A 144,179-nucleotide genomic window follows, 5' to 3' on the forward strand; every position below is an offset into this window, starting at 1 on the left:
GAAATCAGGCTGGAGAAGTAACCGACACAGGAGAGCAAGGCTGGAAATGTTACAGAGACAGGAACGCAAGGGTGGAGGTGTTACAGATATAGGAATGCAAGACTGGAAATGTTACAGAGATAGTAAAGCAAGGCTGGAGATGTCAAAAAGAGACGAAAGCAAAGCCAGAGACGTTACAGTGAGAGGAAAGCAAGGCTGGAGATGTTACATACAGGAAAGCATGGCTGGAGATGTTATAGAGACAAGAATGCAAGGCTGGAGATGTTACAGAGATAGGAAATCAGGCTGGAGAAGTTACCGACACAGGAAAGCAAGGCTGGAAATTTTACAGAGAGAGGAAAGCAAGGCTGGAGATGTTACAGAGAGACGAAAGCAAAGCCAGAGATGATACAGTGGTAGGAAAGCAAGGCTGTAGATGGTAAGGAGAGAGGAAAGCAAGTCTGGAGATATTACAGAGACAGTAAAGCAAGGCTGGAGATGTTACAGAGAGAAGAATGCAAGGCTGGAGATGTTACAGAGACAGGAAATCAAGGCTGGAGATGTTACAGAGTGAAGACTGCAAGGCTGGAGATGTTACGGATATAGGAAATCAGGCTTGAGTAGTTACCGACACGGGAAAGCAAGGCTGGAATTGTTACAGAGAGAGGAGAGCAAGGCTGGAAATGTTACAGAGAGAAGAAAACAAGGCTGGAGATGTTACAGAGTGAGGACTGCAAGGCTGGAGATGTTACGGAGATAGGAAATCAGGCTGGAGTAGTTACCGACACGGGAAAGCAAGGCTGGAATTGTTACAGAGAGAGGAGAGCAAGGCTGGAAATGTTACAGAGAGAAGAAAACAAGACTGGAGATGTTACAGAGAGAGGAATGCAAGGCTGGAAATGTTACAGATACAGGAAATCAGGCTGGAGTAGTTACCGACACCGGAAAGCAAGGCTGGAAATGTTACAGAGAGAGGAAAGCAAGGCTGGAGATGTTACAGAGATAGGAAATCAGGCTGGAGTAGTTACCGACACAGGAGAGCAAGGCTGGAAATGTTACAGAGACAGGAACGCAAGGGTGGAGGTGTTACAGATATAGGAATGCAAGACTGGAAATGTTACAGACATAGTAAAGCAAGGCTGGAGATGTCAAAAAGAGACGAAAGCAAAGCCAGAGACGTTACAGTGCGAGGAAAGCAAGGCTGGAGATGTTACAGAGAGAAGAAAGCAAGGATGGAGATGTTACAGAGATAGGAAATCAGGCTGGAGAAGTTACCGACACAGGAAAGCAAGGCTGGAAATTTTACAGAGAGAGGAAAGCAAGGGTGGAGATTTTACAGAGAGACGAAAGCAAAGCCAGAGATGCTACAGTGGTAGGAAAGCAAGGCTGGAGATGGTAAAGAGAGAGGAAAGCTAGTCTGGAGTTATTACACAGACCGGAAAGCAAGGCTGGAGATGTTACAGAGAGAAGAAAGCAAGGCTGGAGATCTTACAGAGACAGGAAATCAAGGCTGGAGATGTTACAGAGTGAGGACTGCAAGGCTGGAGATGTTACGGAGATAGGAAATCAGGCTGGAGTAGTTACCGACACAGGAAAGCAAGGCTGGAAATGTTACAGAGAGAGGAAAGCAATGCTGGAGATGTTACAGACATAGGAAATCAGGCTGGAGAAGTTACCGACACAGGAAAGCAAAGTTGGAAATGTTACAGGGAGAGGAATGCAAGGCTGGAGATGTTACAGAGAGAAGAAAGCAAGGCTGGAGATGTTACAGAAACAGGAAAGCAAGGCTGGAGATCTTACAGAGATAGGAAAGCAAGGCTGGAGATGTTACAGAGAGAGGAAAGCAAGGCTGGAGATGTTACAGAGAGAGGAAAGCAAGGCTGGATATGTTACAGAGAGAAGAAAGCAAGGCTGGAGATGTTACAGAAACAGGAACGCAAGGCTGGAGATGTCACAGAGAGAGGAAAGCAAGGCTGGAGATCTTACAGAGAAAAGAAAGCAAGGCTGGAGATGTTACAGAAACAGGAAAGCAAGGCTGGTGATGTCACAGAGAGAGGAAAGCAAGGCTGGAAATGTTACATAGAGAGGAAAACAAGGCTGGAGATGTTACAGAGACAGCAACTCAAGGGGGTGAGTTGTTACAAATGTAGGAATGCAAGACTGGAGATGTTACAGACATAGGAAAGCAAGGCTGGAGTTGTCACAGAGATAGTAAAGCAAGGCTGGAGTTGTCACAGAGATGGAAAAGCAAGGCTGGAGATGTGAAAAAGAGCCTAAAGCAAAGGCAGAGATGTTCCAGTGATAGGAAAGCAAGGCTGGAGATTTTACAGAGAGAAGAAAGCAAGGCTGGAGATGTTACAGACAGGAAAGCAAGGCTGGAGATGTTGCAGAGAGAAGAAAGCAAGGCTGGAGATTTTACAGAGAGGAAAGCAAGTCTGGAGATGTTACAGAGAGAGGAATGCAAGGCTGGAGATGTTACAGAGATAGGAAATCAGGCTGGAGTAGTTACCGACACAGGAAAGCAAGGCTGAAAATGTTACAGAGAGAGGAAAGCAATGCTGGAAATGTTACCGTAATAGGAAAGCAAAGGTGGAGATGTCACAGAGAGAGTTATGCACGGCTGGAGATGTTACAGAGATAGGAAATCAGGCTGGAGAAGTTACCGACACAGGAAAGCAAGGCTGGAAATTTTACAGAGAGAGGAAAGCTCGGCTGGAGATGTTGCAGAGAGAGGAAAGCAAGGCTGGAGATGTTACAGAGACAGGAAAGCAAGGCTGGAGATGTCACAGAGAGAGGATTGCAAGGCTGGAAACGTTAAAGACTGGAGATGTTACAGAGATAGGAAATCAGGCTGGAGAAGTTACCGACACAGGAAAGCAAGGCTGGAAATTTTACAGAGAGAGGAAAGCAAGGCTGGAGATGTTACAGAGAGACGAAAGCAAAGCCAGAGATGATACAGTGGTAGGAAAGCAAGGCTGTAGATGGTAAGGAGAGAGGAAAGCAAGTCTGGAGATATTACAGAGACAGGAAAGCAAGGCTGGAGATGTTACAGAGAGAAGAATGCAAGGCTGGCGATGTTACAGAGACAGGAAATCAAGGCTGGAGATGTTACAGAGTGAGGACTGCAAGGCTGGAGATGTTACAGAGATAGGAAATCAGGCTGGAGTAGTTACCGACACGGGAAAGCAAGGCTGGAATTGTTACAGGGAGAGGAGAGCAAGGCTGGAGATGTTACAGAGAGAAGAAAGAAAGGCTGGAGATGTTACAGAGACAGGAAAGCAAGGCTGGAGATGTTACAGAGTGAGGACTGCAAGGCTGGAATTGTTACGGAGATAGGAAATCAGGCTGGAGTAGTTACCGACACGGGAAAGCAAGGCTGGAATTGTTACAGAGAGAGGAGAGCAAGGCTGGAAATGTTACAGAGAGAAGAAAACAAGACTGGAGATGTTACAGAGAGAGGAATGCCAGGCTGGAAATGTTACAGCTACAGGAAATCAGGCTGGAGTAGTTACCGACACCGGAAAGCAAGGCTGGAAATGTTACAGAGAGAGGAAAGCAAGGCTGGAGATGTTACAGAGATAGGAAATCAGGCTGGAGTAGTTACCGACACAGGAGAGCAAGGCTGGAAATGTTACAGAGACAGGAACGCAAGGGTGGAGGTGTTACAGATATAGGAATGCAAGACTGGAAATGTTACAGAGATAGTAAAGCAAGGCTGGAGATGTCAAAAAGAGACGAAAGCAAAGCCAGAGACGTTACAGTGAGAGGAAAGCAAGGCTGGAGATGTTACAGAGAGAAGAAAGCAAGGATGGAGATGTTACAGAGATAGGAAATCAGGCTGGAGAAGTTACCGACACAGGAAAGCAAGGCTGGAAATTTTACAGAGAGAGGAAAGCAAGGCTGGAGATTTTACAGAGAGACGAAAGCAAAGCCAGAGATGTTACAGTGGTAGGAAAGCAAGGCTGGAGATGGTAAAGAGAGAGGAAAGCAAGTCTGGAGATATTACAGAGACCGGAAAGCAAGTCTGGAGATGTTACAAAGAGAAGAAAGCAAGGCTGGAGATGTTACAGAGACAGGATATCAAGGCTGGAGATGTTACAGAGTGAGGACTGCAAGGCTGGAGATGTTACGGAGATAGGAAATCAGGCTGGAGTAGTTACCGACACAGGAAAGCAAGGCTGGAAATGTTACAGAGAGAGGAATGCAAGGCTGGAGATGTTACAGAGAGAAGAAAGCAAGGCTGGAGATGTTACAGAAACAGGAAAGCAAGGCTGGAGATGTTACAGAGATAGGAAAGCAAGGCTGGAGATGTTACAGAGAGAGGAAAGCAAGGCTGGAGATGTTACAGAGAGAGGAAAGCAAGGCTGGATATGTTACAGAGAGAAGAAAGCAAGGCTGGAGATGTTACAGAAACAGGAAAGCAAGGCTGGAGATGTCACAGAGAGAGGAAAGCAAGGCTGGAGATCTTACAGAGAAAAGAAAGCAAGGCTGGAGATGTTACAGAAACAGGAAAGCAAGGCTGGATATGTTACAGAGAGAAGAAAGCAAGGCTGGAGATGTTACAGAAACAGGAAAGCAAGGCTGGAGATGTCACAGAGAGAGGAAAGCAAGGCTGCAAATGTTACATAGAGAGGAAAACAAGGCTGGAGATGTTACAGAGACAGCAACTCAAGGGGGTGAGTTGTTACAAATGTAGGAATGCAAGACTGGAGATGTTACAGACATAGGAAAGCAAGGCTGGAGTTGTCACAGAGATAGTAAAGCAAGGCTGGAGTTGTCACAGAGATGGAAAAGCAAGGCTGGAGATGTCAAAAAGAGCCTAATGCAAAGGCAGAGATGTTCCAGTGATAGGAAAGCAAGGCTGGAGATTTTACAGAGAGAAGAAAGCAAGGCTGGAGATGTTACAGACAGGAAAGCAAGGCTGGAGATGTTGCAGAGAGAGGAATGCAAGGCTGGAGATGTTACAGAGATAGGAAATCAGGCTGGAGTAGTTACCGACACAGGAAAGCAAGGCTGGAAATTTTACAGAGAGAGGAAAGCTCGGCTGGAGATGTTGCAGAGAGAGGAAAGCAAGGCTGGAGATGTTACAGAGACAGGAAAGCAAGGCTGGAGATGTCACAGAGAGAGGATTGCAAGGCTGGAAACGTTAAAGACTGGAGATGTTACAGAGATAGGAAATCAGGCTGGAGAAGTTACCGACACAGGAAAGCAAGGCTGGAAATTTTACAGAGAGAGGAAAGCTCGGCTGGAGATGTTGCAGAGAGAGGAAAGCAAGGCTGGAGATGTTACAGAGACAGGAAAGCAAGGCTGGAGATGTCACAGAGAGAGGATTGCAAGGCTGGAAACGTTAAAGACTGGAGATGTTACAGAGATAGGAAATCAGGCTGGAGAAGTTACCGACACAGGAAAGCAAGGCTGGAAATTTTACAGAGAGAGGAAAGCAAGGCTGGAGATGTTACAGAGAGACGAAAGCAAAGCCAGAGATGATACAGTGGTAGGAAAGCAAGGCTGTAGATGGTAAGGAGAGAGGAAAGCAAGTCTGGAGATATTACAGAGACAGGAAAGCAAGGCTGGAGATGTAACAGAGAGAAGAATGCAAGGCTGGCGATGTTACAGAGACAGGAAATCAAGGCTGGAGATGTTACAGAGTGAGGACTGCAAGGCTGGAGATGTTACAGAGATAGGAAATCAGGCTGGAGTAGTTACCGACACGGGAAAGCAAGGCTGGAATTGTTACAGGGAGAGGAGAGCAAGGCTGGAGATGTTACAGAGAGAAGAAAGAAAGGCTGGAGATGTTACAGAGACAGGAAAGCAAGGCTGGAGATGTTACAGAGTGAGGACTGCAAGGCTGGAATTGTTACGGAGATAGGAAATCAGGCTGGAGTAGTTACCGACACGGGAAAGCAAGGCTGGAATTGTTACAGAGAGAGGAGAGCAAGGCTGGAAATGTTACAGAGAGAAGAAAACAAGACTGGAGATGTTACAGAGAGAGGAATGCAAGGCTGGAAATGTTACAGATACAGGAAATCAGGCTGGAGTAGTTACCGACACCGGAAAGCAAGGCTGGAAATGTTACAGAGAGAGGAAAGCAAGGCTGGAGATGTTACAGAGAGAGAGGAATGCAAGGCTGGAGATGTTACAGATACAGGAAATCAGGCTGGAGTAGTTACCGACACCGGAAAGCAAGGCTGGAGATGTTACAGAGATAGGAAATCAGGCTGGAGAAGTAACCGACACAGGAGAGCAAGGCTGGAAATGTTACAGAGACAGGAACGCAAGGCTGGAGATGTCAAAAAGAGACGAAAGCAAAGCCAGAGACGTTACAGTGAGAGGAAAGCAAGGCTGGAGATGTTACATACAGGAAAGCATGGCTGGAGATGTTATAGAGACAAGAATGCAAGGCTGGAGATGTTACAGAGATAGGAAATCAGGCTGGAGAAGTTACCGACACAGGAAAGCAAGGCTGTAGATGGTAAGGAGAGAGGAAAGCAAGTCTGGAGATATTACAGAGACAGGAAAGCAAGGCTGGAGATGTTACAGAGAGAAGAATGCAAGGCTGGAGATGTTACAGAGACAGGAAATCAAGGCTGGAGATGTTACAGAGTGAGGACTGCAAGGCTGGAGATGTTACGGAGATAGGAAATCAGGCTTGAGTAGTTACCGAAACGGGAAAGCAAGGCTGGAATTGTTACAGAGAGAGGAGAGCAAGGCTGGAAATGTTACAGAGAGAAGAAAACAAGACTGGAGATGTTACAGAGAGAGGAATGCAAGGCTGGAAATGTTACAGATACAGGAAATCAGGCTGGAGTAGTTACCGACACCGGAAAGCAAGGCTGGAAATGTTACAGAGAGAGGAAAGCAAGGCTGGAGATGTTACAGAGATAGGAAATCAGGCTGGAGTAGTTACCGACACGGGAAAGCAAGGCTGGAATTGTTACAGGGAGAGGAGAGCAAGGCTGGAGATGTTACAGAGAGGAGAAAGAAAGGCTGGAGATGTTACAGAGACAGGAAAGCAAGGCTGGAGATGTTACAGAGTGAGGACTGCAAGGCTGGAATTGTTACGGAGATAGGAAATCAGGCTGGAGTAGTTATCAACACGGGAAAGCAAGGCTGGAATTGTTACAGAGAGAGGAGAGCAAGGCTGAAAATGTTACAGAGAAGAAAACAAGACTGGAGATGTTACAGAGAGAGGAATGCAAGGCTGGAAATGTTACAGATACAGGAAATCAGGCTGGAGTAGTTACCGACACCGGAAAGCAAGGCTGGAAATGTTACAGAGAGAGGAATGCAAGGCTGGAAATGTTACAGATACAGGAAATCAGGCTGGAGTAGTTACCGACACAGGAAAGCAAGGCTGGAAATGTTACAGAGAGAGGAAAGCAAGGCTGGAGATGTTACAGAGATCGGAAATCAGGCTGGAGTAGTTACCGACACAGGAGAGCAAGGCTGGAAATGTTACAGAGACAGGAACGCAAGGGTGGAGGTGTTACAGATATAGGAATGCAAGACTGGAAATGTTACAGAGATAGTAAAGCAAGGCTGGAGATGTCAAAAAGAGACGAAAGCAAAGCCAGAGACGTTACAGTGAGAGGAAAGCAAGGCTGGAGATGTTACAGAGAGAAGAAAGCAAGGATGGAGATGTTACAGAGATAGGAAATCAGGCTGGAGAAGTCACCGACACAGGAAAGCAAGGCTGGAAATTTTACAGAGAGAGGAAAGCAAGGCTGGAGATTTTACAGAGAGACGAAAGCAAAGCCAGAGATGTTACAGTGGTAGGAAAGCAAGGCTGGAGATGGTAAAGAGAGAGGAAAGCAAGTCTGGAGATATTACAGAGACCGGAAAGCAAGGCTGAAGATGTTACAGAGAGAAGAAAGCAAGGCTGGAGATCTTACAGAGACAGGAAATCAAGGCTGGAGATGTTCCAGAGTGAGGACTGCAAGGCTGGAGATGTTACGGAGATAGGAAATCAGGCTGGAGTAGTTACCGACACAGGAAAGCAAGGCTGGAAATGTTACAGAGAGAGGAAAGCAATACTGGAGATGTTACAGACATAGGAAATCAGGCTGGAGAAGTTACCGACACAGGAAAGCAAAGTTGGAAATGTTACAGGGAGAGGAATGCAAGGCTGGAGATGTTACAGAGAGAAGAAAGCAAGGCTGGAGATGTTACAGAAACAGGAAAGCAAGGCTGGAGATCTTACAGAGATAGGAAAGCAAGGCTGGAGATGTTACAGAGAGAGGAAAGCAAGGCTGGAGATGTTACAGAGAGAGGAAAGCAAGGCTGGATATGTTACAGAGAGAAGAAAGCAAGGCTGGAGATGTTACAGAAACAGGAAAGCAAGGCTGGAGATGTCACAGAGAGAGGAAAGCAAGGCTGGAGATCTTACAGAGAAAAGAAAGCAAGGCTGGAGATGTTACAGAAACAGGAAAGCAAGGCTGGTGATGTCACAGAGAGAGGAAAGCAAGGCTGGAAATGTTACATAGAGAGGAAAACAAGGCTGGAGATGTTACAGAGACAGCAACTCAAGGGGGTGAGTTGTTACAAATGTAGGAATGCAAGACTGGAGATGTTACAGACATAGGAAAGCAAGGCTGGAGTTGTCACAGAGATAGTAAAGCAAGGCTGGAGTTGTCACAGAGATGGAAAAGCAAGGCTGGAGATGTCAAAAAGAGCCTAAAGCAAAGGCAGAGATGTTCCAGTGATAGGAAAGCAAGGCTGGAGATTTTACAGAGAGAAGAAAGCAAGGCTGGAGATGTTACAGACAGGAAAGCAAGGCTGGAGATGTTGCAGAGAGAAGAAAGCAAGGCTGGAGATTTAACAGAGAGGAAAGCAAGTCTGGAGATGTTACAGAGAGAGGAATGCAAGGCTGGAGATGTTACAGAGATAGGAAATCAGGCTGGAGTAGTTACCGACACAGGAAAGCAAGGCTGAAAATGTTACAGAGAGAGGAAAGCAATGCTGGAAATGTTACCGTAATAGGAAAGCAAAGGTGGAGATGTCACAGAGAGAGGTATGCACGGCTGGAGATGTTACAGAGATAGGAAATCAGGCTGGAGAAGTTACCGACACAGGAAAGCAAGGCTGGAAATTTTACAGAGAGAGGAAAGCTCGGCTGGAGATGTTGCAGAGAGAGGAAAGCAAGGCTGGAGATGTTACAGAGACAGGAAAGCAAGGCTGGAGATGTCACAGAGAGAGGATTGCAAGGCTGGAAACGTTAAAGACTGGAGATGTTACAGAGATAGGAAATCAGGCTGGAGAAGTTACCGACACAGGAAAGCAAGGCTGGAAATTTTACAGAGAGAGGAAAGCAAGGCTGGAGATGTTACAGAGAGACGAAAGCAAAGCCAGAGATGATACAGTGGTAGGAAAGCAAGGCTGTAGATGGTAAGGAGAGAGGAAAGCAAGTCTGGAGATATTACAGAGACAGGAAAGCAAGGCTGGAGATGTTACAGAGAGAAGAATGCAAGGCTGGCGATGTTACAGAGACAGGAAATCAAGGCTGGAGATGTTACAGAGTGAGGACTGCAAGGCTGGAGATGTTACAGAGATAGGAAATCAGGCTGGAGTAGTTACCGACACGGGAAAGCAAGGCTGGAATTGTTACAGGGAGAGGAGAGCAAGGCTGGAAATGTTACAGAGAGAAGAAAGAAAGGCTGGAGATGTTACAGAGACAGGAAAGCAAGGCTGGAGATGTTACAGAGTGAGGACTGCAAGGCTGGAATTGTTACGGAGATAGGAAATCAGGCTGGAGTAGTTACCGACACGGGAATGCACGGCTGGAATTGTTACAGAGAGAGGAGAGCAAGGCTGGAAATGATACAGAGAGAAGAAAACAAGACTGGAGATGTTACAGAGAGAGGAATGCAAGGCTGGAAATGTTACAGATACAGGAAATCAGGCTGGAGTAGTTACCGACACAGGAAAGCAAGGCTGGAAATGTTACAGAGAGAGGAAAGCAAGGCTGGAGATGTTACAGAGAGAGGAATGCAAGGCTGGAGTAGTTACCGACACATGAGAGCAAGGCTGGAAATGTTACAGAGACAGGAACGCAAGGGTGGAGGTGTTACAGATATAGGAATGCAAGACTGGAAATGTTACAGAGATAGTAAAGCAAGGCTGGAGATGTCAAAAAGAGACGAAAGCAAAGCCAGAGACGTTGCAGTGAGAGGAAAGCAAGGCTGGAGATGTTACACAGAGAACAAAGCAAGGATGGAGATGTTACAGAGATAGGAAATCAGGCTGGAGAAGTTACCGACACAGGAAAGCAAGGCTGGAAATTTTACAGAGAGAGGAAAGCAAGGCTGGAGATTTTACAGAGAGACGAAAGCAAAGCCAGAGATGTTACAGTGGTAGGAAAGCAAGGCTGGAGCTGGTAAAGAGAGAGGAACGCAAGTCTGGAGATATTACAGAGACCGGAAAGCAAGGCTGGAGATGTTACAGAGAGAAGAAAGCAAGGCTGGAGATGTTACAGAGACAGGAAATCAAGGCTGGAGATGTTACAGAGTGAGGACTGCAAGGCTGGAGATGTTACGGAGATAGGAAATCAGGCTGGAGTAGTTACCGACACAGGAAAGCAAGGCTGGAAATGTGACAGAAAGAGGAAAGCAAGGCTGGAGATGTTACAGACATAGGAAATCAGGCTGGAGAAGTTACCGACACAGGAAAGCAAAGTTGGAAATGTTACAGAGAGAGGAATGCAAGGCTGGAGATGTTACAGAGAGAAGAAAGCAAGGCTGGAGATGTTACAGAAACAGGAAAGCAAGGCTGGAGATGTTACAGAGATAGGAAAGCAAGGCTGGAGATGTTACAGAGAGAGGAAAGCAAGGCTGGAAATGTTACAGAGAGAGGAAAGCAAGGCTGGAGATGTTACAGGGAGAAGAAAGCAAGGCTGGATATGTTACAGAGAGAAGAAAGCTAGGCTGGAGATGTTACAGAAATAGGAAAGCAAGGCTGGAGATGTTACAGAGAGAGGAAAGCAAGGCTGGAGATGTAACAGAGAAAAGAAAGCAAGGCTGGAGATGTTACAGATGCAGGAAATCAGGCTGGAGTAGTTACCGACACCGGAAAGCAAGGCTGGAGATGTTACAGAGATAGGAAATCAGGCTGGAGAAGTAACCGACACAGGAGAGCAAGGCTGGAAATGTTACAGAGACAGGAACGCAAGGGTGGAGGTGTTACAGATATAGGAATGCAAGACTGGAAATGTTACAGAGATAGTAAAGCAAGGCTGGAGATGTCAAAAAGAGACGAAAGCAAAGCCAGAGACGTTACAGTGAGAGGAAAGCAAGGCTGGAGATGTTACATACAGGAAAGCATGGCTGGAGATGTTATAGAGACAAGAATGCAAGGCTGGAGATGTTACAGAGATAGGAAATCAGGCTGGAGAAGTTACCGACACAGGAAAGCAAGGCTGGAAATTTTACAGAGAGAGGAAAGCAAGGCTGGAGATGTTACAGAGAGACGAAAGCAAAGCCAGAGATGATACAGTGGTAGGAAAACAAGGCTGTAGATGGTAAGGAGAGAGGAAAGCAAGTCTGGAGATATTACAGAGACAGGAAAGCAAGGCTGGAGATGTTACAGAGAGAAGAATGCAAGGCTGGAGATGTTACAGAGACAGGAAATCAAGGCTGGAGATGTTACAGAGTGAGGACTGCAAGGCTGGAGATGTTACGGAGATAGGAAATCAGGCTTGAGTAGTTACCGACACGGGAAAGCAAGGCTGGAATTGTTACAGAGAGAGGAGAACAAGGCTGGAAATGTTACAGAGAGAAGAAAACAAGGCTGGAGATGTTACAGAGTGAGGACTGCAAGGTTGGAGATGTTACGGAGATAGGAAATCAGGCTGGAGTAGTTACCGACACGGGAAAGCAAGGCTGGAATTGTTACAGGGAGAGGAGAGCAAGGCTGGAGATGTTACAGAGAGGAGAAAGAAAGGCTGGAGATGTTACAGAGACAGGAAAGCAAGGCTGGAGATGTTACAGAGTGAGGACTGCAAGGCTGGAATTGTTACGGAGATAGGAAATCAGGCTGGAGTAGTTACCGACACGGGAAAGCAAGGCTGGAATTGTTACAGAGAGAGGAGAGCAAGGCTGGAAATGTTACAGAGAGAAGAAAACAAGACTGGAGATGTTACAGAGAGAGGAATGCAAGGCTGGAAATGTTACAGATACAGGAAATCAGGCTGGAGTAGTTACCGACACCGGAAAGCAAGGCTGTAAATGTTACAGAGAGAGGAAAGCAAGGCTGGAGATGTTACAGAGATAGGAAATCAGGCTGGAGTAGTTACCGACACAGGAGAGCAAGGCTGGAAATGTTACAGAGACAGGAACGCAAGGGTGGAGGTGTTACAGATATAGGAATGCAAGACTGGAAATGTTACAGAGATAGTAAAGCAAGGCTGGAGATGTCAAAAAGAGACGAAAGCAAAGCCAGAGACGTTACAGTGAGAGGAAAGCAAGGCTGGAGATGTTACAGAGAGAAGAAAGCAAGGATGGAGATGTTACAGAGATAGGAAATCAGGCTGGAGAAGTTACCGACACAGGAAAGCAAGGCTGGAAATTTTACAGAGAGAGGAAAGCAAGGCTGGAGATTTTACAGAGAGACGAAAGCAAAGCCAGAGATGTTACAGTGGTAGGAAAGCAAGGCTGGAGATGTTACAGAGAGAAGAAAGCAAGGCTGGAGATCTTACAGAGACAGGAAATCAAGGCTGGAGATGTTACAGAGTGAGGACTGCAAGGCTGGAGATGTTACGGAGATAGGAAATCAGGCTGGAGTAGTTACCGACACAGGAAAGCAAGGCTGGAAATGTTACAGAGAGAGGAAAGCAATGCTGGAGATGTTACAGACATAGGAAATCAGGCTGGAGAAGTTACCGACACAGGAAAGCAAAGTTGGAAATGTTACAGGGAGAGGAATGCAAGGCTGGAGATGTTACAGAGAGAAGAAAGCAAGGCTGGAGATGTTACAGAAACAGGAAAGCAAGGCTGGAGATGTTACAGAGATAGGAAAGCAAGGCTGGAGATGTTACAGAGAGAGGAAAGCAAGGCTGGAGATGTTACAGAGAGAGGAAAGCAAGGCTGGATATGTTACAGAGAGAAGAAAGCAAGGCTGGAGATGTTACAGAAACAGGAAAACAAGGCTGGAGATGTCACAGAGAGAGGAAAGCAAGGCTGGAGATCTTACAGAGAAAAGAAAGCAAGGCTGGAGATGTTACAGAAACAGGAAAGCAAGGCTGGTGATGTCACAGAGAGAGGAAAGCAAGGCTGGAAATGTTACATAGAGAGGAAAACAAGGCTGGAGATGTTACAGAGACAGCAACTCAAGGGGGTGAGTTGTTACAAATGTAGGAATGCAAGACTGGAGATGTTACAGACATAGGAAAGCAAGGCTGGAGTTGTCACAGAGATAGTAAAGCAAGGCTGGAGTTGTCACAGAGATGGAAAAGCAAGGCTGGAGATGTCAAAAAGAGCCTAAAGCAAAGGCAGAGATGTTCCAGTGATAGGAAAGCAAGGCTGGAGATTTTACAGAGAGAAGAAAGCAAGGCTGGAGATGTTACAGACAGGAAAGCAAGGCTGGAGATGTTGCAGAGAGAAGAAAGCAAGGCTGGAGATTTTACAGAGAGGAAAGCAAGTCTGGAGATGTTACAGAGAGAGGAATGCAAGGCTGGAGATGTTACAGAGATAGGAAATCAGGCTGGAGTAGTTACCGACACAGGAAAGCAAGGCTGAAAATGTTACAGAGAGAGGAAAGCAATGCTGGAAATGTTACCGTAATAGGAAAGCAAAGGTGGAGATGTCACAGAGAGAGGTATGCACGGCTGGAGATGTTACAGAGATAGGAAATCAGGCTGGAGAAGTTACCGACACAGGAAAGCAAGGCTGGAAATTGTACAGAGAGAGGAAAGCTCGGCTGGAGATGTTGCAGAGAGAGGAAAGCAAGGCTGGAGATGTTACAGAGACAGGAAAGCAAGGCTGGAGATGTCACAGAGAGAGGATTGCAAGGCTGGAAACGTTAAAGACTGGAGATGTTACAGAGATAGGAAATCAGGCTGGAGAAGTTACCGACACAGGAAAGCAAGGCTGGAAATTTTACAGAGAGAGGAAAGCAAGGCTGGAGATGTTACAGAGAGACGAAAGCAAAGCCAGAGATGATACAGTGGTAGGAAAGCAAGGCTGTAGATGGTAAGGAGAGAGGAAAGCAAGTCTGGAGATATTACAGAGACAGGAAAGCAAGGCTGGAGATGTTACAGAGAGAAGAATGCAAGGCTGGCGATGTTACAGAGACAGGAAATCAAGGCTGGAGATGTTACAGAGTGAGGACTGCAAGGCTGGAGATGTTACAGAGATAGGAAATCAGGCTGGAGTAGTTACCGACACGGGAAAGCAAGGCTGGAATTGTTACAGGGAGAGGAGAGCAAGGCTGGAAATGTTACAGAGAGAAGAAAGAAAGGCTGGAGATGTTACAGAGACAGGAAAGCAAGGCTGGAGATGTTACAGAGTGAGGACTGCAAGGCTGGAATTGTTACGGAGATAGGAAATCAGGCTGGAGTAGTTACCGACACGGGAAAGCAAGGCTGGAATTGTTACAGAGAGAGGAGAGCAAGGCTGGAAATGTTACAGAGAGAAGAAAACAAGACTGGAGATGTTACAGAGAGAGGAATGCAAGGCTGGAAATGTTACAGATACAGGAAATCAGGCTGGAGTAGTTACCGACACCGGAAAGCAAGGCTGGAAATGTTACAGAGATAGGAAATCAGGCTGGAGTAGTTACCGCCACATGAGAGCAAGGCTGGAAATGTTACAGAGACAGGAACGCAAGGGTGGAGGTGTTACAGATATAGGAATGCAAGACTGGAAATGTTACAGAGATAGTAAAGCAAGGCTGGAGATGTCAAAAAGAGACGAAAGCAAAGCCAGAGACGTTACAGTGAGAGGAAAGCAAGGCTGGAGATGTTACAGAGAGAAGAAAGCAAGGATGGAGATGTTACAGAGATAGGAAATCAGGCTGGAGAAGTTACCGACACAGGAAAGCAAGGCTGGAATTGTTACAGAGAGAGGAGAGCAAGGCTGGAAATGTTACAGTGAGAGGAAAGCAAGGCTGGAAATTTTACAGAGAGAGGAAAGCAAGGCTGGAGATTTTACAGAGAGACGAAAGCAAAGCCAGAGATGTTACAGTGGTAGGAAAGCAAGGCTGGAGCTGGTAAAGAGAGAGGAACGCAAGTCTGGAGATATTACAGAGACCGGAAAGCAAGGCTGGAGATGTTACAGAGAGAAGAAAGCAAGGCTGGAGATGTTACAGAGACAGGAAATCAAGGCTGGAGATGTTACAGAGTGAGGACTGCAAGGCTGGAGATGTTACGGAGATAGGAAATCAGGCTGGAGTAGTTACCGACACAGGAAAGCAAGGCTGGAATTGTTACAGAGAGAGGAGAGCAAGGCTGGAAATGTTACAGTGAGAAGAAAGCAAGGCTGGAGATGTTACATACAGGAAAGCATGGCTGGAGATGTTATAGAGACAAGAATGCAAGGCTGGAGATGTTACAGAGATAGGAAATCAGGCTGGAATAGTTACCGACACAGGAAAGCAAGGCTGGAAATGTGACAGAAAGAGGAAAGCAAGGCTGGAGATGTTACAGACATAGGAAATCAGGCTGGAGAAGTTACCGACACAGGAAAGCAAAGTTGGAAATGTTACAGAGTGAGGAATGCAAGGCTGGAGATGTTACAGAGAGAAGAAAGCAAGGCTGGAGATGTTGCAGAAACAGGAAAGCAAGGCTGGAGATGTTACAGAGATAGGAAAGCAAGGCTGGAGATGTTACAGAGAGAGGAAAGCAAGGCTGGAAATGTTACAGAGAGAGGAAAGCAAGGCTGGAGATGTTACAGAGAGAAGAAAGCAAGGCTGGAGATGTTACAGAAACAGGAAAGCAAGGCTGGAGATGTTACAGAGAGAGGAAAGCAAGGCTGGAGATGTAACAGAGAAAAGAAAGCAAGGCTGGAGATGTTACAGAAACAGGAAAGCAAGGCTGGTGATGTCACAGAGAGAGGAAAGCAAGGCTGGAAATGTTACAGAGATAGGAAAACAAGGCTGGAGATGTTACAGAGACAGCAACTCAAGGGGGTGAGTTGTTACAAATGTAGGAATGCAATACTGGAGATGTTACAGACATAGAAAAGCAAGGCTGGAGTTGTCACAGAGATAGTAAAGCAAGGCTGGAGTTGTCACAGAGATGGAAAAGCAAGGCTGGAGATGTCAAAAAGAGCCTAAAGCAAAGGCAGAGATGTTCCAGTGATAGGAAAGCAAGGCTGGAGATTTTACAGAGAGAAGAAAGCAAGTCTGGAGATGTTACAGACAGGAAAGCAAGGCTGGAGATGTTGCAGAGAGAAGAAAGCAAGGCTGGAGATGTTACAGAGAGGAAAGCAAGTCTGGAGATGTTACAGAGAGAGGAATGCAAGGCTGAAGATGTTACAGAGATAGGAAATCAGGCTGGAGTAGTTACCGACACAGGAAAGCAAGGCTGAAAATGTTACAGAGAGAGGAAAGCAATGCTGGAAATGTTACCGTAATAGGAAAGCAAAGGTGGAGATGTCACAGAGAGAGGTATGCACGGCTGGAGATGTTACAGAGATAGGAAATCAGGCTGGAGAAGTTACCGACACAGGAAAGCAAGGCTGGAAATTTTACAGAGAGAGGAAAGCTCGGCTGGAGATGTTGCAGAGAGAGGAAAGCAAGGCTGGAGATGTTACAGAGACAGGAAAGCAAGGCTGGAGATGTCACAGAGAGAGGAATGCAAGGCTGGAAACGTTAAAGAGATAGGAAATCAGGCTGGAGTAGTTACCGAGACAGTAAAGCAATGATGCAAATGTTACAGAGTTAGGAAAGCAAGGGTGGAGATGTGACAGAGATAGGAAAGCAAGACTGGAGATGTTGCAGAGAGAGGAAAACAAGCCTAGAGATGTTACAGAGAATGGAAAGCAAGTTTAGAGATGTTCCACAGAGAGGAAAGCAAGGCTGGAGATGTTACAGAGAGAGAGGAAAGCAAGGCTGGAAATGTTACCGTGATAGGAAAGCAAGACTGGAGATGTTACAGAGGCAGAAATGCAAGGCTGGAGATGTTACAGAGATAGGAAATCAGGCTGGAGAAGTTATCGAGAGAGGGAAGCAAGGGTGGAAATGTTACAGAGAGAGGAAAGCAAGGCTGCAAATGTTACAGAGATAGGAAAGCAAGGCTGGGGATGTTAGAGAGTCAGGAATGCAAGTCTGGAGATGTTACAGAGTTAGCAAAGCAAGGGTGGAGATGTTACAGAGAGAGGAAATCTTTACAGCGATAGATGAGGCTGGAGTATGAGATAAAATTTGCGGAGATACGGAGGGTTACTGAGATACAGATGGATGTAGCGGCTGGAGAAGATGACGAGGAAAGAAATTGAGATGCACGTAGACAGTTTAAAAACTGAATTATGCAATGTCTCAATAGAGAAAATATTGTAGAAATCCTTGGAATAGAGAAGGCACTTGGAGGAACTGAAGGAGTTAGACCTTGGATTTTCCAATCACAAGAGTAATAGAGTGAGTGGCATACAGCACAGGAGAGGCACTTCGGTTGACAGCAACAAAACCAAAAAGCCCTGCAGATCCTGGAAACCCTCCAGGGGTCAGATCAAACACTGAAACGGAAACCTCCTGCTGACTCCCCTCCCTCAGCCTCACGGTGCCTGATCAAACACTGACACAGAAACCTCATGCAGACTCCCCTCCCTCAGTCTCACGGTGTCAGATCAAACACTGACACGGAAACTTCCTGCTGACTCCCCTCCCTCAGCCTCACGGTGTCAGATCAAACACTGACATGAAACCTCCTGCTGACTCCCCTCTCTCAGCCTCACGGTGTTAGATCAAACACTGACACAGAGACCTCCTGCTGATTCCCCTCCCTCAGCCTCACGGTGTCAGATCAAACACTGACACAGAAACCTCCTGCTGACTCCCCTCCCCCAGCCTCACGATATCAGATCAAACACTGACACGGAAATCTCCTGCTGACTCCCTTCCTCAGATGATGGATCAGTGCCCCTCTACATTGAACAAAACTTGGAGGACGCACTGAGAGTGTGACAGAGCTGGAGAATGTATACTGGGTGGGCCATTTGAAACCCCACCATGAGCGGATCAGCAGCAGCACTGCTGATCGAGATGGACGGGTCCAAAAGGACATAGTTGCGAGACTGAGTCTGCACTGGGGCAGGGGGGAACGAATGAGAGGGAGAAACACACTTGACCTCATCTTCACCAATCTACTGCTGCAGACACATTGATGATGACCATATTGGGAACGGTGACTACCACACACAGTATTCCTGGAGACAAAGTCCCACATTTATGTGTGTGCGTGTATAAACACACACATATATGCACACGCATGAGAGATACTATCCCCATGCTAAACGGGGCAGATTGCGAAGAGGTCTAGAACTCAGCACTGACCTGTGTGAGGTTATTCGAGTCATTACCAACAGCAGCAGAATTGTACTCCAGTACAATTTCCACTGTCACTACCTAGCATATGCTCCACTTTACCCTGCCCATCAGGCCAGGGGATAAACCCTAGTTCAATGGAGAATACAGGAGGGCCTGCCAAGAGCAGCACCAGCTGCACCTCACAATGAGGTGACGTTACCCTGCAGGACCACTTACTCACCAAATAGCATAAACAGCCAGTGACAGACAGATCTAACCAACAAATCAGACCTAATCTCTGCAATCCTGTCACATGCAATCAGGGTGAATTGTGTGGTCAATCAAACAACTCACTGGAGGAGAAGGATCGACAAATATCACCTTCATCAGTGATGGAAGGGACCAGCACAACAATAGAAAAGATAAGGCCGAAACATTCACAACAATGTTCAGACAGAGGTGTCGATCAGAGGATCTATTTTAGTCTCTTCCAGATGGTCGTCGTCAGCTAATTCAATTCATTTTTGTTTGGTATCTCCAAGTAGCTCGAGGGATGGGATAATGCAAAAGCTGTGGGCCCTGAGAACATTCCATTCAAGCTGTTCCTGCAGGGATATTGTACTGGGACCTACCTGACAATGGTGGAAACTATCCGGGTGTGTCCTATTCGCATACAGACAAAACACCAGACAATCAATGACTGCCCCATTGTTTTAATCCCTGTCATTAATAAAGGGTTGGAAGATGTCACCTACAGTGGGATCAAACAGCCTTGCCTCAGCACCAACCTGCTCACTGAAGCTCAGTTTAGGTTCTGCCAGGGCCACTCATCCCTTGGGCTCATTGAAGCCTTGGTTTAACGATGTACAACAAGAAAATACACAGGTGAGGCGACAGTGACTGCATTTTTAACATTATCATAACTGCACTTGACCAAGTGTTGTATCTAGGATTAACGGCAAAACTGGAGCAAATAAGAATCGTCTGCACTGGCTCAGGTTATACTTGGCACAAACGACGATGGTTGGAGTTGTTAGAGAGCAGCCATCTCAGCTCCAGGACAGCTCTGCAGCAGTTCTCCATGGGCGGGGTTTCTGGGTAAACCTGTAAATCAGAAGGGGGAAGGTAAGGCACTATACCCCTATAGGATGATAGGGCTGCTCTCTCGTTAGACAGAGACGACTGGTGGTAGTTTAACTGATGCCTCAAGTAAGGGAGAGGTTGAGTAGGACAGTCCTTTAGTCACCCCAGGAATTGAACCCACATTGTTGGCATTAATATGTATCCGTCCAACTGATTGAGCTAACCGAGTCCTCACTGAGCTCCTTGTGGTAGATACTGTAATATTATCCCATTCAGATATGTTGTTAAACACCTCTGGAGCAGGTGGAACTAGAAGCAAACTTCCTAAATCAGAGAGAGGGACAGTATCAGTGAGCTATAAGAGTGATCTCTGCCCTAGACCCAATCATAAATGACCATCCCGACAGTGTAAATTCACAAGTGGGGATATTTGCCATTGATGTTTGCCAATGTTTAATGCCATTCGCGATTTACTCAGATACTGAAGCAGCCCTTGTCTAAATGCAACAACACCTGGAAATATGCAGGCGTGTGCTTAAAAATGACAAGTACCATTTCCATTACACATGTGCCAGACAACGATTACCTCTAACAATAGAAAATTGAACCGTATGCTCTAACGTTCAATGCCACCACCATCACTGAACACCTAACTAGCAATATCCTGGGGATTACCGTTAACCAGAACTGGACTGACCATATGATTCCATTACCCATTCCTGTGAAGGGCTTATGCTAAAACATCGACTCTCCTGGGCTTCAGATGTGGCCTGACCTGTTATGCTTTACCAGCGCCACACTTTGACGTATGTAAATTAATTGGACACAAAAATATGTCAGGGGCTAGGAATCCTGCAGAAATAACTCACTTCATGATCTCCGAAAGCCTGTACCCCATTGATAAGACACATGTTGATAATGTGTGTGATGAAATACCCCCATTTCCTTGGGTGAGTGCAGCTTCACACCTCATCCACTGACAGTCAGTAGTAGCAATTCCTGCCATCTACACGATGCTCTGCAGAAAATTACCAAGACTCCTTACAACGTACCTCTGATCCCCGGCAATCAAGAAGGACAAGGGAAGCAGATACATGGGGCCCCCACCATGTTTGCGTTCTGTTCCAAGCCATCCACCATCCTTATTGGGAAGTATATTGCTGTTCCTTCAGGGTCACTGTTTCAAGGTCCCTCCCGAATGGTAATGGAAGTCTAACTACAACACGTGGACTGCAGTGGTTCAGTGCGGCAGCTCACCACCACCTTCTCAAGGGCAACAAGAGACGGACAATAAATACTGGCCTAATCATTTTCTATGAATAAATTTAAATGAAAAATATTGTCCAAACATGCCCAATGCTGGACACTATGCTTTGGGTTTTGTGAACTCAGGCTGGTTGGGTTCAGTCCGTAACTTGCTTGTTGTGAACAGCTGAAGGGTTAATCTGTCAGTCTCTCAAAAGCATGGCCTACCTACTGAGCATCACACAGACATTGACATTCACACCCAACATCACTGAGCTCTGAGATAGACATAAGCAATTCAAAATGTATTCATATCTGACTGACATGTTTAAACACACAGTGAAATTGTTACCACACAAATGATTACCGAGTGAATATTACCAGAGAGAAAGTGAGCACTGCAGATGCTGAAGATCAGAGTAAAAAAATGTGGTTTTGAAAAAGCACAGTCGTTCAGGCAGCATCTGAGGAGCAGGAGAATCGACTATTAGTTCACAACATTAATACAAAGGAAAATAATTGCATATTTTCAAAGTTCTTGCACTTAATAATAATGTGGTCTTGGGTGTGTGAATGAGAATCATCATTTCAATGTTCCTTACTGTGAGTTGGGCACTGTTTTCATCATATTGTTGTTACAAAAGTGAACGGAATAAATGGGTGAATTTTGTGCATATTGGACAATCTAAATGTTGGTATTATGAAAGGATGTCTGAACTTCAGTCAAGAGACTTTGCTGTTAATGGTTAGACCAATGCAGCAAACATGTAAACAGAGATTTCCAGCTCAAGTCACACACAAGGAAGTTGGGCTGGGATGATGCTGTCCATCAATGGAGTTGCACAATTCTTTTTGGACACTGACATTGTGGGACTAACATACACTGGATATGGTTTATGAGGGATTCAATGTAAGATGCCATGTGCTGCAGGAGTCCATCACCTTTATAACACATTCATTCAGGATCTGGTCCAAGATGCAGAATTACAGAGTTTAGGCACATACCAGAAGAAATATACTTGCAAGACATGGTTGTTTACAGGTCGCTGTTATAAATATTGACCTGCGTCTGGAGCAGCGCCATGTGCTAGTCCATTGAACAGTCTGCCCCACACACATCTCCCTGTTGTTTAGGTATGTCTCTAACCAGTCTATTGTGAGGGATTGTGTGAGTAACTGCCCAGCTCCAGTTTGGAAGCTCTCTGGACAGATTTTGGAGATGGCCAGTGTTTGGAGGTCATGGTGAGGGCCAGTAACACTGTGTCTGAATTCAGACTTTTCCTCAAAGTCATTTCCAACAGCTTTGCTGTCTGCAAGATGATGTGTTCACTGATCTGAACATGGATCAGTTGTTTCCTCCAGTCACTGAATTGTGTAATAGTTAGGTGTGCGCTCTGGTATTGTTCACTTCAGTTATTTTAAAATATGTAAGAAATAAAGTGATACGAACTCTTCATTATACAAAATGTAAAATTGCCCTGTTGCATCTTTCCCACAGACTAATCAATCAACAATCAGATATTGTCTGGAAAGCAAGATTATGTGAACAGGACTATGTCCCAGGATACATCAGCACCCTCTCTTGTAGGTTCTGTCCCACTGAAAGGACACAGCCAGGCAGAAGAGGGCAGGTCCTTGGCATATAGTCAGTATAGGGCTGTATGTTGGCTGTATGGAGTTTACACATTCTCCCCGTGTCTGCGTGGGTTTCCTCCCACAGTCCAAATATGTGCAGCTCAGGTGAATTGGCCATGGTGGTGGGTTGCTCTTTGGAGGGTTAGTGTGGACTGGTTGGGACGAAGGGTCTGTTCCCACACTGTCGGGAATCTATTCTAATCAGAGTGCTCAGCATTGATGCTGGATCCTGTAGCTGCCAGACTGCTCTACAGCAGGTCTTGCGTGAATCATTAAAAGGGAATCCAATCATTGACCACATTGTAATCTTTCTGCCTGCTTCAGATACACCCCTCCATTTCATATATCGGTAAGGATGGTGACTACACAGTCCTTATAGGGATCAAGGGCTACCTTCACATTTTGCAGACCCTCCACACAATGATATGTACTGAATGTTACTGACTTTAAACAGGTTAAGCAACTAATGACGGTGCATCCATGAGGTACAATGGCCCATCGGCGGCGGCAGCAGCATCATATTCTGTACAGCTCATACAGTCTGCAACTTCCTGGACCGACATACCTCCCACTGTACAGTAACCATCACGGCCCGATATACCTCCCACTGTACAGTAACCATCACGGCCTGACATAACTCACTTTGTACAGTAACCATCACGGCCAGACATACCTCCCACTGTACATTAACTATCACGGCCCGACATACCTCCCACTGTACATTAACCATCACGGCCCTACATACCTCCCACTGTACAGTAACGATCACGGCCCGACATACCTCCCACTGTACATTAACAATCACGGCCCAACATACCTTACATCAAGTGATTAGCACTGCTCCCTCACAGCGCCAATGTCCTGGGGTTCGATTTTGGCTTTGGGTAACTAACTGTGCGGAGTGTGCACATTCCCCCCGTGTCTGCATGGGTTTCCTACGACAGTCCAAAAATGTGCAGGTCAGGTGAATTAGCCACATTAAATTGAGAAGTGTTTTAGTCATAGGGAAATGGGTGTGGGTGGGTTACTCTTCGGAGGGTTGATGTGGATTGGTTTGGCCGAAGGGCCTGTTTCCACACTGTAAGGAATCTAACCTACTCTCCAAGGTTCAAGTCAGGAATATGATGGAATAATCGCTTGTCTTAATGATTGCAGCTCCAACAGTATTCTAGTATGGACTTACTAGCAACAGGCAACACAGTTGAATGGGGAAGATCATGTCTCACAAACTTGATTGATTATTTTGAGGAAGTGGCAAAATCGATTGATGAGAGCGTGGGGCTGGATGTTGGCCATTTGGACCATAGCAAGGCCTTTGATATTGTTCCTTATGGCAGGCTCATACAAAAGGTGAAGCGAATTGGGATCAGCGGTCAATTAGTAAGATGCATAGAAAACTGCTTGGCCATAGAAGACAGAGTAGTGGTGGAACAGTGTTTTTGTGACTGGAGATCTGTAAATTGATTGGCGGAGTTGCAGATTGTGAGGATGATTGCCAAAGAATACAGCAGGATATAGGTCAGCTGCAGACTTGGACAGAGAAAACACACATGTAACTTTATTTGGACAATTGTGACGTGATGCATTTTGGAAGGACTAATGCAGGAGAGAAGTATAAAGCGAATGGAAAAACTACTGATTGCATCAACATCCGAAGGGATCAAGGTGCACAGCTCGACAGTTCCCTGAAAGTGGTAAGACGGGTGGGTAGGGTGATCAAGAAGACTGAGAGCAAACTTGCAGCCATGCATCGGAGCATGCAGTATGAAAATTAGCAGGTCATATTGCAGCTGTAGAGAAACGGAGTTCGAGGTACATTTAGAATATTGTGTACAGTACTGTTTGCCACACGATGTGGAAGTGTTGGAGTGGGTATGGACAAGTTTTTACTAGAGTGTTGCCTTGTGTGGAGGGTATTAGCCAGAAGGAGAAATGGAACAAACATGGTTTGTGTGCACCTAGGCATCATTGGCTATGGGGCTACCTGATAGATATTTACAAAATTATCAGGGACATAGATAGAAGGACCTTCAGAGGGTTTTTTTTTCCCCAGAGTAGAGATATCAATTATTCAGGACCGTAGGTTTTAGGTAAAAGAGAGCAAGTTCAGGAGATGTGTTAGGTAAGCTTTTTTTTTGGTTTTGGACAGAATGTAAAAGTGCCTGGAATGCACTGATAGAGGGGAAGAAGCCAATATAACAAGGTTTAAGAGGGATCTTGGCACAAATATGAATAAGTAGGGAACAGAATGACATAGAGGGTGTCGGATCAAAAACTTTTTGTTTTAACTTTAGAACGGTATTATGTGTCAGTACGGGCTTGCTATGCTGAAGGGCCTGGTCCTGTACTGGACTGTTCTTTAAGACAAGGTTTGAGCGTGGTAGTGGCGAGATGCTCACTGAATGATTACTGATTATCATCAGCCACATTATCGTGGAATCCCCCCCCCCCCTCCCACACACACACATCAACTTGCAGCTTCATATCCATCCCCACTGTGGGGAAACTCAACACAGAGAATTTGACATGAAAGTCAGACCTGGTACCTGATGACTCCATCTCGCCGCTCACTCCTGCAGACTTCAATCCTGCACACATGCCAGCTTCACCATGAATTCCCAGCACATCTCCACTAACAATAAGCTTCTGTCATTCAATGCTGCAGATCAGGGTGCACTGCCAACTCTCATTGCAATGCTGCTGCAAGGACACTGTGCTCAGGGACACACACCCAGCTCATGGACTGTCCCTCTGGGCTGCTCACTCCGTGTTGTACACACTCACTTTGAGCTGACTTGAATGCTCACGGAATTATTGCCTTGCCTTACCCTGCTCTCAGCAGTGCTTCCCCTCAGCCAGAGCTACCAGGCTCACCCGCCTGCTGCATTGTCTTGGTATTTAGCACAGACACAAACTAGGAAGCTTGATATCATTGTCCACGGTCAGTCACGGTGCCCAGCACAGTGAGACAAGGGGAGTCTCAGATCCCAGTCCGGGAGCTTGGACACGGTCAGTCAGCCTCTCGTGGTTGTTAGGGTCAGGATCCTTCCCCTGTGAGGGGGGGGGAGGGGGGGGGGGAGTGAGGAGCAGAATGTTGGGAGCCCCCTCTCTCTCTTGGCTCTTTCTGCTGTCGTGTGGGGTGGTTCCTTCCGAAATGTGACAATTAGTAAGCGGTATTCAGGGAGGTGGAATTGTTTGTAACAGCTGGTACAGACCGAGAGAAGGTGCTGCATTCAGTGAGAGTGGGAGAACATGAGCCTTTGTGGGAGGTGGGTGCAGTAACAGAGAGACAGTGAGGGCAAGCTCACAACGTGCAGATGGTGGTACTTACCATGGTGGAGTGGAGAAGGTCACGGACCTCCTTCCGACACTGCTGGGCATACACCAAGAAGGCTGGCACCTCACTGACACAAGGGTCAAGCACCAACCAAGCTGGCAGGGTGTAGTATCATGGCCTCCCTTGCCAGTCCTGGAGGAAGATAATGTCCCTCTCGTGCACCATGCCATCCACCAGAACCTCAGCGGCTTGGTCTCAAAGTGAAGCCCCAGTTTTACCCCCTCTGCTATGTCTCAGGCAGTTTAGGATTGACAATCTAAGAGTGTAATAACATTTTACTAATGGAACCTGGAACAGGGAGGCCGGTGCATTATGGGATATCCAGGCAGTGGGCAGTTGTTATGATGAAGGGGAAAATCATCGCGTTGGTGTCAGTTGAGAAGATAACCACGGGCAGGGCGGGTCGTTCATGAGGCAGATTGGGGATGGCATCATGAGAAAATGCACTTCACCTTGTGGAGAGAAACCCTCCATAAAACCCGACTAAAATGAGACTTGACCAAATCATAAGATGGTTTAGGCCTCTGTCTGTCTGAATCAAAGTAGGGATGTAGTGTAAAACATTGGGAGCAACAAACTTGGAGCAGAGAATTACAAAGGAGATTCAAATCCTTAAAAAGGGGTAACACAATGTTCCAGACTATTAAAAGGAGCCTGGGAAAATCCGCTGCCTTATAGTTACCTACATTATTCAATCCTCACTGGATGCAGGGATGGTGCCGGGGGCCTGGAGAACGGCTAATACGCAACTTTGTTTAATGTGGAGCAAGGGACTGACTGAATAGGTCACGGCTGGAATTCTGAGACAGTGGATGAACGGTCACTGAGGAAGTCCCAGGGACTCCAGGACAGGAGGTCTGGATTTGTGCAAGGAAGATCGTGTGTAATTAGTCTGACTGTATCGGTCTGAGGCAGTAACTTGGAACTGCATGTGACTTATTTAGACTTGACTAGAGATCCCATGGCAGACTGTTTAAAAACGGAAACTATGGGGTCCAGGTGAATGGAGCAAACAACCCAGAGAAGTGCAAGGCAAGGCATTTGGGGACATCAACAATAGAGAGGAATGTACAATAAATGAGAACATAGTCTGTGTGGGCGGATAAACGAAGGTAGCTGGAAACATCAATAATCTCGTTAATGTAGCAAATAGCATAATTTCCTCTATCAGCCAAAGTGCAGAATTTCAGAGCAGGAAGTTTATGCTGGAACTGCATAAATAATGAGTTCAGTCACAGCTTGGGGATGGTGTGCCGTTCTAGTCATCCCATCACATGGAAGGATGGAATTGGACTGGAGAGGGTACAGAGGAGATTCTTCACCCTGTGACAGTGGAAGTGCAGTTCTGATGAAAGATTGGAATGGAGGTTGCTGAGAGGAGATTTGACTGGGATGCACATGCTGTCAGGGGCCTGGGGAGAGAGGGAAATAACATCTTGTTCCTGTTGGTAAACTGCTTTACCAGTGGTGAATATTTAATGTAATTGGCTGAAATATCAGAAAAGTGGTGAGGAAAGTTGTTATTTTACCCAGAGTATGGTTGAGATCTGGGAGGCACACATGGAAGCGGAGTAGAGGCAGAAACTCTCAAACCATTTTAAAAAGGTGCCGGAATCTGCAGCTGAAGTCCTATAGTATCCGGGGAGACAGAACTATGAGTTTAAAAAACAACGTTACCTCTTGTCCAATGCAGACAGTGGACAGATTGATCTTGTCTATACTGCTATTTTCTGAAGTTTTCAAAGGTTACCAATATCTGATAGGATCAATACGCAGAGATGAGGGGTGAGGCCAGGGAGGAGCAGTACGTAAATTGATTATCATCACAATAATACTGATCCTATCCTTTATACACAATGCTACTTCAGTGTGTTGGCCTATTTACCCTTCCTGTAGAAATGGGGAAAACCTTTGTTTATTCAGATGTTAGTCATGGTCACACTGCAGCCCCATCTCCATAATCCCAGCTCAATCTGACCTGGTTCACACTATTTAAAGCTACCATTTCACTGGCCTTGTTGAAAGGTTCCCAGTTTCATTCTTGCCCCATTGAAGGCTGCTCTTAAGTCAACTAATGTTTCTCACTCTCAATTATTGCACATCATTCTCTACCATCATCCTGAACGTTACAATAAAATGATCGCTATGCCCCAAAACGTTCCCCTACTGACACTGGATCCACTTGCCCACCTCTTTCCCAAGGACCAGGTCCAACAGTACATATTCTCTTGGGCTGGACACATACTCCTGAAGTGAGCCAACTTCCTTATAATCCAGGGATACGAGCACCACCAATACCCCAGTCAATATCTGGATAAATTAAGTTTCTCAGTATAACTAATGTGTAGTATTGTCATCGCTCTCAAATGCCCCTGCATATTTATTCTCTCCATCCTTTCCAATGGTTGCTGGCCGACAGACTGTACCTCACAATGTAATTGTACACTTTTTGTTCTGTAGCTCCAGCCAAATTCATTCTGTATTGGACGGATCCTCTTTCTCTTGGACCCCTTAACTAACGCTAATCTCAACGAGTACTTCTACCTTCATCCTTTCCCTTCCCTTCTATCATTTTGGAATCCTTTATACCCAGCAATATTTAACATCCAGTCCTGACATCCTTGAGCCAGCTCTCGGTGATCAGTACATCAGATTTCCACACACTCCGAGTATTCATTTCCATGCAGAGTACCTCAGATTAAGGCTTTCTTTCTCATTGCATCTTCCACTGATAAACTTGTTGTTGTAAATTAGTACCAACTGCATCTCCATTATTTTGAGAATCCTGGTAGTCTCCTCTACTATTCCTTTTTGGATCCCATACACACATCAAGTTATTTTCAATCCCTCGACACACCCCAGAAGGAATTCCGTCCCAGCTATGTCACATTAGCCCATCCAGTTTGTACAGTTGCTGCCCTCCCCAGAACAAGCCCCAATGTCCCAGGAATCTGAAGCCCTTCCTGATGCACCATCGTTCCAGTCACACTCTCATTTACCTAAAACTCAGAGTTCTGTTCTCACTTGTACACGGCACTGGGAGTATTCCAGGGATTGCTACATTTGAGGTCCTGCTTGCTAACCATCCACCTAGATCCCTATATTCTGATTCCCAGACCACATCACCCTTCCTGCCCAGGTAATTCCTACCAACATGGACATGACATTTGATTGCTCACTGTCCCCCAGACGAATGTCCTGCAGACACAGTGACATTTTTCACACCACCATCCTGGAATTACAGACACACTGACACCTTCTTCACTTTCCTGTCTCCCTGTGCCTATTTCTCCTCCTTCCTTCTCCCTCCCCTCCTGTACAGTCAGGCTGCTCATGGTGCCACAGACATGACTCTGACTGCACTCCCCTGTGCAAGCAACACCTTCATCAGTTTCCAAACTGGGAAACTGAATTGGGAGGGAGACATCAGGCTATTCCGCGATTCCCTGACTGCTTCTCTTCGATTGCGTAGTCCCCCATTCCCTTCCTTATTCCAGGCTGTCATGTCTGCAGGGTGATCCTCTCTCTGTGTCTGCTATCTATCTAACTATAAGCGTCACAGACGTCCCACAGAGTCTCCAATTGCTGTCTGAGCTCCAAGACCCTGTGTTCATCTAGAACAGCAGAGGGCCTGCGAATTCCCAATGTCACAGAACACATTTTCCATTTGACAAACATGTGCTATCATATCCTAAAGTTACCTCGTCTTACTTAATTATTTACTGAGTATAGCATTAACATCAGGGAAATAACATTAGGGGTAAGTCCATTATCCAACTGTGGCTTACTGAGATTACTTTATCATATTGGCTCAGATATTCACTTATTACTCTTATTTCTGAGTTCAAGCCTGCATTCAAAATTTGAAAAAATACATTTGCTGGCATATAGAAATTTACACACAGTCGCTAATAACAGTTTATTATCAGTCAATATACATACAGCTTTTTCTGTGATGAATCTTGCACTTCTTTCAAACCCAGTGCAGACAAGGCCCAGACAAAGAAAGTTATCTCTGTGATTCCCAACTACATGTAATCCTCCCGCTGCCACTCCACTCTGCTCCCTCACAGGGTCAACGTCTCTGTGACTCCCAGGTATGTGTAATCCTCCAACTCCCACTCCACTCTGCTCCCTCACATGGTCACTCCCTCTGTTACTCGGTGCTGATTTCGAGCCTCCTGCTCTGCTGTTTCTCCAACTCGAAGTCCCAGCCGGCCTCGATCGTCGCTGCTGATTTATATTCTCCCGATCTGTGCTGCTCTCTCTCATGTTCTCTTCCTTTGACATTCCCAGGTAATGGTAGACTTAAAGCCTCAGCTGAGATTTATAACATCCCATTCCGCACTGCTCCCACACTGGATCGCTGTTGTGCCTGGAAAACAGTGGGAAAGAGGAGGATTAGACAGAGCAGAAGGTATTACAGTGATTGAGTGAGCTATATGGGATGGAACAGGGTTATCTGGAGAGCTAGGCAGACCTGAAGCAACTAAAGAAGTTTACTGGAAGATACAGCGAGAGTTGCAGACATTGAATAAGGCAAAGGAAATAGAGAGATGGTGGCTTGTTCATGACGGAGCTTTGTAGAGTCTAAAGGGCTTTTTCTGAACTGGTTACAGAGATGTGTGGACTTCAACAAAAGCAAATTGACATCCAGCAAGTGCTGTCTGGTCCTGGAGACTTGGATGTGACAGACATGGATGTAACAGAGTGAGAAAACTTGCAGTAACTGGGGGGAATACAAACCTTTAGGGCACTGGTGGTTTTCAAGACCCTCAGGAAATGAGGAGGTGCAGAGAATGGGAGCATTCCAAATAGTGGGATTGTAGGGTCTGTAAGTCCTGAGATGTATAAGGAGCAAGAAAATGGCCAAATTTAGCACATGCAACCATTGTAATTACAGAGATTTAGGCAGGGAAGCCATGCTGTCATTGATTACAGCTATATGAAGAGAAACTGAAGGGGTTACAATTTTAAAGAGGGAGAGATTTTGGGTGATCAGATGTTTAAACAAGAATAAATAAATTTTCGTGATCTCTAGCACAGATGGGAATTGAGGAGGTGAGATATTGTGAGGAACTATAAGAGTTATAAATCAGGGAGGATGTCAGATATGAAAGGGAGATCTGCAATGTCTGCATGAAGTTACAGACCATGAGGAGTGCTGTAGCGCCTGCTGGAGGGGACACAGATAACAACAGTTTCAACTGCTGGTGCAGTGGCTCAGGAAGGCAGCTCACCACCACCCTCTCAGGGACAACTCAAACTCAACAATAAATGCTGGCCCAGCCAATAAAGCTCATGTTCATGAATGAATGAAGGAATAAAAGATCTACAAGTATCACTGAGGTCACTGAGGAAGGCTCTTTCAACAGCACTTCACAAACCCGGAACTGCTATACGCTGGAAGAACAGGAGCTCCCGGTGCACGGGAACACCGGCACTTCCAAGGCGCCCTCCAAGGCACGCTCCATGCTCCCAGCACTGTGTCTGTCTCTACACCCAAAGGACTGCAATGGGTCAGGAAGGCAGCACCCCACCACCTTCTCCAGGAATTACAGATGAGAAGGCAATGGTGAAACTCTGCTGTTTACAGCGAGACAGAAAAATAAATCCAGCAGTGGGTGTGAAATGAAATTTCAATTTCAGAACAACATGCTTAGCAAGGATAGAGGATTTGTCTGATTGGCACAAGGCAGAGTGTGAATAAAGGGGTCTTTTTCACGATGGAAACTTGTGATGAAGGGACCACCGCAGGGGTCTGTGTTGGGACTACACTCTACGCGTTATACATTAACAGTCTGGACAAAGGATGTAAAGGGGCACGAGAAATGTGTTTTCAAGAAAGATCCCAGGGATGAAATTCGTGCCATATAAGGGGCATGTGAAGTCTCTGGGTCTGCACTTGATGAAGTTTCAGAGGATGTGGCAGAATCTCATTCAAACTTACAGAATACTGAGGGGCCTGGATGGAGTGGACGGGGAGAAGATGTTTCCATGAGAGGAGAGACTAGGGGCTAAGGGCACAGCTTCAGAGTGAAGGGACGACCCTTTAGAATAGAGGGTGGCACGGTGGCTCAGTGGTTAGCACCAGGGGTCCCAGATTCAATTCCAGCCTCAGGCAACAGTCTATGTGGAGTTTGCACATTCTGCCCGTTTCTGCGTGGTTTTCCACCAGGTGCTCCGGTTTCCTCCTACAGTCCAAAGATGTGCAGGTCAGATGAATTGGTTATGCTACAGTGCTCATAGAACATAGTCAGAGGGAAATGGGTCTGGGTGGGTTACTATTCGGCGGGTCAGTGTGGACTGGTTGGGACTTAGGGTCTGTTTCCACGTGGTAGAGAATCTTTTGGAAAAAAAAGAGATGTGAAGGAATTTATTCAGCCAGAGGGTGATGGATCTGTGGAATTAACTGCCTCATGGGGCTGTGAGTGCGTTGTGATTTAGTGTATCTAACTCAGAGTTAGCTGGGTTCTTTATGAGTAAGGAGATCAAGGTTGTAGTGAGTAAGTGATATAATGGGGTTGAGAAACAATTCAGCCATAATTGAATAGTGGAATAGACCCGATGGACCGAATGGCCTAATTCTACTCCTATAAATATTGGTTTTATGGACTGTGCTCTTTCCATAGGTTTCTAAGTGTGCAGTTATCATTTCTGGTATATCGTTTACTATACATTCCAGCACTTTCCTGATTATTGTTGTCAACTTCTTGTTTTCAGATCAACTGCAGAAAGCTACACTACGGAGTAACATGGGAATCCTTGTGTATAAACCTCCGAAAGGTAGCAGCAGGTCATAGAGAAGGCAAATGGAATGCTGGCATTGATTCCAAAGGGAACGGAGAATTAAAAATAGGGAAGGCTTGTAACAACTATAGACGAATCCAATTGGCTCAGTGAGAATACAGTGAACAGGTTTGGTCCCCTATCTGGAGGGAAAATGCCCTTGCATTGGAGGAAGCCCAGAGAAGCTTCACCAGGCTGATCTTCAAAATGGAGGGATATTGATGAGAAGAGGTGGAGAAGGTTGAACTTGCAGTCGTTAAAATTTAGAAAAAGAGGCAAAAGTATTGATAAAACCGAAGATTCTTGTGTTCTTGCAGATTCTGTCATATTCTGTACTGAGACATTGTTTCCCTGAGCAAGCACCTGTAATCGGAGATAAAGGGGAATACAGTCACCAGAGAAGCTAACAGAGAAAAGCTGGGTTGTAGAGACTGGAGGATGTTACAGAGTTCTGGTGGTTTGAGATCACTGTTGGTGATTGGAGATCAGATAGGATTGGAGGGGGCTGAAAGATGTCAAGGTGAGTTACAGGATTATCAGTCCTGAAGGAGTTACAGAGATCGGGAGGAATACAGTGACTAGAGATTACACAGATAGGGGTGCTTATTGGAGCTACAGGAGATACAGAGACGGTGGGGGGGGGGGGGGGTATTGTTGGGACTGGAGATTACACAGATAATGGTGGTAATTGGAGCTACAGGAGATACCGAGATTGGAAGGGTCGTCGGGACTGGAGATTACACAAATAGAGGTGGTATTTGCAGCTACAGAAGTTTATTTTAGAGAAAAAGAGGGTTGTAGGCACTAGAGATTAGACAGATTGAGTGGTATTTGGAGCTACAGGCGTTTATAAAGAAAGGGAGGATTGGACAGACTAGAGATTACACAGATTGGGGTGGTATTTAGAGCTACAGGAGTTTATAGAGACCGGTAGGATTGTTCTTTGCTGGGAATTACATTGATATGGACAATAGTTGGAGCTGCAGGAGTGAGTGAGATCGGGAGGGGTGAAGGGGCTGGATTAGTTCACACAGCCAGGGAGATGTGTAGGGATTGGAGGATCCAGAAGTACTGAGGGTTGTAGAGCTGCAGGAGTTCAGAGAGTTAGTGAGGACTGTGAAAGCAGGTTTGCAGCATTCCCATCAGTTACACAGAGATGTGGAGTGCTGTTCTGGAGGAGGTTACAAAAATCAACAGGGTTGCAGACACTGGAAGATATTACAAAGACAGTGAGCTGTAGTATTTCAGGAGGTTACAGCGATCGGATGCATTGAGGAGTTGGAGGCTGCTACAGGTGTTAAACATGCTGCAAGTGATCAATAACCTTACATCGATCAGGGGGATTGGAAGCTCTGGAGATAAAGAATGATAATTGCAGTAACTGAAGAATATCACAGAGATGGGGAGTAATATATGAGTTAGAGGAGTTATTACGTGAGATGAGCTGTATTCAATGGAGTCAGGAAAGATACAAGGAGATCTAAAGGGACCACAAGTAATCAAAAAGACAGTGAGGCTTCTCATTGTAGGATTGGGGCAGTTTACGTAGGCAGGGAGTATTTTATGGATTGGTGTTATTTACAGAGATTATGAAGTTGTATAGAATTGAGGAACGAACAGAGATTTGGAAGGCTGTAGTTAACAAAGACATTTGTTGATGTCGGATGCTGAGGTTCGGGAAATTATATGGACCAGAAAGCTGGACAATCTGTCAGAGCTTACAGAGACAGGAACAGCAATAGAGCCTGGAGACACTAACGCAAATAGGGAGCATTACACACACTGGAGGAGGTTTCTTTGTTAGGGATGGTTGTAGGGAAGTGTAACATTAACACAGATAGGGGTGTAAGAGCTGGAGAAGATTATGGAGATGATTAGATTGATGGGGAGAGCGGAGGAGCTTACGTTGACAGGGCTGGTGATAGCGACGGGAGGATATTACAGAGATAGTATGTCTTGTAGTAACTGATCGGGAGAGACACAAGCATTGGAGTTGTTTCCACAAATCGGGAGTGTTACAGGAACCTTAAATGATTGCGCAGATAGGGAGGATTGGAGGATGTCCACATTTTCAGAGTGTTCCAGGACTGGAAAAGGTTACACAGTTAAGGAGGGATGTTGGAGCTGTGGGAGTTCACAGAGACTCGGAGGTTTGAAGGGTTTGGGGTTGCTTATGGATAGAGCGATATATTTAGGGACAGTAATATGGAACGCAGAGGGAGAGTTTAGATTAGATTCCCTACAGCATAGGAACAGGGACTTCGGCCCAACAAGTTCACACCGACCCTCCAAAGAGTAACCCATCCAGACCCGCTTCTCTCTGACAATGCACCTAACACTACCGGCAATATAGAATGGCGAAATCACCTGACCTGACATCTATGGACTGTGGAGGAAACTGGAGCACCCGGAGGAAGCCCACGCAGACACAGGGAGAATGTGCAAACTCCACGCAGACAGTCACCTAACGCTGGAATTGATCTTTGGCCCCTGGCGCTGTGAGGCACCATTGCTCACCACTGAGCCACCGTGCTGCCCCAAATTGCAGAATTACACAAGAGAGAGTGTTTGAGGTGCTGGGAGGACTGTAGGGAGTGGACGAACAAACAGAGATGTGGAGTGCTCTTGTGGTTTGAAAAGAGTCTGGAGGTGCTCAGATAAGGAGCTCAGTAGGATTGGGAGAAGGTTACTGAGGTTGTGTGATGCTATAGGCCAGGAGGCAGGAGTGTGAGGGGCCTGCAGAAGGTTCCAGTGATACCATGTTCTCCTAGGGCTTGAGGAAGGTACACAGGTGGGTATTTTGGTCCGGGCTGGAGGATTTTACAGAGACGGGGTCACTGTAAGTATTGTGCGAGACTACAGAAATAGGGATTATTGGACTGAGTGCAGGATGTGATTATTGAGATTTGGGCATGTTTTTGACACTGGAGCAATTTACACACAGGGAGAGTCGTCAGCATTGGAGTAGGTTTGAAATATACAGCGGGAATATGGGAGGGCTGAAGGTTATAGAAACAGGAAATTTTCTGGGAATTACAAGCATTCAAGATACTGGCGCAAATGAGTTGGACCAAAAGGCATTTTCCTTGCTGTATGACTCTATCACATGACAAGAGACAATGTGAGAGGAGGAATATAGAACAGAAAGATCCCAGGATTCAATGCCATCTCCTTGAGGGGAGGCCTGCTTTCCCCTCTGTTGTACTGATCCTCACTAAGACAGAACAGGGCTGGATTGATAACTGTCAACTTCCTATACTGACACAGGAAAGTTCAGTACAGCCGAGATGGAAGTAAATAGAGGGTGGGATTTGTGCCTGGAGCTATCATGCTCTGTGTTCGTTCTTCAACACTGCATCTATGTTATATTTTCTGGACCAAAGTTCGATCCCTTAAATACACTCTGCTCTGTTCACTGTGAGTGATCTTACCTCACTGCAGGATTTACTGACGGCTCCAGATCTCACTCTCCATCTCTCTGACCGACCAATCCTCTTCAATGTGGTGATGAACGAAACAGGAATTGGGATTTCTGCTGAATCAGGAGCATCCCGAGTACCTACAGGAGACAAAGAAATGAGCAGAATGGGAAATTAGACTGATGCAGTGATGGTTAAACATGGAGAATGGCACCGAGTCCCACAGAGACCTGGAAAATCCCAGTTTCCATCTCTGGCCTTTGCTGCTGCGTCTCCCTGGAGTGGAGACTTCTGTGGTCAGGATCTGGAGTAGCTGCAAAAGGTGCAGTCATTGGCAGCAATTAAACCCTCACAGTGACAGATACCACATGGAGAGATACTGAGTGATATCACCAGAGTGCAGGAAGGCATCACGATCAAACCACGGTCAGGAAGAAGGTGTACTGGAAGCATTACTCAGGGATGAGCGAGCTATCAGTGGGCCAGGCAATGACCTCGTGTTACTCGCACTCGACTGTTCATCGAGAATTTAATGTCGGTAGCAGGGTACCCATCTGACTACTTAATACCCTTTAAGTAAGGAAATCTGTGATAGGCTACCGGTCTGGCCTACATATCAATCCAGACTCAGAGCAATGGGATTGACTCTCAAATGCCCTCTGTAATGGTCTGGCAAGCCACTCAGCTCTAAGGCTTGTCAGGGTGGGCATGCGCTGTTGGCCAGACAGAGACAGCAATATCTCGCGAGTGAATTGAAATCAACACTGCTGGGAGCAGTGTCCTGGTCAATCATGTCGGTAGGTTTATGGGCTGGGCTTTAAACTAACAGAGAGGGTGCAGGGAGAGGGTTCAGGTGAAAGGAGCTGTCCAAATCAAAAGAGAAAATGTGAAGCCTCGGAACAGCATGGGAATGTGGCTGAAGACTAGCAGAAAGGAACAGGAAGGGGCAGAGTTTAACGAAAACTGTACATCAATGAATCGGTTTGTGACAGGACATTGTGGGAAAGAGGAAATGATAATGCTGCTTGTTTTTGGAATGTACAAAATATTTACAATAACGTAATAAACTTGTGACACAGAGAAAAAATGAGATTTCGTCACCAGACAGACGTGATTACAGGTTGAACAAAAGGTGGAACGTAAATATTCAACAGTAAACAAACTTACAGGTCTCAGGCAGAATGGAAAAACAAGATGGGAACCCTGACACGAATGGGTAACAAAGGCATTCCAGAGAAAGCATTTGGCCTCAGATTATGCAGCTGAATCAGCCTGAATGCAACCTATTGGTGCTATGTGTCAAAAACACAAGCAGGAGAACAGTTTTTATGCTGCCTTGCAGTATTTCATTGCTCATCCCCGCATTAAACAGGAATTCATTATAAATTGTAGCAAAGGTGGTGTAATAATTTTTGGAGACTTCAATCTTTGTGTAATCTGGGACAGACACATTGGCAAGAGTGACATTATCCGAGATCCTCCTTGAATGTTTTTGTCAGTATTTCTTTGAATAACACATTGTACAAAAGCTAGGGATGAAGATCGACCGTTGGATGATGAAGCTGAGTGAATAAATAATATCACACCGAGATCTCCAAGAAATTATACCCGAATTCAAAGAGATTATGACATTTTAAAGTGACCATAAAGCACACCCGAGCATCAGTAACAAAGACCATTATATGATTTTGAGAGAGAACTGACCAAGGTAAACAGGGGAAACAGACTGAAATGTCAGTCTGTAAATGAACAGTGGAAAACGGTTAGAGCCAGAGAGACCTAGAGACGTACAGCACATAAACGGACCCTTCGATCCAATCCGTCCACGCCACCCAGATATCCTTTTCTAATGTTGTCCCATCTACCAGCACTTGGCCCATTTCCCAATAAACTCTTTTTATTCATATACCAATCCAGATGCCCTTTGAATGCTTCATTGTACCAGCCGCCACCACTTCCTCTGGCAGTACATTCCATACATACACCACACTCTGCGCGAAAAGGTTGCCCCTTAGGTCCCTTTTAAATCTTTCATCTCTCAACCGAAACCTATGCCCTCCAGCTCTGGTCTCCACCACCCCAGGGGAAAGACCTTGTATGTTTGTCCTATCCATGACCCTCATGATTTTATAAACCTCAAGAATGTCACCCCTTAGCCTCTGACGTTCCAGGGTAAACAGTCATTTCAGCATCTCCCGATAGGTCAAATCCTCCAACCCTGGCAATATCATTATAAAACTTTTCCAAACACTTTTGAGTTTCACAACGTCCTTCCGGTAGGAAAAAGACCAGAACTGCATGCAATATTCCAGAAGTGTCCTAACCAGTGTGCTGTACAGCTGCAACATGACTTCCAAACTCCGATAATCAATGCTCTGACCAATAAAGGAAAGCATACCAAACACCTTCTTCACTATCCGCTTACCTGCGACTCCACTTTCAAGGAGCTATGAACTCCAAGGTCTCTTTGTTCAGCAACATTCCCTAGGACCTTCCCATTAAGTGTACAAATTCTGCTCAGATGCGCTTTCCCAAAATGCAGCACCTTACATTTATCTAAATTAAACTCCATCTGTCACTCCTCAGCCCATTTGCACATCTGATCCAGATCCCATTGTAATCTGAGGTAACCTTTTTCACTGTCTACTATATCTCAAATTTTGGCGTCATCTACAAACTTGTTAACTGTACCTCCTGTGTTCACGTCCAAATCATTTATATAATGATGAAAAGTAGGGCCACCAGCACCGATCTTTGTGGCACATCATCGGCCTCCAGTGTGAAAAGCGACCATCCGCAACCACCCTCTGTCTTCTACCTTCGAGCCAGTTCTGGATCCAAACAGCCAGTTCTCCCTGTATTCCATGAGATCTAACCTTGCTAACCAATGTCCCATGAGGTACCACTTCAAACACCTCACTGAAGTCCCTAGAAATTACATCCAATGATTGGCCCTCATCAATCCTTTTTGTTACTTCTTCAAAAACACAATCATTTTCTTGAGACATGATTTCTCACTCATAAAGCCATGCTGACTACCCCTAGTCACTCCTTGCCTTTCTAAATACATGTAAATACGTTCTCGCAGGATTCCCTTCAACAATTTACCCATTACTGATGTCAGGCTCACTGGTCTATAGCTCGCCCGCTTTCCATCACCACCTTTCTTAAATGGTGATACCACGTTAGTCAACGTCCAGTCTTCCAGCACCTCACCTGTAATGGTCGATGATACAAATTTCTCAGAAAAGGGCCCATCAATCACTTCCCTAGCTTCCCACAGAGGTCCAAGGTACACCTGATCAGATCCTGGGGATTTATGCGCTTTTATGCATTTCAAGACATCCAGCATCTCCTCCTCTTTAATACGGACGCTTTTCAAGGTGTCATCATCTATTTCCCCACATACTATATCTTCCATTTCCTTCGCCACAGTAAACACTGATGCAAAATACTCATTTAGTATTGCCCCCATCTCCTCCAGCTGCAGATAAAGGCTGCCTTGCTGATCTTCTCCCTAGTTACCCTACTGTCCTTTATGTATTTAGAAAAATCCTTTCGATTCTCCTTAACACTATCTATCAAAGCTATCTCATGTCCTCTTTTTACCCTCCTGATTTCACTCTTAAGTATACTCCTCCTGCCTTTATAGTCTGAGGATTCATCTTGATTTCTCGTGTCTATACCTGACAATTTTTTCCTTCTTTTTCTTAACCTAAAGCTTTGTTCTCTCGTCATCCAGCATACCCTACACCCACCAGCATTTCCTTCCACTCTAACAGGAATACTACATACTGTCTCTGGAAAGCAGTTATCTCATTTTTGAAGGCTTCCCAACCTCCAAGGATAAAGGTTTAATTCTCTTAAAATGGAATGACCCCAATTCCTGCATCTCACGAAACTGTCACGAAAATAATAATTAAAAGAAAAACATTCTAAACGAAGGCTTCGATGAGGTGAGCTCTGGTCAGTCCTGTAGATCTGGAAGTTAACAGATACACTGAGAGTGCTTTCTATTAGAGCAGCACCAGGTCAGTGTCAGGCACACAGACAGAATGGGCAAATAGATTCACATCAGAACTCACATTTCCCAACCTGGGAATCTGAAGCTGTGTACGGCCAATTTTGGTAAACATCTGCAAACGTAGGTAATCAAGATCAGGCCAATCGTCTAATCAAAAATCAAATGAGTCATTCAGACTAAAATATCCTTCAGGTTCCACAAGGCAGTCTCGGTCCCATCCTGCAGGTTCTACGAATCCCGCTCCCTCTAACCTCCTGCAGGATCCCCGTCCCTTCCTACATTTGTACCATCCTACAGGTTCTGCAGCCCTTCCTACCTCCGTAACATGGCCCAGACTCTACAACTCTTCCTTCCTCTGCAATGTTCCCCAGAAGGATACTGGAGGATGGTGGGGGTTACAGTTTTGGGATGAGTACCATGATTGGAGGATTTTGCAGTTATTAGCAATATTGATGTAGCTAAAATTGGCTTTGGTAGCTTTGAGGGTTCACGTCAATAAAGGAGGTAACAGAGCTAAGGAGGATTATAGGGACGGGAAGACTTTTTATAGTTTATGAGTTTTGTGGGGACTGGAGGAAGGTACCAACATAGAGAGGGTTTAAGATTGAATGATTATCCAGAAAACGTCTACTGGGTTTTCAGGCAGGATTCTTCGTAGTGTGGAGAAACAGAAGAACTTTGGGGTCCACATCCATCGATCTTTCAAAGATGCCAGCCAATTTGATAGAGATGGTATGAAGGCGTGTGATGTGTTAGCTTTCATTAGCAGGGGGATGGAGTTTCAGACCTGTGGTGTTATGCTGCAGCTCCATACAGCCCTGGTTAGTCCACACTTGGAATATTGTGTTATGTTCTGGTCGCCTCATTATAGGAAAGATGTGGAAGCTTTGAAGATGGTGCAGAGATTTATAAGGATGTTTTCTGGATTGGCTGGTAGGTCTAATGAAGAAATGTTGGGGAAGCCAGGGACTTGGAATGAAAAAGGATGAGAGCTGACTTGGTAGAGGTGTACGAGATGATGAGAGGCATACACAGAGTGGATGGCCCGAGAACTTTCCCATTGTGAAAATTGCTATAACGAGGGGACATAATTTTAAGGTACTTGTAGGAAGGTTTATGGGAGATGTCAGAGGTAGGTACGTTAAACAGAGAGTGGTGGGTATGTGGAATGCACTATCAGCGTTGGTGGTAGAGAGAGCAACATTAGGGACATTTAATTAATTTTTGGATATGCACATGGATTACAGTAAAATGAATCTCGCAAAATGGATACCTGTGCCCTGTGGTGTTCCACGGGGATCCGTGCTGGGTCCACTGTTGTTTGTGATATACATAAATAATTTGGAGGAAGGTATCAGTTGACTGAGTAGCAAGTTTGCAGATGACACTAAGATTAGTGGAGTAGCAGGTAGTGATGGGGACTGTCAGAGAATACAGCAGTGTATAGATCGATTGGAGAGATGGGCAGAAAAATGGCAAATGGGGAGTTCAATCCAGGTAAATGCGAGGTGATGCATTTCAGAATATCCAATTCAAGAACAAACGAAATGGAAAAGTCCTGAGGAAAATTGATGTACAGAGAGATCTGGGTATTCAGGTCCATTGTTCCTTGAAGGTGGCAACGCAGGACAGTAAAGTGGTTAAGGCGGCATACAACATTCTTTCCTTCACTGGACGGGATATTGAATAAAAGAGTTGGCAGGTCATGTTACAGTTGTATTGGACTTTGGTTCGATCACATTTGGAATATTACATACAGTTCTGCTCACCACATTACCAAAAGGATGTTGATGCTTTGGAGTGGGTGCAGAGGATGTTCACCAGGATGTTGCTTGGTATGGAAGGGGCTAGCTATGAACAAAGGTTGAATAGATTCTGATTATTTACATTAGAAAGACAAAGGTTGACTGGGGACCTGATTGAGGTCTGCAAAATCATGGGAGGTCCAGATAGGGTGGATAACAAAAAGCAGTTTTCCACAGAGTGTGGAACTCAATTACTAGGGGTCATGACTTCAAAGTGAGAGGGGAAAGGTTTAGGGCAGCTAAACGTGGAACGGTCTTTATGCAGAGGGTGTTGGGGGCGTGGAACGAGTTGCCAGCGGAGGTTGTAGAGGCGGGAACGATAACGTCATTTAGGATGTATCTGGACAGCTGCATGAATGGGCAGGGAACAAAAGGATACAGATCCTTAGAAAATAGGCAGCAGGTTTAGACAGAGGATCTGGATCGGCACACGCGTGGAGGGCCGAAGAGTCTGTTCCTGTGCTGGAATTTTCTTTGTCCTTTTGTTCTGTGAATGGTCTGCAGGTTAGTTCGATCTTAGAGTAGGATAAAAGATCGGCACATTATCAAGGGCGAAAGGGCCTGTGCTGTGCTGTACCGTTCTGTGTTATAAATAGGGAGGGTCACAATGGCAGGAATTCTGGAGAGGATGGGATATGAATGAATGGATACATTATGAAGGGTTTGCTAGGATTGTCGGAGGTAACAGAGACAGAAATGGTCTGATCTGAAGCAGATGACCCAGACTGGGATGGTTGTGGGGATTGGAGGTGGTTTCACAGGGAGGGAGGACCATGAAGCCACAGCGTGTTATACAAATGTGGAGAGCTGCAAGGCGTGCAGGAGTTCACGGAGATGGGGAGGTTGGGAGGGAGGGAGCAGTTTACTGGGAGAAGGATGTTGATAGAATGGAACAGTTCACACAGACAGGGAGGGTTTTCGGTGAATGGAGCAGATTACAGACATAAAGTGAGTTGTACAGACTGGAGGACTAAACAGAGATATGGAGGGTAGTCTTGACTGAAGATGTTTATAGGATTAGGAAGGTTTACTTCTGCAGATTGTCAGAACTGGATCGATAGAATCACAGGCTTTCAGCGGTTTCTGCAGATCGAGAGTGCTGCAGGGACCTGAGAGGATTGTCGAGTCTTCACCGAGTGATCGTGTCCTTAGAACTGGAAGAGTTTACATAGATACGGAAACTTTGAAGACAATGTGTGCCTTCTTCTTTTACTTGATCAGAGCCTCATTATCCCTCATCAGCCAGGGATCCCTAAACCTGCCAGCTTTTCCCTTCATTCTAACACGGACATATTGGATTCTTGAGATCACACTTTTCAAAGCCTCCCATTTGCCAGTCATTCCTTATGTAGAATCCAAAGAGATCAAACAAATATATCACAGATAAAATATTAACTAGACCAGCGAATAGGACTCCTTTAAGATCAACAAGGCTGTCTATGGCACCACGGGGTTGGGAAAGATATGCGAGTATTTCACGGCATTTTTTTAAATGGAGATGGATATGGAAGCTCGAGAGTTTGGAGAAATAAACGGTTATAACTTGAAAAGTGTCCATGTTAGAGAGGATGTGGTACTAGATGTCTTAATTTGCATCAAAGTGGATATAGCCCTGGGACCTGATCAGGTGTATCCAAGACATTTCTGAAAAGCTGGGGAACTGATTGTTGGGCTCCTCTCTAAGATATTTGTATCATTGATAGCGACAGGTGAAGTGCCATTATTTTTTAAAAGGTGGAAAGGAGAGGCCATGGAACAAGAGAAAAGTGAGCGTGAAGTCAGTGGCAGGCAAGTTGTTGGAAGGGATTTTGAGAGACGGGATATACATGTATTTGGAAAAACATGGAATGAATAGGGAGAGTCAATGTGGCTTTGTGCGTGCACCATCGTGTCTCACTAACTTGATTGAGTTTTTTGAAGTGACAAAGAAGATTGCTGAAGGCAGACTGTGGATGCTGTCTATATAGATATTGAACAAGTTTCCACAAAGCAGACTGATTAGCAAGGTTAGATAACATGGAATCTCGGGAGAAATAGCTATTTGGACACAAAATCGGCTTGCAGGTATGAGGCAGAGGGAGATGATGGAGGTTTGCTTTGTGGACTGGAGGGCTGTGAGAAGCAGTGTGCTGCAAGGATGGATATTGAGTTCTTATGTAAATTATTTGGATGTGAATATATGAGTTATGGTCAGTAGGTTTACAGAAGACACCAACATTGGAGGTGTAGTGGACAGTGAAGAACGTCAGTTCAGAATGCAACAGGATCTTAATCAGATGGGCCAATGGAGCGAGGAATGGCAGATGTAGATAACTGTGAGCTGTTGGACTTTGGAAAGGCAAATCAGGCCAGATCAGGCCGAGTGATATACACAGACTCGGTGCGTTGGTAAAGATCTGGCAATGGGACTACACTGTTGTGTTATCCATCTTTGGAGGATTAAGTGTAAAAAGGGCTATTTTTAAATTGCGAAAACGTTGTAGAATTCTGTTATGCAGAGGGAGCTCGGTATCATTGTGCAGGGCTCATAAAACGTTGTATTGCAGATAATTAAGAAGGCAAACTGAACATTATCCTTCATTGCTTAAGGGATGCACTTCATAAACAGAAAGTTATGTTGTAGCTTGATGTTGTGCTGGTGAGGCCACACCTGGTGTTCATTGTAGAGACTTGGCCTAATTACTTGAGAAATAACGTACTGGCACTGTCTTGGGTGCAGCAGAGTTTCACTATGATGATTCTAGAGTTGAGAGCATTGAATAATGAGGAGAGATTAAGTAAACGTGGACTATACTTATTGGAATTTAGAAGAACGGGTTTATGGAAACATAAGATTATGAAGGGAATAGACAAGATAGAAGCAGGGAGGTTGTTTCCATTGTTGGGTGAAACTAGAACGAAGGGGAATAGCCTCAAAATGAGGGGGAGCAAATTAAGGACTGAGTTGAGAAGGAACATCTTCACCTGAATCTTGGAATTCCCTGCTGAGTGAAGTAGTTGAGTCTACTTCGCTGAAGGTTTTTAAGGCAACAGTAGATTTTGGAACAGTAAATGAATTATGAGTAATGATGAGAGGGCGAGTAAGTGGCGCTGAGTCTATGAAAAGATCCATCCTGATCTTATTAAATGGTGGAGCCAGTTTGAGCATTCAGATGGCGTACTCCTGCTCCTAGTCCTTGTGTTCTCATGGATAAATGTTAATAATTCATCTTGTTTTTATTTAAAGTGCTAGTTGAGTTGAGTTTGGGGAGCAATTCCCACTGTGTGGCTGAGTGGATTTTACCAAACGCCCCACATTAGTTGGTGTTCGAGCCCACACAGTTAGAGATAAGTTGGCTTTCCCCCACTCTTACAGCACACCATTCCCACAGCACCTCCCACCTCACCAGAGATCTTGGAAGTAAATAGAATCCCGGGAACAAGTGCCATCTTTGAAAGCCCATAGTGCACTGTGACAAGCACAGTCCGTATGGAGCTATCCTGCACACCACTTGATATTGAGCCTATACGTAGCTGGCAGGGGGACATTACTGCCCTCCTCAAACCCACATTGTGGGCGGGAGAATGGAGCTCCTCCTGAGTAGGGAGGGTAACAGGCAGAACTTCCACTTCCCTCAGGACCAGGAGTGGTGGCCATGACACCAGATCATGCCTGCTTGCTTTAAGGTTGCCCCCCCCCCCTCCAGGTTAGAGCAGACTTAGCCATCGGGCCGAATGGACCGCACTGACGGGAGATCAATGTCTTTCTTCACTCAAGGGGAGATCCAGGGAGAATCTCATCATTCCCATTGAGAATGACAAACAAGAGACAGCGAGATTGTATTAACTTCAAGAAAGGCCTCAGGGAACATCTCACTGAATGAATGTACCATTAATCGCACCTCAGCCCACGGTGCTCAGATTTCTCAGGAACAGTTTGGATGGAGCTTAGAAACAGCAAGATGAAACAAATCGAAGGCAAAACTGCAGGGCAAATTTTGCACACGATATAAACAGGGAATTAGTTATGCAAGCAATTTCTGGCAGAATTCAGCGAGTCTCGTCGCATCCGTAGGAAGAAAGCAGAGATAGCACGTAAAATCTGGGGACTCTTCATCAGAACAGTTTTTGTTCCAGGTCTCCAGCATCCGCAGCTCACTGTTTTATTTTAGCTCAGCAAGTATTGTGTATACTGCAGCATTAATGGATGAATTGATCTGGGATGGAGGGGAAGAGGTGAGGGCTGAAGTGCAGGAGATGGGTCAGTTACAGCGGAATGCCCCGACCATCAGAGTTTGGGAGAGGCTGAATCCTCGTCTGAGGGTAAAGGAGGGCATATTGGAGGTCCCCACTGGAATTCAGCAACATCTAAACAGATGTGAAAGTTCCAGCGCAAGTGAGAGAATGCAGCAGCTCTGAGCCGATCGCTGAGAGGGCATGGTGGCTTTGTGGTCAACATTGCTGGCTCACAGCACCAAAGACTCGGGTTCAATCCCACCCTCTGGTGACGGTGTGCAATTTGTACATTTTCCCTGTGTCAGCGGAGGTTTCCTCCTGGAGCTTGGCTTTCCTCCCATAGTCCAATAATGATCAGTTTCTGTGCAGTGGCTTTGCTAAATTGCTCTGCAGTATCCAGGGATGTGTAGGTTAGGTGAATTAGCTGTGGGAAATATAGAGATACGGGGGTAATGTATGGGTATGTCTGGTTGTATACTATTTGGAGGGTCAGTGTGGACATGATGGACTGAAGAGCCTGTTTCCACACTGTATGACTTCAATAATTTCTATTAACATATGTGTTTGTCAACCCTTCCCAGGATCCTACCTATAAGTGCTGCCTTGATATGACTTACCGAATGCTACACCTTCTGTTTGTCTAAATAAACTCCATCTGACACTCCTCAGCCCTTTCGCCCACCTGATCAGGATCCCGTTGTCCTCTGACTTAACCATCTTCACTGACCACTGCACCTCTCAGTGTGGAACATTCTCATGTGGAGAAATGTCTGTGCTCCCCTACAATGAGGGAATGATTTGTCTTTCAGTATTTTGGTGTTTGTCTTCAAACTCCCTTACCATTCCTACTAAACTCACATACAAATCATTTCTGTGAATGGCAAAGTCTATTGGGTCCTTGTGCACACTGCGGGGCACAGGCCTCCACTCCAAAAAACAACCTTCCAACACCATCTCTGTCTCCTACCTTAGAACCAATTGCCCTCAGCTCTCCCTGGATTCTGTGATGTAACTTTGCTAACCAGTTTGTCGAATGCCTTACTGAGGTCCATGTAGCCAACCTCCACTGCTGTATCTTCATCAATCTTCGTTATCGCATCTTCAAAAGACTTGTTCATGTTAATGAGACACGATTTCCCATGCATAAAGCCATGTCGAATATCTCTAATCAGTCCTTGCTCTTCCACCTACAATGATCAGGTCGCAGGGATTTATCTAACTTTACGCATTTTAAGAATTCCAGCCCTTCCACTTTTGTAATATGGACACGTTTCAAGATGTCACTGTTTATTCCCCAAGTTCTCTAACTTCCATATACTTCTTCAGGGTAAATACTGATTTGAATTATTCATTTAGTAACTCACCTATCTCCTATGGTTCCACAAATAGGTGGCCTTGCTGACCTTTAAACTGACCTGTTCTCGCCCGAGTTACTCATTTGACTTTCACGTATTTGCAGAATCTCTTTGGATTCTCCCTTGCCCTATTTGCTGAAGATATCTCATGTCCCCATGTTGCCCTTTTGATTTCCCTCTTGAGTGTAATCTTTCTGCCCTTGTACTCCTCGAAGGATTTACTCGATCCCTGCTATCTACACCTATCGTATGCTTCCTTCTCTTCCTTGACCATCGCCTCAATTTCACTAGCCATCTAGCATTCTCTGCACCTACCAGTCTTACCCTGGTCATGAATAGAAACATACTGTCTCTAGACTCTCTAATTTCATTTGTGAATGCCTCCCACTTTCCTGCCATGAGCCATGGAATCCTATCTCACTCTAACAGGCCCGAAAGGCTGAATGATTTCTTCCTATCCTTCTCACTCTAACAGGCCCGAAAGGCTGAATGATTTCTTCCTATCTTTCTAACAGGCACAGCGGGGAGAGAATTGTTTCTTCCCGTTCCTGAGCATCAGTCTCGATGCTATGAATGATGTCTCAAGTTCATGGAAAAAAAAACAACGAAGGTCCACGTTAAACCAATTGCAACACGACACAAAGTCAATGGGCAATAAATAGTGTACCCTAGATTAAGGTCTCTGGGAACCTGCCCACCCATCATCTTATTCAGCTGGTCCGTTATTTCATTCCTATCTCCTTTTATAAGCAGGGTGGAACATATATAACCCTGCAGTGTTCTGGCAATACTTACACATATAAGGAGGAAAGATTAAAAAGATTGGAAGATTGATGGAAGATTGGAAGAGTAAATATTCCCTTTTATTGGGATAGGAAACGTAATGTAAGGAAGGGGTGAACTGAGCCTGGTTGTTCAGTGACTGTGATTAATATCAGTCTCCATGGATTGTAATTATCCCAGTGGAGGGTTTGCAGCTTGTAATGATAAATGGGCTCTGTTCAATGTGTTATGAGTGGAAGCATCATCGACAGCACTAACAGGGATCAGCAGGTCCAGAGTGGGGGAGGAGAGATCAGGATCTGGGAGCATTGGATAAAATGTTCCAACAGACCAGAATCTGAGAACAATGGACTGGCAAGTTCAAATAATGGACAGGGGTTTATCCTTGGATATTTGGTATCTTTCTACATTTTACAATCAATTGTCATTACCAATTAAGATCATATGGGTACTTTACATTATTCAATATTTTTATTATCCAATCCTGGCAATCATTGGTGCCCCTGGTAAGTCTCATGTTCAATCATTAAATCTATAAATCGGGTTTGAATGTAACACTGTTCTTCTCATGACTCAGCTCCGCTTGTTGCTGTTATTATTCCTGCTGAGACTCTCAATGCAGATATTCTAACTGCATCAGGGAGATTGTTTCTTCACTCACTCCATCTTTGCTTCTCGCAGTGTCCCTCATAGACTTCTGTGTTGACTTAATTTCAGCTGTGAACCTTAGTTCATGATACCACTGCCGTTTTTACATAAGTTTTCAGAGCAGGGCGGTCACCATCTTCTGTTCTAGTTATAAACTCAATTTGCTTCCTCCGACTCCATCTCTTCCCTGGCCAATATCGAAGTGTGAAGCAGACGAGTGTCAACTATAATTTTTCTTTTGGCCATGACCTGATCTCTGACACCAGATCCTGACCATTCCTATTTTCAACTACTAACACCTTCAGAATGTACTTCATTGGTTCATCCCATCTGCTCTTAGAAGGTTGAGCAATGAAATACAGTCTTAATGAAGCCAATAATCTGCTGCTGCTGACTCTCCCAGCTTTCAACCTACAGAAGCAAATCTGAGTCAATACTCCATGGCTTGTATATGAACACAAACCAAAATCCCATACAACCTGTCATACCTGTGCACTCTGATCTATATTGTTAACGGGTCCTGCACTGCGTTTACTTTAATATGCTCAAGCATTTCCACATATCTGTCCATGAATGTTCCTCCGCTTCTCTCTACCCATGACTCCAGTTTTTCATATTGAAGCTGAGTTTTTCCATTTGTATTCTCTCTCAGACAATGATTTTCACATCTACCACAACCCAGACCCACACACGCATGGTATATAAAACCCCTTGCCTTGAGGTGTAGCATGGAGATGCAGGACTTTAATTTGTGGGAGCCCCAGTTACTTGCAGTATGGGCAGCAAATGCTCGGCAGACATCCAGTGCAAGTGGAGCAGCAATATATTGGCAAAGGTTTGCAATACTTCCCATGCTAGGCAGATAGTCCAGCCTACTGAGCAATACATTGACATAGTCTGCACGGTTCTCCATGCTGGGCTTTTACCTTGTCCCAGTTTAGGATGTCTGGGCTGATTTTGTGGGAGAGATTCAGAATTAGATGTCACAAACATTATCGACTCATCCAGCAATGATTTATTCATGTTCTCATTCTTGTGATTGAACCCACCAAGGACTAACTCCTCTAGTTAGTCCCACTGTGCAAGATAGGGGACTCTGCGACCCCCATCAGGCACTCTGCTTCCCTTCCCAAGAACAAAGACACGGAGGAGTTCGTCCAAAACTATTTATTCAATTCTGCAGAACCGGGTGTTCCCTCAATGGCTTCCCACGAGGCACACACACAGATTGTAATCCCCGCACGTTATATACATGTAGGGGTGGGCGGGGCCTTCTACTGTCTCAGCCAATCAGTGTTAAAGTTCCCCACTGTCCGCCTGATGGATGAGATTATTTGGTTATTCACCCGGCCAATCAGTGTTCGAGTTCCCCGCTTCTCCCTTATATGGATGATGACGTACAGCCGTGGTTGTGGGCGGTCCCTCAGCCACGAGGAAAGCTGTTTCCATTGTTCCATTCATGAAAATCTGGGGGAGTGTCTGCTCTGCTTACTACAGGGTAGAGAAGACTAAAATGGTGGCTTTGTACTTACTATGTGCTTACTACAGCAGTTAATGATTTAAAAATTACACCACCCCCTACAAATCCCCCGTGTCTTTTCTTACGGTTTGTAATTTTTAAACTGGGAGTTTCTTCTCCAGGGCGTCCAATAGCTCCCGAGCTTGTTTATCAAGCTGCCCGTCTCTAATGCTACCCCCGCCCAAGAGGGATTCAGACTGTTCTATCCCGAGGTTCATCCTTTCGACCTGCCCATAAGGAACATCCCTCTTAGTAAGGGCGGTTTCGATCAGTCGCTGAGTTAACCCCCTGGCGCAGGGAATGATGCAACACCCGAGGGCAGTTAGTACCCCTGCCACCACTATACATGAGACGAGAAAGGAAACGACCACCCCCTTCCATTTACCGAACCAAGCTTCCAACCAACCCGTGAGGCCAGAATCGATGCCCGAGTTTTCGGCGAGTTCATCCGCCAATGTGGTGAGCCCATCCAGGGCGCGGGTGATGGACCCATCAGGGGCTGTGTTGTTGGGGATGAAAGTGCAGCACTGAGTGCCTATCATGACACAAACACCCCCCTTCTCTGCTAGCATCATGTCCAGGGCCAACCTATTTTCCCACGCCATTCTGCTAATGGCGTCTAGTTGTTCTGCTATTCCCTTCACTGCATCCCGAGTATAATTAATGAACCTCTGCTGATTGTAGTAAATATAATTAATCCAATCCACGTTCTTATTGATGGTAACCCACCAGAACAGTGACGACTCAAAACCCGCCGCTATCTGGTTCCTAGCCTTGTATTCATCAGGAACACCCCTGGGGACCCCTATGACATCTAAATATATGTTATCATCGAAAGAGGTCTCCAAAGCCCTCTTAGTTCTTCTACTGGAACGGGGTTGCTCTTGTTTTTCGAATGCCACGGTGAATGGGATGGCCAATTGAACGATTGCACAAGTGCCCGCCCATTTTTGGGGCAGGGTCGGTCGCAGAATACTCCCACCACAGTACCACTAGAGGTCTGCCCTAGGCACATGAATGTGGGAGTAATTCCTGCCCCCGGTAGTTTCGTTGACCCGCCGAATTGACCCGCTGCACTTGTCAAATGTCCCCACATCATTGTCCCATTGCGGTCCCGTCCGAGAGACGCAGGCTTGGTGCGTACCCGTTACCCCTGTGAATGACGGAGGGCGGGGCGCCCCTTTAGACCTGACGGGAGGAAACTTCAAACTTAAGGGTCGACAAGTGGGGTCGTTCCAGGCCTCTCGGTCCTGGTACAGCCTTACCATGCAGTCCAAGGCTTGTGGATGTTTCTCCCATCCCAGCGGGAATGGGACCACCTGAGGGTTAGGACGGGCACCCGTGCACGCGTAGCAATCACTCTTTTTCATGCTCCTTACCGTATATTTGACCCATTCCATCCAGGCATTCGCCTCCCCGTATCCCGTTTCTATTTCAAAGGTCCTTTCCAAGTCCATCACCTCAATTATCCTAACCTTTTCCTGCTCATCGGGGGTGGATGAGGCCCCAGACTCAGCTTCAATGACCGTGATGGTTGTGCAGCACAGCTGCAACCCCTTCTGTCCTGCCTGGCCCCCAACCCTAATACCCAGGATCGTTCCATTAAGGCTCGTCCCGTTGTTCCCCAAGGTCTTTATGGTCAGATAGAGTGGATTGCACTGATTCTGCTCACAATTCCGCCCAGGGGTGATGGGATCACGGACAATTAACACCATAGCCTGGACCCCGGGGGCCGGAGGCCTATTGATGCCTTCTTTGCCATGCAACTGTAATACTAACGTCTGACCCTGGAATCCCCTTTCTCTCTCTAGGTTACGCTTAGTCTGATTCAGTTCATTTTTAGTCGCACAGGGCACCAACCCACATTGGTCTAAACTAAGTGTCTGTGTTGGCTTGTTGGCGGGAACGGAGATGGAGAGCCACCGACGGTCCTCTGCCTGTTTTTTCCCAGAGGCCGAATTGGGTAACACGCACACTATGACCCAGCCGAAGGATAATGGCAAAGCAAGTTAACAATACGATTGACTGCATTTTGTTGCAACACTCGTGTCCGGCCGGAGGACACAGTCCTTTAAACTCGCCAAAGTCCAATTAGTCTGTTCTCAGGGTCTCTGTTCCTTAGATGCCTCTGTCAGAGAGGTTTGTTCGTCCTCCGTCGGTTGTGGCACCGGTCCCTTGATCCGAGTAGAATGTGTCCAGCCCTTTTCGGCCGTGCTGACAGCCGTTTCGGTAGTCAAAAGTACTAGGAAGCGACCGTCCCAAGTTGGTTCGAGGGTGCGTTGCTTCCAGCTTTTAATCAGGACCCACTGACCCGGCTTGACGGTGTGCACCGCGAACTCGAGGGGCGGCGTCTGTGCCAAAAGTCCCTGTTGGCGTAAACGAGATAGAGCAGACCCCAGAGCCACCACATATTTTTGCACAAACATGTCCCGAGACTCGAATAAGGGAGGTTCTCCCTTCGGCCCATGGAACGGGAGGCCAAACCGCATTTCGTAAGGGGAGACGCCCAAATCCCGTCTTGGCTGGGTGCGAATTTGCAACAGGGCGAGGGGTAGGCATTTGGTAACTGTCTTCAGGCCCTGCCTCCCTTCCCAAGAGATGGGGTATTGGCGCACTCTGACGTCGGGCCTCTGGGGCTTTAATTTTACCTCCACAGGTTGAATTGTGAGCCCCCCCCCCCGGTTCCCTTTGGCGACCCAAACCCTATGGTCTATCTCTGTCAATCGGGACTCACTAAGGTATGACATGGTAATGGCTAATTCTTCCTCTTCTCCCACTTCTATTCGTAGTCCGAAACGGACTATTAAATCCCGTCCCAACAATTCATAGGGAAGATGGGGGAGGTGAAGGAGTTCTACTTGGAGCTCCTCCTCCTCCAGTCGCAAGGGTTGTGGTTCAAATATTCTTGCACTGAAAACCCCACCCTTTACTCCTGAAATGTTTAATGTTTTAGCCTGGAAGCCAACCCCCCTAGGATGGAGGGGGATTGAGGACCTGCCGGCGCCTGTGTGAACTAAGAAAGTAACATCTTGTCTAAATGGGCCCACCTGTAAATTTACCAGGGGTTCTTGGTAGGCCCGTGTTCCGATCCTCCCCTGACTTCCCTAATCCATTTGTTCGCGCTCCATTTCATACATCCCTTCTCGCTCCCTTTTAAAATCGGGACAATCCCTCTTGAAGTGTCCCAGTTTCCCGCAATGGTAACATCCGGCCGCCTGAGGCCGTTCGATTCCATAAGATCCTCCTCTCCCACTTCTGCCCCGTCTCGCTCCTCTCCCTCTCCAACTTTCCCTCGACCTTCCTCTTTCTATCCCATAACCTCCCTCCCCCATTCCGGTGGATTTACAAGCTTCCCGTACGGCTGCCACCATCATTTTTGTCTTCTGTTTCTCCCTTATTACATCCCTCTGAACGTACACCTTCTGTGCTTCCCGTAATAATTCTGCAACATCTTTTTCAGCCCAATCCTCCACTTTCTGTAATTTCTTCTGAATGTCAGGCCATGACTTAGTCACAAAGTGCACCTTAAGCATGCCCTTGCCTATTTCCCCATCGGGGTCTAAACCTGAATACTTTCGTATGGACTCCCGCAAACGGTCTAAAAACTCACTCGGGGATTCATCCTTTTTCTGTCCAACTTCGAATGCTTTCGCTAAATTCCGTTGTTTAGGCACGCAGGTTTTGATTCCCCTGATTATAAGGTTTCTGAGGTCTGTCATATTAGCCCGATCCCCCTCGTCATTATGATCCCACCGGGGGGTCCTCTAAGGGGTACTTCTGCTCTCCACGCTGAGGGCCGTCCTGATGCTCCCTATCCCAAATGGCCATTGCACTATTCCGGATCATGACAATTTCATCGTAATTAAATAGTATTCTCATCATGGCCTGCAATTCGGCCCATGTGTATATACTGGGCTCCAGAAATTGGTCTAGTTGTGTTCCCACACTGACAGGGTCGTCCAGTAGAAGGGGTAGTTCATTACGGAGTTGTCGGATATCCCCAGAATTTAAAGGTTGTACTACGAATCCGGTCCGTTCGTTCCCAAACGGCACCTCTCATAAAGGGTTCATCTGTTCAACATTGTTAACCCTCTCAGCACCCAATCTCTCTTCTTGATCTCTCCGCATCTCAATTCGGGCTGATCTCCTAATGCCTGGGGTGGGCTCTTCTTCCCTTCCTGTGTCCCCCCCAGCAGGCTCTCCCTCACTGAGCATGACCTGCCGGGAACCGGGATTATCCGACGCAGGAGGAAGGTCCGCGCTGGACGCCTGGCCGTGCGTGGGTTGTACATACGAGGGCGGGGCAGAAGGGGGCAAACCATCGGTGAGGACGTCCCAAGACTTCTGGGGCTTTCTCGGGTCTGTTTGGGGAATCAGAGGATAGAGACGCGTGGGGTCCCCGCAGTCACTCGCCAACCAGGCGGCGGCGTATTTGCTCTCTTCTGGGTCAAATGGTTGTTTTCTGTTAACATATATATGTTTAGGAGTTGACACACCCAGTCTTCATCAGACCCATACTTGGGCCAAACTACCGAGGGGGCGCGGATAGGTTCTTTGGTCCATATAAAACAACAATATTTTATCATAGTCTCTTTCTTTAAGTCCTTTGTCCTACTGCTTTCCGTCCATAAACTCAATTTCCGACCTAGTGGACTATCGGGGGGTATTTCTTTTCCATTTACAGTCCTCCCTGACTTGTCCTTAGTGGACCTAAAAGTCTGATTTCCCATGGTCTATCTTCGGTCCTGGTCTTAAACGCCTAAAGCGTTTTCACAGATGACCGTCAAAACCACAATTTCTCATGGTCTATCTTCGGTCCTGGTCTTAAACGCCTAAAGCGTTTTCACAGATGACCGTCAAAACCACAATTTCCCATGGTCTATCTTCGGTCCTGGTCTGAAACGCCTAAAGCATTTTCACAGATAACCGTCAAAACCACAATTTCCCATGGTCTATCTTCGGTCCTGGTCTTAAACACTTAAAGCGTTTTCACAGATGACCGTCAAAACCACGTGGCCAACAAGGAAGAACAAAAGAAACTCTCTTACCTTGATCCGTGCACGGAGTTGTCTGGCCTTTTTAAATGTGTGTACCCCCGCGTATAGTCACTAACCGGTCGTCTCAACACTCGTCCGTGTGTTCCTTTTCTCGGGATCCAAAATTATTTTAATGAGCCGGGTCACTCTCTTGGCCGACGGCTGACGGACCAAGCCGATCCAGTGAGCAGTATAAATATATACCAGACGCGTCTTTTTGTATCAGACTTGATCCTCGAGCCGAAGAGAGCCCCGGCAATAATTATTGCATCCCGGAAGAGTCCCCAATTGTGCAAGATAGGGGACTCTGCGACCCCCATCAGGCACTCTGCTTCCCTTCCCAAGAACAAAGACACGGAGGAGTTCGTCCAAAACTATTTATTCAATTCTGCAGAACCGGGTGTTCCCTCAATGGCTTCCCACGAGGCACACATACAGATTGTAATCCCCGCACGTTATATACATGTAGGGGTGGGAGGGGCCTTCTACTGTCTCAGCCAATCAGTGTTAAAGTTCCCCACTGTCCTCCTGATGGATGAGATTATTTGGTTATTCACCCGGCCAATCAGTGTTCGAGTTCCCCGCTTCTCCCTTATATGGATGATGACGTACAGCCGTGGTTGTGGGCGGTCCCTCAGCCACGAGGAAAGCTGTTTCCATTGTTCCATTCATGAAAATCTGGGGGAGTGTCTGCTCTGCTTACTACAGGGTAGAGAAGACTAAAATGGTGGCTTTGTACTTACTATGTGCTTACTACAGCAGTTAATGATTTAAAAATTACACCACCCCCTACACCACTCCCCTGTCTTTTCTTTCCCCCCATGTTTCCACATCTTGTTCTCAGTTAATGAATTGTCTGTTTCTATCTTTCATTCGAATCTCCCTCTGTATCCTTCCCTGCCCTTGGTTTTTGCCTGCTAGTGTATCGTGTTCTGGCATTGAGAAGCGCAGAAACGATGAACTGGTGTGCGTCAGGCTGTTGTTTGTTTCCTGGTGTGCCCTACGTGGTGCTTCATGTTGGACCAGAGTGTTTCAGTAGCTTTGAGACACGACTTTTAAACTTGGTCTGCGCCTGTCCACTGAAGCCTGTGCTTGTCCCTCTCAGCCAAATGAGCGGTCATTAATACAAGGAAGTCCCTTGAATATCATTGTAAACGGCCAAGCATCTAACTTGTAGCTGAGGGGCTTCTGACTGTATCTTGTTATTGAAAAGTTAGTGGAGGTACTGGGATGGTTTGCTGGAGGTTGTGCTGGGAGCTGCCTCAGACATTCAGGGAGACCTGAGGATTTGGCGATGCAACTGTGTACGAAGCATGGGGACTGTAGTTACAGCATCTGGGTCTGTAACATGCACAACAAATGGAGCAGAGACTGCAGAGAGGGGAAGCTCTGACAACACGGATTGAGCGTTTCTGGGGAGAGGGATCTGCCAAATAAGCCTGTGTCTTAGCCTGGATAAGGACACACTCTCACCCTCCCCCTTACACACAAAAATGCGCACACTTCGGATCCGCTTCACACAGACTCGCACACTGTCTCTTTCGCTCTCCCCTTCACATAGAGACCCGCCCTCCTTCACTTGCGCGCACACACATACACATACACAAACACAAATAAATCTGTGGGGTGAATTTGCATTTGCACATTTGTATTTGCAGAAAAATTATATTTTGTTCAACAAACATGCATTTTATAGACAGTCAGTCAATGTGTATTTTATAACCTCCTACTTTGGAAATAAACCCAGTCTGACTCCAGGTGAAGACACAGATAGATTCCAAACAAGATCTCACGCCTAAAATACATTGTCTGATCAGAGGGCTCACTTCATTACATCGATAACACCTGAAGGCCTCTCCAAGCAACGACTTGAAATAAATTCTAATTTATGCAAACATTGATTTGCATGTTAATCAATCAAAGCCTTCACCTCCATTCTAGCTGATTAACGATTTAGGAGCGATCTTGCATGTTTTCAATTCATGTGCATGAGTTGTAAAACCTTTTGATCTTTTCCTTATACATTCTGTGTCTAAGATCTTCCTCTCGCACTGACACCTGATGAAGGAGCAGCGCTCTGAAGGCTTATGTTTTCCAATAACCGTGTTGGACTGCAACAGGGTGAGGTGTGATTATTGACGTTGTCCAACCCAGTCTAAAATCAGCAATACCATTTGATGGCTTTTATTGGTTAGGCAATCCTCTTTGCTGGCAATTGTTTTCCTAACCCCATGTGATCTTGTCTCGTATATTAATCTTTTTTTGTAATACATTATGCAATTCTTTTTGCAAGTCCAGTTTTAATGCATCTATAGGATCCCCTTTATCTACCTGGATTGTCACTACTGTCAAAAAATGTTAATCAAATCATTCAAACATGATTTATCCCTCAAAATCAAACTATTGTCAAACTATAGTAACTGTGATGGATTGTGGCTTGACTTTGAAAACCTCCTGTTACTAATTCCTTCAGAACCGATTCTAACAATTTGCCTTCAATACCAGCAGTTTGATCACTTTCCATTCCCTAGTGAAATTGGTTATTCAAATTTCTTTCTTTTCTATAATCTCTGTATTTCCATCCAATTCCTGAGTAACAAGCACAAGGCTGTAAAAGATCTGCTCCAATTGCGGTGTAAGAGGCATGAGTGGCTGATTGAACACATTCTGTTCCTGTTTTACACATTCGATTGGCTTACTGTCCTCCTGGTGTTCCAACATTACAGTCTTGATGGGCTGAATGTCCCCCTTGCGTTTCTACATTATAGTCCCGATTGGCTGATTGTCCGCCTGTTGCTCCTACATTATGGTTTATATGGCGTGTCTGTCCAACTCCAGTTCCTGAACAAGCCGCTCAAGATCTCAATGTCCTCCTGTTGTTGCTCAAATAAGTTTTGGGGACTTATGGAATCACCCTGCTATTACGTCACATTTCGAGGGCTGAATTGTGCAGGCACGTTGTGTTGCCCGCATTGGATAACTCAGTTGTTAGCACTGCTGTCTCACAGCACTAGAAGTCCGGTTCAATTCCAGCCTCAGTTGACTGTCAGTGTGGAGTTTGCATATTCTCCCAATGTCGGCGTGGGTTTCCTCCAGGTACTCTGGTTTCGTCCCTCAGTCCCAAGAAATGCAGGTTTGATGGAGTGGCCAGGCTAAATTATACATCACACCCTGGGATATGCAGGCTACGTTCATCAATCATACAGTTTACAGAGATTGGGTTGGTGGGCGGTGTTGTGTGTTTGGATGGGATGATCTTCGAAGGATCAGTGTGGGTCAACTGACCAGTTTGCACACTGTATGGATTCTATGACGAACACCTTCATTGCAGAAATCAGTTGAGCGAACAGTTACTGAGTTAATTCCAATATTCTTTCCTCATTGAGGAGATTAAATCTGTGCGCACTACTCCAGATGTGATCCCATGAAGATCCTGCACAGCAGCAGCAACACTTTAACAGCATGCTGTAGCGTTTCCAACCCAAGTTAGAGCAGTTTCAGCTCTCTGATGGAATACACAGCTTTGCTGAAAGATCATTGTCCTTCACTACTCCACAGCATAGTGGGAGATCTGGGAACAATGTTACAATGACACTTCAGAAGAACGGATGAGATGTGGTGAGATAATATTAAGAGCTGAAAATGTGTTGCTGGAAAAGCACAGCAGGTCAGGTAGCATCCAGGGAACAGGAGAATCGACGTTTCGGGCATAAGCCCTTCTTCAGGAATAATTAATAATCAGATAATATTAATGTTGAGATGTGCCTCGCTAAATATCTCGTCTGAATCTACCATTAACCTCGCCAGAGCACACGTTACTCAGATTCCATAGCACTGGTAAGGTGGAGTTTAGAAACAACAAGGAAAAGCAAATATTGATGGGAGTTATATTTCAAAGTGAAAGCTGCAATACAAATGTTAGTTATGTTATAAAATAGGAAATTAGCTACACACGTTTGTGGGTACTGCAGTAATAATGGGCAGCTTCAAATTACATCTGAACAGTATTAACCCAGGTGCATGTTAATACTGGGAAAATGGATTTCATGAACGCGGATGAGATGGATTACTTTAATCGATGAGGTTGAGCACACAACTAGAAATCTGCCGATTTTGGAATTGATGTTGTGTGACCAGAAGAGCTAAGCGAAAACTTTGGTGTAAAGGAGCTTTGGCGAATTGCGATCCCAAAAAATAATAAATGACGCCTGAATACAAAGCAATGTTTTTTTTTTTCCCTAAATTACGTGCATATCCCTGAGTCATGCAAGCCATGGACGTATGGGGATAAGTTGGCTTCAGTGAATTTGAAAAGTACATGAAAATGCCTGTCTTTCATTAGGTCTATGTCTGGTATTTATAGAAACACTGTAGGGCGTACAATATGCATATGTCCCTCCAAGGTGCAAATAGAAAAATGGAACGGTGACTCAAACATGGTTAACAAAAGAAGTTAAAAATTGCATTAGGTCAAAAATGTGCCTCAGAAAAATGCCAATTATTGTGGATTCACTAAATTTAGGACACAACAAAAGAGGGCTAACAAACTGATCAGTAAATAAAAAAGACAACAAAAATACAAATTAACCAGGAACAAAAAGCCTGACGAAGATCCTCTATCAATATTTGAAAGGAGCAAAAAAAAAGCAATATCAAATGTGCAACAGTGAATGTGTGAACAGGATAATTTATTGGAGAGAACAGAAAAAATGACAGGAAACAAAGCAGTTACTTTATCTCTTGAGGAAAATCCACAAAATCTTTCAGAAATATCAAGTGACCATGGGACTTGCATAAATAAAGACTAAAATCATTCATATCAGTAATGAAGTACTATTTAAAAACATATCTGGTTTGAGCATTGATACGTCTGACGGATCAGATGTACGTCATACCAGAATTTCAGGGAAAGCAACAATAGACAGTTTGATTGCATTGGGGATCACTGTATTTTTCCATTTTCAATTTGGAAGGTTATAAATGCATTCCAAGGATTTATGAAGGTGGAGAAGAAGGAGAATGGAGAATTATAGACCATTGAGCTTGTCACTCACAGTAAGGAATCCGCTGGACTTTTTTGTAAAGAATGTGATATTGGACACTTAAAAACTAATAGCAAACATGAAGAGAATAATTCTAGATATCTGAAAAGTAAGTCAACATTTACAAACTTTTTGCGTGCAGGTATCCCTTATAGGTATAAACGACGCAGAAACAGTGATGTGGTATAGTTGGGTATTCAGGAGGATTTTTAAAGAATTCATTCAGTAAGTTAGCAGAATAAAATGAAGTAAAGGGTGTTGGGAAGAACAAATGCAAGTGGGGCAAGGTAAAAGTTAAGTTTGCCTTCATTTAAAGGGAATCAGTGTATAGGCAATGTAGATCTCCAAGCTCTCTCTCTCCATGGATGCTGTCTGACTCATTGTGATTTCCAGCTTGTGAGGATTTCAGAAGAGATTCCAGCTTCTTCAGTAATTTGCTTTGACTAGAAGTAAAGAGGTTCTGCACCAATTACACAGAGTGTTGGTGAGACTGTAGTTGGAGTATTGTGTGGTGCTGGAAAAGCATAGCCAGTCAGGCAGCGTCCGAGGAGCAGGAGAATCAATGTTTCGGGCATCAGCTCTTCGTCAGGAATGAGGCTTATTGGTCGGGACTGAGAGATAAATGGGAGGGGAGTGGGGTTGGGGGAGGTAGCAGAGAAAGCAATAGGTGGATGAAGGTGCAAGGACATAGGGGCAGACTTGGAACAGTCCGGAGGGTGGTGCCGAGTTGCAGGCTTTGGACTAGGATAATGTGGGGACAGGGGAATTGAGGAAGCTTTTAAAAAACACATTTATCCCGTGTGGTTGCAGGTTCCTAAGCCGATTTTAACGGCTTCCCCATTAAATTATGATATTCCAGGAGGCTATCAAGCAGAACAGAATAACCAGAGTGCAATAAGGATCCATTTGAAACCAAGGGGGCAATCTGTGTGTGAATCTGGAGAACATTGGTAGATTGTGACATGAGATATGCACATCCGTTTTAATTGGGAGAAGAAGGAGGCAGGTACTTATTTCAAGAAGACTGGACTGGGAAGTTCTTGAGCTGGTTGATATAGGACGCGAGCAGGTATTGATGGTTTTGGCAGGAATAAAATTCGAGATGTCCCCATGTCTGGATGAGTTGTATCACAAGCTGCTGTTGGAGACAAGGGATGAAAGGCCCTGGCTCAAATGTTTAAGTAGAATCTGGTCACAGGGGAGGTGCCAGAGGACTTGGGATGAACCCTTTACAGAAAACCTGATGGAGATTGACAAGGGAACTCTAGATTGTGACTATCAGAATAGTATCAGGGAAACTATTGGGGAAAATAGGGAAGGAGCAAATTGGAAGGCAATGTTTGATCGGGGGTTAGTTCACATAAAGCCATCAAGGGGAAATCATGCTGAATGGGTTATATTGAGTTATTTCGAAGAGGTCATTCATATGGTTTCTCAGCCAGAGCTTTGACAAAGCCCCACTGGGGAAACTGATAAATCTCATGGTATCAAGTGTAACTTGGTAAGTTACATTCAAATTATCTTAGTGGCAGGAGACAGAGGTCGGTGGGAGAAGGTTGTTTGATCGACTGGAGAACAGCGTCCCCTGATGTACCACAGGGATCAGTCTGTGTCCCTTATTATTTGTTGTATTTATAAATGATGTGGCGGTGAATATGGAGTCGGGTAGTGGGGAGTGTGATATGCAAGTGTGTGTTTCACCCAAAGATTGGCTGGGTGTTTGGCAGTGAGGAGGAAGGTCTTATGTTAGAAGAAGGTATAGATGGATTGATCAAATATGCGGATCAATGGCAGATGGAACGTAACCCTGATAAATATGACGTGATACACTTTGGAAGAAGGAACCAGGAGCGGAGTACTCAATGAACGGCAGCACACTAGGAAGCTCAGAGGGTGCTTCTTCACACATCCCTGAATGTGACTAGACAGGATAACAGGTTAGTTAAGAAGGCACAGGTGACTGCCAGCATAACCTTTATTCATTGACACACAGATTGTAAAAGCTACACAGGAGATTGATTAGGCAAAGATGAAATACTGTGTGTAGTTCTGGGAGCCACATTACAGGAAGAATGTGATTGCACTGGAGAGGGTGCAGAGGAGTTTCACCAGGATGTTCCCTGGATGGAGCATATCAGCTTATGGAGAGAGGCTGGATAAGCACGGCTTGTTTCGTTTGGAGCAGAGAAGGCTGAGGGTCATATGATTCAGGAGGATAAGATTACGTGGGTCATGGACAAGATGGATAGACAGCAGCTGTTCCTTTTAGTCAGAGGGTGAATAACAGAGGAGAACATTTTTTAAAGTGAAGTTTTTGAGGTTCAGAGAGGATATAAAGATTGTTTTTCACCCAGAGGATGTTGGGGTCATGAATAAACTTCCTGAGAGGGGAATTCTGATGGTTAACCTCACAACCATTAAAATATAATTGAGCCAGCACTTGAGGTATCATTACATTTACGACTAAGGATTTCATGTAAACAAGTAGGACGAATGTAGTTCCTGCTGCTTTTTTAACGGTACAGAGTCTATGTTTCTGTGATTGTTTGGTAGTGATCGCTGAAAGCATTTAGGAATATAAATGATGTGTTTACCTTCATTTCAGGGGGATTTGAGGACAGGAGAAAGCGCGTCTTACTGCAGCTGTACAGGCTCTTGGTGAGACGCCATCTCGAACATTGTGCAGTATTGTGTGCAGTTTTGGTCTCCTGACCTAATAAAGGGCAAACCTGACATTGAGGGAGAGCAGCGAAGGATAACCAGGCTGATCTCTGGGATGACAGGCTTCTTGTGGGACCAGAGTTTGTGGCAACTTGGCCTGTATTCCATAAGGTTTAGGAAAATGAGTGGAGATCTCAGTGAAGTATATAAAACACCGATAAGGCGAGACAGTGTGGAAGTAGGGATGATAGTTTTCCTGACTGGGACGTCCAAATGAAAGAGTCACAGTATTAGGTACAGATAGGCCACTGTGCATTAGATGAGAATAAATCTCTGTACTCCGAGACTGGAGAACATCGAGAATTCTGGACAACACAAGACTGTGGAAGACAAGGCACTGAATATAAATAAGGATTTCAAGACACTAAAGGAATGGGAACAGAGCAGAAATATGATGTGAAATTGCAGGATCAGCGATTATTCCTAGTTGTTCTCTGTTAACGGGGAAGCTGTGTTCCTGTGGAACACCGTCTTAGAGAAAATGGTGCAATATAAATAATGGGCCCTGTGGGAATAAGAGGGTAAGGGAGAATCCCCAGTAATATCAGTAAAAGTCAATAAAAAATAATAGCCGAACACAAATGATAGCACATTCCATTTAAATCTTGAACTCTTATATTTTAATGAAATAGTGCTGTAAATGTAACACTTTAACACGACAGGAACTGACTACAGCACTCTAACTTTTACGAAGCTCTACACAAGAAAGCATGCGACACTGTTGACCACGTGATACCAACACGAAATCCAATTCTCCACTGGTTTGGAATAATGTTCCTTCTAAGTGTAGTCTAAAATTCCCAGTTTCAGGCTCAGTTTCAAGGCTTGCAGAGTGAATTACTTTCCTGTTTTAGCTGAACACTCAGAGAGTGCATTTTGCAGACAGAGGATCCTGAGGCTTGGATTTTCTGTTCAGCTGGTGCCCAGCAAGGAATCACATCACAGTGAACAGGAGCTCGCTATATAAAGAAAGGGGCGCCATTCACGAATCGTGTTGCAGCCAAATCATGTTTAATAAACACACATTATTGGAGAACTACCTGTACATTGAATGGAGGAGCAAAATTGATGGAAGAAAGCAATTACTGCAGTTCCTATTTTATATGTTCAGATGTTTGAACATACTAAGGAATATGAACACACAGTGAGGAAAACTGCATTGAGGAGATTTTCTCCATGAGCTAGAATGGGAAATGCTCAATGTGTTGTGTGACCTCCTATCTTCCTGATGTTCCTGTGCAGTCTGTGGGACAGCTCTGTAAATGTTGTCATAAGCTCTCAGATGTTAGGAAGGAGGACTCTGCAGGATCAACAGGACTGTGTTTCCATTCCCTTTTCCAATACCGAGTCTAATGCCGGCTGTTCTGTCTGGTTATAATTTACAAAGCTCCCCCATTGTTAACTTCAGATTTTACAGCTCCAGTTCTCTTCTGTCTTCTCCTCCAATTGTAAATATATTGAATACACACTTGTTCTTGCCTCTCCAGCAATTTTATAATACGGACACCATATCAGAATAATAATGTCACTGGACGGGTCACTGAGAGGCACAGGTTATGACCTTAAAGGCATTTTTAAAAATCTTATCACAACCAATGACAGAACTGAAATTCGAATGACAAAAATTGGAATAAAATCTCACTTTACGAACAGCAAGCATAAACCATCAGGATTTCTTTCTTTATTTCACTTACAGCCTTTGGTAAAGAAATTAAGTGTGACTTTAGACCCACGACCACACGGGTGGCTCCACATTGTCTTGACAAATGACCTCACAATCAAGGGCAGTTAGTGACGAATAACAAATGCTGCCCTTGCCGGTGATGCTGACATCCTGTGAAACAACAACACTAAAGGTGAAATAAACCAAGAAACTGTGGATGCTGGAGATTTGAAATAAAATTCTCCAGCACCTGAAAATATTGGAGAATCTCAGCAAGTATGGCAGCCTCTGTCGGGAGAAAAGCAGATAAAGTTGCAAGTTTAGTGACCTACATCAATACTAAAAGCAACTGAGAAATAATATTATTTCTACCAGGAATGGCTGGATGAGAGAATGGGAGTTAGGTTGAATGGATGGAGAAATGTCCAGCAAGAGAGAGACAGGGAAAGAAGTGAAAAGCAAACAAAGGGTCAGCTGATGATGAAGTAGAAGGAAAATAAAAAGGGAGCTTCTTCTAACATAACCTCTTTCCCATTATTCCTGAATATCACGTCAATCTTGATATGCCTCTGTTTAAAGTGAATTATATTCCCTCTATCTCTGTTCTCGGAGTGTGATGATCAACTCCATTGGCAATACCGATGTTGTCCTTATAGTTGCTGAGATACAAAAAAAAACGTAAAGTTACATCGTCAACTGCTTCTTCAGAGAAAGGGACTATTACTGTAGGACTGTGCAGAGATTTAACGGCTTTTTCAGCCAGGAAGAGAAACATTTTCAACATGGAATGGGTGCAAAGTGTATGTGAGAGGTTTTGATTTGCACCTGTCATTAGACAGTAAGGGGAGGTTCAGTGGGTGCTTTCCACGTGTTTATGTATTGTCAGCTGCTGCTTGTATTCAGAGAGACCCGAGGGTCTGGTGATCTCACTCTGGACACTGGATTTATAGCGTGTTTGGGTCCATGGGAAACGAATGGAGCCGAGAACACAGAAGGGAAGTTCTGTTAACATGGAGGGGCTGGGCATCGTACTATCTTCCCTGGGATTTCCAAGAATATTTTTCTAAGCTGAACCGATTTAAACGTAAAATATGAACCTTTCAAAAATGATGTGGTCACTGAGCTGTGACCCCTCCATCAGTATAACCTGTAGCCTCACACCAGGGATAGAACTGTGCTGACATTCACCATGAAGTGAACTGGATTAATTCGGAAACTTTCCAGGCAGGAGTTGCTAACATATTCATCATCTCTGAAGTGCAGTTCTCCGAAATATTCACTGGCTGTCAGAAGCCAACTGCCAGCTGAGAGGAATACATTCAGTCCATCTCCCTGACGAAGGTACAGAAGCAAACTTCCAGATATACTAGGGAACAGGGGGACTGGTGAACATGCGGAACTGCGCGCAACTAGAATTAATGAAGAGTATGTTTTTTGAAAATCCATTTGAATTAAAGGTTGGTAAGGTGCTGCATCTGATGAGTTCCACCCCCGAGTATTGAGGAGATGGCAACAGAGCCAGTGAAAGAATTTCTAATAATTCTTCAGAGCTGGTTAGATTCTGGAAAGGATCCTGCAGACTGGAAAACAGCTATTGTAAACATAAATATTTAAAACAGGACAGAGAGGAAAAACAGAAAACTAAATAGCTTGATGTCAGCTGTGACAGAAACATTGTAGCCTTTTTACACAAATGTGACAACTATACACTTGGAGAATAATGACATAATTTGATAGATTTGAGCTAGATTCAGTAAACGGAAATGATCTTTGCTAGACCTACTTGGGCTTGTGGACTCTGTCCACAAATGCCATCATTCGCATTTAATTTTATTAAATGGTGAGAGGTTGGGAAGGGCTGTTGTTGAAAAAGACCTGGATGTCCTTGGTTATAATTCACTAACAGAATTCGTATGGAGCAGGAAGTAATTCGAACTGTAAAGGATATGTGGTCCACCATGGGAAATTATTAAAGTACAAGTGCAAATATATCTTACTCAATGATAGTATTTTGTTGAGCCAGTATTTCGGATATTGTGTACAGATTGAGTCTGCTTTATAAATAATGATCTCCACGTCACAGAGACAGTGCAAAGTAGTTTCACCAGACTGAACTCTGGCATGATATTACCATAAAGAGAAAGTGTATTAACTATGTGTTTGATCTGCAGCGCTGTGAGAGAATAAGAAGTTGAAGCTTGATGGTTATGGATGGCCCCTCATTAAGTCTCAAGCAGCCATTGATAAGGTGAGAAATTCTATATTTTCCACAGGATGCTCGATTCCTGTGCATAGTCCTCATTTCGATTGACAGAGAGGTACAGGCTCTGAATTAACTCTGAACAGTTTCATGCACACTTACTGTGTGGCCCCTGAACTCAATGTTAGATTGTACACAATCCTTTCAGAAGCCATAATACCTTCATTCTGAAACAGTTAGCCATTCCCCACCAACTTCATACTTCCAGAGAGAACATGGGCCTGCTCTCTCAGCGATGGAAAATGCTTTTGAAATTGGTTAAAAATTAGCATCCTTCCTACTCCCAGGGTATTATGTTAAAGTAAAAGTTATGTACTATGTGTAATGAAGCCACGAGGAACACGGTGGAGCAGTCTATCTGCGCAGCCCCTGAAACATTGAAACATTTGTTTGTGATGTTGGAGCATCTCTGACATCTTCCTGTGCCTGGTTAGTGACTTGAGAAGCTGGATGAACTCTTCATGTTCCTTTTTAATGACTCCGGTGTGAAATGGTCTCTTTCTGATCCTGTGTAAGTGACGTGTAGGAGTGAGCAGACTCCTTTTCTTCCTGCGTAACAGGTAGGAGGGACTGAATGGGCTATCCCTATTTTTGCACAATAGTTTTGATAGGCTGAATGACTTTCCCACATTCTTGTGAAGCCAGATTGAAGTGTAAATAAACTCCTTCGTTTACCGTGGAAATGTGCAGTGTCTGGCAGCGCTGTTCCATGAATATTGTCGACACGTTAACTTGAATGCTGTCCAGGTCTTGTTGCGAATGGGCACAGACTACTTTAGGACCTGAGGGATGGCTAAGTGTTCTGAAATTGCATAACCTAGAATGAGTATCCCCACTTCTGATCAGCATGAACTCAATGGGCTGAATGGCTTGCTTCCACACTGCATTGATTCCCTGCTGACAAACTGGAGATGCCTGAGCTGAGGGAGCTACACTGAGGATTTCCTGCATTGATGTCCCATGGCGGAGATGATTGATGACCGCTGATGATAAACATCTTCCCTTGTGGTGTGAATGACTCCAAACTCGGGAGAGTTTGCAATGGATTCTTATGAAGTGCGATTTTACACAGGCTCCTTGATGTCATCCTCACTTAAAAACTGCCTTGATGTCAGGGTCAGTAGCTGTTAGCTAAGCCCTTGTATTCACCTCTATCGCTCATATCAATAGGTCATAGTGAATGAGCAGACAATGGTTTCTTCATACAGAGGGTAGTGAATGTCAGGAATTCTCTATTCCAGGCAGTCAGGGGAGCTAGATCGCTGAAAGATATCTGAATGGTCTTCACTGTTTCTGTGCACCAGCTTATATCAGTAAGTGGCCTCCAACTGCTCCTGTCTAGCAGTTTGGAGGGGCGAATGTAACAATGGAACATCGCATTCAGGAGCAAGATTAGGTCACTCGAAACTATGAAACTGTTCCATCGGGTACTAAGTTTGTGGATGATCATGTTGTTGTCTCAGCCCCACTTTCCTGTCTTTATCTCATTATCCATGACTCAATCTCTGTGAAATATTTAATGAATTCAGTTTGAATAAATGTGAACAAAGAGGCACCACATACCTCTGGGGAAGGAAATTCTCATTCAAATGGCCCTTTAAGAATTACTCCTCATCTCTCTTGCAGTGTCGAACCGATCTAAATTTCAGGTCACTATTCCCTTTTCTTGTCCCACACTTCCACTGCTTACTGCAAATGCTAATGTAAGCGGGTTGGTGATTTGACCAAGAATATCGGTATCGAACTGGGTTAGGGTTAGGAACAAGTTAAGCAGGATTCTTTAATCTGCTAAAATTAACAAATTTATGACCCAAACAAAATTACTCTGACAGCTCATTCCATACACACACACAGTCTGCATGAAAATTTTGTCCGTTTAATGTATTTCTCCTCTAATCTTAAGCCTTTGTCCGATAGTTTTGGACTTAACGATCCTGGGAAAAAGGCCTTGGGTATTCAGCTTATCCATGTTCCTCATGATTTTATAAACCTCTATAAAATTACACCTCAGCCTCCGATGCTCCAGAGCAAATAATTCCCAGTGTGCCTAGGTCAATCCTATAGCTCAATCCCTCCATGCCCGGCAATTTCCTTGGAAATATTTTCTGCACCCTCTCAAGTTTAACAACATCCTTCCTATATCAATGAGAACTGAATTAGACACAATATTTTGGATGTCACCTCACCAATATCTTACCCCGTTGCAATATGATCTCCCAAATTGCATACTCAATGTACTGATCAATAAAGGCAAACATACCAAACCGCCATATCTACCTGTGACTCCACTTTCAAGGATCTATGAACCTGCACACTTTTGTTCAACAACACTCCCCAGGACCTCACCATTAATTGTTTATGTCCTACCCTATTTTACCTTTCGAAAATACAACACTTCACATTTATGTAAATTTAACTCCGTCTGTCACTCCTTGGCCCATTGCTCCATCTGATTAAGGTTCCATTCTACTCCAAGATAAATCTTGTTAGCCACTGCACCTCCAATTTTGATGTCATCTGTAAACATAATAAACAGGTAAATATTCACATTCAAATCATTTGTATAAATGACAAAGGCAGTGGACTCAGTACCTTGTCTAACACCACTGGTCACAGGGCTCCAGTCTAAAAAGCAGTCTTCTACCACCCTCTGCCTCCTACCTTCACTCTAATTTTGAAGTGGATTGGCTGGCCTACCTTGGATCCATTTATGATCTAAACTTACTACCTTGCCCGTTATGTGTAATCCTGTCGAATTCCTTGCTGAAGGCTGTATGGACAGCGTCTACCACACTGCCTTCATTAAGCTTGTTTGTCACCTCTCAACAAAACGCAATCAATTTTGTTAGAATTGATTTCCATGCAAAAAAAAACATATTGACAATCCCTAATCAGTATTTGCATCTGCAATTGCATGTAAATCCCATCCCTCACAATCCTCTCCAACAACGTGCCCACGAAATACGTCAGGCTCACCGATCAATATTTCAGGTCACTATTCCCTTTCCTCGTCCATGCTCCCACTGCTCACTGCAAATGTTAATGGAACCGTGTTTGTGATTTCACCAACAATATAGGTCTCAGACTGGATTTGGGTTAGGAACAAGTTAGGCAGGATTCCTTGCCCTGCTAAAGTTAACAAATTTATGACCCAAACAAAGTTACTCAAACTGCGTTGGAAAGATGAATGACAAACAGTTTGCAAACCTGTGCACCAATGTTTCTGTTTCGAAACGTACTGACACATCCACACGTTTGATGACCAACAGAACTACAACATCTCGGCAAAGCGTTAATTTGGAAGAACTTTGCCCAAATATTAATTGAACTCATGATGAAAGGGAACATTAGTGATTGTTCCAAATATCATTTAGCTTATGGAGCTATTCTGCTCTTAAAAGCTACTGCTAATGGGATCACTTCCTGGAATACGTGGATTTAGCTGAATTGCCTTTACTTCAGGCAGTGGGGCGATTCCAGTGAATCCTCAACAGGAATCCTTCATGAGTGGTAAAGATGACTGAGAAGTTTTCAGCTCACACAATTTTCTGGGAAGAGGAACAAGGGAAGAGATGGAGTAACAGGCTGTTTCTTCTTAGGAAGAATACATTTTCTCCCTTTCTGAGTTGAATCACAGAATAACATTATCCTGCACCAAATTTGACCAAATGAGATCTCTTTGGCCAATGTCTGAATTGTACGTCTCCATTGCATTCCCTTCTCCATATAGATACATCATTGCTGCTGTCATATGTAGAGCCAATACTTTCGTAAATAACTGCATTAGATTTGAAAATGCGTTTATATGTTCTGGTATACTTTTAAAGTACAACTTTTAATATCTTCACAATGTCTGTATTAAAAAATAATACATCTTCGTCGTAAATTACTTCCCCAGTCTTATTGTTCCATACAAGATAAAATATTCGTCAGATATTCACAAGCTCAAAATCTTATATGGTCAAAATCTTACAATGGTCATTTCTCATTCTCAGGCCTAAACATCTAATCGTACATAAAATAATACCTTCATCCCAAGAATGAGTAAAGAGAAACATCTTTGAAAAGTAACAAAAGCAATTTGTTTTTCACTTCAATGGACTTACAACCTACACACAGTACATCAGGTGTGGTCTCAGCAACGGCCTGTACAGATGCCATGAAACATCCTTAAGATCAGATCCAATACTCTTTGCAAGAAAAAGTATCATTGCATTTATTTTCCTAATCATGTGGTGCATCTACAGACTAACTTGATGTGATTTATGCCCCAGGACACACGAATCCCTTTGAACCAGCGAGTTCTGCATTCTGCCTCCAGTTACATAATTTACTGTTGTTTTATGCTTCCTCCAAAACACAAACATCCCATCACTCACATTGCGCATTTTTGTTTTGCTGAAGATTTGCTTCCAACTCCCCGTCTGCATCCCATTGCAGACATCGTGTCGCCACTTGACATCAGATTGAATGACAATTCTACCAAATGAGCAAATTGAGCTCCAGTCCATTCAGCCCCTTCATCCAAATCAATAATTTGGATTGTAAACTGTTGATGACCTCACACTGATCCCTGAGGAATTCCACTAGTGACAGCTTTCCAACATGAAAATAAGTAATTATCTCAACTCTGCAATTCCTGCTAGCTAACCAGGGCTCCCCTGTTCCTGTGTACCTGCCCAGAAATGTTGCATGGCCTCCTGTTTTGCTGTGTAGTTGATTGTCGATTTGTTTCTGATCCCAGTGATCCTGCTTCTGGCCATTTGTTGCCAGATGACGAGGTGTAGTTCGTATCGTCAATGATCCTGATCCCTGAGAGTTTAAAAATGAGCACAGAATATAGACAAAGATTTGGGGCGATCGCTACCCGGTCAGAAATTTGGTCTTTCGAATGCAGCAATAGAAATAGAACCGTTCTGCAATATTAGTCACGTGCTCAATTTTCACCAGTCGGACACTGAGGAAGAGGGGAGATTTCCTATTAGCCTGTTTAACATGCATCCCCTGAACAAGGAGAAAGTGAGGATTGCAGATGCAACTACTGCTTAGGGATTGTTAATATGGTTATTTACATGCAGATTAGAGATCAGAGTATGGAGATCAGAGCTGAAAATGTGTTGCTGGATAAACGCAGCAGGTCAGGCAGCATCCAAGGAGCAGGAGAATCAACGTTTCGGGCATGAGCCCTTCAGAATCGACGTTTCGGGCATGAGCACTTCCCCTGAACAACACAACCAATAATCTTAATCATTAATTTCATTTTTGGCTGTTTCTTCTGTGTTGAAAAATTGTTGCAGTCACTGCACATTAAAATAAACTATTGTCTTTGAGAAGTGACCTTACAGATGTTTATAAAATCACGAGGGGCATGGATAGGGTAAATAGACAAGGTATTTCTCTTTGGGTAAGAGAGTGCAGAACTCGGGGACATAGGATTAAGATGAGTGGGGAAAGATATCAAAGGGACCTAAGTGGTAAATTGTTCACAAAGAGTATGGTGTGTGTATGGAATGAGCTGCCAGAGGAAGTGATGGAGGCTGGTGCGATTACATAACTTAACGTCATCCAGATGGGTATATGGAAAGGAATGATTCAGAGGAATGTGGTCAAAAGGCTGGCAAATGAGACTAAATTACTGTCAGACATCTGGTTGGCACGGATGAGTTGGATCAAAGAGTCTGTTTCCCTGATGTATTTCTCTATTACACTATGACTGAATCCTTTATTCTATTCCTGCGTATCTCCTGAGAGGTAGTATGGGCTCTTCCTGCCTCATTGCAGTGATACTGTCTGGCTGAATGGGGTCTTCCTCTCCCTCTGTAACAGTCTCAAGGGGTGCAGTGAGAAACAACATATGAGATAGGAACTCCAACCGGCTGCTCAGTTTATAAAGATTGTGGCTGGTCTGTTTGCGGCTGACAACTCTTTTCCTATTTCAAATAAACACTGACTCCCCTGTACAACAAAGGTCAGTCAAGGTCAGCCTTGAATATATTCAATGACCCAGTCTTCACTGTTCCCTGGGGATGAGAATACCACAGACAGCACAACCCTAAGGATATAAGAACATCCTTATCTCAATCTTCAATGGGGGAACATCTAAATTTAAAAATTTATGAACTTCACAGCAAGTCACCTTTTTTTTTAGATATGTTGGCACAACAAATAGGAAAGAAATGGACCATTCAACCCCTCAACCCTATCCCACATTCCCATTGACATTGTTCAGTAAGCATTTATCAAACTCAGTCTCACTGCTTTCTTGGGTAGACATTTCAGATAGCGTAAACTATAGAGCGTACTAAATTGGTGTAGAACTATAGACTGTTTGGTTCACCACGTCTGATCAGCTGTTCGATAATGGCTGACACGTTTTGCAACAAAATTCTCCAGCCTCCTCACTGTAATGCTTGATTCCCTTATCAATCAAAACATATCTATCTCTGCCTTAAAGACAGAACTGTTCTGTGTCTCTATATTCCGGATATGTGTGTGTGGTTCTGGTCATTGGCGGCAGATGGAGGGTAGTGACGGAGGGTTGTCTTTGGGACTAGAGGTTTGTGACCAACGGCGCTCCACAGGGATTGGTGCTGGATCCACTTTTGGTTGTCTTTTGTATCAATAATTTAGATGTAAATAATAGAAGGCATGGTAAGCAAGTTTATGGATGACACCAAGATTAGTTATATCGTGGACGGTGAAGAATGTTCCATAAGACTATGAAGAGATCATAATTAATAGGATCAATGAATTATAGAGTAGTATAGCACACCCTTTAGTCCAACTCATTCGTGCCAACCAGATGTCGTAAATTAACTTTGATTCATTTTCCAGCATTCGTACCATATCCCTCTAAACCCTTCTAATTCATGTCCCTATCCAGATGCCTTTTGAATGTTGCAATTGTACCAGCCTCCACCACTTCCTCTGGCAGCTCATTGCATACATGCACAACCATCTGTCCGTCTTATCTTAATTCTATGTCATCTAGTTGTGGACTTCCCTACCTTGGGATAAAGACATTGACTATTCACACTATCCATGGTCTTCATGATTTTATCAACCACTAGAATTTGCAAATGTGACTCCAATAATCACGAGTGGCCGTGTTTTCAGTCATCCCAGGCCTAAATTTTAAATTTCAATACTGACACCTCTTCCTTCTCCATCAAGTCACAATTCTAAAACTATTTTAATCAACTTGTTCAGCTACATTATGAAACATCTCTCTGGGATTTGAAACAAGACGTTTGGGCTCAGAGGTAGGGACACTACAACCACTTGGCAACAATCCCTAAAGCTGCAACATTTTTTCTCCTGTGTCTTTGTCCATCAGCCTGTGTTGAAATACTGTGACATACCTCCACGACAGGCAGGACTTGAATCTAGACCTTCTCGTTCAGAGTGAGAGACTTAACCACGCAAGTTCAGGTACTGGGAACTAACCCACAGCTCTGGCTCAGAGGCATGGGCGTTACCCACAACACAAGACTTAAAACATGCCCAGATTTTGGGTCACATTTTAAATGTCAGGTTTCAACCCGGTGTGGATTCATTAAAATTTGGTTCATGTTTACTGAATTACACAGTTAAAAGAATTACATCGTTTAACAGATGAAAGGTACTCAACTCAAATATAGGATGTTGAGTTTATGTGCTCTGCATTCGAGAAAAACTATGAAGATCTTTAATTGTTTGGCTATTATTTCCACCTTAATTGGTTATTATCGTACATCTACAATATGAGGGAAAGACATCCTGCAGACACACTCAACACCTTAAACATACTGGAATAGATACTGATCGCTGAACACCAGAGAAGAAGAAAGAGCATACGTTCTGGACCAATCACTCTTTGCCGCCTGTAACGTGTGTCTGCCCTCTTTTTAAAACCACGAAATCATCTAAGGCAGCGGACTATTTTCAAGCGTTTCTTCCCCAGTACTATCACTCACTGGGCTGAAGAGTGGCAAATGGAGTTTAAATTCGATAAATACAAGGTATCCAAATTTGGTAAATTAAACAGCGAGAGGACATATACAATTTAATGTCAGGCCATTGGTAGCGTTGTAGAACAGAGGGATTTCGGGGTTTTGGTATATTTCTTTGAAGTTTTCATCATGTGTAGACAGGGTGGATATGAAGGCGTTTGGCTTGCTGGCCTACATTGCTCAGACCTAGGAGTACAGAAGGTGGAACATTATCTTCAGGTTGAGCTGGATATTCGTGAGGTATCTCCTGAGTACTGTGTACAGTTCTGGCCACCCAGTCACATTGAGAATATTATTAAACTGGAGCCGGTTCAGAAAATATTTACAGGATGTTGCTGGGAATGGAATGCCTAAGTTAGAAGGACAGCCTCGATAGACTGGGACCTTTTCCACTGCAGCGTAGAAGGTTGAGACATTATCAACCTTATAGAGGTTTATAAAGCAATGAGCGGGATAAATAAGGTTGAATGACAGGTGCCCTTTCCTTAGGGTGGTGCATTTCAAGACTGGGTGAAATTTTAAGATGACAGGAGAAGGTTTTACAGAAGACATAGTGTCACAGAGCTGTCTAGCATACCTTTCCATCCAACTCGTCCCTACTGACCAGATGTCCTTCATTAATGTAGTTCCATTTGCCAGCATTTGGCCCATATCCCCTAAACGCTTCCTATTCATGTGCCCATGCAGATGCCTTTTAAATGTTGTAATTGTACTAGCCTCCACAACGTCATATGGCAGCTCGTTACACACACAGTAACCTCTCTTTGAAATCGTTGCCCCTTAGATCCGTTTTAAGTCTTTCCCATCTCAACTTAAACCTATGCCCTCTAGCTTTGGAACGTGCTACATTGGGGAAAAGACCTTGGCTATTCACGCTATCCATTCCATTTATGACTTTGGAACTTCTAAGATCACTGCTCAACCGCTGGAGCTCTGGGGAAAGTAACCCTGGTCGACTCAGCCTCTCCATGAATCTCAGAACCCGCAAACCTTGCAGTATCTTTGCAAATCTTTTCTGACTCCTTTCAGGTTCTCCCATCCTTCCTCTATGATCGAAACCGTAATTGCACGAAGTATTCAAAAGTGGCCTAACCAATGTTCTTTACAGCCGCAAAATGACCTCTCAACTCTTATATTCAATGCACTGACTTACAGCGGCAAGCATATCAAACACAGTCTTCACTCTCCTATATACCTGCAATTGCACTTTCAAAATGCTGTGAACCTGCAACCCAAGGTCTTTTTGTTGTGCAACACTCCCCAGGAACTTAACTTTAAATGTTTAAGCCAAGCCTTAATTTTCCTTTCCAAAATGCAGTACTTCACCTTTACCTCAATTAAACTCCATCAGCCCATTGGTCCATCTGATAAAGATCATGTTATTCTTTGAGGTAACTTTTTTCTCTGTCCACTGCACCTCCAACGTTGGTGTCATCTATAAATGTACTAATCGTGCCTCCTATGTTCATATCCAAATTATTTGTAAAAATGACAAATAGCAGTGGACCCAGGAACGAACTTTGTGACACTCCACTGGTCACAGGCCTCCAGTATGAAAAGTAAACTACCACCACCACCCTGTGTCTTCTACCTTTGAGCCAGTTCTGTATCCAAATGGCTAGTTCTCCCTGTATTCCATGAGCTCTAACCTTGCTAACCAGTCTACCATGAGGAACTTTGTCGAACGCCTTCCTGAAGTCCATATAGATCACGTGCACTGCTCTGCCATCATCAATCCTTTTCATTACTTCTTCAAGCAAAAATGATCGTGGTTGTGAGACATGATTTCCCACGCACAAAGCCATGTTGACTATCCCTAATCAGTCCTTGCCTTTCCAAATACATGGACATCCTATTCCTCAGGATTCTCTCCAATAACTTGCCCACCACCGATGTCAAGCTCACTGGTCTATAGTTCTCTGACTTTTCCTTCCCAGTTTGTTTAATGATGGCACCATGTTAGTCAGCCTCATGTCTTCCAGCAGCTCACCGTTGGCTATTGGTGATAAGAGCATGTCATTAAGATTTCCATCAATCACGTCCCGATCTTCCCAAGGAGTTCGTTTTTACACCTGATCAGAACCCATGAAGTGCATTTTGATTACACATCATTTGGTTCGTGAATGAAATGAACATCCTGAGAAGTGATGAATATAGATGAAGTTACAACGTTTAAAAGAAATTTGATTAAGTACAAGTACAAAAGAAAGTTCGGGAAAATTTGGTTCAAGCCCATGCAGGTGGGACTGGTTTAATTTGAGATTATCATCAGCTTGGAGCCAATAGGTGTGTTTCCAAACACGCAGTGTAACTCTGACTCTATGTGTGTTTGTATGTCCAAGCATGTATCTGCATATTTCTGTCCGCGCTGGCGTATTTGTGTGTATTTATATGTATCTCTGTGTGCCCCCTGCGTGTATCTATGTCTCTGTGCATGTTATGTGTCTGTTTCTGTGTGTGTATGTGTCTGTGTCAGTCTCTGTGCGTGTATGTGTCTGCCTGTGCTGCGTCTGTGTGTGTGTCTGTGCGTGTGTGTGTGTGTGTGTGTGTGTGTGTCTGTCTGTCTGTCTGTGTCTGTGTGTGTCGATGGTGCTGTGAGCTGCTGCCCTCCCTCTGTCCCTCGTAAACAGATTCCCTGATGATTTTCACCCTCCACTCCTACCTGTACAGTGGTTTGGGGAGGCCAGCAGAGACTGACAGCAACAGAAAGCTCAGCAGGCCTGGCAGCCTCTGTGGACAGAAATGAAAGTTAACGTTTCAGGTAGAGTGACCCTTCCTCAGAACTCATGTCAGGGGGATATTACATCGCTTTAAGCACCATAGAGATTACCAGACTCTCCCCACACGGATACACACAGATACACACAAACACTGATACCGAGACATGGAGACACTCACGAAGACGGGGAAACTAATACAGTCATAGACTGTCAGTCAGTATTTCTCTTGCTCCATGTTTTTCCTGTCAATATTTCACTTACAATGTCTGGTGTGTGTCAGTATTTAATTCTCTCCTCAGGGAGTGTGTTAGTATTCCACTTGCACAGAATAATGAGTGAGTCAGTATTTCTGTGTGGTGTGTGACTGTAGGACAATTTCAATGTTTGCAGATACCAAAACTGGAAAAATTATAAAGTTTATGATGGATAGTGTGGAACTCCAATAGGACAGTGATGCGTTGGTATAGTTTTCAGGTTTCAGGAAGATGAGGATCAATGTGGAACAGTGTGAGGTGATACACTTCGGAAGGAAGAACATTGAAATACAATATAAAATAGACTGTACGCATTTAAAAGGTGTGCAGGAACAGAAGGCCCTGGGTTTATATGAGCACAGATTATTGAATATGTCAGGAAAAGTGGGGACAGCAGTAACTATCACATATTAGTTTCAGTATCTGAGCTGTTTACAGGATGAGGTGGAGGAGGAAGTCTCCATGCTCCCTTCCTGGGAGGTGGTGACGACGATGTGTTGTGATGCCCACCCATTCCATTTGTACCAGCTCGACACAAAAGGGAGATGGCATCACGGCGACGCTTCTAAGTTGTGCCGGGGTGGGGGGGGGGGGGGGTGGTGGTGGGGAATGGTACTCCCAGGGGGTTTAAAGTGAGAATTGCTCTTCACTGACATTGCTCCTTACTCGGTTGGTGGGACGTGGATATTTCAGAATGTCCACACGAGGCGTTCCGGTCCTCTCCTGCTCATACCAGGGTCCTCCCCACATGGCGGGGAGAGGGGAGTGAGGGAACGGATATCTGGCAATTCACCAATCAGCTTGGAACTTTCTGTCCTATTCCAGGCTGTTTCTCCTGGAATGGGAGGAAGGCCGGAAGGGAGTGAGGGTGGGAGTGGGTGGCCTTGCTGTTAGTGCTGGTGCAGGTGGGGAGGGTGGACATGGTGAGGTGTCCGGAGGGAGTCAGTCCACAGTGATGTCTCCATGGAATGCTGTTTGTGTAAGGGCTGAATTGTAGGGAGAGAGAGAGAGAGAAGAGAAGGCGATGCAGTGAGAGTAGTAGAGCATGAGCTTTGTTTGGGAGTTGGCGCTATCACAGATATTCAGTGAGTGTGAGGAAGCAGAGAGAATGCAGTGATCCTTATCCTGACAGAGCGGGGAAGGTTATTGATGCTTGTCCTGTTTTGCTGGACATTTCTTCAGACCGCAGATACTGCTCTGAGCTGGGTGGTGAGCTCCAACAATGTTCAGTGGGTCTGGTGGTGTGGGCCCTTCTGGGAAGAGAATGGTCCCCCTCTGTACTACCCATCCACCAGGACCTCCTTGCCCTTGTCGACAAACTGTCGTATATTTGCCCCTCATCTGCCATGGTCGGGGTAAACTGTGCAGGACAGCTCTGAACTGAGAAAGTGAAATGTGTGTCCATTGGCCTTTTGAACATGGCCCCAGTGCCTGGGATCACGTATTATTCAGGGGCATCCTGGTAATGGTAAGTACCTCCAGCCATAGTGGGTGGGAGAAACAGGCTGGCATTGAATGAGAGGGATACCATGGGGTGGGGTGCGTAGTTAATGAGGTGAGTTCAATAAGATACCACCAGGAAACTAACACGACCTCGTGCAGACAACCCCTCTATCACACTCAATAATACTGTTACTGAGACAAGTTATTGTTAGATTCAGCCCAATGTATCGAAGTCTGTACTGACCCTTCTTCAAGTTACAAAGCTGCAGGACAAATGCTCATTCAATACTTTTCATCATCTGATCTCACGCCAATATCCCGTTCACCCATCATTCCTGGGAACACTCGCTTATGTTGCAGGATGCTGTTGAAAAGTTTGCATTTCAACATTCTGGAACGTGGGAACATATCCATCCATGGCATTGGCTCTCAATTTAGCCTTCTCTGTCTATACCCCAAACTCCTTCCATTTGTTGGTATTTAAACTGATTCCCAGGCGATCGCTCTCTGGCATTCATGTTCACACCCACAGCACCCCTTTCATGGTACAGTGTAGATATGGAGCTGTACATTCTGTCACTCCCAGCATGGGCTGCAAGTTTCCCCACGCTGGCCAGTGATCTAAAGCAGTGTTACTGAGCAATGTACTGTGGTGGTGGACACTGTTCCACACCCTGGTCACATACCTTATCTTGGTTTATAGATCAATGCACTGCTGTGGTCTGCATACCTTTCCACGCTGGGTAGATTGTGACTTTTATTATACAGTGCATCAGCCCGGTATGCACAGTGCTCCAAGCTGAAAAAAATTCTGATCTGGTTTTATAGACCAATTCGCTGCTATGGTTTGCCCAGTGTTCCACGCAGGAGCGATTGCAGGGTTGTATTCAGCAGTAGACGAGCCTGGTCTGCACAGTGCGTCATGCTGAACACATATCTCCTCCAGATTTAATGTGTCAGGGCTGGTTCTTTGAGGTGGATTGAGAATGTGATATAAGTAATCATTTCATTCGATGTGAAACTGCCTTTTTTTTGTTCTCATTCTTGTGATTTGACCCTCCAAATTCTGAATCCTCTGGCCTGTCCCATTCTCCAGTCTACTTGCATAGTTCGGCAACTTGTCCCATGAGTAATTGTTCAGTTATAATGTGAATAACTGTCCTGTCTATTTCCCTGGTCTTTGACGTTTCTCACCTGGTAACATCGGGATTCAAACCTCATTAAGGTCATTCCTCAGACTCAACGCTCCAGGCAATATAACCCCAAACTATTCATACTCTTTGTGTAGGTCAACAACACCTGTTCCCCCAACATCAGCAACATACTTATAAATTTTTACTGCACCCGATCAAATTTAACAACATCTTTTCTATAGCAGGGAGAACAGAATTCAAGGCAGTATTACGGAAGTGGCTGAACCTAGTGTGTAGGCGCAAGTGAGTACAGCTGATGCTGAAGATTGGAGTTCAGAGTGTGGTCTGATTAGATTAGATTAGATTAGATTAGATTAGATTAGATTAGATTAGATTAGATTATTTACAGTGTGGAAACAGGCCCTTCGGCCCAACAAGTCCACACCGACCCGCCGAAGCGTAACCCACCCAGACCCATTCCCGCACATTTACCCCTTCATCTAACACTATGGGCAATTTAGCATGGCCAATTCACCTAACCTGCACATTTTTTGGATTGTGGGAGGAAACCGGAGCACCCGGAGGAAACCAACGCAGACACGGGGAGAATGTGCAAACTCCTCACAGTCAGTCGCTGTGAGGAAACAGTGCTAAGCACTGTGCCACCGTGCCGCCCACTGGAAAAGCACAGCATGTCAGGCAGCATCCAATGAGCAGGAAAGTCAATGTTTTGGGTAAAAGCCCGATTCCTGCAGAAGGTCTTTTGCTCAAAACATCCATTTTCCTGCTCCTCAAATGCTGTCTGATCCAGCCTGCTTCTCCAGTACCACACTCTGATCCCAGTGTATATCTCAGATCACCTCCTTCTTCAGAAACGCAATTTCCCCTTCCACATGGTGGACGATGCCCTGCAGCGTATCTTATCCACTTCTCACACCTCTGCCTTCGACTCCTACTCCTCCAAATGCAACAGGAAAATAACATCTCTGTTCCTCACCTTCCATCCCACCAAACCTCCAGATGCAATGCATTTTCCTCCCCCATTTGTGCCACCTATAAACCGAAACCACCAGCAGTGCTATATTTGTATCCCCACACCTATTCGCATCCAAATAAGACTATTCCCTCCATGACTACGTCATTAGGTCAATACCGCCCAACAAAACACTGTCCCCTCGCAACTCCTTCCCGTGCCACCTCAGGAATTGCAAACATGGTCCTCACCTCGGCACAAAGCCCCAAAAGATCCTTCTACATCCATCGGAGGATCATATGCACTTCCAGACACACCACCTACTGTATCTGTTGCACACGCTGTTGTGTCCTCCTAATTGAAGGGACAGTACGCTAACTTGCGGCACACTTCAGGGAACATCTCCAGGACACCCGCACAAACCAATCCCACGGTCCCAAGACCGAAAGTTTCAGCACACCCTCCCATTCCGCCAAGGTCCTGGGCCTCCTCCACCACCACCCCCTAACCACCTGATGCCTGGTGAGAGAAAGCCTCATCTTCCACCTTGGGACCCTGCAACCACATGGGATCAATGTGGATTTCACTAGTTTCCTCATTTTCCTTTCCCACACGTTAACCTTGAAAACTCAGCATCGCCCCCATGACCTGGCCTATCTGCTCATCTTCCTTCGCAATTTTCTGCTCCACTCCCCTCTGCAACATATCACTTCCACCCCAACTTTATCTACCTATCACATTCTCAGCGACCTTCCCCCATTCACATTTATCTCGAAGCACCTTTGGGCGAAAAGCCTCATTTCTGATGAAAGGCTGATACATGAAATGTGGAATCTGCTGCTCTTCGGATGCTGACTGAAGGCCTGTGCTTTCCAATTCTGTTTGGTATCTTTCTACATATGATGATTGGTTGTCATGTTTACAAACTCCATTTCCTTCCTGGGATACCATCCCATCCCTGGCCAATATATTTTGTTTACATTAATTTGTGGGACCTGGGTGTTGCTAGCTGGCCAGCATTGATAGACAATACCTAGTTGTCCTTGAGAACTAGGTGGTGAGCTGCCTTCTTGAATCGCTGCAGTCCACTTGCTGTTGGTCAACTCACAATGCCAGTACGGAGGGAATACCAGAATGTTGGCCCAACGACTGTGAAGGAACAGCAAAATATTTCCAAATCAGCGTGATCTGTGGCTTGGAGTGGGGGTGGGGACTGGGGGGTGCAGTGGGACGTGAAGCATACAGGCGTTGTTTGAAACAGACGAATCACAACTTTGATGATCCCTTTGGCCATGAGCTGATTCATGATACCATGCCCTGACTATTATTAACTTTAACTATACAATGTTCCAGAATGTACTTCACTGGCTGAACCCATCTGCTGTTTGAACCTTCAGCGGTGAAATACAGACTGAACGATGACAACAATCTGCTGCTGAAACTCTCGGGTTGAAACCTGCAGAAATAAATCTGATTCGAACTCTGACACAAATCCCATCCGTCTGACATTCCTGTGCACGCCGATCAATATCGCTATTGTGTCTGTCAATGCCTTTATTTTAATATTCTTGAGCACTTTAACTCATCTGTCCATTGAACTTCCCTCAATCTCTCTGTGTCGATTACCCAAATCCCTCTCAATTGTTCATATTAAACCTGGTTTCCTTCAAGTGCATTTTCTCTCAAGCATTGATTTTCACACTCAACCACCCCAAATGCACGACCCCACCACCACCACACACAAACAGACACACAGACACACAGACACACACACACACACACACACACACAAACATACACACACAAACACACGCACTCACGTCATGCTCGGCAGATAATCCAGTTTACTGAGCAATGCACTAGCACAGTCTGCACAGCTCTCCTTGTTGGTCTGTCACTTGTCCCAATTTATGCTACTTGAAGTGTTGTGTGGAACTGATTTAGAATTTGATGAAACAAACTATTTCAGCTGATCTGAAAATACCCTTATTTAATGCTCTCATGCTTGTAATTTTGCTCTGTCAGGGTTCAATTCTACAGTTAGTCCCGCTACCCAGACTTTTTCTATATATTTCCACAACACGTTCTCAGTTAATTAACTGTCTGTTTCTGTCTTTAATGTGAATCTTTCTATCCCTCTGTATCTTTCCCTGACCTTGGTGTTTGATTCCCGAATGTATCGAGTGCTGGCATTATGAAGCTCAGAAAAAATGAATTGGTGTGTCAGGCTGTTGTTCACTTCCCAGTGTGTCCCATGTGGTACTCCATGGACGGGGCAGGGTGGTGTGTGTCGGGCTGTTGTTCACTTCCCGGTGTGTCCCATGTGGTGCTCCATGTCGGGGGTGGGGATGTGTGTCAGTCTGTTGTTCAGTTCCCAGTGTGTCACGTATGGTGCTCCATGTTGGAGAGGGGTTTCAGCAGCTTTGACTCACTTATTTTAAGCTTGATGTGTGCCTGTCCACTGAACGTCTGACTTCTGTGTTTGTCCCTTTGAGCTGATCGTGTGGTCGGTAACTCGAGGAAGCCCCTTGAGTATTATTGTAAAGGACCAGGTACCTAACATCTCAGACAATGATATCACTTTAAAAAAGGTTATTTGCTCCTTTTATTTAAACAGAGATCTTGAAGCTCGAACTGCCGATTGCAAAAGGCTGAAGTAAATAACATAGGAGGCTTTTTTTTTAATAATTAGTGATAACAATGGTCAGTTCGCATAGACTAGGCTTTCCAGTTTTTCAGAGCTGTAACAATAACCAGGTGCCTGGGTTAATGATCCCAAGCTGCTGATCTCTCTGAAATTGGTCTTGATGTTGTTTCCTCATGGATTGGAAAACTGCATGCATGACTGCTTGGCCTTGGGTGTGTCTTTTTGCTAAGGGACGAGTTTATGGGATGATCGTACATTGGAATAGTCCATTAGTGGAAGGTACTACGTCTATTATTCTGTTAAGATTTCCAGTGGTTAAGTTATTCTACATTTGTGGGCGGCACGGTGGCCCAGTGGTTAGCACTGCTGCCTCACAGCGCCAGAGACCCGGGTTTAATTCCCGCCTCAGGCGACTGACTGTGTGGAGTTTGCACATTCTCCCTGTGTCTGCGTGGGTTTCCTCCGGGTGCTCCGGTTTCCTCCCACAGTCCAAAGATGTGCAGGTCAGGTGAATTGGCCATACTAAATTGCCCGTAGTGTTAGGTAAGGGTAGGTGAATGGAGGGGTATGCGTGGGTTTCGCTTCGGCGAGTCAGTGTGGACTTGTTCGGCTGAAGGGCCTGTTTCCACACTGTCATGTAATCTAATCTAATCTAATTCCTCTCCTTTATCCATGCATTTTTATGAGTATTTAAATAAATTGTGTTTTGGTTTAAGTTGACTTGTTTGAACAGCTGCATCACATCTGGAACACCCATTTCACGTCTACCTTTACTATAAGACAAAGTTGGCGTCCAGGCTGCCATCTTAAAGCATTTTAAGGCAGTCTGGTCTGGTCCATAGCAAAGTGGGCACTCTTCTCCGTTTTGAATTCAATAATTCCAAATTGGGTTCAGGTTCAGAATCCCTGCAGTGCGGAAACAGGCCATTTGGCCCAACGAGCCCACACCAATCCAGCGAAGAGTAAGCCACCAAGACCCATTCACCTATCCTATTATTCCGTATTTACCACTGACTAATGCACCTAACCTACACATCCCTGAACAGTATGGGCAATTTACCAAGGCCAATTCACCTAACGTGCACATATTAAGGCTGTGGGAGGAAAACTGAACACCCAGAGGAAACCCACGTGGGGAGAGGGTATATGTGCACAGCGAGATTGTTGAGCCCAAAGGCAGCATTTGGTAGTTGTTAGTGTCTTTTTTTCCGCGCGTTGAATTCGGTTGGATTGAACAATGCTTTGTGAAGTAATGTTTATTTCTGTTTCTAAGAGTTCTATGGGTGTGGAAGAAGTGAATTGGAGATTTTACAAAAGGTGAGCAAGGCAAAGTTTTTTAGAATTGGCGGACAAGCTGGATTTGAGTTTGTGTTTGTCTGTGAGTAACGGAGATACTTACAGCTATGGCTTGGCATTTAACTTTTGGTGGAACCAAAATTAGAATCTTTGAAAATAGAAGGAATTCAATTGTAGATGAGGCAGCTTGAACACAACAAGGAATTAAAACAGATCGAATTACGATTTTAAGAGGAATTAAAAGAAAAGGAGATGAAGAAGAAAGATAAAAAAAGAAGAAAAACAGGAAGAGAGAGTTTCAACTTCAAAAGTGAGCAATTTGAGAGGAAGGTCGACTGAGCAGAGTGGAGATTAAGGTAGACGGTGGGCTGGATGAGGAGGAGTGTGAGGATGAGCAGATCTATGTTACCTAAGGACTGATGTGGATTTGTTTATGTACATCCAGGCATTGTCTAAATTTGATGGGAAGTATGCAGGCATCTTTTTAATTTCATTTGAGAAAGTGGCTAAACAGATGCAGTGGCCACTCACCATGTGGAGTTTGTTGATCCAAACCAATGCTTGGAGTGAGGTATTTGCATCCCTATCGGAGGAGGTATCTGACTAGTATGAGGGGGTGAAGAAAGCCATCAGAAGTGCATATGAGCGTGTGCCAGAAGCCTAATGACAGCATTTTAGGAATCTAAAAATAGCGTCTCTGGTTAAATGTAAATTAAGTTTGAAAGAATCAAACAAAGTAATTTTGAAAGATGGATAAGGGTACTAAAAACAAAGCGACACTCTTAGAGAGATTTTTACTTGGGAGGAGTTCAAAAATTCACTTTCTACAGTCGTGAGAACTCGCGTGGAAGAGCAGAGACTTAAAATGTCAAGCTTAGAAGCTGAAATGTTTGATGATCATCAGTTGGCCCTTAACTGAAAGTTTGGCTTCTGTGAGGGATGGAGAAGCATTTGCGAGATCTTAAAATATATACCTGTGAGAGTAAGTTTTACTGGCATAGGCCAGGAGTAGCAAGTAAAGAGGTTTCAGCATTGAGTGGTACAGAAGCATGTTAATCTTGTAAGCTGAGACATGAGGAGATCAGTCATTGAGAAGGACTACTGGAGAGATGAGATTTGCTCCATTATGTAATGTGTGGTTGGAGTTTCCGGTGAAACCATCAACAGGAATATTTCATAAGTGGGGAGGAGGCCTTGAGCTTGGTGTTGGCTTTACAACATTTCAGCATTTAACTTGTAAATAGTGTGCCCGAGACAAATCTACATACGATCATATCTCCTAAACAGTTTTGGAGAAACTTAGGGAGACAACTTCCGGGCTATTTAGATAGAGGTTATTATTGTTGCCATTCAATTTGGAAGTTATGCAGTTGACTGGACGAGAAGCTGTACTTGCTGCCAAGTTGTCGAGACTTGGATGAAGACAGACAGAGGCGTTCTGTGGCCGAGCAAACTGACTGAAATAAAAGGGAGTTCTGAATGTTTGCATGCTTAATGTCAATACAATATACATGTATTGTAGTCTACTGAAACAGTAAAAATAAGGAGTTTAAAATGAAGTCACCTTTGCATAGTGATTGTTCATTTTTTTTCAAAAGGGTAGTTGCGACTTCTATGATCCAGAACTTTCCAGCAGGACTGGTGACTTATCCATCAGTTCTCAGTATGTCGACATCAATGTCACCATTCATAGACGGAGGATATATATGGTGGATGAGGTGAATACAATGTTTTTTCCCTCAGCTGGGAATTTTCCAAGTGTATCCTTGTTTTCTTAGTAATTTTCCCAATGATGTACATGGCTCTGCACGTCCTCATGTCATTGAGGAGATGGAGGGGAACTGCAGGAAATCTCACTCCATTAATGTTACAGTGAGCTCTTGCACAGTACATAATGTTGGTGAATACCCACTGTCCTCGCAGCAGCCACAGCCTCTTCATTCAGATGCAGTCAGACCATTCTTTTGTCATTGGTCTCCATGTAGAAAGAGATGAATGTATCTTAAAGGCCATCCCCTTGCTACACGTTTCAAAACATGTCCCCACTGCCAACCAACAACATTGAGCCACTGGGAATGGCACGGAGCAGACCATCAGATAGATGGAGCAAAACCTCTCATGACAGAACTGGTCTGAGTGAACTGCCCAGTACAAAGTATTACTAAGCCCGGTAATTTCTCTCCATTTCAGTAACATACTTCCTTCCATTCTTCCTGTAAATAAAATGACAGGTTATATCTTGTTATATTCCACTGCCTCGCTTGACAACTTAATGTCTTGCTTATCACAGAGTCATAACCAAACGTAATTACAGTACATTGTTCCATGCTCCTGATCATTGATATAGATTGCAAATAGTTGAGGATCAAGTACTGTTTTTTGTGTGACTCCACTGGTGACGTTCTGTAAAACTGACTTATCCGGAGTGCCTGTTTCCTGTTTGATAACCAGCCCTCCCCCCCATTCCTGTGTAATACATTCGAGGGGCTAAATAAGAACAAGGAACATCAGTCAGTAATTCAGCCGCTCCAGCCTGCTCCACCACTGAATATAATCATGGCTGATCAAATCGTGGCTTCTGTTCCAATTTGTTGCCATCTCTCCATCCTGAAACTCTGGTATGTTGTAGATTGCTGCACATGATAAAATATCTACTCCACATCTACACTGTCAATTACTTTTAGCATTTTACAGACGTCAATGACATCTCCTTTCATTATAATAAACTTCATACTATAGACCTGAACTGCTCGATCTCGCTTCATAAGACATCCCCTCCATCTCTGGAATCAATCTAATGAATCTCTTCTCCAATGAAAATGCATGCTTCCGCAAGTCACGGCACCCACACTGTACTCCAGCTGCAGCCTCACTAATGTCTTGAATAGCTACAGCAACACTCCCGACCTTTCTACTCTATCCTTTTACAAAAAAAAAGCTGAACCTACGCTTGCCTTTCCCATTGGCAGCGGCTGCTTGATGGCTCGGTGACGTTTATTTAACGGTTTAAATTTGAAAGGTTTTTTTTTGAAAATGCGCGGAGCTGACCCGGAAGCTGGTGTATCGCAAGCTGACCTGGTTAGGTTTTTTACCCCCTCTAAAAGCGCGCAGGAAGGGACTCGATAGTTCGGGGCACAGTTAGGCGGTTTTGTGGGGGTGAGAGAGACTCACGTTTGGTATGTTGCCTCCCAAGTGTAAGGGTACATGACGTCTTTGATCGTGTTTTCCGGGTTCTTAAGGGGGAAGGGGAGCAGCCTGAAGTCGTGGTCCACATTGGCACCAACGACATAGGTAGTCAGAGGGCTGAGGATGTTAAGCAGGCTTTCAGGGAACTAGGTTGGAAGCTCAGAGTTAGAACAAACAGAGTTGTTGTCTCTGGTTTGTTACTCGTGCCACGTGATAGAGAGTCGAGGAATAGGGAGAGAGAACAGTTAAATGCGTGGCTGCAGGGATGGTGCAAGAGGGAGGGATTCCAGTATCTGGATAACTGGGGCTCTTTCTGGGGAAGGTGAGACCTCTATAAACAGGATGGTCTACACCTGAACCTGAGGGGCACCAGTACCCTTGGGGGGGAGGTTTGCTAGTGCTCTTTGGGGGGTGTTTAAACAAACTCTGCAGGGGCATGGGAACCCAGACTGTAGCTTTAGGGTGCAGGACCTGGAGTGTAGGGAGGTGAGGAACATGGCATCAATCTCAAAGGAGGGTGCCTGTAAACAGGAAAGTGGCATGAAGTGTGTATACTTCAATGCAACAAGTATGCAAAATAAGGTAGGTGAACATGCAGCGTGGGTTGGTACCTGGGATTTCGATGTTGTGGCTATTACGGAGACATGGGTAGAACAGGGACAGGATTGGCTGTTGGAGGTTCCAGGGTTTAAATGTTTTAGTAGGGTCAGAGGTGGGGGTAAAAGAGGGGGAGATGTGGCATTGCTTGTCAAAGATACTATTACAGCGGTGGAAAGGACGATGGATGAAGAATCGCTATCTCAGGTAGTTTGGGCTGAGGTTAGGAATAGGAAAGGTGAGGTCACCCTGTTAGGAGTTTTCTACAGGCCTCTTAATAGTCCTAAAGACGGAGAAGAAAGGATTGCGAGGATGAATCAGGAGAAGAGTGAAAGTAATAGGGTGGTTGTTATGGGGGACTTTAACTTTTCAGATATTGACTGGGAAGGCTATAGCTCGAGTTCTTTAGATGGGTCGGTGTTTGTCCAATGTGTGCAGGAGGGTTTCCTGACACAATATGTAGACAGGCCAACAAGAGGTGAGGCCATACTGGATTTGGTTCTGCGTAACGAACCAGGCCAGGTGTTAGAATTGGAGGTAGGTGAGCACTTTGGGGACAGTGACCACAATTCAGTGACTTTTACTCTAGTGATGGAGAGGGATAAGTGTGCACTGCCGGGGAAGAGTTATAGCTGAGGGCAGGGAAATTATGATGCGGTGAGGCACAACTTAGGATGCGTGGCTTGGAAAAGTAGGCTTCAAGGGAAGGGCGCAATTGATATGTGGAGCTTGTTCAAGGAGGAACTATTCAGTGTCCTTGATAAGTACGTACCTGTCAGGCAGGGAGGAAAGAGTCGTGTGAGGGAGCCGTGGTTTAATAAGGAATTGCAATCCCTTGTTAAAGGGAAGAGGGCGGCCTATGTAAAGATGAGGCGTGAAGGTTCAATTGGGGCATTTGAGAGTTATAAGGTAGCCAGGAAGGATCTGAAGAGAGAGCTAAGAACAGCAAGGAGGGGACATGAAAAGTACTTAGTTGGTAGGATTAGAGAAAACCCTAAGGCTTTCTATAGGCATGTCAGGAATAAAAGAATGACTAGGGTAGGAATAGGTCCAGTCAAGGATAGTAGTGGGAAGTTGCGTGTGGAGGCTGAAGAGCTTGGGGAGACACTGAATTAATACGTTTCGTCAGTATTCACTCAGGATCAGGACATTGTTGCCGATGTGAATACTGAGTCACAATTATTAGAATGGATGGCTTTGAGGTTTGTAGGGAAGAGGCGTTGGAAATTCTGGAAAGGGTGAAAATAGATAAGTCCCCTGGGCCTGATGGCATTTATCCTAGGATTCTCTGGGAAGCAAGGGCGGAGATTGCAGAGCCATTGGCCTTGATTTTTATGTCCTCGTTGTCTACAGGAATAGTGCCAGAAGACTGGAGGGTAGCAAATGTGGTTCCCTTGTTCAAGAAGGGGAGTAGGGATAACCCTAGGGATAGGGGTTAAGTCTCACTTCTGTTGTGGGCAAAGTCTTAGAGAGAATTGTAAGGGATAGGATTTATCACATCTGGATAGGAATAATGTGATCAAGGATAGTCAGAATGGTTTTGTGAAGGGCAGGTCGTACCTCACAAACCTTAATGAATTCTTCGAGAATGTGACAAAGGAGGTGAACGAGGGTAAAGCAGTAGATGTGGTTTATATGGATTTTAGCAAGGCGTTTGATAAGTTTCCCCATGGTAGGCTACTACAAAAAATACGGAGGTATGGCATTGAGGGTGAGTTGGAGGTTTGGATTAGGAATTGGCTGTCTGGAAGAAGACAGAGCGTAGTAGTTGATAGTAAAGGTTCATCTTGGAGTGCAGTTACTAGTGATGTTCCGCAAGGATCCGTTTTGGGACCATTGATGTATGTCATTTTTATAAATGACCTGGAGGAGGGGCTAGAAGGTTGGATGAGCAAGTTTGCGGATGATACGAAAGTCGGTGGAGTTGTTGACAGTGAGGAAGGATGTGGCAGTTTACAGCGGGACAAAGATAAGCTGCAGAGCTGGGCAGAAAGGTGGCAAATGGAGTACAATGTAGGTAAGTGTGAAGTGATTCACTTTGGTAAGAATAACAAGAAGATGGGATACTGGGTTAATGGTCGGTTATTTGGTAGTGTGGATGAGCAGAGGGATCTTGGTGTCCATATACACAGATCTCTGAAAGTTGCCACCCAGGTAAATAGTGCTGTGAAGAAGGCATATAGCGTACTGGATTTCATTGGTAAAGGAATTGAATTCCGGAGTCCTGAGGTCATGTTGCAGTTGTATAAGACTCTGGTGCGGCCGCATCTGGAGTATTGTGTGCAGTTCTGGTCGCCATACTATAGGAAGGATGTGGAGGCACTGGAACGGGTGCAGAGGAGGTTTACCAGGATGCTGCCTGGTATGGTAGGAAGATCGTATGAGGAAAGGCTGAGGCACTTTGGGCTGTTTTCATTGAAGAAGAGAAGGCTTAGGGATGACTTGATAGAGGTGTACAAGATGATTAGGGTTTAGATAGGGTTGACCATGAGAATCTTTTTCCACGTATGGAGTCCGGTATTACGAGGGGGCATAGCTTTAAATTAAGGTGTGGTAGGTATAGGACAGATGTTAGGGGAAGATTCTTTACTTAGAGAGTCGTGAGTTCATGGAATGCCCTGCCAGTAGCAGTGGTGGACTCTCCCTCTTTATGTGCATTTAAACGGGCATTGGATAGGCATATGGAGGATAGTGGGCTCGTGTAGGTTAGGTGGGCTTGGATCGGCGCAACATCGAGGGCCAAAGGGGCTGTACTGCGCTGTATTTATCTATGTTCTATGTTGTATTACTGGTGTAGCTGCATGCAGGTTTTCTGTGAAATGCACGTGAACACATCGACCCCTCTGCACCTGAGCACTTTGAAGTTTCTCTCCATTTAGATAATAATTTGACTTTACACTTTGCTGGCCAAGTCGAATAATCTCATAGTTATACACTTTCATTTTCAATGCCAAATGTTAGCCCATTCACCCAAACTATCCGTATTTATTTTTAAATATTCATTCCGAAGTATAATTTCCCACCGATATTAGTGCCACCTAAAAAAATGGTTCTTGTATTTTCTACCCTGTCAACCGAGTAATAATATTGATGACAAATAGTTAAGGCGTGAGTAATGAAATCTGTGGCACCCCACAAGGTACATTTGCGAGAAGAAAATGACACATCTATTCCATCTGACTGCATTTAGTTGGTTCACTAATCCTCCATCCAACCTAATGAATTACTCCTAAACCCATGTTGTAAGATCTTAAATACTTACTCCTTGGAGAAGCAACATATCCAATGCGATCTGGAGGACCAGATATATTCCATCTCCAGGATTCCCACCATCCACCTTGTTTGTAACATCTTCAAATAACTCAAACAAACAATTCGAACACGATTTAGCCTTCGTCAAACCATGTTAACTCAAACGGATTGTAGTTTAACTGTTCAAATGTCCTGAACAATGGACTCTGACAATTTGCCTTAAATTACAATAGTTTATTGTTACACTTTAGTCCCTAATGTATACCATTATTACAAGTTCTTCTCTTTTGAAAGCCTTTACGTTTTCTTTGAATTCCTGTTTTAATGGGCACACGTTTTTAAGAGATCTGCTCCAATTGCTGTGTAAGAGTCATGTGTGGCTGAATGGACTCATCATCCTGTTAGTGTACAAACTCGATGGGCTGACGTCTTTCTGGTGTTCCCATGTTGTCGTTTCCAAAGACAGAATGACCTCCTCCTGTTGATGGGTTTGAGGGTTGGGGCTTTCTGGAATCTTCCTGTCGCTATGTATCAGCTCTAGGGGATTATGGGGATTCTCATAATCCTGAATCATAGACTAGAGATACTGAACGGTCTCCTCATGCATCCCTGAGATGGGAACGAGGGAGTGATTGGTCTTCTGTTCCCTTACATCAGACACGTGACTGAAGTACATCCTCCTTTCTCATGAAAAAAGGCTCTGATCGTTTGTATCCTTATTCAATTCACTTTCAATAGGCTCAGTGGGGCTGAATGGCCTCCTGTTATCCCAACATAACAATCTCCAGTCACTATGTGGCCTCTTCCAGTTCCTAAGTAACAGACTTGACGGGGCTGAATGGACTGATCCTGTTGCTGTGTAATAGGATACTGCTCCGTTATGGCCTACTCTGGATCCAGGGTTTTCGGCTCGAGATGCTGATTGGCCTCCTCCTGTAAGTGTATATGAGGACCCAATAGCTGAACGACCTCGTCCTGTTCTGGTGTAACAGTGTTGAAGTTCTGAATATCCTTCGGTTGTTCCTGTCTAACAGGCTGGAGAATGGCATGGATTTCTCCATTATGTGTGTAATTGGTTTCTGTGGCTGACTCCTTCTGGTCATCTATGCTGAAATAAGATCATCTTTCATTCTTGTAAAGTCCAATGTGTATTGGATCAACCTGACCATCCTTTCCTTATAAGCTAACACCTTCATTATACGAATCAGTTGAGGGAACCGTCTTTGAGCTGCTTCCAATGAAACAATATCCTTTCCTCAGTGAGGAGATTAAATCTGTACGCACTACTGCAGATGTGATCTCACTAAGATCCTGTACAGAAGCAGCAATGCTTCACCAGCCTGTTGTAAGGTTCCCACCCATGTCAGAGCAATCTCAGCTGTCGCAGGGATACACAGGGCAAAAGTGACGACTGCAGATGCTGGAAACTAGAGTTTATATCAGAGTGATGCTGGAAAAGCACAGCAGGTCAGGCAGCATCAGACGAGCAGGAAAATCAATGTTTCAGGCAAATGCCCTTCATCAGGAATTGATGATGAATGGCTTTTGCCCGAATCGTCGATTTTCCTCCTCCTCGGATGCCGCCTGACCTGCTGTGCTTTTCCAGCACCACTCTGATAAAAACACCGAGAATAGGCAGCATTGTTGAAAGATCATTGTCCTTCTCTACTCCATCAGCATAACGGGAGATCTGGAGAAAATCTCACAATAAAGCTTGAGAAGACCATAAGTGATGTGGCGAGATGATTTCTAACATTAATCTCCCAGAACTCACTTCATTGAGATTTCACTGAATCATATAAGGTGGAGCTCAGAAACAGTTTTAAGAGCAAACATTGATGGGAGTTATATATCAAAGTGAAAGCTGCAATACATATGTTGAGCATGTTATAAAACAGGAAATGGGATATACACATATCTGTGTACTGCAGTAATAATGTACTGTTTAAATTATATCTAAGCTGTGCTAACCCAACGGAATGCTAATGTTCGGAAAAATGGATTTCATGAGCAAGTATGAGATGGTTTGCATTAACACTACTTCGAGCAACGAGCTCGAGATCAGGTTATTTAGGAATTCGTGTCGGATGATCAGAAGAGCTAATTGAAAACTTTGCTGTAAACGACCTTTTGGGAACAGTGACCGTAACTTTTTTATTTGAGATTCGATTCCCTCCAGTATGGAATCAGACCTTTCGAGCCTGAAAGTCCACATCAGCCCTCCAAAGAGTAATCCATCCAGATCGGTTTCCCTCTGGTTAATGCACCTACCGCTATTGCCAGTTTAATATGGCCAATTCACCTGGCCTGCACATCTTTGGATTGTGGGAGGAAACCGGAGCATTTGGAGAAAACCCACGCAGATGCGGGGAGAATGTGCAAACGCCACATAGACAGTCGCCCGTGGCTGGAATCAAACAGGGGCCCCTGTTGTTGTGAGGGAGGCCGTGCTAGACAATGAGCCACGGTGCTGTCTCTATTGGATTTCCTGTATGCTGTTTGAGTACACGACAGTTTTTGTTTTATTTGAAGTAACGGTTATGAATCTGAGTTATGCAAGCCATGAAGGTGTGAGGAGAAAGTGGGGACTGCAGATGTTGGAGATCAGAGTCGAAGAATGTCGTGCTGGAAAAGCAAAGCCGGTCAGCCAGCATATTAGCAGCATGAAAATCGACTTTTTGGGCAGAAGCCCTTCATCAGGAACGAGGTTTGTGGGCCAAGGGGGCTGAGAGATAAATGGGAAGAGGGTGTGGTGGGGGGCGTAGCCTGGAATGCGATAGGTAGATGAAGGAGGGGTTGAAAGTGATAGGTGATGAAGGGCGACAGAATGCTTCCTCTACTGCATCCAATAACCCCGATGTGGTCTACTCAACATCGGCTAGACAGGACATCAACTTGTGGATCGTTTCAGAGACACACTCTGGTACAGTCACACAGACAAAATTCACCACCTTGTGGTTGAACACTTTTACTCCCCCTACCATTCCACCAAGGACATGCAGGTCCTGCGCCTCCTCCATCGCCAAACCCTAACCACCTGACACATGGAGGAAGTACGCCTCATTGTCTGCCATGGGAGCCTCCAACCATAGGGGTTAAAGGTAGATTTCACCAGTTTCCCCATTTCCCCTCCTCCCATCTTTTCCCAGTCCAATCTTCCAACTCGGCACCGCCCTCTTGAATGTTCCTATGTGTCCATTTTCCTTCCCACCTATCCACTCGAAACTCTTCTCTGACCTATCACTTTCACACCCCCACCCCATCTACCTATTAGATTAAAGGAAGCAGCTTAGAAAAATGCCAAGTATTGTCGTAAGCCAGTGGATTCAGAGTAATGTCGGACCCATCAAAGGAGGACAAAGAAACAGAGAAAAAAATCAAAAAGAGAAAAAGCATGCCAACAAAAAAAACACAACATAAAAACTGCGAAAAAGGTTCTATCAATGTATGAAACAACAGTAAAATCAAGATCAAATGAGTAATAGCGAATGTGCGGACAGGATAATGTATTGTCGAGAACAGAGACATTACAGGGAAAATCAACAGTTTCTTTGTGCCTGTCTTCATGGAAGAATAATATCCAGAAATTCTCCCAGAAATACCAACTGACCTTGGGACTTATATAAGTAAGCATTAAGATCATTCTTATCGTTGATGAGGTAGTATTTGAAAAGACAGCTGGATTGAGAATTGATAAAACTGACAGAGCAGATTTACTTCATACAAACATTTCGGTGGAAGCAGCAATAGTCATATTGGTTGCATTACGGATTTTCACAATAATTTCTAACACATTCCCGAAAGGCAGATAGACAATCGGGATAAGGGACGGTTATAAATATTATCCGCCAGTTTAAGTAAGGATGAAAATGAATAGTGGTGAACTACAGACCAGTAACTTGTCATCCGCAGTCGAGTGTCTGTTGGACTCGATTACAAAGAACATGCTATTAGATATATAGAAGGTAATGGAAAAACTGGGGAGCATGATAATGCATCGATGAAAGGAAAGCCGTAAGTGGCAAACATTTTTTTGGAATGGTTTGAAGATGATTCTTGTCGACATTAGCAATGAGGAACCAATGGATAACATATAGTTGGATATTCAGGAGCATTGTTGAAAGAACTCACACATAAATATCATAAGAAAAGTTAAAGCAAAAAGTATTGTGCAGATGGGACAGATGTGAATGTAATTGGAATATAGAAGATGTCGTGCACCCGTTGCATAGCGTGTTGCTGAGTCAAAACTGAGAGTTATGTGTACTGTTGTGCAGTCTCCATCTAAGAAAGAATATACTGAGTACAGAGTAACTGCAAAATGCATTCTCCAGATTAAGCCCTAAGATGGCAAGATTGTCTGATTGGGAAGCCCAGCCTGTGATCTCGAATTTCAAATAATGAGACGTGATCGTAGTGAATCTTAGAAAATTATAAACATTGAGGGAGAGAATAACAGAGGGATATAGAGAAGTGCACGCAGGCGCAAGTAGGGAGAATCCCATGATATTCTACACGGGCAACAACTGGCACAGAATAATCAGTGAACAGTGCATATTCATTAGAAACCAAGGGGGCAATCTGTGTGCGAAGCTGGAGAACATTGAGAGATTGTGACAGGAGAGCTTCACATCTGTTTAACTTGGAAGAAGGAGGAGGCAGCTTCAGAATTCGAGACGACGGATAGGGAAGGTCTTGAACAGATTGATGTAAAATGCGAGTAGGAATTTGAGTCTTTGGCTGGTAGAAAATTGGACTGATTGCCAGGTCTAAGTGAGTTGTATCACAGGCTGCTGTTGGAAACAAGGGAGGAAAGACCCTGACTGAAAATTTTAATTAGAATATGACCATAGGGAAGTTTGCAGAGGACTGGAGAACAGCTAATGCGATTCCATTTCACAGTAAACTTGGAAGAGAACCGGGAACTATAGACAAGCAAATATTTGATCACTGTTCGGGAAACTACTGGAGAAAATAGGGAAGGAGAAAATTGAACCCCAATCAGCATGTCAAGGCTTGATCAGGGATAATAATTATAAATTATCAGAGGAATGTCACACCGACCGCATGTGAATTAGTATGAGGAGGTCGCTGAATTAGTTTTGCAGCAAGGCCTTTTACAATGCTTCACAAGGCAAAATGAAAAATAAAGTAAAATCTCATGGAATCAAGGATAACTTGACAAGTAACAACGAAAATTGTCTAAGTGGCAGAACTCAGAGGGTGGTGGGAGAAGGTGTTTGTGAGACTGGAGACCAGTGTCCCTGATGTAGCATAGGGATCAGTGCTGTGTCCCTTATTGTTTGTGGTATTCATACGTGGTGCAGCTGTGAATGGAGGTGGCTGGGTGAAGGGGGTGAGGGTTGTGATAAGTAAGTTTGTATTTGCCTGGTTGGTTGGTAGTGAGGAGGAAGGTCTTACGTTACAGAAATATACACATTGATTGGTCAGATGAGCAGATCAATGGCAGATTGGACGTAAACCTAATAAATATTATGTGATACACTTTGGAAAAAGGAACCAGTTCGGGGAGGACTCAATGAATGGCAACACACTAGGAATCTCAAAGGGTGCTTCGCCACGCATCCCTGAATGTGACTGGACAGGGTAATACGTTAGTTAAGAGGTGGACCTTGGTTTTAGCGATTATTAATCGGGGCGTAGATTATAACAGATATACACGGCTTTGGTGGGGCCAAGATGGAGTACTGTGTGTAATTCTGGGAGCCACATTACAGTAAGGACGTTATAGTACTGGAGGGTGCGCAGAGGAGATTCACCAGGATGTTCCATGGGATGGAACACATCGGCTATGGAGAGAGGCTGGGTAAGCTCGTGTTATTTTGTTTAGTACAGAGGAGGCTGAGGGAGATGTGATTCAGAAGGACAGGATATTGAGGGGCTTAGAGAGGGTGGATCGACAGCAGATGTTCCTTTTAGTCAGCGGGCCAAAAACAAGGGAGCCCACTTTTAAAGTGAAGGGTTTGAGTTTTAGTGAGGATTAAAAGATAGCTATCTTTCACCCAGAGGGTGTTGGGCTCAGGAATTTAATTCCTGAGAGCAGAGTTATCACGGGTATCCTCACAGCCATTAAAAAGAGCTTGGACGAGCAATTAGAAGTGTCATAATATTCCAGGCAATGGGCCTGGTATAGGCAAGTAGGATTACTGTAGAACATAGAACATAGAACATAGAACAATACAGCACAGAACAGGCCCTTCGGCCCACAATGTTGTGCCGTACATATGTCCTAGCTTAAGCACCCATCCATGTACCTATCCAATTGCCGCTTAAAGGTCACCAATGATTCTGACTCTACCACTCCCACGGGCAGCGCATTCCATTACCCACCACTCTCTGGGTAAAGAACCCACCCCTGACATCTCCCCTATACCTTCCATCCTTCACCTTAAATTTACGTCCCCTTGTAACACTCTGTTGTACCCGGGGAAATACTTTCTGACTGTCTACTCTATCTATTCCTCTGATCATCTTATAAACCTCTATCAAGTCACCCCTCATCCTTCGCCGTTCCAACGAGAAAAGGCCTAGCACTCTCAACCTATCCTCGTACGACCTATTCTCCATTCCAGGCATCATCCTGGTAAATCTTCTCTGCAAAGCTTCCACGTCTTTCCTGAAGTGAGGCGACCAGAACTGCACACAGTACTCCAAATGTGGCCTAACCAAAGTCCTGTACAAAGTCCTGTAGATCGTGCTGTATTTCTGACAGTACAGAATATATACTCCTGTGAGTGCATATGGCTGTGCAAGGTCAGTCATTGAGCAGATTAAGGCAGGAATTGATGTGTTTCTGAAGAGTATATTCACAAGAGTTTTAAGAGTGAACTGTAATAGCTTGTCAACTTATGTCAATGTGAAAAGTATGAGAAAACAATTGCAGCTTCCTTACAATCTGAAACCAGAGGATGGAGAATGGGGGACAGGGAAATGTCAGAAGTACGAAGCCACTACCTCAGTTTTGTCTTCACAGAACTTTCTATCAATACTAGGAAAACGAAGTCTGGTGTGGAAAATGATATAGGACATGAAACATAGAACATAGTAAGTACATGGTTTTGGAGAAAATATTGGGAGTGAAAGTAATGGTCATAGAAAACACTAATATGGATTTATAAAATCGGAATTATGTTTGAGAAGCAGACTGATAGACAAATGAAACAGAAACAATGGATGTAAAACATTTGCATTTTCAGAAAAAATATTGGTAAAGCTCCAAACCCAGTTTACAAAATCAAATCCGAGTGGATCGGGGCTAATGCATGGACATGTTTCTAGAAAGGGACAGCTGGCAGGAAACAGTGAATAGAAATAAATAGACTTGTCAAGCAACAGCCTGACATTGTCTGAAAGATATGATTCTGTGAGTATGACTATGTCCCAGACATCCCCATATCACCTTCCCCAGATATCCCCTGTCTCACCAGCAGGATGGACACAGCAGAAGGGGTGGTACAGTGGGATACAGTTGGAAGGGAATTGCTCTGGCAACCCTCAACAGTGCCTCCGTATCCCATGATGTCTCATGGCGTTAGTTGACACATGGGAAAGGAAACCTCCTGCTGATTACCATGTACCAGCCTCTCCCAATTGATGAGTCAGTACTCCTTTATGCTGAACAACACTGGGAGGAAGCACCAAGGGTGGCAAGAGTGCAAAATGTACTCTGGGTGGGTTTTCAATGTCTACCACCAAGAGTAGCTCAGCTGCAGAATTATTGATTGAGCTGGCCGTGTCCTAAATGATATAAAGGCTAGGCTGGGTCTACGACAAGTGGTGAAGGAACCAACAAGAGGAATCTACATACTTGACGACATCTTTACTAATCTGCCAGTTGCAGAAGTATTTGTCCATGTCAGTATCGGTAAGAAAGACCACTGCATAGTCATTGTGAGACAAAGTCCCACCTTCACATTGAGAATAACCTCCATCATTTTGGGTGGCACTATCACCGTGGTAAATGGGACAGACTTCAAGCAGATCTAGCAGCTCAAGTCTGGGTTTCCATCAGGTGCTCTGCGTCAGCAATAGCAGCAGAACTGTACTCCAGCAAAACGTAATGGCCTGGCATATCCCTCTCACAACAACCACCATCAAGCCAGAGGATCAACCTTGGTTCAATGGAGTGTGTAGGAGGACATGAGCAGGCACCAGGCATACAAGAAAATGAGGAGTCAGCCTGGTGAAACCACCAAACAGGACTACCTGTGGGCCAAACACATAAGCAAGAAATGATAGACAGAGCTAAGTGATCCTACAAGCAACGGTTCAGATCTAAGCTCTGCAGTCCTTCAACTTCTAGTTGAGAACAGTTATGGACAATTAAACAAGTCATTGGAGGAGGAGATTCCACAAATATCCCCATCCTTAATGATGGAAGAGCCCAACACTTCAGTGTTAAAGATAAGGCTGATGCATTTGCACCAATCTTTAGTCAGAAGTGCTGAGTGGATGATCCATCTCGGCCTTCTCCAGTGGTCCTCAGCAATTCAGTTACCAGTCATCAGCCAATTTGATTCACTCCACGTGATATCCAGATTCAGTTGGAGACACTGGATACTCCAAAGAGTACACACCCTGACAACACTCTGGCAATAGTACTGAAAACTTGTGCTGAAGAACTTGTAACTGCCCGAACTAAGCTCTTCCAATACCATTACAACAACAACATTTCCCCGATTTGTGGAAAATTACCCAAGTATCTCCTATACAGTAAAAGCAAAACAAATCCAGGCCGGCCAATTACTAATCCATCAGTAAAGTGATGGAAGGTGTCAGTGCTTTCAGGCAGCACCTGCGCAGCAATACCCTGGTCAATGACGCACAGTTTGGGCTTCATCAGGGCCACTCAGCTCCTGATCTCATTACCTTGATTCAAACATGGACAAAAGAGCTGAATTCCAGAGTTGGGGTGAGAGTGACAGCACTTTAAAACAAGGCTGCCTTCGACCAACTGTGGCATCAAGGGGTCTTAGCAAAACTGGGATCAATGCGTATCAGGGGCAAACTCCCCGCTGGTTAGAATCATACCTGACACGTAGGAAGATGGTCATGGTTGATAAAGGTGAGTCAACTTAGTTCCAGGACAAGTCTGTAGGAGTAACTCGGGCAGTGGCCAAGGCCCAAACATCTTCAGGGCTGCTTGATCAATGACCTTCCCTCCATTTTAAGGTCTGCAGTGGGGATGTTTGCCAATGATTGCACATTGTTCAGCAACATTTGTGGCTCCTCAGATACTGATGCAGTCCATGTCCAAATGCGACAAGATCTGGACAGTATCTAGGTTGAATAGTGGCAAGTAATATTCAGGCCATACAAATGCCGGACACTGACCATCACGACTAAAATACAATCTAACCACTGCCCTCTTTCAATGGTGTTACCATCACTGAATCCACAGTGGACTGCAGCGGTTCAATAAGGCAGCTCGCCACAACTTTCTCTCGGGCACTTTGGGACAGGCAATAAATGCTGGCCCAGCCAGTCACACCCAGATTAAGAAAATAAATATGTTTTTTTAAAACAAATTGACAGAGGAAGGCTGCTTAGTTATCATAGGGATCAGTGCCCAGGCCCCAGCTGTTCACAATACCCATTAAACATTTGGTTGCGGGAAACAAATACAATATATCCCAACCTGCGACGGAACTAAAGGATGTTGGATTGTGAGTGGGTGAGGAGGTTGTAAAAAAGCTTTAAGGTGACTGAGACAAGTGGAGTGAATGGGCAAATACGTGGCAGATGGAGAGCAAGGTGGGTAGAGGTGACGGTGTGTCCTTTAGTGGGAACAAGAGATTCGCAGCTTATGGTTTGAAAAGGGATTGTTTGAAACATGTTGATCTACAAAGGGACGCATGCTCCTTTTTGTTGTTTCCTTCTGCGCAGCCCTCCGAGGTCCCTGCAGCGCAGGGAAGTCTGAACCCAGAAGTCAATACTGGGAATGGCATTGGCACATAGACCAGTGTATATAGACCAACCAAGTGGGGAGGTGTAACATTGCAAACGATCTGGATCGCCCTGTACACCAGTCACTGAAAGCGATATTGCAGGAACAGAAAGCAGTTAGAAAGATCAATGTTGTGCTGACCTTCATTTCAGGGGGATTTGAATCCAGGAGCAAGGGTGTCTTACTGCAGCTGTAAAGGGCATGGGTGAGACAGCATCTCGAACATTGTGCAGTATTGTGGGCAGTTTTGGTTTCCGTACCTAATAAAGGGCAAACCTGACATTAAGGGAGAGCAGCGAAGGATGACCAGATTGATCTCTGGGATGACAGTTTTGTTGTTGAAGCAGTGTTTGGGGCGACTGGGCCTGTATTCCATGCGGTTTAGGAAAATGGGGGAAGATCTCAGTGAGATATATAACATTCTAACAGGGTGAGACAGATTGGAAGCAGGGATGATAATTCCCCAGGCTGTGGTGTCTAAAACAAACAGCCACAGTATTAGGTACAGGCAGGCCACTCTGCATTGAGATGAGTATAAACGTCTGCACTCAGAGACTGGTGAACCTGGAGAATGCGCTTGAACCTGGAATCCAAGACATTGAATACAAATTACGATTTCGATACAGTAAAGGGATGGTGGGAAATCAAGAGCACGTTGTGGAAATAAAGGGCCAGACATCCTTATATTGAATTGGGTAGCAAACTCGACGGACCAAAGGAACCACTGCACTTCCTATTTTATAGCTTCCCAAAGTTAATCATATTAATCATTGTTTGGGATAAGTGCATTGTGGAGATGTTTGAAAATGAACAACAACGCGGAAGGCTCAATGTGTCCTTTCCCGATGTTTCTGTACAGTCTGTGGGAAAGTTCTGTAAATGTCACAAACTCTCAGATATTAGAAAGGAGGTCTGTGCAGGATCAACACGACTGTGTTTCCTGTTCTCTTTTCCGATACCGGCTGGAGCTGGGTGTTCTGTCCAGGTTTATCTTTTAAGACCTCGGAGCAGTTTGATACAATAGAGTGTCTTGCTTGGCCGATTGAGAGACCATTGAAGAGTTTATCACATGTCTGTGTGTCTGGAGCCACGTTGAGCCAGACCAGGAGAGCACAGGAGATTCACTTCCTAAAAGTACGTTGGGAAGGAAATTGGTGTTTACAATCGACATTGGCTTCAAGATCACCGTTACTGACGCCAGATTTTGCAACTTAATATTTTGTCAATTGTTTTTAACTTCCACCAGCTGCCAGAGCATTAGCCTGGTCTGGATTAGTAATCCAGTGACATTTCCACATCAGCACCATCTCCACATGGGGACCAATCAGAAACCACACTGAGCATGATATTTCTGTACTGCTTGACAGCTCTGTCAAAAATAACTCCCACCAATGTGACTATCGTGATTGGACTGATCGGGTGGTAATTGGTCAGATTGTAATTATTCTCCTCTTAGGGAAACAGACATAGCTGAGTAATTTTCCACATTGCCAGAGAGATGTCAGAGTTGGAGCTGGAATGAAACAGCTTCCCCAGGGACACGGCTTGTTGTGCAAAATAAGTCTCCAATCCTATTGCAGGAATGGTGTCAGGGTCCATTGCCTTTATCGTTCTACTGTGTTCAGCTGTTTCTTCATGTCACGAGCAGAAAATCGAATTGGTTGAAGACTGGCATCTGTCATTCTGTGGGCATCATGACAAGGGTGAGGTGGATCATCAACTGAACACTTCTGGCTGAGAATGGTTCAGATACTACATGCTTGTGTTTTAAACTGGTGTACAGGGCAGTTCTGTTATGCAGTATTGGGATATTTATGGAATTCTGTCCTCCAGTCATTTGTTTAATCATCCATCACTATTTATGACTGAATGTGGCAGGACTGCGGAGCTTCGAACAGATCTGTTGGTCAAGTGAGGTAGCTTTAATGTGTTAGCATCAGGTGTACGTTCACATGGTTCTGAGCCTGACATGTTCACCCACAGTCATTACTGAAACATATGTCATGTTGATGGTCATGGCAGACTGAGGAGTTTATCCCAGGGCAAACATATTACAGGCTGTGGTTAATGCTGTTCTGCTTCTCCTGCTGCTGTAGTGTACAGCACCACATAAATACGCAGTTTTGAGCTGAAATATCTGCAGTGCAAATCTGCTATCTGTCCGTTCGTTCACATCGAGACCCATTCACCCATCAGCCCTGTCCTCAGTGACCAACTCTGGTTTCTGATGTGGAAATACTTCCATTTTCATACTCTCATTCTGCTGATGGTCTGTCCCTGGGTCATGCTTCCAATCTGACACATTCTGCAAAACCATTTAACTAATTTTAATTCAATTGTTAATTAATCTGTATCCTTGATTTCCCGTGAGTAATACCATCTTCTGTATTTAAAATGAAAGTCTTTCCCTCTGTTTCTCTCCCTGACTATGGTTAAGAGCTCTGTAGTGTCAGTGATGCCAGCCTTATGTAGTTTCAGAGCCAATGAATTCTCTGAATTCCCAATCATCTTCACCACATTGTATGTTTCCTCTTTTGGTTTCATACATACAGATTGATGCCTTATCACTCATGGCTGCCTTGTCCTCCCATGAGTATGTTTCATCTCCTTTGGGATGAATTTCTGATATCCTCCGAATTATCCTCAGACACTCCTGCCATTGCTGCTCCATGATCTTTACTGCTCGGATCCCCTACCAATTAACTCTGGCAAGCTCCTCCCACATGTCATTGTAGTTTCATTGATCAATTATAATCACATTACATGAAGAAGACAACAATACATATAAACCGAAAGAAGGAGATTTGAGACATGGGACATAAAGAATAATTGGCTGATTTTTTAAATAGATACAAAGAGAGAACGAGAGAGGGGATATCGATGTGGAAATGTGAAAAATGAGAAATCATGATTATTGAAAGGTTTAGATATACATCCCTCAATGGTTTGGCAATGCCTGTGCTGTGTTCCTCTGTACAACAGAGCAATGTGTTCAAATGCTGGGTCTGATGGCAGAATTTTTATCTCCAATGATATGGCAGACACTAACTTTGGAAAGAACCCAGCAGGCCAATATATTGAACTCCCTGTAGAAAGGGGATTAACTGAAATAGTTGGGATACCAGAAGCAAGAATTTATAACATGCATCCTGATAAAAATGAGAGATTAGAGTAGAGAATTCCAGAAAAGGAGGGAACATTGAGAGACAGGGAACATATCACTTTAGATGAGGATCAAATAATGTTTTAATGTTTTATAAATTTTATACATCATGTGTATCAGTTTCGTTAACTGTTTCTCTGTTGTTCATTTCGAAAGTGTTGTGCACATATGAAAAATGTTACTTATCTGCACACACACATTGATTAATTAGTATACATAAAATCATTTTTCCGCCCTTGGAATGGTCCTGTTGTCGTGTTTCCAGGATACATGAACACCAACTGGCCACCAAAACACAAGACCCACTATCACTATGTTTCATACATACAGACAAAGAAAGGCACCACTTTGATTGGGACAACACACACACACACACACACACACACACACACACACACACACACACACACACACACACACACACACACACACACACACACACACACACACACACACACACACACACTAAGAAACTCAAGGACATTATTAGAGGAATGGCATTCTAACCAGAAGTCCATCAATAAACACATTAATTTAAATCCTATCTACCTTCTCTTGTAAAACAAAAGAACTGGAAATGACCCACCCACCTTAAGAAACCAAGACCTATAAATAGAGAGACGGGATATACCACCACCGCTTCAGCGGGGACTTTCATTGATAATGTTACCTAGTGATGGTGTCGAAACATCTGAAAACAAACCTTCAAGCATAACGAGCTAACTTGCATACATATAAACTTATTTTACTTTTATTTGTGGAATTTGGGAGTTCTCATGTTTTAATAGATTATGATGTGAGGTGAGCTTTTCTGGGTGTGTGGTTTTCATTTACAGAGGGTTTCGACATTGATGTCATAACAGTTTGGGGCCTTGCTGTATGGGATTTGGACAGATTTGAACAGATTTGGTGTGAAAAAGGTCCCAGCAGATTCCAACACGTGGTAATTAGTGACCTAGATCTTCAAATAAAACCGGTGGGAAAATTCGTTTAATTTTGTTTACCTGTGGTTGGTTAAATTACAAGTGAGAGAAATGGCTTGTACCATTACTAAAGAGGTTCCCAAATTGCCAAGGAAGTTTAGAAAGACAGAAGGACTTTTTTTTAGAATTAGCAAATAGGTTGGAATTGGGTTTAACCAGGGACAAAAAGAAATCTGAAATTGTAATCGAGTTGGTCAAGCATTTTGGTGTATCAGAGAAACAGAGAAGTGCAGTAGAGTTGGAAAAAAAACTTAAATTGCAAATATGGCAACTGGAGTTAGAAGATAAATAAAGAGATGGAAACCGATGGAAGAAAGAGAAAGAGAGGATAAAGAAAGAGAGAGCGAATTTGAAATTCAGAAGTTGGGAATTAAACAAGAAAGTTAATTTAACAGGATGGAGGTGAAGGGAGAACGTATGGATGTTTACCACTATGTTAATACCTTGACATATTTCAGTGAAAAAAAAATATAAAAACCTCTTTTATTTTGTATGAAAATATGACTCAGTAGATGGCGTGTCCAGTGAACGTGTGGGTAATGTTAATTCAGACTAAGCTGCTGTGCACAGTTAGTGAGGCATATGCAGCGCTGTCAGATGACGGCTCAAGAGATTAAGCAGATGTCAATCTAACTACTTTGAGTGGTTGTGCATTGGTACTAGAAGAATATAGACAGAGGGTCAGAAGAATAGAGAGAGAACCAGGTCAGGCTTATGTTGTGTTTGAAAGAATTAAACACAATCATTTTGATAGATAGGTGCGGGCCATAAAAATGGAAAATACCTGTGAGGTTCGAAGGGAGATTATTCTGCTGGAGGAGTTTAAAAACTCAATTCCAGAGATGGTAAGAATTCATGTGAATGAACAGAAAGTTCAAGAAGTGAGAAGTAGAAATTGCAGGCAAAAATGCATTGGTGCATGACATGAAATTTAGCTTCTGGGAGGATTTTCATCCTGTGAGGGATAGAAATTGGGAGAAGGGGATATCCTACACTGCAAGACATAGAGTAAAGCACACTGGCAATAGTTTACCACAGGTGAAAAATATGCTCAAGCGGGTTGAAAAGTGATGAAAGTCCTCATGCGTTCTCACTACACGGGAGTGGAACACATAGAATTACAGTGGCAATGGTTTAAGAAGGGCACTGCGAAACGGTGTTTTCACTGCAGTAAGCTGGGACACACTGTGCTGGGGGTTGAAGGAAAACACTTTGGGAAAAGATCCGGTAAAACAGGTTAAGCCAGTGGCATTAGTGCACCTGGTAAAGAAGACCCCAAGTCTCCAAGGAGCTGCAGGAGAGTGCACAGCCTAGGCATAGAGTCAGTGCCTGGTCTCTAGAAAGAATTCGCCTCTGTGCATAACATTTACTCAGAAGGTGGTGGGGGTGTTTGCTGTGCGGGGGAGGACAATAAATTATAATTTTTTGAGATACGGGATCTTCTCAGTCTCTAATGTTTGAGAAATGTGGTGCCAGAAAAGCACAATAGATCAGGCAGCCTCCTAAGTGCAGGACAGTCGAAATATCAGGTATCAATCCATCATCAGGAATGTGGCGGGGAGACAAGGGGGCTGAAAGATATATAGGAGGGTAGGACCTGGGATGGTGGGACGGTCACTGAGAGGGCGATAGGAAGATGTAGTTGGGAGTAAGAGTTATATATCGGAGGGGAGGGTGGAGTGAATAGGTGGGAAGGAAGATGGATAGTTAAGATAGTGCAAGAGGGTGGTGCGAAGTTGAATGGTTGAATCTGGGATGAGGTTTGGGGAGGGGCTATTTGGAAATTGGTGAAGTTGAAGTTGATGCTGTATCGTTTGAGGGGTCCAGCTGTCCTACCATCTATCCACTTCACCCTCCTCTCCGTCCTATCACCATCACACCCGACCTGCACCTAATTATCGCCTTCCAAGCTCCCGTCCACCCAGCTCGACCATCACCCTCCTATTCATTTCTCAGCCCCCTTCTTCCTCCCTTACCCCCCACTTTCCTGACGAAGGACTTGTGCCTGAAACGTCAACTCTCCTGCCTCCTGGATACTGCCTGATCTGCTGTGCTTTTCTAGCCACACAGTTTTCAATTCTGATCTCCAGCATCTGCAGTCCTCGCTTTCTCTCGGCCTCCAATAGTCGGAGATGGAAGTATTTTCACTCTTTCTGACATGTTATTCAAGACCGTGATAATTTGTGGCATGGAGACTGAAATTAAGCATTCCCTTGTGGAACATCAGATTGGAGTGCCAAATCAAGGTTGGGGAAGAAACAGTGACAGTGAGCGACAGAGTGTCAGTTCCAGGAATACAGTTTGTTCTTGTAGTCGGGATCCAAGATGGGAGAGACACCCCTTGTGGTGGAGAAGATAAACGAAGACTAGGGAACTGGGGAGTTAAAAGAAAAAAATACCCAGGAATTTTTCCAGACAGTGTAGTAAAAAGATCGCACTGTCATAATTTACATCAGGAAGGAAAAACGAAAAAAAGAGACAAAGGAGTTGATGTTCAGTTACCTGACACCCTGATTGATGTAACGATGCAGGAAACAAAACCTGAACAGGCAGAGGGTCAGGCAGTGGTGTTTAGTCTCAAAACGTCAATGCACGATGAACAGATACACACACACACACAAAACACACAAACACACACACAGAAAAGGATTTTAAATTTATTGTCGAACGTTATTCACCTAAAGATAGAATCAACCAAAAGGGATGAATGCAGATTTCTCCAGCTTCCTCATTTCCCCTCTCCCTACCTTTTCTCAGTCCCAACCTTCAGACTCAGCACCGCCTTCTTGACCTGCAAACTTCATCCCGACCACTCCACCCCGACCCCCTCTCCGGCCTATCACCCTCACCTTAATCTCCTTCCACCTATCGCATTTCCAACGCCCCTCCCCCAAGTCCCTCCTCCCTACCTTTTATCTTAGCCTGCTTGGCACAACGTCCTCATTCCTGAAGAATGGCTTATGCCCGAAACGTCGATTCTCCTGCTCCTTTGATGCTGCCTGACCTGCTGCGCTTTTCTAGCAACATATTTTTAAGCTCTGATCTCCAGCATCTGCATTCCTCACTTTATCCTCCTTCATTGTAAGATGATTCGAGTACACAAGTAAAGCCATCTTGCTGCTGTTGTAGAACCTTGCTGAGAGAGCATTTGGGGCACTCTCGACAGATTTTATCTCCTTTGTAAGAAATGATCTCCTTACCACAGACACGGGTGATGGTAACATGAGGGTAGAGTGAAGAAGCTGAGTGTTTAATCTGCAGAGCTGTGAGTGATGAAGAAATGGTGATGCTGAAACGCGAGGAGTGGCAGCAATCACTTAATTCCAAAAGGAACATTGACAGGGAGAGAAATTCCATACTTTACACAGGATTGGTTGGTTTGATTTATTGTCACGTGTACCTCAGTGCAGGGAAACATTTTATTTATGAGCAGTGGAGGAAGATCATAGTAAGCATGTCCAGACAGATCATAGGGTGGAAATAGACTCGTGCAGAGTAAGGCATACAGGTTACACTGCACAAGACAAGCACTCGACAATATCAACATGAACAAGATCAGCATTATTTGATCTTAGAGAGTCCATTCATCAATCTAACGTGACTTTCCTAATAGTTTATATGCCTAAATTAACTCTCCCCACATTATTGTGCAGTTGGCGTGTGAACCCGTGCTGAACGTCATGTTGTTCACAATCCCCAACAGCAGCCACAATACCTTCCATCTGAAACAGGTAGCCATTCCCACCAGCTTTCCCCCTACATAGATAACACCAGGCTGGCTTCTCGGAGATGGAAGGTGCCTTCTTGAGACTTCACACAAGTCATTTGGCTTCCCTGCTCACTGCTAGAAAACCACGTTAAAGTCCCACGTGTGTATCATGAGCAAAGGGGCCAGGAGGACCAACGTGGAGCAGTCTGTCTGTGCAGCCGCTGCTCCACTTGTTCATCATGTTCGAGCAACGATTAGGAGACAGTGAGGACTGCTGAGACTGGACATTGGAGTAGAGAGTGGATTGCTGGAAAAGCACAGCATCCGAGGAGCAGGAGAATCCACGTTTTGGGCATCAGCCATTCATCAGGAATCAGCATCAAATACCTCATTCTGTCCCTTTGTAAGTGCGTTGACGGGGGAATGGCCTCCTCCTGTCCTGTATAAGTGACTTAAGGGGATGAATGGCCTCCTCCTGTTCCTGTGTAAGAGACTACAGGGGCTGAATGGCCTCATCCTGTTCCGGTGTAAGAGACGCAAGGGGCTGAATGGCCTCCTCCTGTTCCTGTGTAAGTGACTCAAGGGACTGAATGGCTTCTTCCTCGTCCGATTGGACAGGGCCAAGGGCCTGACTGGGTTATTCCTGGTTCCTGTTGACAGCTCGATGTGCTGACAAGTGTGATGATGCTGCAGCTTTAAGAGGTTATTTTGTCCTTGTTTCTTTTCAGAGAGAGATTGAATGATCATCACCAAGCTGGATAGTTAAGACAACTTGAGTAAACAGCGACGGAGGCCTTGTGTTTATTTTAATGCAGCCTGAATGGGGGTGGCCAGCTCTCACAGACTAGGATCTCTGGGTTTTGGTTTCTCAGTAACATCAGAAACTGTAGGGGTCTCCAAAGAGTTGGAAGCTTCAGTGACTATCTCCTGGCTGCTACTCTCTCTGAATTTTCTCTTGGTGCTGTTTTTAATTCCTGGATTGGAGAAATGTTTGTGACAATCTGTGTCTGAATATTGCTTTTTGCCAAGGGCTGTGTTTATGGGAATTTCCTATATTGGAACAGTTCATTAGTAATAGTTCCTAGAGATATTATTCTGTTAACTTGTCCAATAGAATTACGTTATTCTAAATTCATCTTTCTTTGGTTTCATTTTATCTTTTGTGTTTAAATAACTGGTGTTTTGTTTCACACCGAGTAGTTTGACCAGTCACATTGCATCTGGAACAGACACTTTACATTTCCATTCAAATAAGAAAACATTAGTGTCAAGGCTACCGCCTTCAAATATTTTCGAGGGGCTCTTGTGTGGTCCATCACACGAGACTCCTTCTGTTCCTGAGTAATCAGCTGGAGGCACTGAATGAGCTGTCCCTGTTTTTCTCCAATAGTGTTAATGGGCTGAACGACTTCCTCATATTCCTGTGAAACCAGCGTGAGGTACTGAATGAACTCTTGTTTTACTGTGGCAATGGGCAGTGTCCAGCATTGCTGTTACATGAATGTTATGCACCTTTTAATAGCACACACCTCAATAGAGTCTGGGTCTTGGTGCACATGGATACAGACCGGTTCAGGAGCTGACGAGGAACAAAATGCTCTGGACATTGTGGAATCTTCAGTGACCATCCCCACATTCTGATCTTGTGGTGTGGAGGGTGGGGGCGGGGAGACATTGATGAAGCAGCTGAAGCTGTTTGTGAAGAGGAAGCTACCCTGAGGATCTCCCACAGAGGTGACCCAGGACTGAGATGATGAACATCTCCTTTCGTGCCATGTTTGACTCCAAACACTGGAGAGTTTACTCTGATTCCCATTAAGTCCAGTTTTGTAATGCTCCATGATGTCATAAAAAGCCAACCACTGCCTTGAAGTCAGGGCCAGTCATTTTTATCTGAACCCTTGAGCCAACCTCTTTTGTTCACATCAGTAGGCATTGATAGAGGAGCAGCAAGTGTTTTCCTCAAACAGGGTGGCATTAAATGTCAGGATTTCTCTTCTCAAGAGTGTTGGGGTAGCTAGCTGTCTGAAAGTATTTGAAAAGGAAGTAGATGGATATTGACCTAATAGATGCAGAGAGGGGAAGCCCTGTGAAGAGAGATGAGGGGCCTCTTTCATACCCGTGCCTGGATTTTCCGATTACATTTCCCAAATCACCTCAAAGCGTGTGTGTCAGTCTTGAGGGGCTGAATGTTTCTGTGCACCAGTTAACAGCAGTAAGTAGCCTCCAACTGTTCCTGTCTCGCAGGTTTGAGGGACTGAATGGAACACAGAAACATGGGACTGAGGAGCAGGAGTGGGTCTAAGATTAGATTACTTACAGTGTGGAAACAGGTCCTTCAGCCCAACAAGTCCACACCGCCCCGCTGAAGCGCAACCCACCCATACCCCTACCTTTACCCATTTCCTAACACTACGGGCAATTTAGTACAGCCAATTCACCTGACCTGCACATGTTTGGACTGTGGGAGGAAACCCACGCAGACACGGGGAGAATGTACAAACTCCACAGTGTCAGTCGCCTGAGGCGGGAATTGAACTCGGGTCTCTAGCGTTGTGAGGTAGCAGATTTAACCACTGTGCCACCGTGCCGCCCAAGACATTGACCCTTCTCCCCCAGGCACTAAGATTGTGGCTGATCAGGTTGGGGTGTCAGCCCCACTTTCCTGTCTGTGTCCCATTACCCGTGACTCACTTCCCTGTCAAATATTTAATTACCGCAGCTTTCAATCAATGTGAACATAGAGGCAAGATAAACTTCCAGTGAAGAGAATTCCCACTTGAAAGGTCTTTTCAGAATTTTTCGTCATCCCCCTGATAGAATCAGAGTCATGCAGAACGGAAACAGAGTCATTAGTCCAACTGTTCACTCCGATCAGATATCAAATCTGATCCAGTCCCATTTGCAAGCATTTAGCCAATATCCCTCCTCTTTCAGATACGTTTAAAATGTACAATTGTAACCGCCTTCACCACTTTCTCTGACAGCACTTTCTGCACAGACACCACTCTCTGTGTGAAACATTTACCTTCAGGTCCGTTCTAAATCATTCGCCCTCTCGCCTTCAACCTCTGACCTCTTGTTCTGGACTCCCCTATCCAGAGGAGCAGAATCTGGCTGTTCAGAATATCCATGTCCCTGATGGTTTTATAAACCTCTATATTGTCACACCTCAGCCTTTGCCACTCCAGGGGGGAAGTACCATAACTTAATCAACCTCTCCCTAAAGCTCAAACCTACAGTCCTGGAACAACCGTGTCCATGTTTTCTGCAGATAACCTAATTGTACACAGTATTCCTAAAGTGGCCTCACTAACATCCTGTACAGATGCAACATGCCACCCCAACTCCTATACTCAATACTCTGACTGATTAAGGCAAATGTGCCAAATATGTTCTGTCCCACTCTGTCTACCTGCGACTCCACTTTCAAGGAACTATGCACCTGCGGCCCCAGGTCCCTTTGTTCCACAACACTCCCCAGGACCTTATCATCAAGTGTATAATTTCTGCACTATTTAACTTCCGAAAATGCAAAACTTCTTATTTATCTAAATTAAACTTCAACTGTCACTGCTTGCCTCTTTGCCCCATCTAATTGTGGTCTCGTTGTACTCTGAGATAACCTACTACACCACCTTTCTGATGTAATCTGTAAACTTACTAACTATGGCACCGATAGTCACATCCAAATCTTTTACATAAATGATGAAATGCAGTGAAGTCAGTACCGATTCTTACAGCACACTGCTGCTCACAAGCCTCCAGTCTGAAAAATACCCCTCTTCCTTCAAGCCAAATGTGACTAGCTTCCTCTGTATCCCATGTCACCGAACCTTACTAATCTGTGCACCAATCAGAATGTCATGAACACCTTGCTGAAGTCCATACGGACAATGTCTACCAAACTGCCTTCATCAATCTTCTTTGTCACCTCTTCATAAAACTCAATCAAATTAATGAGACATGATTTCCCATGCAGAAAGCCACGTTGTCTACCCCGATCAGCCTTTGCCTTCCCAAATGCATGTAAATGCTATCCCTCAGAATCCCCTCCAATAACTTACCCACCACTGACATCAGGCTCACCCGTCAATAGTTCCCCGACTTTTGGGGTCACTGTTTCCTTTTCTCGTCCCACTCCACCACTGCTCACAATAAATGTTAAATGTAACCAGGTCGGTGATATGGCAGATGATACGGTCTCAAACTGGGTCAGGGTCAGTTTTAGGAACAAGTCAGGCTAATTTATTTAATCTGCTGAAATATCACCTTTATGAACCAGAGCAATGTTACTCAAACAATGTTGGAAAGATGAATGGCAAACTGTTTGGATATTGCAAATATAGAATTGATGTGCCCATTTCTAAAAACGCTGACTGACCACACATGAAGGAGAGAGAGTGCAATAGGCCATTTCTTCTCGGGCAGATTGCATTTTCTCCCTCTCTGAGTTGAATCACACAATAATGTCATCCTCTCCCAAACTGGATCATGTGAGGTCTCCTTGTACATTGTCCAAACTATGTCTCCATCACATTCCCTGTTCCATGTAGGTGCATCATTGCTGCTCTCATACACAGAGCCATACCCTTAGCAGAAAATGGTCTCGGTCGATTTGAAGATATGTTTATATGTCCCTGCGTCATTAAAAACATAACATGTTTAATGTATTCAGAATACCTCTGTCAAAATGAAGGCATTTTTTAACAAATACAGAAATTGCTGGAAAAGCTCAGCAAGTCTGTCAGCAACGAAATGCCTTTTACATGCTATAGTTGTACCAGCCTCCACCACTTCCTCTGATATCATTCCATACACACACCACACTCTGCGTGAAATGGTACCCCTTTGACGTCTTGAAAACCTTTCCCCTCTCACTTTCAACCAATGCCCTCTAGTTTTGGACGCCCCTAACCTGGGAAAAACCCTGACTATTCACCCTACCCGTGACCATTCTGATTTTATAAACCTCTACTGCTGCGAAATGTGACTCCAATCAACACGAATGGCTGTACTTTCAGTCACCCCGGGCCTAAATTCTGAAATTCAATGCTGACACCTCTTCCTTCTCCATCACGTCACAATTCTAAATCCATTTTCATCAGTTTGTTCAGATGCATCATGAGACACTTCTGCGAGCTTTACACCTTGACCTTTGTGCCCGGAGGTAGGGACACTAGCACCACTCGGTAATATCCATAAAGCTGTAACAGTATTCTCCTGAGTGTTTGCTCATCAGCCTGTTCTGACATGATGTGACATACCTCTGCAACAGGCAGGACTTGAATCCAGGCCTTCTAGTCCAGAGCTAGGAACACTACCCCACAAGTTCAGGAATTGGAATCAAATCAAGAGCTCTGGCTCAGAGATAGGGACAATACCCACTGCACTACCATACCCAGATTTTGGGTCATATTTTACGTGCCCGCTTTCAGCTCAGTGTGGATTTATTATAATTAGGTTACCATTACTGAACTACAGCAAACACTCTGTATTGTTAAACAAATGCAAGATATTTGTCTCAACTGTAGGATATTGAGTGTATGTGCTGTGCCATCGAAATTAACTATGAACATCTTTAATCGCAGTTACCTGTAGCCTGCAATATTAGGGAAAGAAATCCTGCAGACAAACTCAGCCCAATGAAGGGTCTCAAATAGATTTTATTACCGAACACCAGAGACGGACAAAGCTTAATTTCTGGCCCCAAAACACCGATCAGTATTACCCAACTCTAACGTGTGACTCCCCTCTTCCTAAAACCATGAAATGATACCAGGCCGCTGATTACTGTCCAGCCTCACCTCCCCACTGACTGTGTCTGCAATCTGTCCCTCCTCCCCCTAACCACACAAGGCAACCCAAGCTCAGGGTCTTTGTGAAAATCAAGGCCGGAGTGTGCAGCCATGCTGGAGAGGGATGGGCATTTTCAACTTGAAGGGGGACGGGGAGGTGGCAGTAATATCACTCACTGGGCTGAGGGGTGGCTGATGGAGTTTAGTTTGGATTAATGCGAGGTGTTGGGTTTGGTAAATCAAACAAAAGCAGGACCTATACAATTAAAAGTAGAGCCTTTGGCAGTGCTGTATAACAGAGACCTAGGCTGTCAGGTAAAATTTGAATCTCATATAGATAGTGTGGTTAAGAAGGTGTTTAACACACATGTCTTCATTGGTCGGACCTTTGAGTATCGGAATGGGGCCGTCATGTTGTGGTTGTACAGGACATTGGTGAGACCACTTCTGGAATACTGTTTCCAGTCTGGTCACCCTGCCCGCTCATTCCATAGGCACACCACCCTCTGGGTGAAAAAGCTACACCTTAGGTCGTTTTTGAATGTCTCCCCTCTGACCTTAAGCCCATGTCCTCTTGTTTAGGACTCCCCGTACCCTTAGAAAATACCTTGATTATTCACTTTGATATTTTTGACCTTGATATTTTTAAGCTGGAGAGCGTTCAGAAGAGATGAATCTGGATCTTGTTGGGAAAGGAGAGATTGAGCGATAAGGAGCAATATATTGAGCAATATACTGTTTATGGGTCTGTCATCCTTTCATACCACAGGTGCTTATAAGCTCTCAGTTCAGAACAGCATTTGCTTTCTCTTAAAGGTACAGTACACACTTTCAACTTCATCACATTATACCCTGATGAATATAGATAAGTAGAACCTATCTGATTTCTCTTAATCTGTGGTTTGTCAATATTTCATCTACTCTGTCTCGTATGTGATTGGATTTTCTTTGCTCCATTGACAGCATGTCATTATTCGAATCTGTCCGTGGGAATATAAAAGCATTTCACTTGCTCACACTTGTGTGTGGGGGGCAGGATTTCAGTTGTTTCATGGGGACCGTGATGCTTTAACAATCTCAATGTTTGTAGATGGCACCGAACCTGGAAGAACTCTGAAGTCTATGGAGGATAGTGTGGAGCTCTAACAGGACAATCACACGTTGGTGTCGTGGTCAGGTGTATGGCAGATGGGGATCAGTGCAGAGCTGTGTGAGGTGATACACTTTGGAAGGAAAGACAATGAAAGACAGTTTAAAACAGACTGTGCCATGAAAAAGGGGGTGCAGGAGCAGAAAGTGCTGAGTGTATGTGAGCACAGATTGTTGAAGATGTCAGGACAAGTGTGGAGAGCAGTAACTCTCACAGATTAATTTCAGTATCTGAGCTGTTTACGGGAGGAGGTGTAGGAGGGAGCCTCCGTGCTCCCTTCCTGGGAGGTGGTGGTGATGATGTGTTGTCAGCCCACCCTCCTGCCCCCCGAGACCACAGAGATTCCATTTGTACCAGCTCGACACACAAGGAAGATGGCATCTGGGCCACGGCTTCGAAGTTGTGCCGGGGGGAAACGGAGCTGCCAGTGGGTTTAAAGTGAGAATTTCCCTTCACTAACATTGCTCCTTACTCGGTCGGTGGGACGTGGATGTTTCAGAATCTCCACACGTGGTGTCCCAGTCCTCTCCGGTTTGTACCAGGGTCCTGCCCACATGGCGGGGGGCGGGGGATGAGGGAACGGATATGGGCACTCCACCACCCGGCTTGGCCCTTTCTGTCCTATTCCAGGCTGTTTCTACTGGAAAGGGAGAAAGGGAGGGTGGGAGTGGGTGGCCCTGCTGTTAGTGCTGGTGGAGGGGGGGGGGGGCAGATTCATGGTAAGGTGTCCGGAGGGAGTCAGTCTACAGTGTTGTATCCATGCAGTGTTTTTAGTGGAGGGGGGTAAAGTGGAGGGAGAGAGAAAGAAAGAGAGAGACAGACAGAGACAGAGAGAGACAGAGAGAGAGAGAAAGAGAGAGAGAGGCGTTGCTGCATTCAGCAGTGAGAGAGTTGGAGCATGAGCCTTGTTCGGGGTCGATGCTGTAACAGATAGACAGTGAGTGTGAGGGAGCAGAGGGAAGACGGTGACCCTTACCCTGACAGAGCGGGGAAGGTTATGGATGCTTGTCCTGTATTGCCGGACATTGCTTCAGATGGCGGATACTGCACTGAGCTGGGTGGTGAGCTCAGACCATCTCAGTGGGTCTGGTGGTGTGTCCCCCGCGGGGAAGAAAATGGTTTTCCTCTGTACAAGCCCATCCACCATAACCTCCGTGCCCCTGTCGACAAACCGCGGTGTAATTGTCCCTTATCTGCCATGCTCGGGCTAAACTGTTCAGGGTTGAAAATGTGTTGCTGGAACAGCGCAGTAGTTCAGACAGCATGCAAGGAACAGGAGAATCGACGTTTCGGGCATATGCCCTTCTTCCTGAAGAAGGGCTTATGCCTGAAACGTCGATTCTCCTGTTCCCTGGATGCTGTCTGACCGACTGCGCTGTTCCAGCAACACATTTTCAGCTCTGATCTCCAGCATCTGCAGACCTCACTTTCTCCTTAAACTGTTCAGGGCAGCTCCAAGCTGAGAAAGCTCAACCGTGTGCCCATTGGCCTTTTGAAGACAGCACCAGTGTCAGGGATCACGGAATATCCAGGGGCATTCGGGCGATGGTAAGCACCTCCAGCCATGATGGGTGGGACAATTGGGCTGGTATTGAATGAGAGGGACACCATGGGGTGGGATGGGTTGTTAATGAGGTGAGTTCGAAGTGATTTCACCAGGAAACTCGCTCACGATCCCTCTGTCACACTCAGGGAAGATCAAACAAAGACAAATTATTGTTAGAATCTGCCCAATGAGTCATAGATTGTATTGAAACCAATTCCAGTTACAAAGATGCAGAATAAATGCTCATCTGACCTCACACCAAAATCCCTTTTCCTCATCTTTCCTGAGAAGACTGGCTCATGTTACAGGATGCTATGGAAGTGCCAACATTTCAGCATTCTGAAACCTGGGAACACATCCTTCCATGACACGGTCTCTCATCTTCCCCTCTCTGTTTATTTCATCAACCCCTCTCATGTGGTGATATTTAACCTGATTCTCCTGCCATCTCTCTCTGGCAGTGATGTTCACACCCACAGCACCCGCTTCTCATGGCACAATGGGGATATGGAGCTGTAAATGGGTGGGAGCTGCTCATCCTGTCACTTCCAGCACGGGCTGCAAGTTTCCCCACACTAGGCAGTGATCTAACACAGTGTAACTGAACACTGCACTGGGATGGTGCACATAGCTCTACATCTAGGAGGGTACCTGCTCCTGGTTCACAGATCAATGCACTGGGGTGGTGTACACAGTTCTACATGCTGGGAGGGTAACTGCTCCTGGTTTACAGATCAATGCACTGTGGTGGGGTACACAGTCCCACATGCTGGGAGGGTATCTGCTCCTGGCTTACAGATCTCACCGTGGGGGGGGGGGGGGGGGGTACACAGACCTACATGCTGCGAGGGTAACTGCTCCTGGTTTTCAGATTAATTCACGGGTCGCTGTGCGGAACAGACGATCAGGTTGAAGGTTTATAGATAATGCACTGATGTGGTCAGTACAGCTCCCCATGTTAGATGGATATGTAGCCTGTGCACAGTACATCATGTTGGTGGGGTGGATAGGCGGGAAATGTGATGGACAGGTCAAGAGCTCCCCGGAAAGTTCTGTCCCCGGCATTCTATAACTGCCATTCCCCAGAACGTTCTGTCCCCGACATTCTATAACTGACATTCCCCGGAACGTTCTGTCCCTGATATTCTATAACTGACATTCCCCGGAATGTTCTGTCCCTGACATTGTTTGTGAACGGCCGGACGTCAGTGAATTGAACAAACGATAAGATCCCGAGGGAAGAGATCCCATTTCAGGGAGAAGGAGACTGTTCCGAAGACCCCTCAGGCAGTTAAAGGGGTGAATACATTTTCCCTGTGTTTACATTTCTTCACGACACAGAATCGACCACAATTTAGACCAAAAGACAGGAATTCCCGAACTCCGTTTGTCTTCAGGAAACTGGGAGAGTATCCTTCAGGACAGCAACGTTTCCACCCTCCGTATTAGGAACTAGGGAGGAGTGACCTGTGTCTGCTCTCGAGTGTTCGAGTGTGTGGGAATGTTCTAGAAACCATCTGTCCTGGAAAGCGGGGCTGACACCCCAACCTGATCAGCCACAATCTTAGTGCCTGGGGGAGACGGGTCAAGGCTTTGGGCGGCACGGTGGTACAGTGGTTAGCACTGCTGTCTCACAGCGCCGGAGACCCGCGTTCAATTCCACCTCAGGCGGCTGACTTTGTGGAGTTTGCACATTCTCCCTGTGTCTGTGTGGGTTTGCTCCGGTGTCCTCCCATAGTCCAAAGATGTGCAGGTCAGGTGAATTGGCCGTGCTAAATTGCCCGTAGTGTTGGGTAAATCTCGGGGTCTGGGTGGTTTTCAGGTTAGTTGGGCCGAAGGGCCTGTTTCCACACTGTAATGTAATCGTGATGTCACATTTTTGTCAGTAATTCAGACCTTCCCATTTGTTATTCCAACTCCAATTATTTTAATAAATCCATGAATACAGGGGCACATTTGAAAATCTCACTGTGTCAAAATCAAACGGGTCCCTTTGCCTCCAGGCTGATGGATAATGGATTTGTTTTCCTTCCTCACAGTTAACGTAGTGACCATCTACGTCCTGCTTTATAAAGATTGTGGATAGTCTCCATGTGTCAGACGTTACCTGGGGGCCATGGCAGCGGCGTATCTCCTGGTCATTATCCTCGACCTGATCCTGAGACACATTCCCATTGTTTATCACGAACAGTTTTATTTCCTGAGGGACTCCGTTCCCCGTGTGTAATATCCACGCCGTCCTGCTTTATGCAGACACTGACTGCTCTGTCTGGTTCACCGTCACTTTTACCTTTGATCGGTTTGTGGCCATTTGTTGCCAGAAGCTGAAAAGTAAATATTGCAGTGAGAAAACGGTGGCTGTGGTTCTGGGAGCAGTGACTGTGCTGAGCTGTTTAAAGAACATTTCCTGGTATTTTATATTCACGGCTCGGTATTGGCTGGTGAACGCCCCCTGGTTTTGTGATGTAACAGTCGCTGTTCTGTTCTCCAATGTCTGGGTCACAATCGAGTCCCTCCACCACATTCTAACCCCGTGTGTCCCATTTCTCCTGATTCTGCTGCTCAATGTTCTCACCGTCAGACACATTTTAGTGACCTGCAGAGCCCGCAGGAGACTCCGCGCTCACACCAATGGGGATGCTCAGTCTGACACAGAAATGAGAAACCGAAAAAAACCCATCATTTTACTGTTTGTGATCTCAGCCAATTTCATCCTGTTATGGTCAATGTTAATGCTGTATTCTATATGGGTACGGATGTGGTTGATTGTGAATTCCCCTGTGTATCTCCATGACTTTGTGAGGGAATTGAGCTTCATGCTGCAGCTCCTCAGTTGCTGCACAAATACCGCGATTTATGCTGTGACCCAGACGAAGTTCAGGCAGCAGCTGAAGAATGTGCTGAAATCTCCCTTCACCCAAATCCATCCATCCATCAAATTCCCGCATTAATCAATCCATCCGGGATTTTCTCATTTCATTTCAGTGTTTCAGCGATGGAGTAGCCTGTCGCTATGGTAACAGACTGAGGGTAGTGCTGGTTTGTCCATCATTATCCCACCGGAGGTTATAGGGACACATGTCAATGTTTCTCACGACTCAGGGGCCAGTGAGAAAAGGCATCATCCCACTGACTGTATCCATCACTTCCATTTGTAAACAATAAAAATGTTGACTAAAGCGTGCCAAGCAGCAGAGTGACCGATGTTGTTGTGTGTCTTTGTGTTGGAGAAGCTGAGCTTGAGAGAGACGGACTTCGCCCCAAGTCCTGATCCTCAGGGAAGGGGAGGGCACCGGGCCCTTTGCTCAGGAGCAGGGTTTAACTCCCTCTGTCCCCCCCACTCCAACCTGACCACCACACTTCCTCTCCCCTCCCATTTCTCCTCAATTCTTACCTCTCTCTCTTTCGTTGTGCACACACTCTCTTGCTCACCACCTCTCCCTCTCACTCTCCCTTGTCCCCATCTCTCTCACACACACAACCACCCCGGTTTCTCCACCAGCCACCACTCTTCCCTCACCCCCTCCCCTTCATTCTCTCTCTCCCTCCTGCCGTCTGTGTCTCCCTCCCACAATTCCGCCTCTACCACATTTAAGCCCTTCTCCCACCTCCTACATCTCTCTATCATCTCAACCCCACCCCCTCACGGAGCCTCACCACCAACCCCCTAGTCTCTGAGTCAGAGGGAGAGGGAAGGATCAGGGACACAGAGTGTGTAAAATAAAGAGGGCGGGAGAGAGATTCAGTCAAAGAGAAACGGAGGGATGTGGGGGGAGAGAGAGACCGAGGGAGGGGGATCGAGAGTGAGAGAAGGTGGAGAGAGAGTGAAGGAGCAGGGGGAGAGAGAGGAGCAAGGGAGAGATAGGGTGAGGGAGAGAGAGAGACAGACAGACAGACGGGGAGGAAATAATAAGAGAGATGGGTGAGAAGAGGAAGCGAGAGAGGGGGGAGAGAGAGAGAGGAGGGCGAGAGAGAAAGGCAAGCGAGAGGGGGGCGAGAGGCGAGAGAGAAAGGGGTGCGAGAGAGAGGGGAGGGCGAAACGAGAGAGAGAAGGGACGAAGAGAGGGGGCAAGAGGAGAAGGGGGCGAGAGAGAGGGCGCGCGAGAGAGGGGGCGAGGGAGAAGGGCGATGCGAGAGAGAGGGGGACGAGAGAGAGGTGGCGAGAGGAGAGGGAGGCGAGAGAAAGGGGCGAGAGAGAGTGGGGGCGAGAGAAAAGGGGCGAGAGAATGGGGGATTAGAGAGGGGGCGAGAGGAACGGGACGAGATAGAGGTGGCGAGGCAAAGGGGCGAGAGAAAGGGGGCATGAGAGTGAAGGGCGAGAGGGAGGGAGAGGGCGAGACAGAGGGGAAGGCGAGAGCGGGGAGGGAAAAAAGGTGAGGGAAAGAGACTGAATGGCGAGAGGGGGAGGGCGAGAGAGAGTGGAGTGAGAAAGAGGGGGGAAGTGAGGCAGAGGAAGGGGAGAGAGGGGTGGGTGAGAAATAGGTGGGCGAGAGTGGATGCCGAGAGAGAGGGGAGAGCGAAGGAGAGGAGATGACGAAAGAGAAGGGAAGGCGAGAGAGGTGGTTGGCAAGAGAGAGTGGAGGGCGAGAGAGCGGGGAGGGCGAGAGGGCAGGGCGAGAGAGAGGGGTGTGCGAAAGAGAGGGGAGGGCGAGAGAAAGGGGAGGGGGAGCGTGTGTAGAGCAAGAAAGAGGGGAGGGCGGGAGATGGAAGGGTGAGAGAGGGTAGGGTGAGAGAGGGGGGTGGGCGAAAGAGGGGAGAGCGTGAGTGATGGGAGAGACAGAGAGGATGTAGAGAGAGAGGAGGGCGAGAGACGGGAGGGCGAGAGACGGGAGGGCGAGAGACGGAAGGACGAGAGAGGGGAGGACAAGAGAGGGGAGGACAAGAGATAGGGCAGGGGAGAGAATGCAGGGCAAGTGAGAGGGGAGGGCGTTAGAGCGGAGGGTGAGAGAGGGGGAGGGCGAGAGAGAATGTATGGCGAGAGAGGGGAGAGCGATAGAGAGGAAGTGCGAGAGAGAGAGGGGAGAGACAGAGTGGAGAGCGAGAGAGTGGAGGGCGAGAGAGGGGAGGTCGAGAGAGAGGGGAAGAGTGTTATTGGGGAGATGAGTGAGAAGGGCGGGCGTGAGAGAGGGAAGGGAGAGAGAAAGAAGGGCGCGAGACGGGAGGGGGTGAGAGAGGAGAGGGTGAGTTAGTGGGGAGGGCGAGGGAAGGGAGGATGAGAGAGAGTGGATAGCGAAGAAATGGGAGGGCAAGAGAGGTGGAGGGCGAGAGAATGTAGGGGGAGAAAAGGGAGAGCAACAGAGAGGGGAGGGAGAGAGAAAGGGGAGAGACAGTGTGAGGAGTGAAAGAGCGGAGGGCGTGGGGGGTCGAGAGAGAGGGGAGGGAGTGTTAATGGGGTGAGAAGTGAGAGGGGCAGGCGAGAGAGAGGGGAGGGACAGAGAAAGGAGAGCGAGAGAGGAGAGGGGGATGAGAGAGGGGTGGGTGAGTTAGTGGGGAGGGCGAGAGCGCGGAGGGCGAGAGAGAAGGGGGCGAAAGAGCAGAGGATGTGAGAGAGGGGAGGCCGAGAGAGGGAGTGGGTGGGAGAATGGGAGGGCGAGAGAGAGGGGAGGGCGAGAGAGGGGAGGGCCAGAAATGGGAGGACAAGATAGGGGAGGGCAAGGGAGAGGGGAGGATAAGAGAGGGAGGGTGAGAGACAGGAGTTCGAGAGGGGAGGGCATGAGAGTGAAGCGAGAGAGATCGGAGGACGAGATAGTGGAGGGTGAGAGAGAGGAGGGCGAGAGAGGTGAGGGCGAGAGAGAGAGGGGAGGGAGAGTTAGTGGGGATGGAGAGTGAGAGTGGAGATCCAGCGAGATGTGATAGCAAGAGAGAGGGGAGGGCGAGTGAGAGGGGAAGAAGAGGGAGGGAAAGGCGATGGAGGGAGGACAAGAGAGTGGAGCACAAAACGGAGAGGACGCCAGAGTGGGTGGGCGAGAGAGGGCAGGGCGTGAGAGTGGAGGGCGAGAGGGAGGGGGAGGGTGAGAGCGGGGAGGGAAAAAGAGGTGAGGGCAACAGAGTGGATGGCGAGAGAGAGGGGAGGGCGACAGAGAGGGGAGAGAAAGAGGGGAGGGTGAGGGAGGGGAGGTGGAGAGGGGGTGGATGAGAAATAGGTGGGCGAGAGTGGATGCTGAGAGAGGGGAGAGCGAAGAAGAGTGGATGACGAGAGTGAAAGGAAGGCGAGAGTGGGGAAGGCGAGAGAGAGGGGAGGGAGAGAGAGAGCCGATGGCGAGAGAGAGTGGATGGCGTCAGGGGAGGGCGAGAGAAAGGGGAGAGAGAGAGGGGAGAGAGAGAGGGGAGGGCGAGAGGACAGGGCAAGAGAGAGGGGAGGGCGAGAGAGGGGAGGGCGAGAGGACAGTGCAAGAGAGAGGGGGAGGCCGAGAGAGAGGAGAGGGGGAATGTGTGGAGGGCAAGAGACAGGGGACGGTGGGAGAGGGGATGGTGAGAGAGGGGAGGGTGAGAGAGAGGTGTGCCAATGAGGGGAGAGCGTGAGTGATGGGAGAGACAGAGGGGATGGAGAGAGAGAGAGGAGGGCGAGAGACAGGTGGGTGAGAGACGGGAGGGCGAGAGAGGAGTGGACAAGAGAGAGGGGAGGGGAGAGAATTGAGGGCAAGAGAGCGTGGGAGGGCGAGAGAGAGGGAAGTGCGAGAGAGAGAGGGTAGAGACAGAGTGGAGAGTGAGAGCGCAGAGGGCGAGAGAGAGGAGTTCGAGAGAGAGGGAAGGGAGAGTTAGTGGGGAGAGAGAGTGAGAGGGGAGGGCGAGAGAAGGGAGGGCGACAGATGGGAGGACAAGAGGGGGAGGGCAAGGGAGAGAGGCGGTGGAGATAGGGTAGGGTGAGAGACGGGAGAGCGAGAGAGGAGAAGGCGAGAGAGCAGAGGGAGAGAGATCGGAGGGCGTGATAGGGGAGGGCGAGAGAGCGTTGGGCGAAAGAGGGGAGGGCGTAAGAGAGGGGAGGGCGAGATAGAGGGGAGGGCGAGAGAGAGGGGAGGGTAAGAGAGAGAGGGGAGAGAATGAGAGGGGAGGGTGAGAGAGAGGGGAGGCCGAGAGAGAGGGGAGGGCGAGCGAGGGGAGGGCGAGATACGGGACGGCGAGAGACGGGAGGGCGAGAGATGGGTGGGCGAGTGATGGAAGGACAAGAGAGGGGAGGGCAAGCGAGAGGGGAGGTAAAGAGAGGATAGGGCGAGAGACAGGAGGGCGAGAGAGGAGAAGGCGAGAGAGCGGCGGGAGAGAGACGTGAGGGCGAGAGAGAGAGAGTATAGCGAGAGAGCGGAGGGTGAGAGAGCTGAGAGCAAGAGATGGGAGGTCGAGAGTGGGGTGGTCGAGAGACGGGAGGATGAGTGAGGGGAGGGAGAGAGAGGAGGGCGAGAGAAGTGACGGCGAGAGAGAGGGGAGGGAGATTGAGAGTGGAGAATGAGAGAGAGGGGATAGCAAGAAAGTGGGGAAGGCGGGAGAGAGGGGAGGAATGAGAGAGAAGGGCGATGGAGAGGTCCGAGAGAGTGGTCAGCGAAACAGGGGAGGGCGTCAGAGAGGGGAAGGCGAAAGAGGGGGGATGGCGAGAGAGAAGCGAGGGCGAGAGAGGGCAGGGCGAGAGACGGGAGGGTGAGTGAGTGGAGCACGAGAGAGGAGGGCAAGAGAGGGGAGGGCGAGAGAGAGGGGAGGGAGAGTGAGAGTGGAGATCCAGAGAGAGGGGATAGCAAAAGAGAGGGGAGGGCGAGAGGGAGGAGAAGAAGAGAGAGGGAAGAGCGATGGAGGGGGCGCCAGAGAGTGGCCTCCAAAACAGGGGAGGGCGTCAGAGAGGGGAGGGCGAGAGAGAGGGGAGTGCCAGAGAGAGGGGGTGCGAGAATGGGGAGGGGGAGAATGGTGAGGGCAAGAGAGGGGTATGGCGTGAGAGGGGAGGCCAACAGAGAGGAGGGCGAGAGAGAGGGGAGGGAAAGTTAGTGAGGATGGAGAGTGAGAGAAGGGCGAGAGAGGAGATGGCAAGAAAGAGGGGAGGGCGAGACCGCAGAGGGCAAGATTGTGGATGTTGAGACATGGGAATGCAAGAGAGGCGAGGGCGTGTGACGGGAGCGCGAGAGACAGGAGGGCGAGAGAGCGGTAGGAGAGACTTGGGAGGGTGAGAGAGGGGAGGTCGAGAGACGGGAGAGTGAGAGAGGGGAGAGTGAGAGAGGGAAGGGCAAGACAGAGGTGAGATGGAGAGAGGGGAGGGCAAGAGAGGGGAGTGCGAAAGAGAGTGGTGGGCGAGGGAGTGGGGAGAGGGAGAGGGGAGAGAGAGGGCAGTGTGAGAGCGCAGCAAGAGAGAGGGGAGGGCGAGAGAGAGGGAAGCGAGATAAAATGTTAGATGATGGAGAGGAGGGTGAGAGAGAGGAGAGGAAGAGTTAGAGCGGAGGGACAGTGAGATGGCAGGGCTAGAGAGGGGCGAGCGAGTGAAGGGAGGTCGAGAGAGAGGGAATAGCGAGTGAGAGGGGTTGGCGAGAGAAGGAAGAGCTAGAGAGTGGGGGCGATAGTGGGGAGGATGAGAGAGAGGGGAGGGCGAGTGAGAAGGAGAGATCGGAGGGCGTGATAGGGGAGGGCGAGAGAGCGTTGGGCGAAAGAGGGGAGGGCGTAAGAGAGGGGAGGGCGAGATAGAGGGGAGGGCGAGAGAGAGGGGAGGGTAAGAGAGAGAGGGGAGAGAATGAGAGGGGAGGGCGGAGGGCGGAGAGCGGAGGGCGAGAGAGGGGCGGTGCGAGAGAGGGGCGGTGCGAGAGAGGGAAGGGCGAGAGATGGGAGGGCGAGAGAGTGGAGGGCGAGAGAGAAGTAATGGGTAGAGAATAGGAGAGAGAGAGAGTATAGGGCGAGAGTGAGGGGAGGGCGAGAGAAAGGGGAAAGAGAGGTGAGAGAGAGAGGGGAGGGCGAGAGAGGGTGGTGCGAAAGAGAGGGGAGGGCGAGAGCGAGGGAAGGGGGAATGTGTGGAGGGCAAGAGAGAGGGGAGTGCGGGAGAGGGATGGTGAGAGAGGGTAGTGTGAGAGAGAGAGGGGTGGGCGAAGGAGGGGAAAGCGTGAGTGATGGGAGAGACAGAGGGGATGGAGAGAGAGAGGAGGGCGAGAGGAAAGGGCAAGAGAGAGGGGAGGGCCAGAGAGGGAGAGAAAGGGGCGGGCGAGAGAGAGGGGTGCGAAAGAGAGGGGAGGGCGAGAGCGAGGGAAGGGGGAATGTGTGGAGTGCAAGAGAGAGGAGGGGGAATGTGTGGAGGGCAAGAGAGAGGAGGGCGAGAGACGGGAGGTTGAGAGACGGGAGGGCGAGAGAGGGGAGGGCAAGAGAGAGGAGAGGGGTGAGAATGGAGGGCAAGAGAGAGGGGTGGGCGTCAGAGGGGAGGGCAAGAGAGAGGGGAGGGTAAGAGAGGGGAGGGTGAGAGAGAGGCGAATGCAAGAGAGGGGAGGGCGAGAGATGGGAGAGCGAGAGACAGGAGCACGAGAGACCGTAGGGCGAGAGAGAGTTGTACGAGTGACTGGAGGGCGAGAGAGGGGAGGGCGAGAGAGCAGAAGGAGAGAAGGGGGGGGGGCGAGATGGGGAGGGTGAGACAGTGGAGGGCGAGAGAGTGCGCAGGGTGAAAGAGAGGGTAGGGTGAGAGAGTGGGAAGGGGAGAGGGGAGAGAGGGGGGAGTGCGAGGCAGTGGCCAGAGAGAGGGGAGGGCGAAAGAGAGGGGAGGGTGAGGGAGAGGGGATTGCGCATGAAATGGGAGGGCGAGAGAGAGGGTAGGATGAGAGAGAGTAGGGCGAGAGAAGGAAGGTCGGGAGACAAGAGCGAGAGAGACAGGAGGGTGACAGAGGGAAGGTTGAGTGACTGGAGGGCGAGAGAGTGGAGACCGAGAGAGGGGAGGGCGAGAGACGGGAGTTCGTGAGGCGGGAGGGCAAGAGAGAGGGGAGAGGGAGTTAGAGGAGAACGAGAGACAGTGGGGGGTGGGAGAGGGGAGTGTGACAGACGGGGGAGAACGGGAGGGGGACGGAGAGAGAGAGGGGAGGACGAGAGAGGGGACGGCGAGAGAAGGGACAGCGAAAGAGAGAGAGGAGGGCGAGAGAGGTGAGGTCAAGAGACAGGAGGGCGAGAGACAGGAGCGTGAGAGACGGGAAGGTGACAGAGGGGAGGGCGAGAGAGGGGAGGGATAGAGAGCGGAAGGCGAGAGGGGTGAGGACGGAAGAGTGGAGGGTGAGAGTGGGGATGGCGAGAGAAAGGTGAGGTCGTGAGAGAGGGGAGGACGAGAGAGAGGGGAGGAGAAGAGAGTAGGGCGAGAGAGAAGGTAGGTCGAGAGAGGGGATTGCGAGTGAGATGGGAGGACGAGTGACTGGAGGGCGAGAGAGCGGAAGGAGAGAAGGGGGGGCGAGATGGGGAAGGTGAGAGAGTGGAGGGCGAGAGAGTGCGCAGGGTGAAAGAGAGGGTAGGGTGACAGAGTGGGAAGGGGAGAGGGGAGAGAGGGGGGAGTGCGAGACAGTGGCGAGAGAGAGGGGAGGGCGAAAGAGAGGGGAGGGTGAGGGAGAGGGGAGAGCGGAGAGCGAGAGAGAGTGGAGGCCGAGAGAGAGGGGAAGGTGAGAGAGCGGAGGACGAGAGAGGGGAGGCCGAGAGATGGGAACATGAGAGAGGGGAGGGAGAGAGGTGGACGGTCGAGAGACGGGAGGGCGAGAGAGGGGAGAGCAAGAGAGGGGAGGGTGAGAGACAGGAGCGCAAGAGATGGTAGGGTGAGCGTGGGTAGTACGAGAGAGGGGAGGCAAGCGAGCGTAGGGAGAGAGGGGGAGGACGAGTGAGGGGGGAGTGAGAGAGTGGAGGGCGAGAGAGTGGTGAAAATGATAGAGCGCGGAGGGCGAGCGAGAGGAGAGGGAGAGAGAGTGGGGAGGGGACGAGGGGTGAGAGAGGGGAGTGCGAGAGACAGGCGAGAGAGGGAGTGGAGGGCGAGAGAGAGGGGAGGGCACGAGAGAAGGGAGGGAGAGAGAGAGGAAGGCGAGAGAGGGGAGGGCGAGAGAGGAGACAGCGAGCAAGAGGGGAGGGTGTGAAAGGGGTGGTGCGAGAGAGGGGAGGTGCGAGAGAGGGGAGGGCGAGAAAGGGGCGGGCGAGAGATTGGAGGGCGAGAGAGTGGAGAGCGAGAGAGAAGGAATGGGGAGAGCGCGGGAGGGAGAGAGAGAGTGGAGAGAGAGAGTGGGAAGAACGAGAGAGGGGAGGGTGAGAGAGACGGGATGGGGACGAGAGTGGGGATGGCAAGAGAGAGGGAGAGGGGGAGAGAGCGGAGGGCGAGAGACAGGAGGGCGAGAGAATGGAGGGCGAGAGATGAGAGGGAGAGAGAGGGGAGGGCGAGAGAGCGGAGTGCGAGAGAGAGGTGTGGGTGAGGGAGTGGGGAGGGGGAGAGGGGAGAGAGAGAGGAGAGTGCGAGAGAGCAGCGAGACAGGGGGAGGGAGAGAGAAAGTTGGGCGAGAGAGGGGAGGGCGAGAGAGAGGGGAGGTAGAGTTAGAGGGTATTGGCAGTGAGAGGGGAGAGCGAGAGAGGGGAGAGCCAGAGAAGGGAGAACGAGAGAGTGGATAGCGATGGAGAGGCAAGGGTGAGAGAGGGGAGAGGGCGAGAGAGTGGTGAGAGGGAGAGGGAGAGACAGATGGGAGTGCGAGAGAGAGGAGGGCGAGACAGGGTAGGGCCAGTTAGGGGAGGGCGAGAGAGGGGAGGATGAGAGAGGGGAGGGCGAGAGAGTGGTGTGGGAGAGAGAGGGGAGGGCGATCCAGGTGAGGGCGAGAGAGGGGAGCGTGAGAGAGGGGAGGGCGAGAGAGTGGTGTGGGGGAGAGAGAGGGGAGGGCGAGCGAGGGGAGGGAGAGAGAGGGGAGGGAGAGAGATGGGTAGGCGTGGGAGAGAAGAGGGGGAGAAGGGAGGGAGAGAGGGGAGGCAAGAGAAGGGGAAGGCGAGAGAGAAGGGAGGGAGAGAAAAAGGAGGGCGAGAAGTGGAGGGGGAAGAGAGTGAAGGGGGAGTTAGTGGGGAGGGATTGTGAGAGGGGAGGGCGAGGGAGAGGAGAGCGAGGGAAGGGAAATCGAGAGAGGCCATAGCGAGATAGAGGGAAGGGCAAGAGAGAGGAGAGTGCAAGAGTGGAGAAGGTGAGAGAGAGGGGAGGGCGCGAGGGGGCTGGCGAGTGATGGGATGGTGAGAGAGAGGTTTGGGCGAAAGAGGGATCAGCGAAGCAGAGGGAACAGATAGAGTGGAGGAAGAGAGAATGAGGGTGAGAGACGGAAGGGTGAGAGAAGGGTGGGCGAGGGATGGGAGAACGAGAGACAGGAGCGCGAGAGACGGGAAGGCGAGAGAGAGGGGAATGGGAAAGAGAGGGGACGGAGTGAGAGGGGAGGGCGAGAGAGGGGAGTGCGAGAGAGGGGAGGACAAGAGAGAGGGGATGGGGAGAGACGGGGAGGGCGTGAAAGAGTGTAGGGCGAGAGAGTGGACAGCGAAAGAGAGAGAGGAGTACGAGAGTGTGAAAGCCGAGAGACAGGAGGGCGAGAGACGGGAGAACGAGAGACAGGAGCGTGAGAGACGGGAAGGCGAGAGAGGGGAGGACGAAAGATGGGAGGGCGAGAGAGAGAAGGGCGAGAGGGGTGAGGGCGAGAGAGGGGAGGGTAAGAGAGGGGACGGCGAGAGAGAGGTGGCGTCGTGAGAGGGGGAGGAGCGAGAGAGAGGGCAGGGAGAGAGAGGGGTTGGCGAGTGAGCGTGGATGGCTAGAGAGGGGAGGGCGAGAGAGGGGGAGGGCGAGAGAGCAGCAAGAGTGCGCGCGGAGGGAGAGAGAGGAGAGTGCAAGAGAGAGGTGAGAGAGTGGAGAGGGTGAGAGAGAGGGGAGTGCGAGTGAGATGGGAAGGCGAGAGAGGGGAGTTCTGGAGATAGGAGCACGAGAGAGGGGAGGGCTAGAGATGGGAGAGCGAGAGACAGGAGCGCGAGAGACGATAGGGCAAGAGTGAGTAGTACGAGAGACAGGAAGGCAAGAGAGGGGAGGGCGAGCGAGTGCAGGGAGAAAGGAGGATAGCGAGAGAGAGGAGGGCGAGAGAGGGGAGGGCAAGAGAGAGGTGACGACAAGAGAGCGTGGAGATCAAGAGAGGGGAGGGCGAGAGAGTGGTATGCGAAAGAGAGGTGAGGGCGAGAGGGGGGTTGAGAGATATCAGAGTGCGAGAAAGGGGAGGGCGAAAAAGGAGAGGACAAGTGGGAGTGAAGAGACAAAGAGGAGGGTGCGAGAGCGAAGGCCGGGAGACTGTAGGGCAAGGGGGGGGCAAGAGAGAGGGAGGGAGAGAGAGGGGAGAACGAGAGAGCGGAGGAGGAGAGCGGAGTAGGGCGAGAGAATGTAGGGGGAGAGAGGGGAGAACGAGAGAGAGGGGAGTGTGAGTGAGATGGGAGGGCGAGAGAGGGGAGGTCGGGAGACGGAAGCACGAAAGAGGAGAGGGCGATAGTGGGTAGTACGAGAGACGGGAAGGCAAGAGAGGGGAGGGCGAGCGAGCTGACGAAGAGAGGGGGAGTGCAAGAGAGGGGAGGGCGAGAGAGTGGAGGGCGAGAGAGAGGTGATGACGAGAGAGCGCAGTGGGGGAGAGAGAGGACAGGGCGGGAGAGTGGGGAGGGGAGAGGGGTGAGAGAGGGGAGTGCGAGAGAGTGGCGAGAGAGAGAGGAGTGGGAGAGAGAGGAAGGCGAGAGAGGGCAGGGCGAGAGAGGGGCGGGCGAAAGACGGGAGGGCGAGAGAGCGGAGAGCGCGAGAGTAGGAATGGTGAGATAGGGGGAGATGGAGAGCGCGTGGAGGGCGAGAGAGGGAAGAGCGAGAGAGTGGAGGGCGAGAGAGAAGGGAGGGCGAGAGAGAGGGGAGGGCGGGAGACAGAAGGGAGAGAGAGGGGAGGGCATGAAGCGGGAGGGCGAGAGACTGGAGAGCAAGAGATGGGAGGGTGAGAGACAGGAGAGCGACAGACAGGAACGCGTGAGACAGGAACACATGAGACGGGAGGGCAAGAGAGGGTAGTGCGAGAGACAGGAGGCAAGAAAGGGGAATGCGAGAGAGCGGAGGGCGATAGAGTGGAGGGGGAGAGAAAGGTGAGGACGAAAGAGGGGAGGATGAGAGAGAGGGGAGGACGAGAGAGGGGTGAGGGAGAGAAAGAGGAGGGCTAGAGAGGGGAGGGCGAGAGAGGGGAGGGTGAGTTAGTGGGAAGGGAGAGTGAGAGGGGAGGACGAGAGAGAGGGGAGGGCGAGAGGGGGAGAGCGAGAGAAGGGAGGTCGGGAGACAGGTGATAGCGAGAGAGAGAGGGAGGGCGAGAGAGAGGGGAGGGTGAGAGAGGGCAGGGCGAGAGAGCGCTGGGCGAAAGAGGGGAGGACGTGAGAGAGGGGACGGCGAGAGAGGGGTGAGGGAGAGAAAGAGGAGGGCTAGAGAGGGGATGGCGAGAGAGGGGAGGGTGAGTTAGTGGGGAGGGAGAGTGAGAGGGGAGGGCGAGAGAGAGGGGAGGGCGAGAGAGGGGAGAGCGAGAGAAGGGAGGTCGGGAGACAGGTCATAGCGAGAGAGAGAGGGAGGGCGAGAGAGAGGGGAGGGTGAGAGATGGCAGGGCGAGAGAGCGCTGGGCGAAAGAGGGAGGACGTGAGAGAGGGGACGGCGAGAGAGATGGGAGGGCGAGAGAGATGGGAGGGGAGAGAGAGAGGAGGCCGAAAGAGGGGTGGACAAGAGGGAGGAGAGAGACAGAGTGGAGGGTGAGAGAGTGGAGGGCGATAGACGGGAGGGCAAGAGAGGGGAGGTCAAGGGAAAGGGTTGGTGGGAGAAATGAGTGCAAGAGAGAGGAGGGCGAGAGAGCGGATGGCAAGAGAGAGGGGATGGGGAGGGCGAGAGAGGGGAGGGAGATAGAGAAGGGAGGGAGAGGGGGAGGGGATAGAAGGGAGGGCAAGAGAGAGGGCAGGGGAGCGAGAGGGAGGGCGAGAGAGAGGGAGGAGGATGAGAGAGGGAAGACCTAGAGAGAAGGGATAGCAAGAGGGATGGAAGGGTGAAAGAGTGGAAGACAAGAGGAGGGAGAGACAGAGTGGAGGGTGAGAGCGCGGAAGGCGAGAGAGCGGAGGTCGAGAGACGGGAGGGCAAGAGAGGTGAGGGCGAGCAAGCAGAGGGAGAGAGGTGAGGGCGAGAGAGGAGATGGTGAGAGAGTGGAGGGTGAGCCAGAGGTGACGATGAGAGAGCGCGTTGGGGGAGAGAGAGGAGAGGGCGAGAGTGTGGGGAGGGGAGAGGGGTGAGAGAGGGGCGTGCTACAGAGAGGCGAGAGAGAGGGGAGGGGAGAGAGGGGGAGGGCACGAAAGAGGGGAGGGAGAGAGAGAGGAAGGCAAGAGAGGGGAGGGCAAGAGAGGAGACGGCGAGAGAGGGGACAGAAAGAGAGAGGGGAGGGTGAGAGAGGGGTGATGCGAGAGAGGGGTGGTGCAGAGAGAGGGGAAGGTGAGAGAGTGGCGGGCGAGAGAAGTGACGGTGAGAGCCGGGTGGTGCGAGAGAGGTGCGGGTGCGAGAGAGGGCGGGCGAGAGACGGGAGGGCGAGACAATGGAGAGCGAGAGACAAGGAATGGTGAGAGAGGGGCAGGGAGGGAGAGAGAGAGTGTAGGGCGAGAGAGGGAAGAATGAGAGAGGGGAGGGCGAGAGAGAGGGGAGGGTGAGAGCGCGGAGGGCGAGAAATGGGAGGGCGAGAGAGGGCATGAAGCGGAAGGGCGAGAGACTGGAGAGCGAGAGATGGGAGGGCGAGAGACGAGAGGGAGAGAGAGGGGAGGGCGAGAGAGGGGAGGGCGAGAGAGTGCTGGGTGAGAGGTGAGGGCAAGATGGGGTGGGCGAGAGAGAGGTGTGGGTGAGGGAATGGGGAGGGGGAGAAGGGAGATAGGGTGGAGTGCGAGAGAGAGGCGGGAGAGAGAGTGGAGAGAGAGAGAAAGTTGGGCGAGAGAGGGGAGTGTGAGAGAGGAGAGAGCAAGTGAAGTTTGGTCAAGACAGAATGGATAGCGATGGAGAGGCAAGGGTGAGAGGGGGAGAAGGCGAGAGAGTGGGGAGGGGGAGAGGGGAGAGAGAGTGCGAGAGAGGAGAGGGCGAGAGAAGGGAGGGCGAGAGAGAGGTGAGGGAGAGAGAGGGAAGGGCGAGACAGTGCAGGGAGAGAGAGGGGTGTGCGATGGAGAGAAGAGGGAGAGAAGGGAGTGAGAGAGGGAGGACGAGAGAGTGGGGAGGGCGAAAGAGAGGGGAGGGACAGAGAAAGGAGGGCGAGAGAGAGGAGGGCGAGAGAGAGGGGAGGGAGAGAGAAAGGAGGCCGAGAGAGGGGAGGGCGAGAGAGGGGGGAGGGCAAGAGAGGGGAGGGACAGAGAGGCTGGGAGAGAGAGGGGTGGGCGAGGGAGAGAAGAGGGGGAGAAGGGAGAGAGAGAGGGAGAGCGAGAGAGGGGGAGTGCGAGAGAGTGGCGAGAGAGAGAGGAGTGCGAGAGAGAGGGGAGGGCACGAAAGAGGGGAGGGAGAGAGAGGACGGCGAGAGAGGGGAGGGCGAGAGAGGAGACAGCAAGAGAGGGGAGGGTGAGAACCGGGCGGTGCGAGAGAGGGGAGGCGCGAGAGAGGGGCGGGCGAGAGAGGGGCGGGCGAAAGACGGGAGGGCGAGAGAGCGGAGAGCGCGAGAGTTGGAATGGTGAGAGAGGGGGAGGGGGAGAGAGCGTGGAGGGCGAGAGAGGGAAGAGCGAGAGAGTGGAGGGCGAGAGAGAAGGGAAGGCGAGAGAGGGGAGGGCGGGAGACAGAAGGGAGAGAGAGGAGTGGGCATGAAGCGGGAGGGCGAGTGACTGGAGAGCAAGAGATGGGAGGGTGAGAGACAGGAGAGCGACAGTCAGGAACGTGTGAGACAGGAACACATGAGACGGGAGGGCAAGAGAGGGTAGTGCGAGAGACAGGAGGCAAGAGAGGGGAATGCGAGAGAGCGGAGGGCGATAGAGTGGAGGGGGAGAGAAAGGTGAGGACGAAGGAGGGGAGGATGAGAGAGAGGGCAGGACGAGAGAGGGGTGAGGGAGAGAAAGAGGAGGGCTAGAGAGGGGAGGGCGAGAGAGGGGAGGGTGAGTTATTGGGGAGGGAGAGTGAGAGGGGAGAGCGAGAGAAGGGAGGTCGGGAGACAGGTGATAGCGAGAGAGAGAGGGAGGGCGAGAGAGAGGGGAGGGTGAGAGAGGGCAGGGCGAGAGAGCGCTGGGTGAAAGAGGGGAGGACGTGAGAGAGGGGACGGCGAGAGAGATGGGAGGGCGAGAGAGATGGGAGGGGAGAGAGAGGGGAGGGCGAAAGAGGGGTGGACAAGAGGGAGGAGAGAGACAGAGTGGAGGGTGAGAGAGTGGAGGGCGATAGACGGGAGGGCAAGAGAGGGGAGGACAAGGGAAAGGGTTTGTGGGAGAAATGAGTGCAAGAGAGAGGAGGGCGAGAGAGCGGATGGCAAGAGAGAGGGGATGGGGAGGGCGAGAGAGGGGAAGGAGATAGAGAGGGGTGGGAACGGGGAGGGGAGAGAAGGGAGGGCAAGAGAGAGGGCAGGGGAGCGAGATGGAGGGCGAGAGAGAGGGAGGAAGGCGAGAGAGGGAAGACCAAGAGAGAAGGGATAGCAAGAGGGATGGGAGGGTGAAAGAGTGGAAGACAAGAGGAGGGAGAGACAGAGTGGAGGGTGAGAGCGCGGAAGGCGAGAGAGCGGAGGTCGAGAGATGGGAGGGCAAGAGAGGTGAGGGCGAGCAAGCAGAGGGAGAGAGGTGAGGGCGAGAGAGGAGATGGTGAGAGAGTGGAGGATGAGCCAGAGGTGACGATGAGAGAGCGCGTTGGGGCAGAGAGAGGAGAGGGCGAGAGTGTGGGGAGGGGAGAGGGGTGAGAGAGGGGAGTGCTACAGAGAGGCGAGAGAGAGAGGGAAGGGCGAGAGAGGGGGAGGGCACGAAAGAGGAGAGGGAGAGAGAGAGGAAGGCAAGAGAGGGGAGGGTGAGAGAGGAGACGGCGAGAGAAGGGACAAAAAGAGAGAGGGGAGGGTGAGAGAGGGGTGATGCGAGAGAGGGGAGGTGTAGAGAGAGGGGAGGGTGAGAGAGGGGCGGGCGAGAGAAGGGACAGTGAGAGCCGGGTGGTGCGAGAGAGGTGGGTGTGCGAGAGAGGGCGGGCGAGAGACGGGAGGGCGAGAGAATGGAGAGCGAGAGACAAGGAATGGTGAGAGAGGGGCAGGGAGAGAGAGATAGAGTGTAGGGCGAGAGAGGGAAGAATGAGAGAGGGGAGGGCGAGAGAGAGGGGAGGGTGAGAGCGCGGAGGGCGAGAAATGGGATGGCGAGAGAGGGCATGAAGCGGAAGGGCGACAGACTGGAGAGCGAGAGATGGGAGGGCGAGAGACGAGAGGGAGAGAGAGGGAAGGGCGAGAGAGGGGAGGGCGAGAGAGTGCAGGGTGAGAGGTGAGGGCAAGATGAGGAGGGCGAGAGAGGTGTGGGTGAGGGAATGGGGAGGGGGAGAGGGGAGATATGGTGGAGTGCGAGAGAGCGGCGCGAGAGAGAGTGGAGACAGAGAGAAAGTTGGGCGAGAGAGGGGAGTGTGAGAGAGGGGAGAGCAAGTGAAGTGAGGTCAAGACAGAATGGATAGCGATGGAGAGGCAAGGGTGAGAGGGGGAGAAGGCGAGAGAGTGGGGAGGGGGAGAGGGGAGAGAGAGTGCGAGAGAGGAGAGGGCGAGAGAAGGGAGGGCGAGAGAGAGGTGAGGGAGAGAGAGGGAAGGGCGAGACTGTGCAGGGAGAGAGAGGGGAGGGAGAGAGAGGGGTGGGTGAGGGAGAGAAGTGGGGGAGAAGGGAGCGAGAGAGGGAGGACGAGAGAGTGGGGAGGGCGAGAGAGAGGGGAGGGACAGAGAAAGGAGGGCGAGAGAGAGGAGGGCGAGAGAGAGGGGAGGGAGAGAGAAAGAAGGCCGAGAGAGGGGAGGGCGAGAGAGGGGGGCGGGCAAGAGAGGGGAGGGAGAGAGAGGCTGGGAGAGAGAGGGGTGGGCAAGGGAGAGAAGAGGGGGAGAAGGGAGAGAGAGAGGGAGGGCGAGAGAGGGGGAGTGCGAGAGAGAGGGGGGAGAGAGAAAGGATGGCGAGAGAGGGGAGGGCGAGAATGAGGGAGGACAAGAGATCGGGGAGGCGAGTGAGGAGAGGGCAAGAGAGAGCGGCGGGTAAGAGAGGGAAGGGCAAGAGAGAAGGAAGTGGGAGAGACGGGTGGGTGGGAGAGACGGGTGGGCGAGAGAGACTGGAGGGCGACAGAGGGGAGGGCGAGAGAGAGGGGAGCGCGAAAGAGGGAGGGCAAGAGTGAGGGGAGAGACAGAGTGGAGGGTGAGAGAGAGGAAGGCGAGAGAGTGGAGGTCGAGAGACAGGAGGGCAAGTGTGGTAAGGGCGACAGACATGAGAGCGGGAGGGCGAGAGACTGGAGAGCGGAGGGAGAGAGATCGGAGGTCGAGAGATGGGAGGTGCGAGAGCGCGGAGGGTGTGAGAGCAGAGGGTGAGAGAGGGGAGGGCGAGAGAGCAGCAAGAGAGAGAGGGGAGGGCGTGAGAGAGAGGAGGGAGAGTGAGAGGTGTGCGAGATAGGGATGGCAAGAGTTAGGGTAGTTAGAGTTAGTGAGGAGGGAGAGTGAGAGAGAACGGTGAGAGAGGAGAGGGCGAAAGAGTGGAGGACAAAAGGGAGGGGAGAGACAGAGTGGAGGGTGCGAGAGTGAAGGGCGGGAGACGGGAAGGCAAGGGGAAGGGCAAGAGAGAGGGAGGGCAAGAGAGAGCGAAGGACGAGAGAGAGGGGAGGCGAGTGAGGGGAGGGATAGAGAGAGAGGGGCGTGTGAGAGGGGAGGGCGAGAGAGAGATGGGAGGGTGATAGAGGGGAGGGCGAGTGAGAGGGGAGGGTGACAGATGGGAGGGCGAGAGAGAGGGGAGCGCGAAAGAGGGAGTGAATTAGGGAGGAGAGAGACAGTGTGCAGGGTAAGAGAGAAGAAGGCGAGAGAGGGGAGGTCGAGAGACAGGAGGGCGAGAGAGCAGAGGGCGAGAGACGGGAGCGCGAGACACAGTCGAGCGAGGGTAGGTCGGGAGATGGGAAAGTGAGACAGTGGAGGGCGAGAGAATGGAGGGGGAGAGATCAGCGGGCGAGAGAGGGAAGGTGCGAGAGAGGGATGGGCAAGAGAGGGGAGAGCGAGAGAGCGGAAGGTGTGAGAGTGGAGGGTGAGAGAGGGGAGGGCGAGAGAGCAGTAAGAGAGAGAAGGGAGGGCGAGAGAGAGGGGAGGGCATGAGAGAGAGAAGGGAGAGTGAGAGGGGAGGGCGAGAGAGGGGAAGGCGAGAGAATAGAGGTCAAGAGAGAGTGGAAACCGAGAGAGAGGGGAGGGCGAGAGAGAGGGAAGTGAGAGAGAGGTGAGGGCGAGAGAGAGGAGGGCGAGACAGTGGTGGGCGGAAGAGGGGAGGTGAGAGAGAGTGAAAGGCAAAAGAGGGGAGGACAAGAGGGAGGGGAGATACAGGGTGGAGTATGAGAGAGTGGATGGCGAGTGAAGGGCGGTCGAGAGAGGGGATGGCGAGAGAGAGAGAGGGGTGGGCGAAAGCGAGGTGAGGGCGAGAGAGAGGAGAGGGCAAGAATGGCGGGGGGAGAGTGGGGAAGGCGAGAGACGGGGAGGACGAGAGAGGTGAGGGCAAGAGAGAGGGGAGGGCGAGAGACGGTAGGGCGAGAGAAGGGGAGGGAGAGAGTGTGGTGGCTCAGAGACAGGATGATGAGAGAGAGGGGAGGGAGAGAGATAGGGGTGGGAGGCAGAGAGAGGAAGGAGAGGGAGAGGGGAGGGGAGAGAGGGTAGGGAGAGGGAGAGGGGAGGGGGAGAGAGAGATGAACGCGAGAGAGGGGAGGGGAGAGAGGGGAGGGCATGAGGGGGGAGCGAGAGAGAAGGGAGGGCGAGAGAGGGGATTGCGAGAGAGATGGGTGGGCGATAGAGGGGAGGTCGAGAGAGAGGAGGCCGAGAGAGTGGAGGGCGAGAGAGAGGGTTGAGCAAGAGAGAGGGGATGGCGAGAGAGACGGAATGGCGAGAGACAGGTGAGGGGTAGAGAGAGGCGAGGGTGACAGAGGGGATGGTGAGAGAGGGGGGATGGCGATAGAGAGGTGAGGCCGAGAGAGAAGGGAGGGAGACAGAGAGGGGAGGGCGAGAAATGGTGGGCGAGAGCGTGGGAAGGGCAAGAAAGAGGGGAGGGAGAGAGAGAGGGGAAGGTGAGAGAGAGAGGAGGGTGAGAGATGGGAGTGCAAGAGAGGAGGGAAAGAGGGGAGGGTGAGAGAGAGGGGAGGACGAGAGATGGGAGGGCGAAAGAGAGGGGAGCACGACGGGGGCGCAGGAGAGGGGAGGGCAAGACAGAGAGGAGGGCAAAAGAGAGAGGAGGGTGAGAGAGAGGGGAGGGTGAGGGAGAGAGGGGATTGTGAGACGGGGAAGGCGAGAGAGTGGGGAGGGCAAGAGGGCGGGGCGGGAGAGAGTGTGGAGAGTTGGAAAAAGGGGAGGGCGAGAGAGGGTAGGGCGAGACAGAGCGGTGGGCGCGAGCGGAGGGCAAGAGAGAGGAGTGGGGAGAGATGGGATAGCGAGAGAGTGGAGGGGAGAGAAGGAAATGAAAAAGAGGGTGGAGAGAGAGAGGAGGGCGAGAGCGGGTGGAGTGAAAGAGGGTGGAGAGAGAGAGAGGGGAGGGCAAGAGGGGGAGGTTGAGAGATAGGGGAGTGCCAGGGAGAGTGGAGGGGAAGAGAGAGGGGATGGCGAGAGGGAGGAGATGGGGAGAGAGGGGAGGGCGGGAGAAAGGGGAGGGCGAGAGAGAGGGGTGGGAGAGAGATGGGAAGGTGAGAGAGAGTGGAGGGCGACAGAGTGGAGGGGGAGGGAGGGGAGGAAGAAAGAGGTTGGAGAGAAAGAGGAGGGCGAGAGAGTGTGGAGAGAAAGAGGGTGGAGAGAGAGTGTGGAGGGCAAAAGAGGGGAGGGTGAGTGATAGAGGAGAGTGAGGAAGAGTGGAGGGGACGAGAGAGGGGAGAGCGAGAGGGAGGGGAGGGCGAGAGAGTTGAGGATGAGAGAGGGGAGGGAGAGAGTGGGGGAAGGACGAGAGAGAGGGGAGTGTAAGAGAGGGGAGGGCAAGAGATAGGAGATGGGGAGAGAAGGGAGGGCGGGAGAAATGGGAGGGCGAGAGAGGAGCGGGCGAGAGAGAGGTGAGGGCGAGAGCGGAGGGCAAGAGAGAGGGGCGGGGGAGAGATGGGGATAGCGAGGGAAAGTGGAGGGGAAGAGAGAGGGGAGAGCGAGAAGGAGGGGAGGGCGAGAGCGCGGAGTATGAGAGAGGGGCGGGTGAATGAGGGGAGGGCGAGAGAGCGGAGGGAGAGACAGTGGAGGGGCGTGAGATGGGAGGGTCAGAAAGGGGAGGTGAGAGAGATGGGAGGGCAAGAGAGAGGGGAGAGAAAGAGTGTGGAAGAGAGGGGAGGGTGAGAGTTAGGGGCAAGTGAGGGAGAGTGGAGGGGAAGAGAGAGGGGAGGGCGAGAGGGAGGAGAGGGCGAGAGACCGGAGGATGAGAGAGGGGAGGGAGAGAGAGGGGGAAGAATGAGAGAGAAGGGAGTGCAAAAGACAGGAGGGCGAGAGACCAGAGTGCGAGAGATGGGCGGGTCAAGTGAGGGGTAGGCGAGAGAAGAGAGTGCTAGAGAGCGGAGGGCGGTGAGACGGGAGATTCAGAAAGGGGAGGTGAGAGAGATGGGAGGGCGAGAGAGGGGATGGCGATAGAGGGGGAGGGGGAGACTAAGGAGGGGAGAGACTGGAGGTCGAGAGAGGGGGTGGGCGCGATAGAGGCGAGGGAAAGAGAGAGCGGAGGGGAAGAGAGAGGGGAGGGCGAGAGGGAGGGGAGGGCGAGAGAGTGGAGGATGAGAGAGGGGAGGGAGAGAGTGTGGGAAGGACGAGAGAGAGGGGAGTGTGAGAGAGGGGAGGGCAAGAGATAGGAGATGGGGAGAGAGGGGAGGGCGGGAGAAAGGGGTGGGCGAGAGAGGAGAGGGCGAGAGAGAGGTGAGGGCGAAAGCGGAGGGCAAGAGAGAGGGGCGGGGGAGAGATGAGGATAGCGAGGGAAAGTGGAGGGGAAGAGAGATGGGAGAGCGAGAAGGAGGGGAGGGCGAGAGCGCGGAGTATGAGAGAGGGGAGGGCGAATGAGGGGAGGGCGAGAGAGCGGAGGGAGAGACAGTGGAGGGGCGTGAGATGGGAGGGTCAGAGAAGGGAGGTGAGAAGGATGGGAGGGCAAGAGAGAGGGCAGAGAAAGAGTGTAGAGAGAGAGGGGAGGGCAACAGAGGGGAGGGTGATAGATAGGGGCGAGTGAGGGAAAGTGGAGGGGAAGAGAGAGGGGAGGGCGAGAGGGAAGGGTGGGGGACAGACCGGAGGATGAGAGAGGGGAGGGAGAGAGAGGGGGAAGGATGAGAGAGAGGGGAGAGCAAAACACAGGAGTGCGAGAGACCAGAGTGCGGGAGAGGGCGGGTCAAGTGAGGGGTGGGCGAGAGAGGAGAGTGCTAGAGAGCGGAGGGCGAAAGAGTGGAGGGGCGTGAGATGGGAGGGTCAGAGAGGGGAGGCGAGAGAGATGGGAGGGCGAGAGAGGGGAGGGCGAGAGAGAAGGGAGGGTGAGAGACTAGGGAGGGGAGAGAGTGGAGGTCGAGAGAGGGGGAGGGCGCGATAGAGGCTAGGGAGAGAGAGAGGGGAGGGGGAGAGAGAGGGGAGGGGGAGAGAGAGAGGGAAGGGAGAGAGAGGGGAGGGAAAGAGAGGGGAGGGCGTGAGAGAGAGGAGGGAGAGTGGACGGAGAGAGAGAGGGGAGAACGAGTGAGGGGTGGGTGAGGTTGTCCAGAGCGAGAGAGTGAAGGGCGAGAGAGAGGGGAGAGAGAGAGAGTGGGGAGGCGGAAAGAGGTTTAAGAGATAGAAGGTGGGAGAGAGAGAGGGAGGGCGAGAGAGAGGGGAGGGCGAGAGAGGGATTGGCGAGAGAGAGGGGAGGGCGAGAGAGGGGGAGGGCGAGAGAGGGAAAGGCGAAAGAGAGGTGAGGGCGAGAGAGAGAGGAGGGCAAGTGAGAGGTGATGGCGAGAGAGGGGTGGGTGACAGAGAGTGGAGGGCTACAGAGATGAGTGCAATAGAGAGGGGAGAGTAAGAGAGAAGGGAGGGGAGAGGGAAGAGAGAGGGGAGTGCGAGAGAGCTGCGAGAGACAGAGAGGGGAGGACAATAGAGAGTGGAGGGCGAGAATGAGGGGTGGTCGAGAGAGCGGGGACTGAGAGAGACAGTAGCACAAAAGAGTGGAGGGCGAGAGAATGGAGCTCGAGAGAGAGGGATAGCGAGAGAGTGGGGAGGGCGTGAGAGACTGCACGACGAGAGAGGGGAGGGCAAGAGAGTGGTGGGCGAAAGAGGGGAGGGCGTGTGAGAGGGGAGGGCGAGAGAGAGGGGTGGGTGAAAGCGGGCAGTGTGAGTGAGAGGGGAGGACGAGAGAGAGGGGAGGGAGAGCGAGAGGGGACTGATCCCTACCCAGCACTGCAATCTCCCCCTCCCCTTCACAGCACTGTAATCTCTCCCAACCCTGACTGATCCTGACCTATCACTGCAATCTCCCCCGCCCTGAATAACCCCTACCCAACACTGCAATCACCGCCACCCTGACTAATCCCTGTCCAAAACTGAAATCTCCTCTTCCCAGACTGATCCCTATCCAACACTGCAATCTCCCCTCGACTGATCCCTAACCAACACTGCAATGTCCCCTTCCCTGACTAATCCCTATCCCTCCCTGATTGATCCTTACCCAACATTGCACTCAACCTCTCCCTATCTGATCCCTACGCCACACCTCACACACACCATCCCTGACTGATCCCAACCCAACACTGCACTCACCCCCTCCCTGACTGATCCCTACCCAACACTTCAATCTCCCCTTCACTGACTGATCCCGACCAAACACTGCAATCTACCCCTCCCTGAGTGATCCCTACAAAATACTGCAATCACCCCCTCCCTGACAGATCCCTTCCCAACACTGCAATTTTCCCCTCTCTGACTGAGCCGTGCCCAACAAGGCACTCATCCCCTCCCTAATTGATCCTGACACAACATTGCAATCACACGCTCCATGACTGATCCCAACCCAACACTGCAATCACCCCTTCACTGACTGATCCCTTCCCAAAACTGCAATCACCCCCTAACTGACTGATCGCTACCCAACACTGTAATCACCCCTCACTGACTGATCCCTTCCCAAAACTGCAATCACCCCCTAACTGACTGATCGCTACCCAACACTGCAATTTCCCCCTCTCTGACTGAGCCCTGCCCAACAATGCACTCACCCCCGCCCTGACTGATCTCTAACCAAACTGCAGTCACCCCCCTCCCTGACTGAT

Source organism: Chiloscyllium plagiosum, unplaced genomic scaffold (assembly GCF_037043375.1).
Source record: "Chiloscyllium plagiosum isolate Xiang-an unplaced genomic scaffold, Cpla_swu_hap1 HiC_scaffold_38, whole genome shotgun sequence".
In the NCBI taxonomy this organism is placed as follows: domain Eukaryota; kingdom Metazoa; phylum Chordata; class Chondrichthyes; order Orectolobiformes; family Hemiscylliidae; genus Chiloscyllium; species Chiloscyllium plagiosum.